This window comes from Drosophila montana, unplaced genomic scaffold, assembly GCF_035044405.1.
Source record: "Drosophila montana isolate Dmon_TW-CO22-7 unplaced genomic scaffold, ASM3504440v1 contig_3013_1, whole genome shotgun sequence".
NCBI lineage: Eukaryota > Metazoa > Arthropoda > Insecta > Diptera > Drosophilidae > Drosophila > Drosophila montana.
In genome coordinates, this window is record NW_026997889.1 from 7056 (window position 1) to 151234 (window position 144179).

The 144179-nt window shown below is 40.5% G+C and overlaps 1 protein-coding gene and 1 long non-coding RNA gene across 2 annotated transcripts; both read right to left on the bottom strand.

Moving 5' to 3' along the window:
- Positions 1-9141: 9141 nt before the first annotated feature.
- On the bottom strand, positions 9142-64127 carry LOC135430469 (uncharacterized). The gene is made up of 3 exons (XR_010436614.1): positions 64066-64127; positions 51558-51663; positions 9142-9351 (listed from the first exon to the last, which is right to left on the bottom strand). It is a non-coding gene; the product is annotated as an uncharacterized LOC135430469 (long non-coding RNA).
- On the bottom strand, positions 17983-22155 carry kek1 (kekkon 1). Its single transcript, XM_064685110.1, has one exon. It carries the CDS (start codon positions 21624-21626, stop codon positions 18888-18890), a length of 2739 nt encoding a protein of 912 aa, XP_064541180.1. The 5' UTR covers positions 21627-22155; the 3' UTR covers positions 17983-18887.
- Positions 64128-144179: the final 80052 nt, after the last annotated feature.

Consider the following 144179-nt stretch of genomic DNA (forward strand, 5'->3'; position numbering starts at 1 on the left):
TTTGTTGATGCCAGTCGATAGTACTGATCCTTACGAGTCCAAAATGGTATAAAGTTCCCAAATCGGACATTATTTGCCCGAGATATTACTAAAATTCATCAAAAAAGGTTGACTTTACAAACGAATCGGTTTTTGGTCAACCACTTTTTTTAACCCATCGATTTTTAAAATGTTCGAATGCCAATTATTAGTAGGGATCCCTACGAATTCAAAAAGGTATAACATTTCAAAATCTGTCAGTATTTACCCGAGATATTCAATAAAAATCATCAGAAAAGTTTTGATTTTCGAACCGACCCCGAATTTGAGAAAAAACGTGATGTAACCCCTTGCCATTTTGTTGATTTCGGTCAAAATTTAGATTTTTATTTTGTTGATGCCAATCGATTGTACTGATCCTTACGAGTCCAAAATGGTACAAAATTCCCAAATCGGACATTATTTGGCCGAGATATTACAAAAAATCATCAAAAAAGGTTGACTTTACAAACGAATCGGTTTTTGGTCAACCACTTTTTTTAACCCATCGATTTTTAAGATGTTCGAATGCCAATTATTAGTAGGGATGCCTACGAATTCAAAAAGGTATAACATTTCAAAATCTGTCAGTATTTACCCGAGATATTCAATCAAAATCATCAAAAAAGTTTTGATTTTCAAACCGACCCCGAATTTGAGAAAAAACGTAATGTCATTTTTGCCATTTTGTTGATTTTGGTCAAAATTTAGATTTTTATTTTGTTGATGCCAGTCGATAGTACTGATCCTTACGAGTCCAAAATGGTATAAAGTTCCCAAATCGGACATTATTTGGTCGAGATATTACAAAAAATCATCAAAAAAGGTTGACTTTACAAACGAATCGGTTTTTGGTCAACCACTTTTTTTAACCCATCGATTTTTAAAATGTTTGAATGCCAATTGATAGTAGGGATCCCTACGAATTCAAAAAGGTATAACATTTCAAAATCTGTCAGTATTTACCCGAGATATTCAATAAAGATCATCAGAAAAGTTTTGATTTTCGAACCGACCCCGAATTTGAGAAAAAACGTGATGTAACCCCTTGCCATTTTGTTGATTTTGGTCAAAATTTAGATTTTTATTTTGTTGATGCCAATCGATTGTACTGATCCTTACGAGTCCAAAATGGTATAAAGTTCCCAAATCAGACATTATTTGGCCGAGATATTACCCAAAATCATCAAAAAAGGTTGACTTTACAAACGAATCGGTTTTTGGTCAACCACTTTTTTTAACCCATCGATTTTTAAGATGTTCGAATGCCAATTATTAGTAGGGATGCCTACGAATTCAAAAAGGTATAACATTTCAAAATCTGTCAGTATTTACCCGAGATATTCAATCAAAATCATCAAAAAAGTTTTGATTTTCAAACCGACCCCGAATTTGAGAAAAAACGTGATGTAACCCCTTGCCATTTTGTTGATTTTGGTCAAAATTTAAATTTTTATTTTGTTAATGCCAATCGATAGTACTGATCCTTACGAGTCTAAAATGGTATAAAGTTCCCAAATCGGACATTATTTGCCCGAGATATTACAAAAAATCATCAAAAAAGGTTGACTTTACAAACGAATCGGTTTTTGGTCAACCACTTTTTTTACCGTATCGATTTTTAAAATGTTTGAATGCCAATTGATAGTAGGGATCCCTACAAATTCAAAAAGGTATAATATTTCAAAATCTGTCAGTATTTACCCGAGATATTCAATAAAAATCATCAGAAAAGTTTTGATTTCGAACCGACCCCGAATTTAAGAAAAAACGTGATGTAACCCCTTGCCATTTTGTTGATTTTGGTCAAAATGTAGATTTTTATTTTGTTGATGCCAGTCGATAGTACTGATCCTTACGAGTCCAAAATGGTATAAAGTTCCCAAATCGGACATTATTTGGCCGAGATATTACTAAAATCCATCAAAAAAGGTTGACTTTACAAACGAATCGGTTTTTGGTCAACCACTTTTTTTAACCCATCGATTTTTAAAATGTTCGAATGCCAATTATTAGTAGGGATCCCTACGAATTCAAAAAGGTATAATATTTCAAAATCTGTCAGTATTTACCCGAGATATTCAATCAAAATCATCAAAAAAGTTTTGATTTTCAAACCGACCCCGAATTTGAGAAAAAACGTGATGTAACCCCTTGCCATATTGTTGATTTTGGTCCAAATTTAGATTTTTATTTTGTTGATGCCAATCGATAGTACTGATCCTTACGAGTCCAAATTGGTATAAAGTTCCCAAATCGGACATTATTTGGCCGAGATATTACAAAAAATCATCAAAAAAGGTTGACTTTCAAACGAATCGGTTTTGGTCAACCATTTTTTTTAACAATCGATTTTTAAAATGTTTGAATGCCAATTGATAGTAGGGATCCCTACGAATTCAAAAAGGTATAATATTTCAAAATCTGTCAGTATTTACCCGAGATATTCAATCAAAATCTGTTTGAATGCCAATTGATAGTAGGGATCCCTACGAATTCAAAAAGGTATACTTTTTCAAAATCTGTCAGTATTTACCCGAGATATTCAATAAAGATCATCAGAAAAGTTTTGATTTTCGAACCGACCCCGAATTTGAGAAAAAACGTGATGTAACCCCTTGCCATTTTGTTGATTTTGGTCAAAATTTAGATTTTTATTTTGTTGATGCCAATCGATAGTACTGATCCTTACGAGTCCAAAATGGTATAAAGTTCCCAAATCAGACATTATTTGGCCGAGATATTACCCAAAATCATCAAAAAAGGTTGACTTTACAAACGAATCGGTTTTTGGTCAACCACTTTTTTTAACCCATCGATTTTTAAGATGTTCGAATGCCAATTATTAGTAGGGATGCCTACGAATTCAAAAAGGTATAACATTTCAAAATCTGTCAGTATTTACCCGAGATATTCAATCAAAATCATCAAAAAAGTTTTGATTTTCAAACCGACCCCGAATTTGAGAAAAAACGTGATGTAACCCCTAGCCATTTTGTTGATTTTGGTCAAAATTTAAATTTTTATTTTGTTAATGCCAATCGATAGTACTGATCCTTACGAGTCTAAAATGGTATAAAGTTCCCAAATCGGACATTATTTGGCCGAGATATTACAAAAAATCATCAAAAAAGGTTGACTTTACAAACGAATCGGTTTTTGGTCAACCACTTTTTTTACCGTATCGATTTTTAAAATGTTTGAATGCCAATTGATAGTAGGGATCCCTACAAATTCAAAAAGGTATAATATTTCAAAATCTGTCAGTATTTACCCGAGATATTCAATAAAAATCATCAGAAAAGTTTTGATTTCGAACCGACCCCGAATTTAAGAAAAAACGTGATGTAACCCCTTGCCATTTTGTTGATTTTGGTCAAAATGTAGATTTTTATTTTGTTGATGCCAGTCGATAGTACTGATCCTTACGAGTCCAAAATGGTATAAAGTTCCCAAATCGGACATTATTTGGCCGAGATATTACTAAAATCCATCAAAAAAGGTTGACTTTACAAACGAATCGGTTTTTGGTCAACCACTTTTTTTAACCCATCGATTTTTAAAATGTTCGAATGCCAATTATTAGTAGGGATCCCTACGAATTCAAAAAGGTATAACATTTCAAAATCTGTCAGTATTTACCCGAGATATTCAATCAAAATCATCAAAAAAGTTTTGATTTTCGAACCGACCCCGAATTTGAGAAAAAACGTGATGTAACCCCTTGCCATTTTGTTGATTTTGGTCAAAATTTAGATTTTTTTTTTGTTGATGCCAATCGATAGTACTGATCCTTACGAGTCCAAAATGGTATAAAGTTCCCAAATCGGACATTATTTGGCCGAGATATTACAAAAAATCATCAAAAAAGGTTGACTTTCAAACGAATCGGTTTTGGTCAACCATTTTTTTTAACAATCGATTTTTAAAATGTTTGAATGCCAATTGATAGTAGGGATCCCTACGAATTCAAAAAGGTATAATATTTCAAAATCTGTCAGTATTTACCCGAGATATTCAATCAAAATCATCAAAAAAGTTTTGATTTTCAAACCGACCCCGAATTTGAGAAAAAACGTGATGTAACCCCTTGCCATATTGTTGATTTTGGTCCAAATTTAGATTTTTATTTTGTTGATGCCAATCGATAGTACTGATCCTTACGAGTCCAAATTGGTATAAAGTTCCCAAATCGGACATTATTTGGCCGAGATATTACAAAAAATCATCAAAAAAGGTTGACTTTCAAACGAATCGGTTTTGGTCAACCATTTTTTTTAACAATCGATTTTTAAAATGTTTGAATGCCAATTGATAGTAGGGATCCCTACGAATTCAAAAAGGTATAATATTTCAAAATCTGTCAGTATTTACCCGAGATATTCAATCAAAATCATCAAAAAAGTTTTGATTTTCAAACCGACCCCGAATTTGAGAAAAAACGTGATGTAACCCCTTGCCATTTTGTTGATTTTGGTCAAAATTTAGATTTTTATTTTTTTGATGCCAGTCGATAGTACTGATCCTTACGAGTCCAAAATGGTACAAAATGCCCAAATCGAACATTATTTGGCCGAGATATTCAAAAAAATCATCAAAAAAGGTTGACTTTACAAACGAATCGGTTTTTGGTCAACCACTTTTTTTAACCCATCGATTTTTAAAATGTTTAAATGCCAATTGATAGTAGGGATCCCTACGAATTCAAAAAGGTATAACATTTCAAAATCTGTCAGTATTTACCCGAGATATTCAATCAAAATCATCAGAAAAGTTTTGATTTTCGAACCGACCACGAATTTGCGAAAAAACGTGATGTAACCCCTTGCCATTTTGTGGATTTTGGTCAAAATTTAGATCTTTATTTTTTTGATGCCAGTTCTGATCGTTACGAGTATAAAATGGTATAAAATTCCAAAATCTGACATTCGGCTGAGATATTTAGAAAAATCATCAAAAATGTTTAGGATCATGACCGAATCGTTTTTTGTGAAAAATTTTGATACAACCTCTCGATTGTTAGTTTGTTTACTTGCCATTCGATAGTGGGGTTCCGTACGAATTAAAAAACAAGTAAGAGCATTTAGTCACTTATATTATTTAATTATTTCTTTGAAGAAGTTAAAAATGTAAATGTTATTAACTAACGCGGCAAAGAATGTAACTTACCTTATTATCTAACGCTTCTTGATTAAAAAAAACTTTTTCACTTATATTATTTAATTGTTTCTTAAAGTAGTTACGATTTATCTCTTTAAAGATACATGCATGTAGAAACTTCTTAGCTTTAATTATAAATAAAACACCATGTTCCATGATATAATATATTAATAACTGGGCTTCAATAATAAATATATTAAGTAATTGATTAAGCTAATACTAGACAACATGCTTTTACGTTTAAAGAGCGTTTACCCGTCGTCTAATTAATTGTAGATAATTTTTTGCCGCGACTTGCATCAGTTAACTGAATTGAGTTACCAAGTATCTTATCGCCGTAAATGCACTCGGCGTTTTTCGGTTTGGTTCCTTTTTTGGGTCATGGCAAGAAAAAAAAATGCCGAAATGGAAAACTTTAATGGCTCTGCTCGGTCGTCTGAGCCGCTGTAAAATGGCGGAATGCAGACGATGGCACTTGACTACGGTTTCCGGCTGTGTCCATGTGTTGGCTCCGGTTACGTGGCGGAGAGCTTCAGAATAAACAAATATTGTATGCATTTACGCATTTTATGCGCGCGTGTGTGTGTGTGTGTAATGATGTACATGTATGTATGCATGTGTATGGCTATGAATGGGCAATAAATAATGCGAAACGCGAGTCGTCCACGAACACACACACACACGCACAGATATATGTATATACGCGCAGCCTTGTGGCAAATCATAAAAAATGCCACCGACCTCGTCATTTGCTGCCTGTTGCCATGCCAGAAGGAGCTGGCGCCGCCGATCTACTACCAGCTGGTCAGCGGCTTTATTTTGGTGTATATAATTAATTGTTGTTGCCTACCTGACATTTCTTGTTGTTGCTTTTGTTGTTGTTGTTGTAACTGTTGTTATTGCTGTGTTGTTGTGGTTCTGCTTGCGACCACTTGGGCGAACTTTTAAAGCAGAAGCAGGCCAATAATGAAATTCGCTTTAATTTTCAAGTTGGCTCGACATGAAAGCAAAAGTTTTTCTGTTCTAAATAGTTGAAGCGGCTTGTTGAGACGCTCCACTTGCATTGATGAAGGCTTATTTTAAGAGTAGGTGTGTCTGCGTGTGGGCGGTATTTTCCTTTCTTGCTGCTTGGGCGGGCTATATAATGCCTTAAAGCCGCCAATTAAAAGTTTTCCAAACTGGCGCTGGCGAAACTGATTCAAACGCTGCCTAGAAACAGAACGAGCGTGCGCCTGATTACGGCTGATACATCTTTAATTTTCACAAAATACAAGCACAACAAGTACTACAACAAAAACAACAACAACAACAACAAGTCGACGCAATCCAATTTGCCATTGACCCTCGCCTTTGATTTTGACATGTACATGAGTATAATGGCCACCCAGTCCCTGCCCCCTGCCCCCGCCCATACGCACACACACCACACACTGGGCACTGTTGTAAGGGGTGGCATTTTTTGGGGGACAGAACGGGGCTGGGCTGAATCGCGTGCTGCGGCTGTTATTGAATTTTTAAGATTTATCGATTTTGTGTGCACATGGCAGAAGCCGAGAGTTACCTGGCAGTACTTTGAACTCGGCAACAGCAAAAGCGACAGCAGCTGCCATACTTACAACATACGAGCCCTGGCGAGTATATGGCCCAATGTTATAGTCAATGTAAAACACACACCATAAAAAACGACAACGACTGCGGGTCCCATAAATTAAAGGCCTTAATAATGATGAATGTTGGGGAGGGAGGGGTGCGGATTGAGAGCGAGTGTGGCCCTGATATGTGGCCAATATGAAGCAGCGGCATATCACACCAGTAAAGTGCTTTGAAGGTTAGAGCTGTAAGACAAGCAGCACGCCTTATGATCTATGCCATGGCAGGTTAATCAATGATGTTCTCGCACACATGCTTTCATGCTGGATTGAGAGCTATGTAAACTATGCGAAAAATTCACTGTGATAAATTATCCCAGGGCTAATAATTTAGCTCCTTTATGACAACTGTTTACAGTCGTACTAGGCGTATACGCAATTAAATTTCATCATCTTGACAGCAACAACGCTTTAAACTAATGTAATATACATATGCATGCATAATCAGGAATTATATATATACTTGTAGTTTATATCAATAATTCCCGTTAAAGTGTGGTGAAAGCAAAGTAACTTAGTTAACAATGTAGAGTACTTTGTTGGTTTGACGATGATTGATATTTTGATAGAGCTCCGTGTGCGTATTCAATCAGCTTATCAAAGTTAACTTAGTTATGTAAGGCCTTAAAAACTTTTATTGTGTGTTTTGTTTAATTTACCTTGACTTAGCATATTACCGTGTGTGCCCTGTCAGATTGGATCGGGAGTACTTTTGTCATCCCTATTACCTTCTTAAAGGTTTAGATTGAATCACAAGCTTTGATTAAAACTATATATTAGTGTATAGTTTGAGCTCTAAGCTATAGTATTTATGTTCTTCAAATGTAAATACTATCAAAAAAATTGTCTACAAACACGCATACCTAACAGATAGAGACCAAAATGTTCTAAAAATTGTAATTGTCCATAAATTTTTTACTTATTATTATTAATTTTGTCTTAAAAATATACATATACAAGTCTAACTTATAATAGTTATTAATGGTGTTTTTTTTTTTTGCAGATATAATTTACGCTTAAACCTAAAATGACTCCGGGACTAAGTCAGTAATTGAAGTCCAATCCTGGAAACATACGCCTTTAAGGACTCGCGGAAGTCTGCAGAGAAAAGAAAAAAAAATTAATAAAAAATAAAGCAAATAAGATAAACGAAATAAAATTGATCAGACAAAACTTAAAATATCCATATCTCGACCAAATAAATCCCGATTTTGGAGAGATTAGAATGTAACTGTATGGTATCCTACATGTATTCAGCTGAAGGATAAGAATAATTTCCATTTTGCACTCAAAATTTTGAGTTACAAAATGAAAAAATTGATTTTAGGATTTTTAACTCCCAACCTTTGCTGGAAAGGACCTAATTTACTAGACACATAGCAATTTAAAGCATCAAGAAATGTTATATTTAAAATATCTAAATATGGCCGTTCTTTACATCTCCAGAAATAACCATATAAAGTTTTTAAAAAATATTAATTTGTTTGTGCCAAATGTCTGACTTTTGGCGAATTTCTATTTTTAAGCCAAATTGGACAAGTCCGCGGCCAAACAGAAAATGAAAACCGGTTCCTAGGTGACCAATAATATCCTCGGCTTTAACATACCATTGATAGAGTCTTAGTGAACCTACAGTTCCAAATCCGTGCGAAATTCGCACGGCAAGAATCAAAAAATGATGAATGTATGCTTTTTCTTTCAGCCGTCCCCCCTTTATGGCTCCTAGATGCCCGATATATCCTTGGTTTTACCATACCATAGATATAGTCCTGGTGAACCTAGAGGACCGAATCCCTGCCAAATGCGCACGGAAACGGTCCAGAAATATGTATGCTCTTCTGCTTTCAGTATTCCTTTTACAAAGCTGCAGCTTAACATCGGACTGTATTTTCCCGAGACATTGCAATTCGACAATTTTCGAAAACTTTAAATGGCCATATCTCGGTCAAATATAGCCCGATCTCGGGCAGATTGGGTGCGTTGAACTCACGGAGGTCCAGAGAATAGATTGTCATCAAAGTTTTTGATTTCGGAAAAAAGTCATTTTTAGCAAAAAACGTGATGTAACCACTGCATTTTTGACCGATTTGGGTCATCTCTTAGAATGTGGATTTTTTGATGGCATTCGATAGTCGGGATCCGTACGAGTAGAAAGAGGTATATCATTCCGAAATCGGACTGTATTTTCCTGAGATATTGCAATTCGAAAATTTTCGAAAACTTTAAATGGAGATATCTCGGTCACTCGTTAAACTCACGGAGCTCCAGAGAATAGATTGACATTAAAATTTGTTGATTACAGAAAAAATAATAGTTTTTAGTAATTTTTCGACTTGGGTCAAGTCGTTACATTTCAATATTTGTAGTTTGTTTATTGTTTTATGTTAACTAAAACTAGACAGATACGAGTAGAACTAATAAATAAAGTTGCCATGTTTTGGGAAGCTGATTTCCTCTCCTGGAGAATATGCCCTATTGAATACATGCAGTCTCTTAAATTCAATGTGATGCCGAACTCTGTAATCTGAAAAGAAAAACATATATAAGCATTAAAAATTCTGTTTATAATAAGCTAGTGGAAAACTTTATAAGTTCATTGTATAATTAAAAAAAAATCCGTTTAAGTTAACCGCTATTTAGCATTAGAACCAAAGGTAGCATACAAATGAATAATATGTATATCAATTAAAAATAAATAAAAAAATTTTGAATTTTACTGGATTAGAATTAAAACAAGTACGAATTTGGATTTAAATTAAGTTGAACTAAAGTTAAGTTATTTGCAATCAAGGGTATCAGCTCAGAAAATTCTAAATCAACCCCACTTTTCTTTCGAAATTATTTGCATTTTGCACCTTCTGCTTGAATCATTCCCCATTTAATGGCATTAAGTGGACTAAAACTTAAAATTTCAGATAAAAAAGCACATAACAACTTATCGAGAGCATTTTGTGTTCTACTTAAGAAAATGCAAGGTTACTTACATTGGCTACCTCCAGGCTTCGATTTAATTAAGAAATATTTGACTATATTTTTGAGGATATGTATGTAGACTGCATTGTGTTGCTACCTCAGAGCTAATGAAAATCTCTTTGGTTGATGTTAACTGTTTTTTGATTGACAAACATATACTCTCATTTTGGCCAGATCTTACCTATCTGCTGCCACAACCAGGCTCATTAATATCAATTAAAGCACAAAATATGTGCATGCAATACAACATGACTATCTGCCCCACTCTCTCCATCTCTCTCTGTCAACCGCTTCAACACACACGTGTCCATTAACACACACAAACCAACAATTTGTGTATATATATGTCAACAAATATACAAACGAACTGGCGCACATTTGTCTACAATTTTTCTGTGAAATATGAAGATAATTGACAATATTGCCAAAGAGAAATTGCGGCAGAGATTGTGTGGCATGCGGCGGAGGTGCGGCGCGGCACGGAGGCGCACGCACCGGTGTTGATGAGGTGTGACAGTTGATGAACGTAAGTGAAAGTTGTACGGGCCGCGGCACATTGCACAAATGAATTATTAACCCCTTAATGCGCCAGCAGTTGGCCCGGGAGAGGAGTCGGGATGGGGAAGTGTGAGCGGTTAAGTGTGGAAATACAAGTGGCGGGCTTTTTGACAAATTGACTAAATAGTTTAGGCTGGCGTTGAAATTAATAACAATCGATACGTCATAAATTTATGCACGTGGCTCAAATCAGACACGCACCAACATGACTACCTGTTGGGTTGATGGGTCAGGGGAGAGGGATTGGGAAAGGGGCTATAGATAGCGAATGCGCGCAGTTGTTATTATTTAATAGCTTTGACAAGGCGGGCGTTGAGTTTAATAAATAAAAAATCGACAACAAAAAGGCAGGTGCTCTGGCAAAGGATATACCCTGTACCAAGGATCTTTGTGTTATCGATAGCTTACACACTTATTGATATTACAAAGGTGTAGAAAGTTATCGGAAAGAGAGCTACATTTGATCAGCGAAACACGAGAATATATATTGCAAGACAAGAAGTAGAGATGTCGGAGACGCAACATACATTGGCAGCCAACCAATATGCCATGTTATACGCATTTTCAATGGGTAACCAGGGGAAACAAATCGCAACGTATCGTATCAAATCGCATCGACTCGAAATGCGACGCCGGGCGGCAGAGGCACGCGTCTAATTATCCATATTGGAAAAACATGCCAACTGCGTAGATATCTATTGCGTATATCTTTATTATGTTACTGGGGTTCGGGTTGCGCTATCCAAATGACTGCAAATTGTTTTTATAATTTTGTGTATCTTTATCTTGGCTTATCTGTCAAGGCTTTCCCCCATTGAACAATGTCTTTTTGTGCTGGTTTCCAATTTGATTTGCATGGAAATGTAATCGTCGTGGGGGCGTGCCGGGCAGGATGGGCTAAAGAGAACAACAACAACAGCAGCAGCGGCAGCAGCGACAGCAGCAGCAGCAACAACGCATTGTCAATGTATTTTGTATTGAATTTTTAATGAGCCAAGCTCACATAGGAGGGGCTGGTATCTTCAAGTGCCTGCCGCCCTCCATCTCGCCATCCGTTTGCTGGGCGCACGGTGCGTATACTTGTTTGTTCGCCGTATTCAAATGCTGCTGTAGCATACTATTCAGCGCCAGCCAAACACCGCTCGCCCACATTAAAGCCAAAGCAGCAGCCCGCATGCCGCTATTACGATCTTATATTAAATTGAATTAATTTATGCGCACGAATTGTATATATCTTTTACTTTTTAGCAATATTGTTCTGCAAAATCAATATTGGAATTAAATGTATTTGAAGGCAAATAAGTTATTGTGCCGAAACCTTGTTTACTTAAAGACTAAAACGGGTATGTTCAAGTATATTTATTGTTCTTTAAAAATAAATATATATATTAATTAAATGTATTTTCTCAGCAGTTATTTAAGAAAATATATTTGCAAGTCGCGACTTCAAATTGTCTGGAAAAGGAGCAATTGAAAGTTTTAAGAAACTGTCAAGCTATATAATATAAAAGCTAGCTACTCACTGCTGCAATTATTGGCAAAATCAATTAATTTAAATAACCTAATTGGATGGATATTTTTAGCTATTATGTTTAATACGAGCACACTTTCAACAGAATATTCAAAATCCTTAAGAGCATTGTGTAAAATTAACTATTCGTTTATTTTTATTTACGGTATGCACAAAATTCCGTGTTATATAGGGAAATATAAAAATCTGATGGCTTTTTAACAATACCGAATCATGTAGAGCAGTTTAAAGGCGGCAATATCATTTTTTTTCGCTATATGACTGTGATTTCAAAGTATGTTTACGATTCAATTGATGCAGGTTTATTTGTGGCATACTTTTAGGGGCTTTTTAAATTTAGCTGCCTTTGAAGTCATTTGTTGTCTGCTGCTGTTGCTATTGTTGTTGCTGTTCATATGAAATGAAAATAAAACAAATGCCTATAAAAAGCAACAGATACAGTTTTACAGATACTGATTTGCATAATGTGCCCACACACACAAACACACACAAACAGACACACACACACACACACACCGAGAGACACAATAACAAATGCAAACAGAATAGGGCAGAGCCACGCAATAGACAATATAATTTACATTAAATTGCTGATCAATATAAATGTATCTATCTGTGGCATTAGTTTAATTTGTATCTCTAAATGTTTGTGTGTGAGTGTGTGTGTGTGTGTAAGGAGAGTGGGGCTGGAGGGGTTCTAAATCGTTTTAGCTCTCGCAAATTGTAACTGCGCCCCAGGACTCCCTTTGCATGTATGTATATAATGCGTTTACACACGCACACACACACACACGAGCACGCACACACACACAATCCGAAATAGAGATGTATAGATACGTAGCTAGATTTTGGCTGACCACGGTCGAAAAATATTTTTGCATAATTTCTCGCACTGATTTGCTGGGTTTTTGGTTTTTACGCTTTGTGCACCATAAATTATGCTGAAAAATTGAAAATTTTGCTGGGCAGCGTCGGGCAGCTTACAAAGTAATTTGGTTTATGGATTTTGTGGGCTCCCCCTAACCCAAATATTCGTCTTCTTGTTGTTGTTTTTGTTGCCATTTGGCATCCCCAGAGCTGGCAACAAAATTATCATTTGGCCGCTGATTTTATGCATATGTGTTTTGTATTTTGCATACGCATTTGCCTGCTGATTAATGTTTGATGTGCTATAATTACAAAGGTACACACACACACACACACACACATAGACACATACAAAGAGACTGTGTTATAGGAGTAGGCAGATGGGCTGCCGCTGCCCTATGCTTGTTGCATGCAACAGGGGGCGGCTTATGTTTATGCAATTTCAATTTGCCGTGCAGTAAAAGCGATTTGTTTTAATTACTTACGCACATGGCATTTAATTATTTTTATTGATTAAATAAAACAATTAAGTTTATGTAAATTAATGCGGACGAGCACTGAGATATTTGGCATTGGCATTGGCGTGCGCTCAACGCGACAAGTGCTCCAGCGGGTGGGCAAGGGGAGAGGGCGGGGCCAGCTGCCTGAGCTGCCTGAGTGCCAGTCAAGTTAATGGAATCGCCGAGCAGCGTGCAGCGCAGGCAGTAAGCAGCTCCTGTGTCTAGTAAAATAATTTAAGGTCGAGCATAGAAAATTAATGAGGCCATTAAATGCTGAAGACGCTAAAGGGCCAACACACGCACACACTACTGTACTAGTAAATGGTTATGTGTGTGTGTGTGTGTGTGTCTATATATGTGACAACTCTTTGTCGAGCCTCTGTTTATGAGTGCGCTCCGTGTGCGTGTATGCGGGCTGTTATGCTTGTGTGCTTGGGTCTCTGTGTGTGTGTGTGTGTGTGTGTGTATGTACTATTATAATGTATGAGAAGACTTGGGAAATAATGCTAATGTGCTTCCATTTGTGGGCATATAAGTTCTCTGAATGCTTTCGCGACAGGCTGACATCAAGCGTCAATACTTTTAAATTATGCATAATATTATTTTAAAGGCACAGAATGATTATTTTCTATGAATATGTGAAAAAAATGCGGACAAACGAAAATTTCAATAAAAAAGAAAGATAAGCTTGAATACGAAAGGCTTATTTTCGAAAGATAGAAACTTTAGGGGGAGATGTGTGAGGAGAATAATGAAGCACATAATATTAACCAAAGTCAAGATTTCAAACTAAACTGAGAGATTTTCTATAGTAAAAGACTGTTCGTCCGCTTCTTCCAATATACATATATAGTACAAATAATATAAGCCAAGTTCTAGAGATTTTTAAGAAATGTTGATATAATGACGATAATTTTATGGTCATTATATGATATAGTTATATCGATGCGGATATACATATATACTTAATGGAATTCGAGAAGAATACATAGACGAAAAGAATGCCTTGATAAAAAAGCATTCAATAAATACATGACAAGCTGTAAAACACACTTCTTCTAAATAGAGCATTTGCCGGTCTGCTTGATTCAATGCGCTCTTAAGAATTGCCGCTCGTTTGGTTCTTATTTAACTTGCGGTCGCTTTGACCGGCTGGCAAAAGGCTTTAACAATATTGCCAGCTCCGTGCACCTGGAATCGGCTGTCTCTTTGTTGCTGCTGTTTACATCCATCAGCGGTTCGGTCTGTCCTTGTTGTCCTGCATGGCCTGCTATTGAATGATGTTGGGCCCAAAAATAAACTGCCGTTTTCAACAATATTTACTGTCTGTTAGCTTAGGCATATGAGAGTTCCGAGTGCGTGTGTGTGTGTGTGTGCTCTCTCTTATCTCCTCGGCCGTCTCCAACTTGTTTTTCGCTTCTTTTTATAAATTCCTCGAGGCTAGGCATTGCCCAAGTCGTTAAACAGGCCGCAATGCATGAACATAAAAGTGCGAGGAGCACCTGGCGGCGTTGTCTTCATTAGATGCGCAGAGATCAGAGGCGAGTTGTTAAAGCAGGTGGTGCAGGTCGTGGGTAAGGGGCAGGGAGGCGTGGCACGTTTTGCATTTTGGTTATTTACACAGGCGGAACAACGGCACGTATACGTAATAAAGTTGAACAAATAAAATTCACTTTCCTTCGGCACAAAAGTTCTAATTTTTTTGTGTTGTTGTTGCTTGGCGTTGTTCTTGTTGCTGTTGTTGCTTTGTTTTGTTTGGCTTTTGTTGGGCTTCAGTTGCAACCTAAATTTCATTTGAGGCACAAAACTTGTTTAGTTGGCAAACTTTGCGCGTCGTCAATAAGGCGAGGGATATGGCTGGAGAAATTGCCGACTGCGGGGTACGATCTGCGGCAACGAGCCAGACAGTTAGACCTATGCACGCCATGATATAATCTCGTACTGGGGCCCGCCGTCGTATTTATTACGCGCTTTCCACACAACTTCCACCTGCCCCACCCACCCACACACACACACACACACAGACACACAAATACACGCATGTCAAACATGTGTAGCTGCAAATTGTGAGCCAAACTGGAGCGTAAAGCGGGGTGAGCAGAACCCGGCTGCCTAGCGCTTCGAGAGGGTATCAAAACGCTGACGTGAACCAGGCAAACCCAATGAAGAAGCAAATTAACACTAATAGTTGTATATACATAAGTATATATAAATATGTATAACATTGTTAGAGTTTGTTGCATAAGTGGAGGGAGCACTGGGATAAACATAATACTAAAGATCCGAGCTTTATTTGTGTTATATTTGTATCAAATATGAGGTTTTGTTTCTTTATAAGGTATGTAAAATTGAAGTGAAAATTAAATAAAAGGTTTGCCAGAAAGGATATAAGATACTTTAATATATAATGTTTGGTTTGGTTGATAAGTAAAATAAAGGTTTGGTGATTAATTATTTTTTCTGATAATACTTTATGTATACACAAATATACTAACATATTTAATATTAACTAAGAAAAAATTTTGAATAAAAACAATGAACCGCTAAAATTAGAGGTGAATAAATAAAAATGAAGGCAATTTTTCGGTAAATATTTTTGGACAAGTGTAAAAATGCATTTCTATTGAAATATATGTGTGCATAAGTTGAAGATTTTGATTTTGGTTAACCATAAATTAATTTCATTAAATTAAATATGAGGTAGATAGCCAAGAATATTAAGGAATAACTTTTGGAGATCAAGCGCAAAAAAACTTTTTACATAATTCCATTTATAAAAAGCGAATTTATTGGTCATAAAATAAAAAAAGCTAAATATATTTGAATAAGCGAAAAATTGTATTTTTAAATTGAAGGCTTTTATTTCAAAGTATTTAATGGATAGGCTAAATAAATAATTTAGCATAGCTAATTAAGTCAAACTGAAAGCGTGTACAAACTTCTGTCTATTAGAGATTTTGCATTTCGCTCTTGATTACTCATATCGATTTATATACTTAGCTAGCGTATGTGTGGGTGTGCGTGTGTGTGTGGCTGAGTCTAAATTTGAGGGTGTGTGGAAGGGTAGGTTAAATGCATAATTGGCGATTAGACGATTGGCCCTAATATGCCAAACGCTGCAACGGTTAACAACAAAAGCGCAGCAGCAGCTTTTGGGCTTTGGGCTTTGGGGCAACATCATGCGAATTCGATTGTCTCTGGCTGTGGCAGAGTCTTTGCTGCTGCTGCTGTTGTTGCTGCCGCGAGTTAATTGGGTCACGCCCCGCGTACCTACCTTTCAGGCTGTAAAAGTAATGACAACGCCATGTGCATGTTCATTTATATAAGTATATATATATATATGTAGATATATATACGTTTATATATATATATTTCCTTTGCTTTGTTCTTCATTCAGTTGCTATCGTGCATTCAATGCTTGCCTTTGTTATGCGAACTCTGCGCCCTGTCTGTCATACATGTTAAGTACAATACATCTATATACTATATTTATATTTATATTTACGTTTATATTTATGTGTATTTTTAGGTTATATTATACAATACAATAAGTATTACTTAACTGCTAAGGTTATTTTCTTGTTTCATTGTATTTCTCGTGCGGGCTACTTTTCCATTCATGTAACATTTTGTTTATGCCCCACACATTTACTAGATGCAAAGAAAAAAGTCTTTGGTTTACCTTAAAAATATTATTTTCTTTTTCTATTCGGGTAATTTTTATCTTTCTTTTTTTGAATGTTTTTAGGCTTAACATTTATGGATATATTTTAAATTGTCCTTCGTGTGTGTGTGTGAGTGTGCTGTGTGTGTCTGTGTGTGTGTGTGTACTTGGAGCACTGTGTCTTGGGCATTTACATATGTTTTATTTACGTATGAATTGATGAATATGTTGAATTTCAATTTATTTTCTTTATACATTTCTGTTTAGTTTTTAACTAACGACTGCAAATACGAGTTACCTAAGTTTAATGCCAAAAGCGCAGTCGGACTCACAGTTTATTTTCCATTTATTTACTTTTTCAATATATTTTGCATGTCTTTGATTTTAGCTAACATTATTTTCTTTTTAATTGGAGGGGGGGGGGGGGGGCTGGGGCAGCGACAACTCAACAATCAATTTCTATTAATATGCAAAATTAAAACTGGGTCAATCTCCTGGTGCGGATTTCGCTTAACCCTATTGCCGCCTGGCATTTAAATTCGATTACTGTCAAAATGTCAATTCAAAGTGAACGTTAAACGAAAATCTCAGTAGAGAATTTATAAATAAAAATTAATCGTTTGTCAGGGCCAATTATCTGCGAAGTATTCGGGCAGCTTAGTGGGCATATTAAAAATAAACTATATGAATAAAATAAAATTAAAAATATCTTCATGCTAGCCAGCTGTCAGGGCTGTCAAATCTGGCTGTCAAATGTGCATGTTAGCTGAGTTAACGCTGCCTTGGCTTTTCCTTTGTCGTATCTATATAGTATATGCGTGCTGATCATTTGTTGTCTTCTTTTTTGTTTGTTATTGTTGTCTCTTGTTTTTATAGCTATAAACTGACCACGCCCACAAATAATGCGAATTTCAACACGTTTTTCGAATTTGTCTATATATACAAAGGTCACACGAAAAGTTTTTCGTTTTTTTTTCATTTAATTTTGCTATTACACATATTAAGTCATAAAGTGGGCCTTGCTCTTGCTTATAATTTTCTGCTGCTATATATCGCTGTAAGGATTTGTTTAGCCGAATAAGAGTTTTTTTTCGTTTTTCATTTATAATACTTAACTGCCTACAACTTACATTTTGCTTTTAAGGGCGCGTGTGTTTGAGTGTGCGTGTGTGGGCGGGAGGGGCGGGGAGGGAGTGTCTGGGTATTCTTCTTGGCTTTTGAAACAACATTGAAACTCTCACACACGCACACACCAAGTCAGAGTTACAGTTACAGTTACAGTTAGAGTTACAGTTAGCGTTACAGTTAGAGTTACAGTTAGAGTTACAGTTACAAATTTAAGTACATTTACATGGGCATAGCTGACTTTTAAGTACTCTGTCTTTGTGTGAGTGTGATTGTGTTCCTTTTTCTTGCCTTTAAATTTATTGCATTTAGCTTTTTAGTTTTTCCTTGCGATACTTATTATTTATTTATTTAATAATGCGGGGATTTGCGAGAATTGAGATGTTGCTATTTACAGTTTCTTAGGGTTCTCTAGTTAGTTGTAGGTGAATCCATATATATATATTTAGTTGGTTTTCCTTTTAGTTTAACTTTATACTAGGAGTATACAATTATATTTTGCTTCGATATTCTTTTTTTGTTCATTTACTTTTGTCCTTATGTTTTTTATGCCTTGCTTTTGCTCTTGCAGTTTTCCTTTTAGTTCGTTTATTATCTTCATTCGCAATATCTTTTATCAGACACTATCACAAACAGTTTGCTTGCACAAATTCACGCCACAAATTATCGCCCGATTCTCGCTAGTCGATGAGCCCATATGTACTCAAATATGCGTCGGTTATAGTGAGTGTTTACTGTGTTAATTGGGTTTTAAGTTTAGTCAGTTCTGCTGGGAATTGTGTGTTCATATGCGTGTGTGTGTGTGTGTGTGTGTGTGGGATGGTGCTTGGGTTGTGGGGCGCTTAGACATCGGTGCCGCAGCCCTCTTGATACCCCTCGTCGGGCGAGTTGCGGCTGCTGCTGATGAGCGCCCGCTTCAGCGCCGTGACGGGCGGCAGCACGGGCACGCCTCCTTTCTGCCAGACCCGTATCGTCTTGGCGTTTACGGGCTGTCCGTTGGGCAGTATTGAGCAGGAACTGGAGCTGGCCGGAGCCGGGGCGGGCGTTGGCGATGAGCTGGCCGAGGCCGTGCTGCTGCTGCCGCCTCCATCGTGTAGGCGTGGCAGTGTGCGACTGCTGAAGTGTGGACTGCCGCTGTGCGTGGAACTGGAGCCATGATGCTGCTGCTGCTGCTGCAGCTGCTGATGATTGAGCTGCTGCTGCAGCTGCTGCAACGGATGCATTTGCAGCTGATGATTGTGCTGATGCTCGGCGCCGGGCACCAGCGGCAGGCCATAGTCAGTGGGATAGCCGGATGAGCCGCCCGATAGATTCGTCGTGGCCGTCGAGGTGGTCGAGGCAGCAGCAGCAGCAGCAGCTGCCGCTGCGCCGCTCTGCTGCAGGTGGGAGCGCGGGAAGGTCTTGCTGAAGTAGTCGCTGGCCGCGTTGCGCTCGTGCAGATCGTACAGCTGGCTGGAGTCGATGATGGGCGTCTTGTCCGTGTAGCGCTTCATGAACAGATCATCCGCGGAGCTGGCTGCCGTGTGCTCCCACAGTCCGGATGGATAGAGCGAATCGCAGCCGTTGGCGCGACTGTACTCGCCACTGCCGCCGGTCAGCTCCTGGCCGAGCATGACGGGCAGCTTGAGATCGCAGAACTCATCGCTGCCAAAGCGTTTGGTATCGTTGATCAGGTCCGGATTGTTGCCGTGGCCCGTGGAGCCGCTGGGCGAGATGAAGCACGGAGCCGTGGAGAGCACGCTGCCCGCATTGTCATAGCCCTGCGTGGAGTAGGGCAGATCGGTGAGACGCGGCGGTTTCTGCACAGGATTCGCATTGCGCTGCTCATGCGGCGAGCCGCTGGCTCGTCTGCCACCCGCAACCACCGCACCAGCATGCAGCACGCCCGCGCCCGTGCCCGTGCCCGTGCCGCTGCTGCTCTTGCGCTCCAGCGTGCCGCCGGCAACGGCCAAGCCGCCATCGATGCAATTGGCCACAGCTCCGTTGGCGATGACGACGCCGCCGATGCTGCCATTGCCCGTGGCCGGCTGGGTCTTGTTGGTAATCGAGTTCTGGTGATTCACCGAGGTGATGACCTCCATGTGGTTGGGCGTCTTGCTGTCCACGTACGGCTGCCGCTTGACGCGCAGCAGCAGGCACATGATGGCCGCCAGCGCGAACACGATGAGCGCCACCAGGGCGGCACTCAGGCCCACAATCTGGCCGCTGCCCAGGGAGGCCATGCCCGCGGCACGCATGCTCACGTGCAGCGTAAAGTTGGCCTCGGCGCTGCCCGCACGATTCTCGGCCACGCAATAGAATTCACTGGAGTCCGTCTCCTGGGCATTGGTCAGCACCAGACGCGAGCGCTTCTCGAAGCCGCCCTCCAGCTGCTCGAACATGTGGACGCGCTGATAGGCGCTGAAGGCGCTATTGTTGGCCAGCTGGCGTCCGTTCCAGTACCAGTGGATGCTGGCCGCGGGCACGGCGCGTGCGCGGCACGTGATGGACGCATTCTCGCCCATGGCCGTTTCCACGTAATGCGATATGGGCAGCATTTCCGGCCGGCAGGCGAAGTCGTCCACATGCAGCTCCGCAAAGCTGCGATCGATGAGGCGTTCGGGTCCACCGGCGCACACGGGCGCCACCGGATAGGGTATGTTGCGCTGCATCAGCCAGAGCTTGGCATCCCTCAGACGGCAGTCGCAGAGCCAGGGATTATCGTGCAGCTCGATGCCGTGCAGCCGGCTGAGCGTCTCGATTGTCTTGGGCAGCAGCTCGCTCAGCTTGTTGCCATTGAGGCGCAACAGGGTGAGGCCCTGCAGGCCGCCGAATGCCTGCGCGGATATCGTCTGGATGTCGCAGTGCGAGAGATCCAGCTTGTGCAGCGAGGGTGTGCTCCCAAAGGCCTGCGCCTCGATCTTGTGTATGTGGTTGGAGGCGAGCGTCAGCTCGCGCAGCGATGAGATGTAGCTCAGCGCCAGGCTGGGCACGGTCACCAGCAGATTGTGCGAGAGATCCAGCTCGACCAGGTTCGTCAATCCCTTGAAGGTCTCGCGCTCGATCTCGCCAATCTTGCAGTTGCGCAGATAGAGCTTTTGCAGATTCAGTAAATTGGCCCGCACGAACTGCTCGTTGGCCAGCGTCTGCAGCTTGTTGCCGGACATGTCCAGCACCTGGGTGCTGGGATCAATGTGCTCCGGTATCTGGATGAGCAGCCGATCAATGCACTCCACCGTCTGCTTGCCCCCCTTCCACTTGCACGCGCACACCGTCTGGCAGCTGCTCTGCTGCTGCTGTGCCGTATGGTCCACTTCGCTGCCTGGATAATATGCCGGTGGGGGCGATGGCGCCAGATAGCCATCATCTGTCATCGGCTGGCTATCGGCTATGGAGTATACCTCATTCTGCTGCGAGGGCTTGTAGCTGCTCGAACTGGAACTGGAGCTGGAGCTGGAACTGGAACCGGTGCTGGAGCTGCCTCCGTTCGCATAGAGCTGCTGTTTGCCGGAATTGTAGCGAGAGGCTAGCAGGGATCGGGGCAGGAGCAGGATCAGGAGGAGCAGCAGCAGCTCCCATTGCTTGGAATGCCTGATATGCATGTTCGCCAAGTGTATGGGTGTGTACTCTGTGAGTGTGTGTGTGTGGGTGTGTGTGTGATATGCTTTAGGCCATGCCAGGCAGGCGTTTCATATGTTTGCTTTGATATGCCCCGTTTACGGGTGGAACCTGTCCTTTTTATTTTTTTTATTTTTTTAATTATGATAATAGTGCAAACTTCCGTGTGGATTCAGCTCGAATGAATTTATTATATATTGGTCAAGCGGAAAATTGATTAATTGCCGAGTTTTTCGCGCTGCTGTTTTCCCTTTCGCTGTTGTCGTTGTCGCAGTTCTCGTTGTTGTTGTTGTTGTTGTTGTAAATATTTTCATGTTTTGGCGTAATTAGCGGCGCCTGGCGCAACGTTATTTATAGAAGCGACGCTCGCTGAGACCAGATGATAATCGTTTTTCCTTGGGCTCCACAACAAAATAAAATACAAGCGAAATTTTTGCCTTTACGCAACTGGCCAGCTACAATTTACTTTTTGTTTTTGCACTTGGGGTATATTTTCTTTTTTTTTCGGTTTTCTTTTCTTTTATTTCTTTTTTTTGTGCTTTTTTTTCTTTCTTTTTTTTGGTTAGCGATTTTTGCCACGCAAAGCTTTAATTTTCATCGCGTTTTCGTTTTCGTTACGTTTCGGCCTCGTGGCCTGCAATCAGAACGGCGATAGAAGAACGACAGGAGCCGTGGAACGTGTGGATGGACGAGCCCTGCGTTCAAATCGCACACACACACTCGCGTCGAGTCACGAGACACGATGCCAACTGACGATTGTGTGCGTGTCTGTTCGTGTGTGTCCGTGTGGTGTGTGTGTGTGTGTGTGCGTGCGAGGTGCGCGTGATGAGTTTTATTCAGCTATTCATTGATTTTCATATGCAACTGTTTCACTTTGCTGCCCACTCATATTGCACATCATCATTATCGTAATGATCATTGGTAACTTCATTATTGCATTGAACTGAAATCTCGATTTGGTTCAGGTTCACACTTGTAACGATTTTCAAGCTGACGAAGCTCACGGCTGACAAACGCGCGACAAACAAGAAACCCAACCGCTCGGCAGCAATCATCGACTTGTACTGAGCGCCGAGCTGATGCGCTGCGATGGCAAAAGCGAAAGCCACAGTCAAAGCCAAAGCCAAAGCGACAGCGGCAGCGACGCACAAACAAAAACAACAATAGCTTGGCTACTCGTTTCGTCGTGGCGTCGTTTTGTGCTTCTCGTTCTCGGGCAGCTCTTCGTGTGTGCGGCTGCTGCTGCTGCTGGCTTGGCTTGGCTTGATTTGCGCTCGTGTCGTCGCTGCTTAGCGCTGAGAAGCGGTTCAGGTGGTTGCTCGCACTCGCTCTCTTTTGTGTTGCTTTTGCTAAAGCGCGCACTTATGTTGCTTTAACCGTTTACAACATATCGCCAGCAACATGTTTGCAAAAGAAGCCAGTTTTTGTTTACGACGAGCAACAAAATGTTGCAAAGCGCATTGCTTGGAAGAATCTTAAGTACTTTTCTTCTAATAATGCCTAATTCATGACTTGGATGGGATTTGTGTATCTTAGGATAGAATTGTATCTTTCAGATAGAATATAATCAACAACAGATTATATATTTTCTGATTCATATTTTAGTTTGGGTTTGAAGTCATTTTCTTTACTGAAGTTTTTCTTTTCAAAAATTTAGGCGGGCTTTGAACCCTGGCCAAATGTTTAATATATTATATATATAGACTCAATAGCAGGAAAATTTATTTAAATAATATTATAAAGCTGAAATTGTTATCCACATTTCTCACACACGTGAGAAAAACTCGGTACCTTTTGTATCTTTAAGACAATAAGAGATTGTTATCCAAATATTTGTGAATCAAAGTGTGAATCTATTCATTTATTCGCTGTCTGATTGAAAGCCAGACACGCATGCCCGTCTTTAGGATATGAATAAAAGCATTTCATGATGGTAAATAGAATAATAGTGAATCGAAGTAAATATATTCATTAGTTGGCTTTAATTATTTAACAAAGGTCTTTATAAAATGCAATCAAGAGTGTTTTTTCACCGGTTCATTATTGTGCACAGATGTTGGCATATATAACGAACTGAATGATCTGGTGAAATAAGAATGTGGCAAGTAATTGCGAGTCTTGCCTCAGCCGAATACCAGCCACGACCCGGCCCGACCCGACCTACTCAGGCATGAAGCACAAAAAAGGCTAAATAAATAAATACAGAAAAAGTTCTTTCGGTGGGCCTCTCTTCGAGTCTAAGACGTAATTCGTCATTTTAAGTGAATGACTCACATCCGTCGCGGCAGAGATTCGAGTGCGGAGTACGGGCCCAGAGACCAAACGAATGTGAAATGAATCGATGCATTGTGTGCAACGTGTGCAGAATTTCACAATATCACGATATATGTACAATGTATGGAGTGCCAGGCCGGGCCTGTTCAAGATCAGCTTTCAACTGTGCAAAGTACTAAAATATAGCTGCCTATATATATAATTATATACATATATGTGGACAATTCTATCTGGAATACAGATCGCCTTGGCCTGAACAAAAAAAAAAAAATAAAGAGTTGTTAGATCTGCTGAGCAGCAAAAAATGAAAAAGACAAAAAGTAAAGATACAGATACAAAGACACACAGACAGGGCTTTTAATGATGATGACAACAAGACTGCGACTGCGACTGCGACTGAGACCCACACACTATGATTGCCCCACGAGACCAAGCGGACCAAGACCTGGACTGAGATTGAGACTGAGGCTGAGGCTGAGGCTGAGACTGCGACTGGGTAGCTCTATGTGAGCGCTAAACTAATTATCTGCAGGCGGCGTATAAGTTACTTCACCTGCGGGCCACTTCGGGGCAGGTAGTTGTACGTGTAGTTGTCGTTAAGGTTGTTGCCATGCCCTACTTAAAGGTATTATAGTTTTGTCATCAAATATGTTATACATAGAAAAATAGACAACTACGATCTTATAAAGTATTTATCCTAGCTTGATCAGTTTCAACAGCCGACTTAATAAAGCCCTTGTCTGTCTATCCGTCTGCCTAAGCAAGCTAGTCTCCCACTGTTAAAGCTAACTAGATAAAAGTTTGCTGTGATCCATCCTAAACATGTAGGGGTCGGCCGGATCTGACCATTATATTATATAGCTGCCATAGGAATTAGTTATTTCATGAAAGCTATATTTACATAAGCTATATCTTATCAACATCACAGCACTATATGATATAGCTCTATAGGAAAAATCGGTCGAAAAGTTATCAGCGAAAACGTATCAAATTGGACTTAGCGTACATGCCTGCAAGGGTATTTATTGTGCGGCTTTTCGTTCTTCCAAGTGGTTGTTGTTGTTGCAACAGCAGCAACAGCAACAGCTGCGTTATGTGCGGGGCATGATATCCCATGATGTTGCTCAGACAGGAAACGCGCTGTGTAGCTGCCAGAGTCTGTACCCCCTTTAGCCCCGTCCCCGTCCCCGTCCTCGACCCCGTCCCGTTTGCTGTTTGTATTGCATATGAATGAAATTGCAGCCAGAGACGCGTCTTCCAGCTGCAACAGAGATTCAGATGCAGCCTGAGAAGTTTTCACACAGCGAACGTGTTTGCTCAAAAAACTTAACCAGCTACGCGTTGTTTTTGTTTGCTCAACTCGCTTTTGGATTGCCCCTGCCACACACACACACACACACATATATATAAAAATATATATATATGTATATGTATATGCATGCCTGCTATAGATACATTTTTGTGTCTAGCTTTAAGCCAACTAGAAGCATTCGCATTTGCCAGCCGCACAACAGCATTGCGTTTGATTAAGGTCAGTTACGATGATTGTCGAAAAGTGAAATCTTCTCTTGCGTGTTGCTCTTCACAGTTACAGCGGGTGTTTTTCTTCTTCTTCTTCATCTTCTTCTAATGCTTCTAATTTTGTTCCATGCGGATCTCGAGGCAGTCGAGCATGAAGCCGCGCTCTGCCTCAGGCACGTATTTAGATGAGTTGCGTTTTTTTTTTACATTTCCTAAATTCCTAAATTTCCTAAATTAACCTATTCGAAATGTGTGTGTTGAAATGTTGAAAAGCCTGTAAATTCTTAAGCTTGGGATAAGAGATATAGCAATAGATAGAGAGGCTGATAAGGTACATATGATTGTATTATTTTGCACAAATTATATGCTCTTGTTCTTTAAGTTAATCTTTGAACATATCAAAGCAACTAGGCTGGCATTGTGTACCAACTTTATTAAAGGAAATAATTTATTTTACGAGATTCAGCCTTGCATTGGAAAGTCGTAAATAAGCCCGGGAAAGACTATAAAGATCGAGGGCCTAAGTTATTTCAGAGCATATTGTGGAAAGGTTTCAACAATCAGAAAAACACATCTGTAACACATTAATATGTATTTCAATTGTTAAAGAAATTGATTGATAAGATAAATTGTTAAATATTCAAATCAAAAATGATATAGAATGTATATTAAACTAGAATTGACTAACTAATTAGCTAGCAGGGAAATTGCTGCTACGAAATGCAATACCCAATTTCTATAATTACTTACTATATTTATAATATATAATATATTTGTATATAATATGCATAGTATCTGTTAAGTTGACTAAAGCTCCAAAGCTTAATAAATTGGTTTTTGTTTTAACGCCTCATCAGCATTTGGGAATCGCTTAAACGTCATGTAAGTTATGACAACTTCTTCTTTTTAGCTGCAAAATAATAAATTCGCTTGGCTTGGCGAAAGTAGAACTCAACTCTTGCTTGCAAATCGTTCCGCAGCGGAAGTTGGGTGAGAAATCGCTGTGTGAGTGCTTTGTGATCGCTTGCTTTGGTTTGTTTTTTTTTTTTTTTGTTTTTTTCTGTATTTTTTTTTCATTTCTTTTTCTATTTTTTGCTGCGCTCAGTCACAGGCCGCTTCGCAGGCGCTGTTGGCCTCCCACTCGCACTCGCAGTGGGATCAGCGGTCGCGGCGGCACTCACATGTGGCATGAATGAGATTCGAATCGGTTGCGGCGGCTGCCACTTGTACAATTTGTTGACTTTCACATTTAGCTGTACTTAAATATTTCTTTGTACGCAACAATTAGCCGCAGTTAATTGGCCAAAGTGCTTTTGCGCCACGCTTTCTGCACTCGAGCACAACTTGCCACTAATCTTCGAGATTTGAACAACTTCCGCGCCGCCGAGGAAGCAACTGTAAACTGTAATTTTACACTGCTACATCTTGTAATTAAAATATAAATAAAAAATTAAAATAAAAGTCGCAAGCAAATCGGAGAGTTTGCCTGCAAATGCTTCAAACAAATATTTGCCAACATAATTTCTAGATAGGCAAAATCACCTGGCGCCACTCGGGAACGGCGCTGGGGAGCAATTGGGCAGCAGGACGGATGCTCCTGGTGCTGCTGGTGGTGCTGCTTTTGACCTTTGTGCTTGTAATGCTGCGCCTAATTGCCCTTAATTTATTTAACTTCAAGCTGTGCGCCAGCAAGCCGACCAGGTCCGGCCCGGCCCGGCCCGGCGACCACGCGCAATGTCAAGGGTTCACTTTGGAGCCGCCGCTGCGTGTCCTTTGGGTCGGTCATTGGGACGTGGCTGGCCGGTCGGTCGTCTCTCTCCATCTCCATCTATACATACATATATATATCTCTCAGTCTCCTGGCTTCTGACTTTAACGACTGTCTGGCCCGTGTTGCACCCTTGCTCTGGCCATTACAACTCGTGTCCCAGAAAGCAATTAATGTAAACAAAACTGACCGCTAATGTCTATTTGGAATGTATTCAATTGAATACAAATTGGAGTATAAATATATTAATAGAAATGGGACCTGACATAATCAGGCTACATATTAGAACTAGATACTAGATAGAACTAGCACACAATAACTACGAGTCCAAGTTGAGATACATATTTGAATCTATATCTATATCTATATCTATATCTATATCTATATCTATATCTATATCTATATCTATATCTATATCTATATCTATATCTATATCTATATCTGTATCTATATCTATATCTATATCTATATCTATATCTATATCTATATCTATATCTATATCTATATCTATATCTATATCTATATCTATATCTATATCTATATCTATATCTATATCTATATCTATATCTATATCTATATCTATATCTATATCTATATCTATATCTATATCTATATCTATATCTATATCTATATCTATATCTATATCTATATCTATATCTATATCTATATCTATATCTATATCTATATCTATATCTATATCTATATCTATATCTATATCTATATCTATATCTATATCTATATCTATATCTATATCTATATCTATATCTATATCTATATCTATATCTATATCTATATCTATATCTATATCTATATCTATATCTATATCTATATCTATATCTATATCTATATCTATATCTATATCTATATCTATATCTATATCTATATCTATATCTATATCTATATCTATATCTATATCTATATCTATATCTATATCTATATCTATATCTATATCTATATCTATATCTATATCTGTATCTGTATCTGTATCTGTATCTGTATCTGTATCTGTATCTGTATCTGTATCTGTATCTGTATCTGTATCTGTATCTGTATCTGTATCTGTATCTGTATCTGTATCTGTATCTGTATTTGTATCTGTATCTGTATCTGTATCTGTATCTGTATCTGTATCTGTATCTGTATCTGTATCTGTATCTGTATCTGTATCTGCATCTGTATCTGTATCTGTATCTGTATCTGAATCTGAATCTGTGTCTGTATCTGTATCTGTTTCTGCTGTTGTCGAACGCTTGGTTGGCGAAGGCGTCACTTCACCACAATTGAAAAGATATTTTAGCGCATCTTTGACTCTGTTTCTTTGGGTTTGAGGTCCAGGGCACTAAACGCTCTAATTATTTTCTAACTGTTGAGATTTAAATGTCTCTGAGGCGTTGCAGCAGCAGCCGCAGTTAAGTTGGAGCAGTAGAAGCAGCAACATCAGTAGAAGCAGAAAGCGCTTTATCTTCATTTGGACATTAAGCCGCTTAGTGCAGTTGTCGTTGCCTTTGTTGTTGTTGTTGTTATTGTTGTTGTTGTTGTTGTTGTTGTTGTCATTGTTGTCATTGTTGTTGTTGTTGTTTCTGTTGTCTGGTCGTGTGCTGTTTGTTGGTCTCCTAGCTGCCGACTTTGGCGTTACGTCGTTCTGTCGCTTTGTTGTTCTCTCTCGCTCTGTTTGCATTAAAACTGATTTGGCCGCTGCCGTTGCCAGCGTTCCAGTTGCCCCAGGCTTTTGCCTCCATTTTGGGGCAATTATTCAAAGCGTCTAAATTAGGTAATTGCCCTTTAAAGAATCATGCTAATTATTTATGTTTATGTGCGCGTGCGAGCTGCGATTGTGCCCGCATCCAATTCCCGTTCCCATCCGCAATGCATTTCGGCTGCGTTGTCATCGTTGTGCCTGGCCGGGTCGGGTCGGAATGGGCCGGGCTGGGCCGGTCCTGAACTCGGTCCGTATTCTGGTAGGGCCCGCGCTTGTTTGCAGCCTTGATTAATGAAGTCGTCCTGCGGCCGTCTCCCGGACCAAAACAGCGACAAAAACAACAACACCAACATGGGTCAACAGGCGTGCGCCGACTACGAAGGCGCCACACCCCCTTCCCACTTGTCCCGCTCCCCCTTGAGTTGACTTTTTTTGTTTAGATTTATGTCAAATTGTCGGCCGCGTTGTTGGAGCACAAGTGCGGGGTATTTGGCGACGTGCGCGTCGCTTTTAAGCTTTTCAATCAAATCGAGTTTAAGTGGTTTCCAGCTTTCGGGCCGTGGGCGCCATTCGCAACTAGGCGAAATTAATTGTTTGTCTAATCAGTCCATTGCATGCGGCGACGCTGAGCAGAGTAAGTGGTGTTGATGGGGGCGGGGACGGGGCGGGGACGAGGCGACCGCAAAATGCGGCGGCGGCTGCACAATTGACCCGAGCATGTAGATAGTTCAAGAGTAAGCTAATGGGTCAATAGGTTAAAGGCAGCGTAGCTAATACCGGTTAAATGCAATGCACAAAATAATAGGCAGCGACTGTGAGATGTGTGTCAATATAGACGAAGATATCGATATATTGAGTTACTGTGAGATAAAAGTAATGTTAGGTATAGATATAGACATTGACATTATAGACATTATAAATATCAGATACATAAAGAAGGAAATATAGATAAATATGTAAATATATTAGATGTAAATAAATAAATATATGTATAAATATATGTATGTAATGTATTATTTCATACATCTAAACAAAAAATCGATTAAGATGTAGATGTGGATATAGATATAAATTCAGATATAGAAAATATGTCGTTATTGAAAAGAGAATATAGGCTTATACATTTAACTAAATATCTTTCTTCCCCTTTTCTATATTCATATTTACATTTATTTACTTATATATCTACCAATACTTTGTAGTTGATGTACATATGCATGTACATATAGAAAATGACAATTATATATGCATGTTATAGTTAATGGCTGATTTTTGAATGTCTACTCAAGAGTAAACTCATGTTAAATAAAGCTAATACTTATACTTCCTTTGTAACACAATCATTTAAGGGCTAAATTAAATTTAAATTCACACTTCATTGAACACCTTAAAATATGATTAGAGCTTATGCAGTTCAACTGCAATATCTTGGGAATACAACAAAGCGTTTATGGAGACGACACACAAGACAAATTGATAAATAAAGTGTTCTCAAGAAAGCAAATACGAGAGAGAGAAGAGCCAATGGATACGGGTTTTGTGTGATTTAATAAATATTTAAAAATACATCAATAAAACTATTTTCAACAAAATTAAAGAAGCATTTTGTAAAACGTGACTTGGTAATTGTTAATTGATCGGTCTATCAATTAAAAACCAACTGCACTTATGGCCAGGCATTTTTTAATGACAAATAAAAATGCATTATAAATAAATGCTGCAACACTTTTCACTTGGACAAGCCTGTTGCAAGTATAAATGTAACATAATTGATTTTATTTCAAGCGGAAGCTGCATTCCAGCGGGTCTGCTTCATTCAGGCCTTTAATTTCCCATGATTTATGCGCAACTGGCTTTCAGGCTTCGCTTCGTTTAAGTAACTTCCAATGTAGCCTGTCCAGCTGCGACGACATGGACATGTACATGTACACCTGTGTCGGGGCACATCCTGTGCGAAATGCAACTGAGAAGGAATATAACAAAAAAAAAAAAAAAAAAAAGACACACACTCGACCAAAAGATACAGATACCAAAATTCAGGTTTAACTAGACTTTGGCTTGCCACAAAGACTTGAGCCGGACAGAGACAGGCGACTGGCAGCGGGCAGCGGGCAGCGGACGGCGAGTGTAGGGAGCTGGGAATAGGGTCTCGTCGCAAGGGAAACACCTGAAATACAGGTGAACCCTGCATTTGCTTCTGGGCATGCTGAAGTAGCGCCCAAAGTATTTAGAGGACTGTCGGTGCGGTGCCGGGGCTATTAAATGTCAATGGATTTCTGCATGAATGAGTTGTGTGTCTCCTCTGGGCACATAGAGGCGTGGCTTGGGCAGAGTACCGCGTGCCCCACCAAATGTTCGCTGCGTGGCAGGTCTTGGCTCTCGTTCGTGCTCGTGCTCGTGTTCGTAGTCTGGTTCTGGTTTTTACCTTTTGCCCATTTGAACATTTGATGTTTACTGGCGCACGTAGTTTCATTTAAATTTCAATTGCCAAAAATAAATCTCTCTCGCTGCCTTGGCAAGTGCTTTGCGTCTCTGCCACCCCCTGGGGAGCTGCCGGCGGGGCGGCCCATCGCAATGCATAAGAATTTAATTTGCAACGCATTCAAACATAATTTTTTCTTTATGTTTTTTTATAGAATTTATTGAAATATGTGCATGTGTGCTGGGCCTGAAACTCCGGCTCAGGCTCTGGCCCAGACCCAGATTCGCCCATTATGAATCGCCGCTTTCAGTTCCTGTTAATTAAAATGTACAGCAGCAGTCGAGGCCCGCGACGTGCCCCTGAAATGCCGGCCATAATTTCTCAAGAGCCTACCCGAAACTTCAACTAGAAGTATCTACGCCCACAGCTACTGGCCACAGCTGGGAGCTCATTATGTAATTCAGGCAGCGATGAGGCTTATCATAGTAGTTGTTCCGGCTGTGGCGTTAAATCTTCAACTAAATATTAAACGTCGCCGCGCTCACTCTCTCCTCCAGCGACAACATAAAAGCGTCGGCTTTCCACTTTAATGCCACTTATTGTTTGGGGTTGCAAGGCTTTGGCTTCAACACTTGTCTGGTAATAAACGCAGCCTCCTAATCCGCGCACAGTTGGAAATATTTTTCATTAGCATTAGGCGGCAATAGGCAGCCAAAAAGAAGTGGAAAAACCAAAGTAACAACAGTTGGCCATAAGCTTGCCACGTTTTCACGTGTCGGACTGCTAAATCTTTTGGGCCAGAGCTCGATAACGTTCTGACCCCGACCCCAGTGATTCCCAGCCCCCAATCTGCTAACTGCTAAACACATAAGTTCGCCACGTGTAGCTGAGTGTGCGTGCGTGTGTGCGTGTGTGTGGTGGCCTTTATGGCTACGTGTTTGGCAAACGGAAGTGGCCACATAGCTACAGATACGGCTACAGATACAGCTACTTAAGTATCTATCTTATGTCTGTTTATGTATCTGTGGCTCACCTATGAGGCGTTGCCCCTGTGATTTACACGCCGCAGTTTAACGCTTTAACGACTCCCATTAGAAACAATTGCGAGAAGTTTTAATTAAACTGCGCCACTCATTAGATGCGTTGTCGTTCCCATTATTATTGTTCTTGCCTTTCTTGCTGCCAACAATAAGTATTCATAAGTGTAACCCAGCTGGGCGTCTCGTCGACGCGACGTCTGTCTTTAAAATTAGAAGTAATCACGTATTTTTACGCTCCAATTGCTCATTTCCGTTTGTTACTTTTTTTTTCGTTTTTATGTAAGAGAATTCTGTACTCGCTACCTATCAAATGCCAGTCAAGCATAACGCATAACCCTCGAAGAGTTTAAATAAGCCGAAGTCTAGCCAAAGCACAGAGAAGCTATTGGTGAAAGGCCGATTCAATTGTGGAAAGATTTATGACCCTTTTGGTTCGGTCTCCTCTGAATACATTTAGTGCTTCTAAGTTCAGTTAGAATTTATTCTTAAAAAAATAAAACAAAGGTAAATGCAGTAAGTCATACCTGAAAGGTTTTTCGGTTTAGTTTCTTAAAACCAGTTAACCAGCTGAGCTTGCCAAGTCATGTTGGATCCCAGCCAGCGACTTGCTAGAGCAAAGACATCCATCTTCATTGTAATTTTAAATAAATAAATGTCTAAAGCCTGATCTTAAGTATATTCACATTACCTGATATTTACTTTTGTCTATCTATCGATCGAATTGTTTCGATTCATTCGTTTTTATACGTGTAAATTCCTTTTAATACAAAAAATTATGTTAATAATAATAATTAAATTAATTATAATAATATTCTAATAAAAATAATTATAATAATACAACTTGTGGCTCTCTGCTTAACATTAATCCCGTCTATATTCCGACGTCCCATCTATTCACTAGAAATCCCAACCATTTCCTTTTTTTTATTTCTCCTTTTAACTAATCTTGGAATTATACAAAATCAGACTCTGCTTACATGACAAAGTCCGAGTTACCTGAGCTTTTCATTCAGCCTGGCCTTGGCCAGATATTTTATTCATTAGAAGCCGCAACTTGTCGCCTCTTGTGCAACTTGAAGCAACATAACAAACATATTATGCCCATTTGTTTTGGAGCGCACAAAAACAGTAGCAACAACTGCTACGGCAACTGCTCTTGGCCGGCAACTGTGACAATCAACTGGGATATAAACTCCGCTGGGCAGCCAACGCCACATCCGCCATACTACATACCCCCAACCCCCACCCCCAACACACACAAACACTCAGTCGAGTGTCTCTGAGCAGGCCCCGCTCTGTGCTTAAGTTGCCGCGATACTTTTGACTTCCTCCGGCACACACACACACACACATACACAGAGAGAGCGAGCGAGTGAGTGAACATAGGCTGCCCAAGTGGGAGCTAGCTGTGGGTATTAACCAGGGTGGGGGCACAACTGGGATATCCACACGCCACACAAAATTGCGGCTTTGCAGTGCAACAATGAGATACTTCAGAAAGAATTAGTTGCACTAAAAATTGCAAAAGTCGCACTGGACCCGGGTCGCATCGGGTTCAGGCTCGGTCGCCTAGGACTACAACTGCTAGACCAGGATAGACTTTCACTGTTTGTTGTTGTTGTTCATTCTCCCGTTGTTGTTGTTGTTGTTGTCTCTGTGCTGTGCACTTTGTGGCACGCCGGGTGGTAGGTGGCAGGATACGGCAGCTGTAGCCGACAAGGGACACTGGATGACTGTTTTTAGCGGTTTTTCCGAACATGTTTATAGTTTGACAAAAGAGTATATTAGCCCGATCATTATGTTTGCAACACAAAGCGCAAGTAAATCGGCCAAATATGCTTTAACACTTGGCTAGTTGACTTTTTCAAGTGGGCAACTTTTTAAGATAAGTAGGGATTCTCGATAGAAATTGTGTAATATCTTAGCCAAGACCAGAGCAAACATGGGTAGTTAAAAAGTCAATATACTAATAACTAACTAATAACTTTAACTAACGAGTAATATTTATAATTTTGTAAAAATTATTTTCTTTCAGAAAATATACTATTATTATTTTTTAAATATATAATTATTTTATAATATATTGAAAAATAAATTGTCTTTCAGATAATTTAATTAATTTATTATTCTTATTTTTTAAATGTATTATTATTTTATTATATATTTAAAAAATATATTTCAACTCAGATAATTTAAAGAATTTATTATTACTATTTCGTAAATATATTATTTTATTATTATGTATTTAAAAATATATTTTCATTTATTAAATGTAGCATTTTTTAATTTTAGGCATCATTAAATGATAGAATATCGTGGAATGGGGATTTTATTTGGTGTCAATTTATTTGTCTTCCTTATTGAAATAATTAAATGTGTTCAAAACTGGCATATAAATTTTATTTAAGATAAAAATGTTATTATTATGGATCATGTTTTTCTCTGTTTTGTTGTTTTTTGCATATTAAATATATTTATTATTAAATATTTGTTTGTTTTGCCAGTTCTAGTTTTATTTCTGTTTACATTTAAGTGAATCCAAGAGGAGCTCGGAACAGTGTAGAGTAACAACAATTTGGAAATTGAAGCATTGCTCAGCAGAAGATAGTTTTTGTTGTTTTTGTTTTCTCTCTTTTTTTCCGGCTGAGCCGGAGCATGAGCTGGCATTAGAATAAAGGCAAGGTTTTTACGCCTGCCGCTTGTTGTTCTTGTGATTGCTCTTGTGGCAGCTTGTTGTCCTTGTTGTTTTTGTTGTTGTCGTTGTTGTTGCCGCTTTACATAGTCGTTTAGCCCGGACAAAAGTTGCAGACGCTCTTGCCGCAGCTCTTGTGACCGTACTTTTTGAAGGCCAACGGCGTTTTTAATTCAGCTTTGGCTGTAGCTTCGTTTGCTGCATTTTCTTTTAACGGGCTTTCCCGTTGTTGTTATCTAACATGTTTAATTCAAGGCGCGTCTGCTGGAATTAAAGAGCCGCTCAGCCAGAGCCCACAGGTCAACCGTAACGAGATCTCTCCGTACCGTTGATAAATTGTCATGCTCCTGGTCCCAGCTACTCCAACTGGGACGTCTCGTCTCGTCGCGACTTTTGCAATGCATGGCAAATTTAGCGTAACATTTTTGTCGCAGTGCATGGAAGCGGGACGCCGTCAATGACTGTGATTACACCTACTATAATTCCCCTATTCCGATAGCTATTGCTATTCCGATGCCGATGCCGATGTCGCACTCAAAGTCGATGCTTTCTTTTTCTTCTTCTTCTTCTATTCAGTTTGCGCTCTGTTTCGCTCCGTCGCTGCAAAATGTTGCCTTTGAGTTACGAGTTGGGCTTACATAAAAGTCGCTCTGATTGCTGTAAATGATACAACATAATTATGAGCCGAGTCCCCTGCAAAACGCAAATGAGCGATGGGTGTATCCAAACAAAGGCCCACAGTGTAGCTATGTGGCGCAGTTTGTGTCAAAGTAAACAATTATTAAGATACGGGCTGGGGATAAATGATATGCAAAGGTTCTGCCAATGGCCATTCAAAACCGGACCCGAAAAGTCACTCAAATTGCCGACAATGACGGAGCAAACTTTAAAATCTATGGTGATGTAACCCAAATCTTTGTACATAAATCTGTGCGCATATATATATACATGCATATGTATGAGTGGGTGGTTGGTGGGGGCATACACACACAGACAATGTTGACACACACAATCAAGCAATCAAAATCTAAAAACTTTATCCTCATTTATTTACGTGTGAGACCAAACAGTAAACGTCATAGAATCCCAGACATATGCAACATAGTTGTATATACACACACTTACACATGTGTGTGTATGTGTGGGTGCGTCTGTGGAGTGGGCGTGGAGCACCCTGAAGGCATAATCAAACACAGCAGCGCACACTAATGCAGTTAACAAACTTGCGGAAATACAAGGCACACACATCCAAAACGTGCACACATAGAAATATGCGTGAAGGAGTCTTAAGTGCTGCTCACATATACACACTTACACACATACACACACACAAATATATACGCACAGACACAATGATGATGATGTATTGTGTGAGATGTGAATGTGATTAAATTTCCATAGCAGCTCGTCTTTCATGCCAATTTTCCATTAGTGTTGCCTCTGCTCAGGCAGCTCGTCTGTTCGTCTGCCCTTGCCAGGATGCAGCCCAAAAACTCACACCCACTTAAAAGCACATCAACTAAAACACACACACAGACACACGCTCATACACTCATCAGAAACACACACAATGTGTAAGTATGCGTGTGTGTGTGTGTCTGTGTGATGTTTGCCGTAAGCTTCGCGCGTCAAAACTGATGATGAATAGTTTGTTTGATGTTACTTTGACCGTCCCTGCGATCAGCAAAAATAGCTCTATATATGTATGTGTGTGTGTGTGTGTGTGTGTGTGTGTGTGTGTGAAGGCTAATCAGCAACCTGAATGAACCTATTAGCGCATTTAAACGACAAGATTCCATCGAATCAGTGCAAAAATGTAAGATCAGAGCATAAATGTTTGAAATCAAGGAAAATAAGAATGTAATGGAACGTGTGAGTGAATAAACTTATTATATCCTTGTATCCTTCGCTTGCCCTATCTAAATTTTAAGCTCGCAGCTTGAGATAAATGACCAAGAACAACAAGGTATAAACACCAAGAGTGAGCAGTTTACCTGTCTACCTATTTCCAGCATCTCTCGTTTCTATCACCAGCAGACTTTGCTGTCGACTCTAGATTTGCACGGCCTTGTCCTCAGTATGAATCTTTATCAGTATAAAAAATCATTTATTAAATTGATTAAATTATTCGAAATATTCAGAAATGTGTCTTAGTTCTTGTTGCAGATCTTTTATTAATTGTATCATAAAAATTGTTTTTGTAATTTTCAAATATTTATTTGAAATTGACTCTCACATTCTCTACCGTATTGAATATTCGATCATTGACTTTGGAGTTTTGAGAAATTCGTGTCACGTTGTATTGAACGAACCTTCCGAAAGCGCTCGAGCCTCTTTGTCTGCCGTTAAGCTGGCTTCTAATTGTGCGCTTCGAAACAATTAAATGCTTAGCTCGGCAAAAGTCTGCGGTGCGCATTAAATCATCAGTCTGCTGTTAACTACAACCATTGCCACTCTGCTGTGGTGTCAACCTCATCTCCTTGGCGCTGCTGCAGTGCTCCATCAGCGCCATGCAAAATAATTTACATAAGCAGCGACCGCAAACTGCAGCTCCCCGAGTTGAACGAGATGGATGGGGCGTTGAGGTGGGATGGTGCGCGCGACACAGGCGCCCGGGGATGCCAAATTAAAGCCAAACCCCAAACCCGAAAAACCCATGCAGGCAAATCCCTCGACCGGGCTAACAACACAGCTAAACAAAAAACCGAAAACAAGTTGCAAGGCAACTAAAAGCCTTTCGACTGGGCGATGCCCAGTAATTACGCATAAATATGTTGGGCACGAAAGCAAACTATTATAGATGACTTTTTAATTATAGTGGCTGATGGACTGACCAGTCAGGTCAACTAAAAGCTTTAACTTTCAAGAGACAGCTTTAATTATTCCACACACAGGCGCGGAAAATGCGTGAAATACACTTTTATGAGATTTTTTCATTTTATATGTTCGACTTGGTGAACAAAATCTTAAGCATTGGGCGATCGCTTGCTTTATATATAAACACTTGTGCTACTGATTTTGCCAAATCCACATAAAGCGGCGAAAAATGCGTGGAATGCTGTCAAAGCTTATTGAATAATAACTGAACTTAGCAAAACTGACCTGTAGCAGCTTGTATGTTTTGTGTGGTAAGTTTGCTGCTTGTTACTCATAACTTGAATAGAGTATAACACCCTTTTCGGCAATGTCAGGCATATAGGGTATTCAAAATCTATAGGTTTGTTCTTCTGCGACTCTAAGGTTCTTTTAAAAGTTTTTTTGTTCGTGTTTTTTTCTTTTCGTTGGTGGTTTGGCTTGTTTTGTTTGGATTTTCGTGCATTCACTTGCGGAATTTTTGTGTTGTTGACTCGGCGACGCATATGAATGTATCCCGGTCTCTCATGGAGTGCTCCTCCAGTTCTGGTATGGCATGGCATGGCCTGGTATGAGTGTGCATATGTGTTGGCGCATACATAAACAATGGCAACAACAAGAAGACCAAAGCATCCCAACCCACAAACGCACACATAACAATGACAAAGAACGCATTTTGTGGAGCCGTTACCGCGCCCGTCCTCAACTCTCCTCTCCTCGACTATGCTCCATTCGGCATTTCTGTGCCCTTGGTTGTTCCCGGAGTGGTGGCCGTTCCTGGCTGGTTTATTATGCAAAAGTTATGCAAAGATAAGCAAAACTATGAGCAACGACAGCAGCTTGCTACCAAAAATAGTATGAAACCCTGTCCCATATCCTGGCTGCATAAAGCATTTCACATCATGGCCAAAAGACAAGCGCTGACGGTCGGAGGACTTTGCTCTGGGTTACCAGCTCCCAGTTACCAGTTCCCAGTTAGCAGTTAGCAGTTCGCAGTCAGCAGTTGGCAGTTAGCAGCAACTGTTTTTTGGGAAAGCGGACAGCTGTTCGGTTCGGTTTCGGGTTCGGTTTGGGCGGTTACCGTCCGTCGTTCAAGTTAATTGTGCGGCCAAATGCAAAAATCAACTTTTTTACAAGTTTTTTCTTTTAGAGCGTCGCGTCGAAGCTGGCAACTCGTCGGCACCTCGTGAACGAAATGGACACTTAAACTCTAATCGAAAAACTTTTGCCCATATACAAGTCACTTTAAAATGCGCTTAATTTGATCAGCGTGCGGCGATTGTCGAACTCAGAACTCTGGACTCGAGCGCACTCTACACAGATTAACATAATTAAGTTCGAGATGGGCACGGCACAGTCGGACATGGGATAAGGACCTGGCACCCAGACCAAGACCCAACCCCGACTCAGACCCAGACCCAGTTATAAAGTTGTTACTGCCATTGACTACAATTTGTGTGCTTTTCAATTGGTTTTTCTGTTTATTCTCCAAATGCTCTTGAAATGGTTATATAGATACCCTCACAAAATGATTATGACCACCAGATAGCAGATGGAGCGATACGAAAAAGGTATACAGCTTCGGGTTGCCAAAGTAAATTAAAAGAACAGATCTACAAATTTTATGTTTCCGCCGAAAAGTTTACTACTTTGCGTGAATCACTGAGCTTATGGATATAACTAACTTATAATTAAGTCCAAATATTTGTTTAAAAAGAATATTCAAATCATTTAAGTAACCAAATTACTAAAGCACCTTTAAAGGCAGGATCACAGGCTTGAATCCATGTGTAGGGCTGAAGGACAATGGATCCAGCGGTATTTGGAAGTAATTTTTATAGTTTATCCGTCTGTCCGTCTACAAGTCTGGCAGTCTTTCTGCCTATATGTCTGTCTCTCTGTCTGTCTGTCTTTATTTCTGCCTGTCTGTCATTTAGTCTGTTTGTTTTGTCTGATTACCTTTTCAAAATCCTGGCAAGATATGTTTTTATGTTTCGTTTTTTTTTTTCATACTTTATAGAGTATTTTGAAGTCGCATTGGCTTGATGAACTTTCAATACAGAAATATATATGAGTTCAGTTTTCTGTAGCTGCTGTTTGTGACAACAGATCGAGTGTGCAGTTTTTGGAGAGAGTGTGAAAGTCAAGTGGGCACTATAGCTCGCCCACACACACACACACACACACGCACACACAGAGAGAGAAGCACACTCACAGACAATTTGACAGCGTTTTGCGGTAGCAGTTGCCACTTGACGCGCCCTGCACCTTGCCACATCTTCATCCACGACCAGACACTCACACATGGCGCCGAAAAACGGGGTCCTCCGGCAGCAGCATTTGGCTGAGAGCTGCTTGGGAAAAGCAACGTGGTTGGCGCAATTGAAAAATTAAGCAGCCACTTTGTCAAAATGTTGTTTCAATAAAACGTCATTGTGCCCCATTGCGATATCGGATAGCCTGAACCCGAAACGCAGGCCCCTAGTCAAAAGCCATTGGCAGCTTTAATTGTCAACATCTGTGGCTGACATGCAAATGCAAAAGGTTCTCGAGGACCGACATCGGCCCGGTTTGATGGAGCATACTCGCTTGGCACTTATTACATTGGCATCTGCGTATGGTTTTGTCATTTATTGATGCAAATTTTCGTCACGCCTTTTGGCTTTTTTCTGCTTGTTGCTGTTGTTGCTGTTGTTGTTTTTTCTCTCTCGGGTTCTTTGTTGGTAATTTTGGTGGATTTCAAGGGGTACGACGGCACTTAATTGACGTCTATGTCGAACACAAGTGCGCCGTATCGCTGATTAGGGTTGCCGTTGCGATTGCCGTTGCCGTTGCCGTTGCCGTTGCCGTTGCCATTGGCTTATTGCCGTATGACGCTGGGTCCTTGGCGGAGGTGGGGTCCCTGTCCCTGTCATTGTCATCGTTGTCAAAAGTTTGCCTGCGAAACCTTTTTCAATGGCTGTCGCTGGTATTTGGAGCATATTTTGCGGCACTGAGCAAAATGTTGTCATCTTTTTCAGCGGATTTTTTGTTGATTGGACACACAATTGAGTTGACATTAATAGCTACGTGGAGGTGTCAGCGTTGGCAGCAAATGCCAAACAATTCCATCGATAACGATAACTAATCAATCGCTTCTCTCAACTCCCCAAAACTGAGAGTAAAATGATCCACAAACGAAAGAAACTTAAAAACTGTTTAAATACCAAACAATGTGAATATTTTAAGAGCCCAATTAGAGTCCTAATTTTTATCGCCCTAATCAAGCAACATTATCATTAGCATCTGCGAGACGCGCCGCTCTTACAAAGCAGAATGGATAAGAATGAAAGAAAACAAGTAAAGTCGAGGTTGTTCGGCTAAAAGATATCCTGTATACTTCACCTAACACTATTTTGCCGGTTGAAAATTTGATTTTTAAATAGCTTCAAGTAAATTGTAAGTAAAGTATGTTCTCGAGATTCACGCGGCCATATGTTTGTCCTTGTCCTGTTCTGGAATTTAAATGCACTTAAACGTTTGGCGATGTCTCCTTCTGCATTCACTCAATCGCCCATTTCAGTCAATTCATGTTTACGGGGCATAAGAACAAGTCTGTTGAAATAATTTCAACTTAAGTGGAAATTAGAATAAAATACTTGAGAGCAACACGCAAGCAAATGTCATTATCCTGTTTCGGTCACAGTCCACATTGCATGCACAGTTTATTGGATTTCCAGTTGCAAACTTAATGTGTTAATATTATCGCATAGTTGATAAGCCCCGGAGCGAGGGCTGTGGTGTCAAAAGGCCAGGTGTGCTGCAGATGTTGCTTGCGGTTGCACTGGAAAGCGAGATAAATATGCAGAGCTAGAGACAGATAGAGAGAATTAGACACAGAGAGAGGGAGAGAGAGACAACCTGTTGTTAGGCAAGCAGTTAAATATGCAAACATAGAGACAGATATAGAGCAATAGCAAGAGACGGGGGAGAGAGAGAACATCCGTTTAAATCGGCTATCGATAATTATCGTTTATTATGAACTAATTAATCAGAAATGTGTGCAACAAATCAAGTTCGATTTTTAAAAATATTAATTGGACGCAGTTATGCAATAAACTTGCATTTGGTTTTTTTTTTTTTTTTGGCTGGAAAACAAATCAAATTTAAATTCAATTTATATGCTAATTATGACAATTTCGCTGCGCATTATGATATATGTATGAATATCATTATGCCAATAATATTGTGTTATATTAGACCATAGAAGAGGTATTTTATTTTATGCGAATGTCAACTTTAATATTCTTTTTATAGGTGGGCATATAAATATAAATATATATCGAGTACGTGTTTGTTTCTTCTCTTCTGTCAGTTAGTCCTATACTAGAATATTGTTGCCAGATTTAGACGCCAAATTGTTCAAGAGGGCAAACCATGATCGAAGCTCGTTAAAATCGGATGAAATTTGACCGTGCTATGGGGTTGGGAAAGTTTGACCTATGTCTATATAGGATAATGGCGGGTATAACCCGGACTTGCCCGTGGTACGGTTAAAATAAATGCTCTCAAAGATCTTTGAAAATGAGTTTCGAGGCCGGTTGGATGGTAAACAAAAGAGTTTCATACAAACTTTTTTCGCGATTTTTCCACGCTTGCGGGTGGAATTTCCCGAAACGCCGTCTTAATGTGCACCACATAAGGTAACTACAGAAAAAAATTCAGCTTTCTAGCTCTTACGGTATGGGCTGTGCGTTGATCACCAATCAGTCGGTCAGTCAATAAGTCAGTCAGTCATTCAGTCAGTCAGGACAAACAGTTTTATATTTACAGATAGCCTGCTTCGTTTAGTGTTTTTCCATATGTAGTTAGGACTGCTTTCTTTTTGCTCATTTTTCAAGGGAATCGAGTATAATTTATTTCACATATCTCAGCTGGCAATCATATTAAATAGTACTAAATATGTGCATAAGCAATTACATCAATGATGTGCTTCATGAGTATCTCTGGTGGCATTCTTTCAGTTATTAGAGATTTAGTTTGGTTTTTACCTTCTGAGAACTCATGTTCTCATGAGCTTTTCTTGTCTGTTGCATCAGTGGGCGTAGCTTGTCGTTTGCTAATGTTGCCAGCTACGCTCCTTGTACATTCCACTAGCATCATCAGCATCATCATCATCAGCAGCAGCAGCAGCAACAGCAGCATCATTATCATCGTTGTCGTCTTCATCTTGACTTCAAGCCCAGATACTGTGGGCGTCTGCAGGAGTGGCACTTTTTCATGCTGTTGCGACTGTGTGATCTACTTGGCAATGGCAAGAGATGCATCTTCTATAGCCGCATCAGCTCCAACTTAGCTAGCTGCCTATCCGAGGTGGGCGTCCTCTGGAATTTCTTGCTCCACTCTGGGCGCACCTCTTGTTCCAATTGCATTCACAGTCGCCGTGTGCCCTGGCAATTCAGTTTGCTGTCGCTTTATTTTTATTTAATTAACTTCATTGCAATACCTTGGCAGGCAGGCAGGCTGGCAGGCAACCTGCTTGAATCTTTGGTACGTCCCGGTTTGTCACTCTTTGGCCTGGGCTGCCTCTCTGTCTCTCTGCCCACATGCAAAGCTCTTGCCAAGCTACATGCAAGCTCTGCCTGTTGTTGCCTGTCGCAGTCGTCGTCGTTTCAGCACCTTGACAATGACTTATTGTCGCAACTTGGTTGAGGGACGCAGCCAGGGCCAGAGACAGCAACAGAGACAGAGCCAAGCCTGGACAGCACTGTACGGACCAGGACAGGCCAGGCCAGGGCAGGCCAAACAAGTCAGCGTCAGCTCATCTTAGTTCATTGGCAATTCTTTTGCAAAGTGGCCTTTCTTGTTGGGCCAGGCAACGTGGGCTGCTGTTGCTGTTGCTGCTGCTGCGCTCATGTGGGCCCCCTTTGGATGTAAATCAATTTATTTCGTTCAACTTGAAGTTAAAACTGAATTTAAACTTGTTGTTGCAGCAGCTGATGCTGTTTGTTGTTGCTGTTTGCCGAAAGTCAAGCGAAGGTCACTTGATACAACTGCCAGAAATTTTTGGCAATTTAGAGCCACAGCCTCAGCTTCCTGTGGGCAATGCCAATGCACATCCTGTCTGGTGTTCATGACGCTGCAAGCATTTAAGTGTATCCCAGGGAGCGGTAATTATAATAACCAACCAACCAACCAGCCAGCCAACCAGCCAGCACACAAAGCCGTTTGGCTGCCCGGCCCAAGCCTAAACTCAATACCAAACTCACTTTTCAGTTTCATGCTCAGTGTCAGGCGCAGTCTCTTTCTCAGTCTGAGTCTGAGTCTCAGTCTCCGTCTCAGTAGCTTCTATTTCGCAGAGCGCTCAATGAAAACCGCAAAGTCATCTCCGGTTTATTTACTGGCTAGCAAAAATAAAAGGCAAAAGCTGAAGCGAAGATGAGACTCGGGGTGTAGATATAAAAAACAAAATCAAAAAAAAAAAAAACAGAAAAATACTGAAGCCGCATGAATTTCCAATTGTAAGCCTGCCTGGGCCCAGAGAGGCCCCGAGAATTGAGCCAAGGTACAATACATAAAACAAAAGCGAAGCCAAAGTCACTCGAACGAGCTGTCCGGAGCGATACATCGAATTTAATTTCCTGTCAAAATCGAAGACGGTGTATCCCAGTTGTTGTTGTTGCTGCTGTTGCCGCTGCTGTTGCTGTTGCTGTGGTGCGGGGCATTCAAGCGTTAAGAATCTGCCCGGTTGCGTTGCCCCAAGTTAATTTTGTGGCTTTAAGCCAGAGCTCGGTTAGTGCTCCATGTCGTCGAGTCCATTTCATGGAATTTCAATTTGAGACGAGGCAACATTATGAATGAAATTTACTCGCAATTAGCGGCCCAGCCTGTGCCTGTGCCTATGACTGCGTGCTGGCACAACTTAAAGGTCCTGTTCCGTAGCCCAGCTCTGTGCTAATGCATCTGCCATTGGCAACAACTGGCGCGCATGGCACGTGATCAAAAGTCTGGCAAAAACAAAAAACAAAAACAGAAAAAAAAAAATACTCGTATCGGCGATTATGTGACTTTTGACGGCAGTTGTGGCACTTGTTCCTCGCTTCAAGTTCAAGTCGAGGCCTAATGCGATGAACTGCTCGGCCTGACAGTCGGCCAGTCCGTTAACCAGGACATGTGGCGCCCTTTATATATATATATATATATAAAGATAGATATATATACATTTGAGGCCAACTGACGCACAACGACCTTATTAAGCTGGCTCTTGACTCACATGCTCATATTTTTCATTTTTATTTATTTTTATTTTCTTTTTCCATTTTTTTCTTTTTTTTTTGCATTCTATTTTAAAGGCATCGAGATGGCTCGCAGCGAGACCATGTCCAAATCCTTTGGCTGGCCATTTTTATAGTCTCAGCCATGGCCATAACTTACTTGAAAAATCGTTGTAGAAAACTGCCGAAGGCTAACAAATGTGAGGGATATTTTCTTACACTTATAGCACTTTGACAAACTGTACACCAAAACGCATAAAAATAAATGGAAAACGATTTCACATTGACGCAACATGTGTAATTAATAGACTTGAGGCGTTGGCCCAATGCCCAATGCCCAATGCCCAAAATCTCACCCACCCCATTGACATATAATACATACAATCAGAATCTATATAGCAAGTGTGCCTAAACCTGGCCACGCGGCGTATGATGAATGCGAGCTCGTAAAGCAGCAACAGCAAAGTCTTGGAAACTAAGGTGTCTATTGTATTATTTAACGGGTTCCGTGCGATACTCGATGCCGTGCCGAGAACTAACCATAAAATAGGCGTCTCTCGCCCCGCAACGCACACACAAGTGCGACACATGTCCTTGTGCGGCATTGACTTGGGCCCAGCCGAAAATAGCCAGGCAAGGCGTCCGTGCCTGCAGCCCCCCTCCCCACTCCACAACAAGTGTGTCACTGTCACACTCGACGATTTTGGAATGGCAACATCGAGCTATAAAAGGATTCGTATACCCTACACCGGACTATTTATGCCCTTACTGTTCTTGTCAAATCAATGTTCGAACTAAGCTGCAGATTAATTCAAATTGTTTGTGACATTTTGGTAAATAGAATGCATATAAATCAAAATATTATTTATATATATAGAACAATCAGGAGCAATGTAAAAAGTTCAGATAAATTCATACTTTTCAAAATGTTTAAAAATATTTAAAATAAAATCATAATAAATTAGTTTGTTTCGCTCAGATTTCAGACTAAAATATTTGCATAACAAACTAGAAGAAGGTGATACAAAGGATACAAGGACAGAAGACTTACAGAATGGATTAAATAAATTGCTTGCAATCTATTTAAGTAAAATTTCAATATTTAGAAAACACATCAATTGGGCATATTAAATCGGAATATTTCGGAATAGATGGAAACGTTAATAATATATGGAAGCAAAATAGTTTAAAATATATTACGCGGGTGGCGAATAGGGATACTTAATATAGACATTATAAATAAAATGCTTGTGATATAATTTGGAACTTCTTAAATATATAAAAAAATAAAAAATAATAAAAATATTCTTTATGAATATAGTTCGTTTCGGAGCAATATGGTACAATTCAAAAAATTCGTATTTTGTGTAAGTTCCAAAATATTCTCTATAATTTTTAAATGCATTTCCAATTGATAGAGTATGAATCGCATGAATTTGGCTCTATCGACTCCGCATGTCCGGCAGCTGACATGACAGATACTTCGCAGCCGCTTTCCTCGTGGCGTACGCAGCATACCCGTTCCCGATTATGGGCATACTACAACAACTAGTCAAACACATGCTGCCATATAGAGCAGATGTGTGTGGGCCTATTTTGAGGCCCCACTAGTCGAGTGTTTGTTATCTGTCGCTTTTGCTGCTGCTGTTGTTGCTGTTGTTGCTGCTGCTGTTGTTGTTGGCTGGCAAGGACATGTTTCGTAGGCTGCAGACTGTTTGGCTGGCAGCTGCGTGCACGCAAATAGAAAAGATACTCAAGGCACTCATTTGAACGAGACGAGGCACACACACGCAACTGTTACGTGATGAGTGAGCGCGTCATGCGGGCCGAGGAGCCACAGCAACCGCAGCGTGCCGCACAGCGTGCCACACAGAGTGCTACACAGCAACTGAAAACGGTTGAAAGCATCTAGCAAGCAGTTGGCCATACAAACAAAACAGCCATCAGTGGGCGTTTAAGCCAAGTCGCCTGATGTCCGCAACGAGATTTAAATAGAATCAAATTAGTGTGCCATTTGCATTTACTGGCTAGCAGCAGCGCCCCGCTCATTTGGGATTGGGTTGCCAGCCCCACTTTTACGGTGTAGGGCGTAGGTTGTAGGGTTCACTCACTGCCAGTTCAATGTACTACGCACCGTGCACTGTGCTGCATGAGGAATTGTTTGCTGTGCAGCTTAAATCGCTTACCGAAAACATAAATCCAAATACATATAGACAACAACGCGGACGGACAGCCAGGTGGAGGACGACGGTCGTCGACGTTTCATTTGCCTTTGTCAACGGTTTTTGCCATTTAGTCAGTGGCACAAACACAAACAGCCAGACCAACAGACAACCAGACAGTCAGGCAGCCAGACGACGGGCCAGGTGAGTTTGAATCTGAGTTACAGTTACAAAGCGCCCAGCACGGTGCACGGTGTACGGAGCACCATGTAGCGGCATTGACAGTTTGAGCTTAAAAATCCAATTAGTCTTTGATTTGCATACAAACATACAAAGCAACAGCAGACAAGATGGAAAGAGACATAAGCCAGCGCAAGAGAGAGACAGATAGAGACAACGATGACAAACAAACAGACAGACAGACAGACAGACAGACAGACAGACCGAAAGTCGCAGAATTTCTTGCTAAATATTTTAAGACCTACATTCGGATTTGGATTCGGATTCGGCCAGGTTACAAAACATCTAAAGCTAGCAGGGGCAAACAGTAGCAGGAGGTACGTGCGGCATCTTCAGCCCGCACCACAATAGACAATTGGATTTTTGCGGTTTCTAATCCAATTTATTTCGTCTTAAATACGAAAACCTGCTCGCCTGCTCGCTCGCTCGCTCGCTCGCTCGATGAGCGTCCTTTGGCTCTGTTCATTGTTGTTGTTTTTGTTGACTGTATGCTACAAAGTATCCTGTTTTCGGGTGCGGTTCAATGTAATTTAATGGCTGGCAACGGTCAGGCCACACACACACACACACTCGAACATATATAAGCATTATACATTTACAGTAAGTCGCAAAGTTAAGCTCTCAAACACACACACACACACACACGCACACGCACCCACACATAGAGGCTGAGTCACCTGCTCACTCAAATCGTCGACGACAGCTCTCAGCAAACTAATTTAAATATTTCAGCAATTAAAGAGTCCAGGCAATTAAAATAAACCAAACACCCAAAGCGCCACCGCAACTCAAACTACAAGCACAACAAAAGGGAACAGGAAATGGATTTTGTGGTCAGACCCTCAAGAAGTCGAAGTCCAGCTACACTATCAACCAAAACAAGAGTATCAAATTACAAAGAAGAAAACATATTTGGTTAATTTGGTTAATAAAATCTTGAAATTATAAATACTATATTTAAAGCACTTAAATAAATCGATAAATTAAATTCGTATTTCGTTAAACAAAAAACGAATTCGATGTTATATTAATCTAAATTATATTTAAGTAAATTTTATACATATATTATAATAACATAAATTGTATTACTTAATATTAAATGGTGCAAAATATATAATAAATAAAGCTTAATTTTTCTCAAAGTATTTTGTGTTAAAAATAGTTCTGAAACATAATTGTGGCATATAAAAATTTCGAAATATATACACAAATTTATTGGAATAGAATAAGCGAGAAGCCGTGATCGTCGATATCATATGCAGAAAAAACGCTAGGTGGACTGTGATTGTTGGGCGACTTATGTTCGCTTAAGAGAAGTGTCCGCTTAACGGAGTGGTCCTCTTTTAGAAATTTTCCATATAAAAAGAAAATGTCTAACCAAGAACCACACAAAACATAGATTGATAGTATTTTAGTTTTGTGTATCAGTAAATAGTATACTACGAAATTTTAAATACTTGTCAGGATATTTAGAGTATATATAGATTGATACGCGCAAATACAAGATAAATATATTGCCATATTAAATAATATAATAATAGAGGATAGTTGAACTAACAGCGCCGCAATTTTCTTCTCAATTCTCATTCAAATAAAATACATAAGTCTAATACTAAGAACAAGTGTTGAGAAAGAACTTTTAGTCTTAAGTATCATATAATATTATATTAGGCCCAAAAATTTGATGAAGGCAACAAGGGAAAAAACATAATAAGGACAGAACAGAGATTAAGAGTGCAGAGGCAAAGTTTTGCATATCGATAGCCATAATAATCGATAACATGGCATGGATAATCAAACAAACAGCAGACAGCTTCTTGTTGAGCTAATTATTATAGGCATTATCGATATTGTGAAGCATTCGTTATACCCCTTCATCGCCAGGGTATAACAATCAACACCGTGTGACTAACAACCTGTATGCCGTTTCCCCTATGCCACACACACAGTCGCACACACACTCTCGCACACACACACACGCAAGCTGTTCTCGCCATTGGCCATCGCTCATTGTGTGTCCTGTGTGTGCTGTTTGTTGTGGACAACGTTCAATCAATGTCAACGTCGTTGTCATCCTGCCGCCTGATCCTGTTGCTGGCTGCTCGCTGTTGTTGTTTTTGCCATTGCTTTGATGGCATGGAACGCTGGCCAACCGTCTTCACATTTGCCTACCATAATTTTGAGTCCAGTTTGGCGGCAGTTATTCCATCAGCGGCTGTGCCTCGGATGCGGCTCTAGCTGGGCTTAGTTCCTCTCTCCTTTATGTCCTCGCTCGCCACCCCGCTGCAAAATTTGGGACAATGCTGAGCAATTGGCATTCACTCAGCGATTACAGCTACATTGGAGGCTAGCTCGACCCTCGATTGTGGCGGGAGCCTCGTGCCTCCGCAACTGTCAATATCACACGCAGCGCTGGACACATGACAGACACATTGACACATGGCGTACAAAGGCAAAGACACACACACACACAGACACACACACTCACTGGGAGACAGAAACACAAAGCAACATATTCTCTTTCTGTCTAATGCCGTCTGCCTGTCTCTTTCTAGCCATGTGTGTGTGTGTGTCTCTCTGTCGATGTATTAAGTGGAAACACCTTGTAAAATGGCTGACAGGTGTTAGAAGACTTTGCAAGATTTATGCGCTGACATTAACATGAATATGTATTAGTGTGACAGCACTGCAGCTATCCGTGTGTCTCTGTGTGTGTGTGTGTGTGTATGTACGTATGCTGGTCGCCCAGGCAGTTAAAGGATAACAGCGCATTAAGTTAAGCATTACAACAACGGCAACAATTCAAAGAGTCTCACACAGAGACATGAACACGTGTGCCAGGACACGCTGTGGTTGCAACAATTAAAGTTTATTTGCTGCGCCCACACACACACACACACACACACTAGCACAGTGACACACGCACTTATTCAGACAGACAGGACGACGTGAACATGGCATTTGTGTATTTATAGTAGGTCCGCCTTGCCACAAAATTAAATAAAAGCAAAAGTCAACAAGGAACATAGATTTGCTTGCCTGCCTGCGCTTTCTGGCAAGGTAAACAACAATACAACAGCAGCAACAATAACAACAACAACAACAACAGCAACACTATGAAACAACATGTAAGCCATCATCGTTACAACGGACAACAGACCTATAGAGACACCCGGCGGCCTCAACTGGACCTCGACTGACGACCTCTTTAACTGCTCGCGATGGACGCGTGAGTTTCTATCTAATCGTATAGCAGAAATACGAGCATGTGTAATATATATAAACAAATTTAACAATGCATTCAAATATATTATAAATCATAAAATGCCAAATAGAGTTTGTAATATAAAACTATCTAAGAGCAGAGCAGAAGTTCGTGGCAATTATATTATCTATATACTATCTAAGCACACAAAAATTTTGAACATTTCATTAGGAAAAAGAAGCTAATACAATATTCTAATAATATAATTTACAGACTAGTTCAAAATAAAGAGGTAACTGGGTATTTCCTCCTTTAGATTCCGAATAAACTGGGTAAATTAAAATGTATAAGTATTTCCGAAAATTTTGTATAGTGTTTGAAAACTTTCAAGATAGGAAGAGAGATAGAGATAGAAAGAGAGGTAGAAATAAGGAGAGAGATATAGATAAATAAATTGAAAGGCAGGGAGAAAGAATGAACGAGAGAGAGAGAGAGAAAGAGAGAGAGAGAGAGAGAGAGAGAGGGAGAGAGCGAGGGAAAGGGATATAGAAGGAAAGAAAGAGAGAGGGAAATAGGAAAAGTTTTCTTAACTGGCCAGATAAAAGTAAACATATTTCATCCATTTATCTAGCTAAATGTATGTATTGCAATTATAAATATAGAAATCATTTAGATTTCCGTTTAGCGTACTTCATTTAATATTTGAAAAGTCATCAAATTTTTTTTAAAGTAATTCACTCAATAATAATAATAATATTTAAATGTTAATCAATACAAATCACTTACTTGAATTTGTTGTAAGATATGCAAAAATATAATTTAGATCCTTTTTCCATGCTATTTAAAATGTGATTCTTTATTTTTTTTAGCAACCAATTATTGCTGGCAGTGTCTAAAAATAAAAATAAACAGAAAGACAGCAAAATTATTAATTTGTTCAGATTAAAAACATAAGCTTAAAGCTTAAAAATTAAAGCAGCTTTTTATACCCACGACCAGGAACACGAATCGAACCTTAAGGCAAGGCATTTGTTTGAACCAACGCACAACCGAAATTATTTGTTTTGCCAGTTGCATTGTTTTCAATATATTAAACTATTTCTTATTTAGGGAAAATAGCAATAAAATGCATCTTGGTTTTTTACATTTTGAACTAGAGTGTAAAAAATGGTTTAAATTCGAGTTCACTTCGGGTTTGATTCAGGTTGAATAAAAAAGAAAAGTTTCTGGCTCAAACTTATCCATTATATAACAATTCAATTCAATAATTCATTCAATTTTCGATTTCTGGCTCGAGTGATGTCGCTGCGGCATAAGTTTAGAATTTGTTTCAAAAGTTACCTAACGATATATTTAGATGTGTCTTGTTTTCAAAATATTTTATTAATATTATTATTCATTATGCAATCATATTATTTCAAAATATATGAGTTCAAGTGTTGCAGCTATAAAATGCGTCCATCTCTAGCTCGTGTGATTGTTGTGGCATTCTGCAGTCAGGTTTGCTGCTGTCAGCCATTTTGGTGGTGTGTGTCGAGATGTTGCTGTTGTTGCTATTGTTGATGTTGTTGTTATTGTTGCTGCTGGTACCTGCTGCTTGCCTCATTATGATTGTCAAAGTGACGGACTGGTCATGCAAAGGTAAACACAAAATGTGTAAATACAAAGGCATATATCAAGGATATATATGTGTGTGATATGGTGTCACCAGCTCCACCCCTCCTCTACATTCTAACAATCGCCCGCTCTTGCTGCCCCGTCTTCAGTGTTGGCATTGTAATTATCATTGCGACACTAAATATTTGTTGTTTGCTTAAGTGCTTTGAATGCCAGGCCCAGGCAGGTCAGGTAGCTAGCTAGCCGGGCAGCCAGCTGGGCAAGCAAATCAATAGGCTGGCTTTGGTTACCTTTGCATTTGGCAATATCAGGGCATACTTTACGGCTTTAAAGACGGAAATTGCTTTTTATGTGCCTTTAAGTAGGCAGAACGATTCATTTTTATGTCATTCTGCTGTCGTCGCCCGCCCTCTCCGCCGTCTTCTCCGCTCGGCAACCGTTTGTCATTCATTATTTGCACTTTTTTGTTTCAGCTTCTTCTTGCTCGTTCGCGATTCTCGTAAAGCTCATGAATTTTTTATTATGTTTTCCGGCTTTACACAGCGCTCTTCCTCTTACACTCCATTGTGTTCTTGTAGATGTTGTTGTTTCATTTTTAAATTATTAAATTTTATTGGCGTATCATTTTTTATGTGCGACCGCTGCTGAAACATTATATTTCGATTAGCACCTGTTTGTTTTTTGTGCCTCGTCGCCCATTTCCCATTTCCCATTTCACATTTCACTTTTCACGGTCGCCACCCAACACCTCGCCCCTTTTAAGGGGGGGCAGAGGTGTGTCGGCTGGTGTTTACGTCTTGTTCTGGCATTGTTTGCGGCTTTTTAGCCAAGTCCTTTGGCTGTCGATCACAGCTGACGATGCCACCTGCTAGACAACAGGTGCGATTCCTGCCCCTTGGCTGCCACCGTTCTGATTGTCGTTACTTTTTATTGCACTACGCTTGAGCTGAAATTTCATCGGCACATAAACAAAAGACACGTTTTGATTTACACTAAATTAAATGCGATGCGTTTTACACACGGCCAAGTTCAGCCGAGCAGAGAAACAGGCACAACCAGCTTGGAGTTCAAGTTATGCTGGATATTAATTTAAATAGAGTGCTTAAATTATGAAAATATAACCCAACCACACCAACTCCCATGGGGCCAAAAGGACCTTTGTTGGTTAATCCCATTCCACTTACCTAAATAGACGCAAAAAAAGGGGCATTTAAATTATGCAGATCTTGATTTATAAAGAGTTTTAAGTCTTGCATTTGTTTAATTATTTATATTTAATTTCAGTTATGAAACCTTTTATGTTTTATAATTAATAGCTTTTAATAGAACTGTGTGATAATAAATCAGGCGGCTATCAAGCTTTATTAAACACATTTACATACGATTTCAGGCAGCACCTACGCTTTATTAGCCGATTTAGATTATCGCAATAATTCAATTACTTCGATAAATCATTTCGGTTTGTGTACATGAAACTCGTAATAATTAATCAGCTAATAAATTTTGTGCTTTTGGTGGAAAAACTTCATAAAGCAAGTTTAGTGTTGCACAACGTTAATATTAAAACTAAAGCAACCCTAGTTGCCAGTGTTAACAATATTTGCAGACTTTTTCAGATCAAGTTATACTGCTGAGTTGTAGAAAACAGCTTCCATCTACATTGTTTTGAGAGTGTTTAAATGGTATCATAATTTAGTAGAGGTCCAGAAAGTGTAATTAAAAAGTATAATTAGTATAAAAGTATAATTATAAGTGTAATTAAAAAGTACAATTAAATACCGCTTAGGGTTTGATAACTTACTAAGCTGGTTATCAGTACACTATATAATAAAAATACCATTATTATTTGTATCTTAAAAGTTCGTATATCTCTAATATCCAACCCCTACAGCCTGCCTGTAGCTGGACAATCCTCTCGAATATATAATATTATATTAATATATATAGCTATAGCCCATGGTAGTAGCCAGACTATACAAATATAACGGTTCCCTTTTCTTTTGATGTGTGTAACTGCTGTGATTCAGATTGAATAATTGATTTTGTAAAAAACAAGCAGAATGTCGACGACAGATAATTATGTTTAATTTGTACTTACGTTAATTAACTTGATTATCATAAATTGCGATGCGATGCCAAGGAAAAGCAGGTACATTAAAATGACTTGCTTCTTAGGAGCGGGGGGGGGGGGGCTGCAGCAGCCGAGCAAGATGTTGCTCCTTGTTATTGCATGGATTGGGCTGTGTGGTCCTTCAGCTTGAATTGCAGTTGTCGTCGGCTGCCCGCGGCACGGCCCCTTGGGGAATAATGGAATATATTCTGTTGTCGTTGTCAGGGCGCCTTCAACAACTGCAACTCAATGCCAACTAATTAATGTGCCGATGTAATGGGCGATATTCAGGCCTGAAACGTGGGTGGGCTGTCACGAATAATTCCTGCTCGGTCGGTCAGTTAATAAACTGTCAATGTGTTCGTGTCCCTGTCTGTCCATGTGTGTCCCTGTGAGTGTGCGTGCGTGTGTGTGGGCGAGCTTGTGGTTGAAGTCGTTGAATGATGCCATTTAAATTGATTTCAGAGACTCATTCAATGGCCACGATGACAGTTCGGGACGTATTTCTTTCTATGGCAACTGCAACTGCAACTGCAACTGCAACTGGAGCTGGAGCCACTGTCAATTGTCCATTTGTCTCCCAACTTTCCATCTGACCAACTGTCCTGTCAGCCAGCCATTGCCTCGTGCGTATTTTTATTGAATACACATTCATCGAAAGCTTCACGTAAAAATTAAAAACCAAAAAAAAATTACAATTAAGAATGCTTCGGTACGAAATGATCGACTAGAAGGTACCCAGCACCCATTGACGAGCTGCCATAACAAATATTGGAATTTTGTTGTATACGTAGATCCCCAAAAATTTCTGCTGCTTCCCTCAGCCACACTTTATGGGTAATGCGATCTGGAGTAACTTCGTTATTTATACTCCGATCTTTAAGAAATTTCCATCCCTGTGGATGTAAATACCTAAGCCCAAGGCTACAACTCCAAATAATTTGGTGGATGTATCCCAAGACTTAAATTCTCTGCTAGACTCTGTACTAGACAAGTGCCAAGTATTTTGACTTCCACTCGCATAAGCTTCGATATATGCTCTGAGCACCCAATATGAACTTGATTGTTATCGATATCGTGAAAAAAGAGAGTAAGTTATCGATAAATTGACATAAAGTTGATCTTTCGTGCTAATAGAAAGAACTACATTCTAAATTGCAAGTAGTTTTTAGTTCTTATAGCGTCTATAAGACAAACAGACAGACATGGCTAGCTCGCCTGCCCTCTTAATCCTGGCCAAGAATATTTTATAATACATCTGCATACAGCCAAAATAGCCGTTTTCAACTGGTACAGGGTATAAAAAAAATGTAAACGGCTGACATTGCAATCGAACCGAAGACAAACAACAGTCAATGCCAATTAAATGGGAATTTTAATTAGCGTAAGTTGCGCTGCATGACGTCACAGCAATCGGTAAATGTCGACGTCATCGATGAGTGGCCCCAAGAGTTAATGTGCAATGGAACTGTCCCCAACCAATATAATGATGGTGCAGGCATAACAGAAAAGCTTCCATTTGGGGCACCTTCAAGTTGAGTTTCCTTTCGAGTTATTCGAGTGTGCAATGTAATCAGAACAATACCCTGTAATCATTTGGAATGGGTAAAACGAACGGGTAACTCTTTTACAAAATCGATTTTAATCGGACATAATAAAAGCTAGAATTGATATACACAGTTGCACATTTCATTCATTTGAATATCTCCGCCCACATTTCACTAAAAATTAAAAAATTAGAGTTTTATGCATTTACTCCGATTTCTTTATTTGGGTGTCAACCGAAAATTGAATTTAAAATTTGATTGTTTATCAGAAATACATTATCGAAATTGGCAAAGGATCATGGATCGAATTTCGTTATGAAATTTATCGGTTATGCTTTAAACGATGACGTTTCCTTTGCTTTCCATTTTCTTAGCAATTTCCGTTTTGTGCATATGGAAACAGAATTGAATTTTAATTCATGGGCACATAAGCAACATTGCAATTGACAGATGACAAGGCAACCAACACACATGACGGGCCTTCAAGGGGAATGGGGGGTTGCGGGGTTGGTGGTTGGGGAGTTGGGTGTCGAATCCTGACGGCAAATTGAAATGCATGAAAGCAAAATAAACTATGTAACTGAAGAATACAAATTGATCAAATACAAAAACCAGCAACATCATCATAAAACTGAAGGCAAACGGGGCCAAGGGGAACTGGCGGGGGAAAGCCCAAAAGCACTCAACTAACGCAACCAAGTCCCAGGCCCTCTCGACCAGGCTAGACCAGGCGACTGTCAGCCGCGATGCGGTGCTGTGCGGCGCGGCGCGGTGCGGGGATGCCGGCTGCCGGCAGCCAGAATCCGAATTGTGAGCTCATCATTGGGAATTCGAATAGAGCCGGGCGAGCAATTTATTTGATGTGTCGATACGTGTCGCCATATTCTGCGTCCCGCTGCCGCCCGTCCGCCCGCCTGGCAAAATCTGCAAATCAAATTACAAAAATCATAGCGCTGGATTTTCACACGGGCTATGCAATTGGGAGTTCGATCGGGCTCCCAGCTAATGCCACGCCCCGTTGGCGTCTAGCCCAATCCAACCGGCCGGCAAATTGTCAGACGTCAAATGATGAAATGAAATCAAACAGAAACAGAAACAGCCCCAGGAGCACTGCAGAGCGGCAACCAGCTGCCGGGCAAAGTGTTGCCCACTTGCATAGCTGAGCCTGGCTCTGTCCGCTTCTCTATAAAGTGTATTTGTGTGTGTGTCGTGCCGACCATGTCCATGTCCATGTCCATGTTTGACGAGCGACTAACTAGTGAAATAGCTCATTCAGTGCGCTCTGCGCCCGCTGCTGCTGCTCCTCGTCCAGGACACTCGCCTGGGGACTCTGCCAATCTGCGAAAATTTGAATTTGAAATTTTTATTTATTTACACACACACACACACACACACACACGAGCACGAGCAGGAATAACGGTAAAAAGTGCTAGGGAAAGTGTGAAAAGTGTTGAGTGGCGGGGAAAAAGGACCAAGCAGCTGTTTAAACAAATGAAGTGCCGGATTTCGGTGGCTGCCCCAAACCGTTGCCAGTTGTCAGCGGCTGCCCCAAACTGAATGCGCACTTTTCACATAACATAGCTCAAATTCACATTTGAAAAACTATCCATAATTCATATTGCCATTTTCGTTGGAGGAATCGACGCCGAAGCGTTTTATAATTGATATTGACGTTTGCCAAGCTCTTCAATAGCCCAGTTTAGTTCATTCATATTGCATTTCTATCTATTCATATCCATATCAAAAGTTATGCCCAACCACACACACATGCCATTTTTTTATTAGTTGAGGGGCGGGGGCAGGGGTGGGGTGGGGGGGGGGATAAAACACTAAACAAAGTTAAAATACAGAGAGCTGAGGTTGCAAACCAAATTGATGCAACTCTCTTATTCAATTTCCCTAATGAAATGCTCTGCTTGGCGAGAAAACGAGTACATCAGCTCGACTTGAGCTGAGCCAAAGTATACACTAAAAAAATATTGGCAATTAACAATATATAAATAAATGAATAAAAAAATATATATTTATATTTAAGCGGATCAGATTTGTGCCTTATTATAGCTGCCATCCGATTGATTGGCTTATGATTTTTTTAAATTCTAACTAATTAATTAAATAATTTAATTCTAGATATCTTGGAGAAAACTCGGCATTTACGCATTGCACTTTGCTTCTTATTAAGAGGCAGGTTTCATTTATATCGAACTACCATATCTTATGCATTCTTAACATATATTATAAAGAAAGAATGGGTTGAGAAATTAAATTTTGCCTCGAAATTGTTCTGTTTTTCAAAATATGTTATCCGTATCACTTGATCATTTATATATGTACATATATATGCATTGTCGTATCAAATCGAATTGCTTCTATAGAAAAAAAAAATAATATGACAAGTAAAATATTTTCACCCCTTTTCTTACCCTTTTTTCCCCCCATATTTCCCACCCTTTTCATTTCTGTACAGAATAGGAAACTGCGCGGCTGAGCAACTATTTTATATGGTGTTTTAAGGACTTATTAAGTAGGTGAGTAGGTTTATTTTTATATATATGTGCATAAGTATAGTAGACGTTAGAAAAGAAGAAGCTTCTGACTATAGAGATAATTTCAAATGGCGGTAATTTTGAATTGTTATTATTTTTATAGAGAAATTTGAGAAGATAATCGCTTTAATAAGTATTTTCTGTTACTTAATGCTAGTTTTAGCGACCTCTCCCTTTATAAATATTTAGTGATTAAAATTAATTATGAAAGTCAAAAATGAAAACAATTTTGTTTTATACGTATTTATTTTCCGATCTTTTCCGGTTGCGCCTCGTTTTAAGGTTCTGTTATCTTAAAAAACTTTGTAGTTTTAGCAATTCGAATTTCTGAAGATTCTAATAAGCTAGTGTACCCTATTTGGGCCTATATAAGACGAAAAATTTTAAATTAAAAATGTGAAAAATTCAAATAAATCAATTTAAGAAGTTTTTCTACTCTACAGTCGCAGATTTTTCGCATCAACTTGCTTAAAAATGTTTGTATGCTCGAGCTGAAGCTTCAAAGCAGTTCGCTGTGCAAGATTTTAACAAAGCCCAAGTCCTTTTGGTGGCACTGTGACAGGGCCTTTGACTGGCAGAGAGAAAGGAGCATCATTAAAGACACATCAAAGGCCGCTGACATCAAGGGCCCGTTCCTGATTTAAGGCCGAGAAATTGTCAAAGTTTAGGCTGCCATTAAGTCAACTGTGGGCACAGGCGGCAGCTGGTTAAAACATTGTCTCAATCTGGCGATAAACTGGAACTGCTTATAAATTCTTTTGTCTGCAGCAGCTGTCAATTGGGGGCAGCGGCATCTTTTGTGGCAACTCTCGGGAGAGCGGCAGGCAGAGATCTGTGGATCGATGCTGTCAGCATTACGGATGCAGGAATGCGATGAGCAGTTGGTCCCTTAACTGGTTTTTTTCTCCTCCAGCAGCAGCAGCAGGCACAGCTGCTTGATGGCTGCAACTGCAACTGCAACAGCAACAGTCATTCTGCTTGCCACAAAATGTTGCACTCATGATGCTACTCGGCAATTGTTATCCTTGCGGGCTTTTATGGCCGTATTACCTGCCCAGCAGCGGGGCACGAGGAGACAATTTCACATCCTGCGCGTCGATGATTTTATGACAGCAATGCGTCTATTAGGATCTGTGGCCGAATTTCTGTATCCAGGGAGCTGCTGCTGCTGCTGTGATTGCATTGTGCCTCGGATATGGATCTCGCAGCTGTTTTGTGTCGTGGTCCACTTGGTCCTTTGGCCGCTTTATTGTTTCGGGCAACAACGACGGACGGCCACATCAAAATGAGCCATAAGTGGAACAAAGCTTGGAAACGTGACCAAATCAAATTTAATGGGTGTGTTGCCATGCCACATTATGGACAGGAGCCAGCCAGAAAGGAGGTGCACTAGCTACAAAACGAATGTGGCGCCATCGTGCGGACAGAAGCGGCAACAAATACGCCTTGTCAATGATAACAAAGTAGCTGGCGATTGTTATTGTTGTTGTTCTTGCTGCTGTAATTGTTCGCCTGTTTGGCAAATGATTTATGCCCCGTGTACTCGAAACGTACGCATATATACATATATATATATATATTCATCTATAAATATTTAAAGAGCAAGTGGCTATTGTAAATGGTTTGTCATGTCAGCTGCTGCACAATTAATCAAGGATTTGTTTTTCAGCGCTAAATAATGAAGCTGGCAGCGAACAAAATGAATTTTAGGCCCAATGTCCCCAAAGGAGCTGCTGGCAACAGATTTATTTATTTATTCGTTTATTTATGTTGCTAGCGCCGGTCGCAACATGCAACATGTTGATAACCGTTTCGCTGTGGCAACATACGCTGCGAGCGAACACGCTTATTCAGCGCGTGAGCGCCACAGCCTGCTCCTGCGTGCGCTCTCACGCGCTCGCTCTCTCAGCAGCAAACAGTATACACAGAAACGAAACGAATTGAAACGACGACTGGCTCAGGCACAGGGTGTTCACGGTATTTACCATTAAACAGCCACAGACGATGGCGTCTGTCAAGTGCGCTTCATCATAATTTGGCCGTTAATACTCACACACACACACACTGGCGTACACACACACACACATACAGTGGGCTGTGAAGCCTTTGGCTGGCTTAGTCCCCAACTTGGTGTGTGTTCAACATCCTTGACGGGCATCCACATTACATTTTTAAGGTGTTTTCCTTTGCACGCATTGTTAAATATTTAATCACAAATTTAATGCGTGGTTTTCCAAATCGACCTGAATCTGATGTCTGTGCCTTGACTTTGAAATTTGTATGTTTTTATAATCGTACGATACGGATATTCTTTTATTTGTAACACGCACGTGTGAGATTTTGAATAATAGCTGACAGATTGGGCGAGTTTTCATGCTTTTCATACATTACACTATCCAACAAGCAGTTGGTTCTAGGTTTAAATACAACTTTTTCTAATTTACGTATTTATAATGGCATAATTTCCGATTGATTTACAAACATTTAATGCAATTAAATGTAAAAGTGATGTATTTATATTTAAAATTTCCATAATAAATATAACTAAATATTAGTTCAAATATTGTGTTTATGTTTATTTTAAGCTGGCCATGTTGGGTATTTTGTATATAAACATAAGAACCGACCGATTATTATTTTATTCAATTTTAATTCATCAATAAAATTGAAAATTGTTGCATATTTTAGGGCGTTCAAAATTCTAGGAGATTATGTCCGCTATTATTTTTATTAGGAACGATGAAAAAAAAAACATTTTTATCAATTTCAACGAAAATTTAATTAGGCTTTAAACTGCGTACTTGCGGCATAAATTTATTCTTGAACTAAAATATTTTGAAGCATTTCATTAACAAGTTTCAGAGTTAATCTAAAGTCATCTGTGAGAAGCATAACGGAGCCCCAGACTTCTGAGGTAATTAAACATGATTTGATATTGAAAAAGTTTATTATTTTTTCTCGACTGTCTTTTATGAATATGTATGCACAGAGGGACATTTTTATGGGCTCTGTCTTTGTGTTTGCCGACTCACAGTATTAAATGCTTATTAAGAGGCAACTTCCAAAACAAAAATGAAAAATGAATAAAGAAAATACAAAAACAATGTTGAAAACAAATTACGCTTTATATATTCCATTATTTGACTCCACTGTAAGCAGCTGGAAAAGAACAACACGAAGAGCAAATACTGCGACAGCAAATGGCAAACACAAAAGTCTTTACTGTAGCTGTAACTGTAACTGTAGCTGTAACTGTAGCTGTAACTGTTACTGTTCTATTTTTTATGTAATTATTTTTAATTTCGGGCCAACTTTGAAGTGGCAGCTCAGCCGCCAGCCATTTCCCTTGTCCGTCCGCTCTGGCCCAAGCCCAAGGTTGGCCCTTGTCTTATCTGCTGCTCAATCGGCCGAATGCGAGTCAAAAGTGCTGCTGCATGACATACTTCGAGGCGTCCCCCACACTAAACGACTTGCGTAGTGCAAATAAACCGAAAAAAAAACAAGAGGCAAGCGCAAACTTTAGCAAGCCGAAGATAAAATACCCTAGATGTGGCTCAAAAATGCTTTTTAACGTAAGTTTTATATAGAAACGATTATTCCTATAGTATAGTATATAGTAGTCCGATCTGACGCTCTTTTGCAGGCTTGTTAGAAAAATAACGCGCAATGGCTGAATTTGGTTAAGATATCGATCGATTCTTCCTAAGGATCTACATATATGATATAGTAGACCGATGTTGATGTCATTTAGCTCATATGAGGGAAGCATAGTTAAACTAGCATATGCTCGATCAAGATATCTTGAGGGATTATTCCTATATGAGATAGTGGAATACGGATCTATGCAAACATTCAACTAGTTAGTTTTCAATATGGGAGAATGGATATGTCGACTCGGCTTTTCAGGCTGCTGCCTTCTTCTAAGCATTACACATAACATAACAAAATTATAATACCCTCTAGATGGGATTAAGAGATGGAAAAATGAGTGCCAGAAGCTTGGCCTGCGGTCTGTTTGCTGCTATTTCTTATTTAATTCTGCAGTTTCTCTCGTGAAGCACGCAACGCCCCCATCTCCTACCTTGTTGCAGCTGCCGACCCGACCCGACCCTACCCGACCTGAGCCTGGGGCCTATGCAGCCACGATAAACGCTTAACATATGCTGCGGGACTGTAGAGACTATAGCTTGGATTTGTACCAGATACCCTTCCGCACCCCCTCCTCCCCCTCTCTCTCTCTCTCTCTCTCTCTCTCTCTCCATCTCTCTCTGTATCTCTCTCGCGTATTTCTCTCTGGTCACGTTTGTAAAAATTTGCAAAAATTTATTTAATATTTTATTCTTCCTGTGGTGCGGCCGTTGCAGTCAAATTGTTGCTGCTGCTGTTGCTGTTGCTTGGCTTTTGTTCACTTTGGCTCAGCAATTTAGTGAAATATTTTGATTGCCAAACATGGCGCTGGCTGCCTGGCTGTGGCTGCTGCCATGGCGTTTGCATATGAATAACCGACAGCACTTAGCACACACACACACACATATGCGCTTTCAAATCTGTGTGTGTGTGTGTGTGCTCTAAACGGAAGTGGCAACATTGGCGCCACAGCAAAAGTTTTTGTCGCTGACAGGAAGTTGCAATTTTGTTTGCAATTTCCTTCAGTGCACATTTGCCAAAAGTGTAAGGAGGGGCGGAGGGGGGGGGAGGGGGTTGGACTGGTTGCAACTGTAGTAACAACAATTGTACGCCCCCGTCCATCCATTCCGTTGGCCACGCCCCCCGCCTTTACGCCTGTCAGCTTGTTTAGTTAACTAAGTTGCGGTTATTACGACAGAGGTACGAGAGTTTAACACGTGCGTATGGAACTGCGACGGCGACTGCCACAGCGACAGCGACAGCGACGGCGACTGCGGCTTGTTGCATCTCTGGCAACAGAGCTGACTGCTGACTGCTGCCACTGCTGGCACTGCCACAGTCGCTGCCACTGCCGCAGTCCCTGCCATATTTTGCATAGTCAAGTTCGTGCCAAATTAATTTGCAACAAAAGTTGCGCTGCGCATTTAACAAATTGAAATTTGCTATGGCAAAAAATACAAAAATATATAAAAAAGAAAACTATCTATAAATATAATGAAAATGTACAAAATATGCAAAAACATGACACGCTTTTTAGCTGCTACTTTTACAATAATTTGCAAATTCATTTGGAATTACGGTCATGCAGCAGTTGAACTCTCAGCGTGTGTGTGTGTGGTCTGTCAACATATTTCAATTAGAGGGTAGTATTTGATAATTACTGCTGCAAATGATACTCGGCAGATACGATATAAGACCACTAAAAATGCACAAATTCTTGTTAGTCAGATAACTATTTAATTAGAGTTAAATAAAATGTTTAATAAAATGTATAGTAGATAGCCCATGCTCAGGTCTGAATATATTCATATATAGTCTTAATTATATTTATGAAAATATGCACTTACCTTAAACTTAACATGCACATGCCAGATTATTTGATGACAGACTTTGATAGAAGCACATCCCTAAAAAAACAAAAGAAAATGATTATGGATTAGAGATGGAGCTGGAGAAAGAAAGTGACGTTAATTGAGAAAGAGATAGATGTATACAGAGAGAAAGAAAGAAAGACAGAGCAAGAGAGAGAGAGAGTGAGAGGGAGAGAGAGAGAGAGAGAGAGAGAGAGAGAGAGAGAGAGAGAGCGGGAGATAGAGATAGAAGGAGAGGTAGAGTGAGATATCTTCAAGATATAGAGAGAACGAGAGAGAGAGAGAGTGCAAGAGTTAGAGAAAGAGATCGAAATAGAGATAAAGATAGAGATAGAGATAAGCTGAGAAAGAGAGAGAGAGAGAGAGAGAGAGATAGAGACAGTCTCACTTTATGGGCAGATAAATATTTTCCTTAGATTGCCTGCACGCGTTTTTAATAAAAAACAACGAATAGGCATATGACAGCCTGAATTCATGAGAACCACATAGAAGAGCGATATTTTTTTTACACACACATGTCAAAAAAAGTACTAATAATACAATGATTATTTCTTTCATCTTTGCTGAATCTTTAAACAGTAGCTTCATCAATTTGATGCAAATCAAAAACTAATTTATTTTATTTAAATATTTGCATTATAGCCCTTGAGAGTTCAATAAAAATAAATAAAATAAAAAATAATAAAACATAGTAAAATAAATAAATAAATATGCATTTTTATTTTACAAAGGTGACCACAACTTGATTAATATTAATTTTAGCTCAATAAATATTCAGTTAAATGTAATAAAATGCCCGGCAGCGCTTTAGAATTGATTGTTGTTCAATTATATTTGCTTTGATGAACAAAAATTGTTATTATTTATTTTCGCTGACCACAATGCAAATAATTTTTTGACGTAGATAAGACACACAGCGGACTGCTGTGCCTGCCACGCCCACTGCGTTGTCCAGCTGGCCACGCCCAAAATTTCAATGTTGACCCGTAAACAAATAAATTAATAAAGGTTGCGAAAAACAAATGCTGTACAAAAAAAAGTTAAGCAAAAAATTTTTTGTTTCTGTACAATGTCGACCTGAAATTATATTATTTTTTTTTAATTTGTATTTATTTCTTTTTTTTTTTATATTTTGTTTTACAAACATTTCAATTGACGGGATTTGTTGCTACGGACAACAGCTTGAGATGCTCCAGAAGTGATTGAATATGGAATATGGAGGTGAAGAGCGTTTTTATGATGATAATGATGTTGTTCATGAGGTCCTGGGATGGCATTGGGTATAGTGAGAGGGGGGGGGGGGGGGGCCATAGGTCAGATGGCAACGAATATTTTTGGACATAATTTGCTCAATCATTTACATAATTTTCACAGCAACTGCCGCTTGCCACACCCCCATTTTGAAGACCTCTCCACAGCTTTTCACCCCCCTCCCGCCGGCTGTTTTGTTTTTTCTTTCGTTTTGTATCTCGTTAACAAAAAAATGGAAAATATTCAACAGAAAAACAAACATAATGCTGCTCCGGCTTACGCGTTCCTCTGTGTGTGCGTGTGTGAGTGTGTGTGTGTGTGTGTGATAAGAGCGTTAAGGAAATTTTGGTCTTGCATACTTTGTGGCCACGCTGCCGACACACACATAAACATAAACATATACATATATGTGTTCGAAACAAAAATAATTGTGTTTACTTTGTCTAATGCGATCAATGGGCCCCGATGACATGAGCGTGTTTGTATCAGCCAGATGACTTGAGTGGATTTGTGTGTGTGTGTGTGTGTGTGCGTGTGCCCAATAATTTGGATACAGCTGCACATCAACAAAGTATGTTTGAGAAATTTAATTTAGCATTATTTCCCAAAGTCAAGTTAAAATTTAATTCCAGCGCACGCCCTGCTTCATATTTAACTTTGCAGTGTAGTGTGAAGACTTCTCACTTAGAAATGTGGCCAAGGATACAAATCCCACACTTACATCCCACATGGGAAACTTTAACTTAAGGACACGCCCTTGGACGGCGTCTTCGGCGTCTACAGCTGTGTCGCGCTCATGGACAAGCTCAAGGACATGTCATCAACCGCGTCATGTATCATAATAAATACGCATTAACTTTTTTTGATACACTATGCTGGGCTACATCTCCCAAACTGAAATTAGCTAAGGTTAAGCAACTGAGCGCTCGAAGACATCGTTGCTGACGTGTCATGCAGAGCGTCCTGCAAGACAACCAGCTGGGCAGGTAAAGAGAGTTGTTTATGATACCTAAAACACCTGACAATGACAACTGCAACGAATGCCTAAACAATTGCTAAATTGTTTATGTGGCAGACTTTAACTCTTTGTTAAATTTGCAATTTAATAAATTTTCACATGTCAAGCGGACAACTTCATTTCTCAAATGAATTGATTTTCAGAACGTTTTTCTCTTGTTTACAGTTATGAATCATAATTTTTAATCTTTCGTCTGATATGCCCTAATTCAAATTCCAGAAAGCATCTCTCTGTACAGCCAACAGCTTATGCGATTGCCACAAAAAAAAAAAAAAAAACTGAATCGAATGCCCGATGCCTTTTACATGTTCTGCTGTTGCTGTCGCTGTCACGGCCCCCAGACTGGCAGGTGTTGTCCAGACTAGGTGACTAGCTCCGGAAAAAGCACAGAAAATGGCTACCTGACTGACTGCCAGCCAGCCAGTCAGCCAGCCTGCCTGCCTCTCCATGACTGGTGGCAAGAGGCAGCATTTTGAACATTTCAATCAGAGTCCAGTCCAACGACTCTCGGTCGTTGCATGCCTCAGTTCGGCATGTGATGCAAATGCCTCAACTGGACTGTACTTGATGCCACCACGCACATGCTGCCCCGTGCCCCGTGCACAATGCGACAGCCAACACAGTGGGCCACAAAGCCCACTCAACGGCATGGAGCTGCTGCTGCAAGCCGACAATTGGTTTAAAGTTTAACTTTTAGCTCGATTTCAATGTACCGAATAGTTTGGAAAATTCGTTTGCTACGTTTAGCCAATTTGAGAGTGCCACACGGCGTGCTCCTGCCAACCCTTGCGTGTGACCTTCGAACCGGCGGCGCCCACAAAAAATAAATGAATACCAAAAAAAAAAAAAAAAATTCCGTTGAGCTTGTAAATTTGCGTCAATATTTAAACAAATTTCAGCATTTTTTTGTGTATCCTTTTTTCTTCTTTTTTTCTGATTGCATGCAAACCACTCGAGTCATTTGACATGCAAACTTAATTACAATTTCATTGGGCTTGCGAAGTAGTTTTCTGCTGGTAGTTCTCGTGAAAATAAAGCTAATTCACTTTGACTGGATAAATATTTAAAATAGAGCCGGCGATGTGACTTACTTATAAGCCATATAAATAAATGGCAAATGGTTGAAGTATTCAACATGACGATGCCCCAACTTGTTTGCAAATTAAACTGTCACTCTCACTCTCTCTCTCTCTCTCTCTCTTGACACAAATAGAAATTGAAATTTATTGCAACAAAATGATTATTTAATAATAATACTCATAGACAGGCTCCCAGAAGGCAGCCAGGCTTGACAAGATGCCACTGCACTTTTCATAAATATGCATATGAGATTGGAAGTACTCGCCCCTGCCCCAGGCTCAGCTCTCCCTCTCACTCGCCCTCTACCAGACTCTGCCCCACCCCGAGCTACGGCCTCGACTTGATTTGTGGCGCTCTGTCTTCTGCTCTGCTGCTGCTGCTGCTGCTGTGTGGCATGTTTGCAACTGTAATTGTGAATGTCATGTTGCCGCCTCGTGTCAACTCACAGTTAGAAAATTGAAATTTATTTGCATTTTTGATTTGCCAGTCGTCATAAATATGCACACGGAGAGTGCACAAACAGAAAACGAGAAACTAAGTTAGTGGCATTCGGATTTGATGAGATTTTTTAATGAAGCTTCATCCTCATCCCCGTTTTCAGTGGAAGCCAAAGAAGTGGCATTAATTGGTCGGCACCCCCCTTCTCCCAACTCCCTAACTCATGTCTCTAGCTAATGTTCCTCTCTCCTCCCCTCGTCACTCATTCTCTTATACTTATGCTCAAATTACACGACGGCGATAAATAATGCAAAAGCGCGCCTGAAAATCGCCAAGTTCATCAAAGCTGGAAGCCATTCGAAGGCCGTGTGTGCTCTGATTGAAATCGAGACCGTCAGGATTTTCTTCCTCTGGTTAAAAGGATTGCCCAGTGTCGTGGCAAAGAGTGCAAGATACTTTGACATGGCTTAAGAGTTCAATGCGTCTGGGCTTACCTATGCAACTCGCATTTAAAGGGAAGCTAAGCACAGTGCGGCCAAATGTTCTGGCAGTCACATAAAGCTGTATTGAAAATCGATGCATCTGTTGCAGATTACAGCAGATACTAAATGAAATTGTATAATTTTTTAAATATATTCACTAACGGGCATTACCAGCTATTCCTCGAGCCATATTTTATTCCTCAAATTTCGTACAGCTCTTTTTCACCCATTTTGCGGCTGTGAATCGAAAAGTGTAAAACGTGTCTCACAATGTGCACAAATATCTTTGAAAATGAGTTTGAGCCAAGAAGAATTTTAAATAGACCCTCGTTAGGATGCACTTACATCAAAAAAAGTAGCTACAATAAAAAAACTTAAAATACTTATGCCAACTGGGCTTCGTATAGTTCAGCAATCAATCAGTCATTTATTCAGTCAATCAGTCAGTCAGCCATTTAATCATTCATTCAATCAGTCCGGACAAACAGCTTTTTATGTGCCACCCCGTTAAGATTGATTGTGGCTCGTGTAAAGAGTTGCATTAAAATGTTCAGGCTTATATATATATATATACATATATGCTATACCTGTGCAGGTGCACAACCTCTGTCAGGTCAATTGGGAAGTTCAGAATCAGTGTTGCACCGTGTTGTTCCCCTCGTGTGCCACTATAAATATATCTATTAATATACATATATATATATGTACGCATTCCTGGCAGCCAGCTTGATTGACTGCACGTGCCCGGTTTCATATCTTAGCCTGGGAAATACAAACCACATTCCCCCTAGCCACACATAGTAGATGAATTTATCTTCAGGACTTTTGTTCTATTTATCTTATCATGCATCTTGAGAATCGAACGTTTGGCTTTCATTTCCACAAAAGCTGCGCGTCACTTAACATCATTTGTTTCGTTTCGTTTCGTTTTGTTTCTTTTTTTCCATTTCGGTTCATTTTTTTGTTTTACCGGCAGCTGCTGTTGAGCATTTCACCCCGCTCGAAAGGGGGAATCTCTTACGCTCTATTTCACCCTCAATCCCGTTTTCATTGTGATTCTCAACTGTGTTTGCCCACACACAAATGTACGTGAAAATCATAAATTACCCCGAAAAGTATGCAACATAATACCAGAAATTTGTGTAAGCGCATCCCCCGTCCTTTCGCACAGTTCCCACAGTTCCACACAGTTCACAGTTTAGTTTTTCTGCACCCCAATAGTGTGCAGGGTGAAGAAATAACAACCCTAAGCGCATTTGCTTTGCACTCAGCAGAACCCAAACAACTGTCAGGATTCGCAGGTGGAGCTGTTGCTTCTCGGGCTTCTTCGCCCGGATCCTGCCTGTGCATAAACTGTTAACTAACGTTTGCTTTAAATGTTATAAATAAATAAAATAACTGCACAAATGCTGCATTTGTTTAGCCTTCGCTTTGCCCTCATACAGTTTTGTTTCCATTTCATCTTGGGTTTTTTCAAAAACATATTCATTACTAATGAAAATTGCCTGGTTCGGTTAGCCTTTGGGCATCCTACATATTGATCTGAATTTATATTTCCAGTTTTTGTTTATTGCATATTTTCTTTGTCCTATTTATTATTATTGATTTTTTTTTTTGTTGTTGTTACCGAAGGTAAATTGGGAATACATATTTGGATATGCCTAAATACGCCTTTGTTGCAGTTTTAGTTGGTAGATTTGTTGCATTTACAAGCAGGTGAGCATCCGGTCTAGCCGGAATACATATTCGATTTGTGGTCATGTTCACCATTCAGAATAAACCCTTCAATTATTGAAAATGCCAAAAAAAAAATACAAATTTTTACATGATTTATATTAGAACTCAAGTCAACAGGGGCCTTTATAGATATTTTATAGCAACAAAAACTGAACTCTATGATAGAAAGTGAACTTTTTGAAATAAATCTCTATGAAAACGAAAAATTACTCTATTGGGTTGTGAAGCTTTGGATATGATTTATGCTTTGTTAAATGTTAAAAGAAATAAATTTATATATTATAATATTTTAATAAATTTCTTAAATATTTATTTCCAGTTCAACTTTAAAAGGGAGAATATGTAAAGGAATTAATCTTGAATAAAAATAAAGCATATCTTTAAGAAAAAAATTAAAGTTTTAGAAACTGAATAATCAATATTGCACGATATTAATATTTTTAAGATATGCTCATGCCCATAATTCCTCAACATCTGAATAAACTATATTGAATAAAATACAATTTCTTTTCAAATGGGCAGTTTACGGTTAAAAATACAAATTTTCATCAGTGCTTGGCTTGTTGACCTGGAAAATGTTGTAAGTTTGCGCTGTATTTAAAATAAATTTCCATTTCAACTTTAGTAACCATTTGCAGCGCAAATCATATAACCTGCAAAGCCTCGCTGAAATTGAATTAAATATTTTTTGCTGGCTTTTATGCGTTTGCCACTTGAACAATTTTTCGATTGAGTTGCATAGAGCATAAGCCCAGATATAAAATATAGTATGTGGCATAATACCTCAATATTCACATACGCGCATACATATATCAATTGGATTCACAGCTTTCTATCCTTGTTTCGGAGCGACGAGCTCACTAATTGCAAGCGGTGCGTTCAAAATCCAATGGCATTCACAAGAGCAGCTTTCTCTGATGGATATACAAATGTGGCAAAGGCGGCGGGCAGGGGGCAGGGGGACGTGCACGGGGATGGTTAGGGGCCTGGGGCAAACGCGGACAGCTGTGTAAGTGGTCGGGGGGTTGGCAAGGGCGAGCGCGAGGGCGGGGGCGGGGGCCGGCACTCATTTAAATTTCATGCTTATTGCCACAAAATAGCTCAGTTGCCTGCAGTCGGCGGCTGCAGTTGCTCCGCATCCAGCGAAATATTTTACATATATCACTGACAAGCGACGACGGTTGAGACCGGGGCCAGGGCCAGCCAACCAAAAAACAAGCTCGGGGAAACACCAAAATAACACCAAGGGACAGCGTGTGCGTGTGTGTGTGTGTGTGTGTGTGTGTGTGTGTGTCAGCGTATGTATGCGTATGAGTGAAATGTGTGTGTGTGTGCGCGCTTGGTTAAGCTTTCAAGTAAAAATAGCAAAAATGCTGTCAACATAATAACGAAATTTTAACGCGCGCAGCGACCGACTCGACTCTCGACGGTCTGGCAACGCCATTTCAACGCATCAAGTGATTTTTATGCCACGTAGTCGTAGTTTGGAGAATGGGGTGTCTCAGACGAATAAATGGCATTCGGAGCAAATTAATCTAAAACCAATTTGTACAGCAAACTTTTTGACACTTATTTTCGATTAAAATCGATATTATTGCTGATATTTGCAGCTATCGATTATTAATAATCGATAAACATTAAACATAATAAATGTGACTATAATTGCTGCTGTATGAGATATATGATATGTTATATATGGAATAGGAAAATCCTGGACTAGACACGTTGCATTTGCAGGAAACACCACAATCTTTGAATATACAGGGTATCCGATAGTCTGGCAGTCAGTTGTGTGCCACGCTTATTCGCTTTTTATTGCTTGTGCTGCGCGGAAAATGCTGGAAAAACGTACGGCAAACTAAAAACTGAAATCCAGGAATAAATAAATTGGTGTGGCTATGACGCTTACATGGGACAAGGCAACACGCAACAGAATAGCGAACGCCGCGCTGCATCCTGGCAAGGACACAGTCATCACAGGGGCGCACCCAGCAGCCAGCCGGCTACGTAGATGATGTCTGGCCACAAGCAGAGCTCAGATTCGCTCTCAGCCACACAGCAACTGCAACAGCTACCAGTTTCCGGGCACTGCTCGTAAATTCGGCATACAAAAAATTAAAAAGAAAAATAAAATAAAGAAATGTTGCACGAATAAATTAAATTCGTTTGTAGTGGTGCCAAAAAAGGCGAGCAGCATGATGAGGATGCGCCCAGGCAGAGCTCGGGCTCCTCGTGGCCAGTCTGGTGTCTGGCGCTGAGTACATTTGTCTGATTGTGAGTGCATCTATATTTAATAATGCTATTTTTAACGAAATATTCATGCTGCCTGCACTAGGATTTCAATTTACGCATGCATAACTCATGGCAAAAAGTTAAAAAAGCAATATTATGGAATGAAGCCTCAATAATGCATAAAAACAGAAAACAGCGACAATTTGAATAAAGTTGACAGATTCAAATTGCGGTTTTCATAAAATTTAGATTAATTTAACGTCCAGTTACCGCCCGAAAATAATTGATATTCAGATTTTGTCTTTCATTAAATTTAATTCAAATGCAATATCAGAAAAAGAACAGCAAGGAATGCTTCAGAGCATAAACATCATAATAACACAGATGCACACATCAAAAATCAATTAGTCAATTTTAATTTGGGGGAAAAATTGTATATATCTGCATGTGTATCGAATTGGCAAATTCCATATTCTATATGATTTATGGCAGAAATCGATATTTATCAATTTTTGGCATAAATAAGGAGTCATCGAAAGCATTCATAAACTTGATCTGTCAATTATCTACAAAAGCTTTTTATTTAATTTAATCATTTTATACCTATAATTTCTAATAAATTTTAGAGATCGATAAATATCGATTTTGGGAAGATGTCGATACTTCTGAAAAGCATAACATTAATCTGATCCTTGAATTAAAAAGAAAACGAAAAAGATGGACAAAGCTTAATCAATCACGAATATATATGAGAAAAAAGGAGCAGATAAGTCTGCTTCTGACTGACAGTAAATATTTTCCCAACTGAAACGCACATTTTTATGTCGATATTGAACGAGAAGAAGACACAAAATTGTCTTCATGTAACATGTATAAAATATTTATAATCCAGCGCATCAAAGGCCTTCAAGCTTATATCGTTTTTCATATTTCGTAGCTTTATTACAAAGCTGGGTACTCATAAATATGTGCTTGCACTTTTCGATAGCTGCGAAATAAGCCCTTTAAAGATACGATTCAATGAAGCTAAACGCATCGCATTGCTGTCGCCCAGGTGACAAAAGTGTCGAGTTCGCGTTGATATGTGATAGACAGGCATACCTAAGCGGAGCTACTGCTCCTGCTGCTACTGCTGCTTCTACTGCTGCAAACAAGCACAATTCTATTGACGTGAGGAAATGCAGCATTGACAGATTTGCAGTCACAAAATGCTTTGCTGGCAAAGGGCATTCCACGAATATCCCTAGTCCCGATGTGCAGCTCGAATCGCCGCTTGAATGTGCAATTGGCTATGCAACGGGTCCTGCAACAAAAACAACAACAAGAACAACGACAATAACAAGGACAATAACAAGGACAATAACAATGGCAATGAAAGAGCAATAATTTGACACTCGAGCAAAAGTGACGATTCTTTTGCGACTTTGAAGGCAATTGTAGGCAGGCTTCAAAGGACAACGCCTTCCGTTGCCCTTACCATTGCCATGGCTATGGCTATGGCTATGGCAATGGACTGGTTCCCCTGACATTGCCAATTGAAATGAAAATAGAAATTAAATAAAACAGCGACAAAGGCCAGGCCCTGGGACATTGCCGTCGACAGTGGCCACCTGGATTAGCCTGTAGAACAAAGCGCAAACACAAGCACAAGCACGAGACGAAAGACGAAAGGCAAAGGCAATGCCAGTCAAATATAATTATAGCCATAACAAAATGGAGACGTTGTTAGCGGTCGCACAATGGACTAAGCTGAGCGCCAAGCACGCAAAACAGCCGCAGAGCAAGTGTCAGGAGCAGCAGCAGCAGCAGCAGAAGGGGCTGGGGCAGGACAAAACCCATGCCAAATCGGCTGCTCGCTGAAAGCGAAATTATTATCATTTTTAAAAGTTGAACAGAGCCCAGAGCTGGCTGCTGCTCAGTGCCTGGCTGGTCGTTAAGGTGCCGCTGCGCTTGTTTAATTAAGCCAGTCAGCTAGCTGCCCGGGCCGGGCCTGGCCTGACCTGGCCTGTCCTTGCTCGTCCATAGGGCAGAACCAGGCTCAAGGGGTGGCAATGGCAAAGGGTGGGCGCTTGTTTGATTGCCACTCAACTGGGGATTTAAAATATGCGACAGGCGTAGAAAAAGCAATCGAAGCGAGGCGAGGCGTGCCCTGGCGCGCTGTGGCGGGGCAGAGCACGAGATGCCAACTGGAAGTGCTGGATAAACTGTCAGTTAGGGCGCTTACAGCAGCTACACGTGTTATTGTTGTTGCTGCTGTTGCTGTTGTTCTTAGAACGAAATCAAAGTTTGCCTCTCACCTTCAGATAGTTGTTCAAATATGTCAACAATGAGCGACGACGCTGGTGTACAGCAAAAAAAATTTGCCAGACTCGACGCAATTTATGGCCCCAGTTGACATTTTGTTGCAATAACCCGCAGCAACTTGTGTAGCAGCAGCAGCAACAGCCACAGCCGAAAGGCAGCGCAGAAAACAGCATTTTTCATATTTTGCCAAGATGCTGCTGGTTTATGCTCGACTGTTTCTAGCTTTTGCCACCATACTTATATAGCCGCAACAAAAAACTAAAACAAAGCACGGCAACCCGAAGTGTAAATACCCTTGCAGACATGTGGTTTAGGAATTGAAATGGGAGCTATAATAATATAATATATAATAATATAATATATGGTAATATAATATTATAAAAGTCTGCCAGATTTGATACTTTTTTGTTAAGAGAATATAAAATGGAAATAGAAATTCCATTTAAAAATTCAAATATTTCTTGAGCGCTATATAATATCGTAGTTTAAGCTCATATGTAAAGAGTACAAAAAGGCAAGTTTGGTCAAGATAATACAAAATGATTTTGGTAGCTACATTATATAGGGATCCGTTTCGGCAGATTCATAAAACAGAGGCGTCTTTCGTCTACTGAAAGTTTCATATGAATAGCTGAGAGAATAATTTGCCAAGATATAGACACACAGACGAACTGAAAGACAGACAGACAGACAGACACGACATCATATCGACTCGCCATTTGATGCTGATCAGGAATACACATGCCGGAGATCTCTTCTTCTAAGCGTTACAAATTTAATGAGATATGTCATGCACCCTGCACAAGCGTATGAAAACGAATAAAAATGGGTAAATTGTTGCACAAAAAATGTTGCAGTGGCAGCCAAACTAACGGTAGTTGTCTTGTTGTTTAGTTTTCCTCAGGAAAAAAACACGTGTTTGTCGTGAGCCATAAAGAGGCAGCCCCAATTTGCTTCTGCTGCGAAGATATTTGCAAGCAACTTTGGCTTGCACTTTCGCTCCTCGTTGCCAAATGCGCCATGTCAGAGCCGGGCCTAGGTCGCGCAGCGCCATTTGGACACAGCCACGCCCATTCCGACCACCCGCCCTCCCCCCACAAGCGGCCCCATTCGCAAGCAACCTTGAGTGAAAAATATTGTATGCGACCAAAGTTAATGTGTGTTTACGTTTACATTTGGCTTTGCTCGCTGTAAACATGTAATTTTCAACAGCTGCACAAAGGGGGGGCTTGGCGTTGTTTGGGTCGAGGGAAGGGGAGGGGGATTGGGGATGGGACTGGGACTGGCGCGGACATGTGGCATGGAGTGTGTCGCTTGTGGTGTTGGTCCTGCTGTTGCTGCTGCTGCTGCTGTCGGGTGTTGCGCCACATTACACACACACACTCAAAGGCACGCACACACGCTGTGTGTGTGGGCGTTAACAAAGCCACTCGGCTGAGTGGGAGGTCTGTGGAGTCTGTGGAGATGAAGACGGATGCGGCAACCCAAACAAACGCAGTTGGACATTTGTTTGCCCGACGCTTAGTGGCGGTTGGGCTGACACGGGAGATCCTCTCCAGCATTGCCCAGGTGAGCGTGTGATTAATTGTAAACATTTAACGGGCAACTGAATTGTGAAACAGTTGAAAAAACTGACAGCAAGCGAAAGAATACGGCAGGAAATTGAAAAGTGATATATTGTGAATTAATAACCAAAGCTGATAGTCTCCTCTAATAAAAAAACAATTTTGAATTTTTTTTAGAAAGGAAAACTCTCACAAAGAACGGCAAAAGAAATGTTGCAATTGCAAATAGAATTAATTGAAGCCAAAGCGAAGCTTTAATAAGTGCCGCAGTGCAGTGTTGGAAAGTACACGAAAAAGTGTTGAGAAACTTTATCTCTATTATTTTTCCATTTTCAATATCTCTGGATTGGGTGGAAAATGAGCGGATAAGTTCAGAAGCCCTTGTTATTTTTCAACCAATTTGCTTCATATTCAAAGATCTATGCAAGAAAAGTCTGTTATGACATGTTACATCATTATTTGGTAATTCATTTCAATTGGGTGGAAAATGGATAGAAAATGCATCGGTAAAATGCAAAGCAGTTTTTAAGTAAAAAATGTGTTGTAAATAATATTATATGTATTATATTTAATTGAATTTAGCTGATTAAACATCATTTTTATTGGCGAGAAGGGTAATATTTATGTAATTTCGTCTTAACTTTCAAGTATCAACTATGTGCATTGTCAATAAATTTGGAACACTTAGCTACTTCTTTCAATTCAAGTATCCATTTCACAGGAACTATTTGGGCGAGGAGACGTGGAGGTGTGCTGGGACAAAATGTAGAGCTAGGTTTTGTCGTCTTGCTGCTTGGCCATGAGGCTTGGCTGGTTTTCTAATGGGCACGCTTATTGCCTGGTAGCAGCAGCATTGAAATGCAAAAATAATGCGCTGCGATAAAATGCAAAAACAATAAGAATCATTGCCAGACAGTGCCGGCAACCTGGCAAGGACGAAATGGAGCAACCAGCAAGGAGCAACAAAAGTAACAGCAGCGACAACTTCATTACGCGTGATTTAAGGACAATTGTAGCCGACACCTAACAGAGCCAACTTTTGGCCAGAGTGTGCGTTGCGAGACCTGGGAGCGGGTTGGGGGGTGTGTTGGGCGGGGTACGGTTGGGGGGTAGGTGTAAGGCCGGAAGTTTGCCGCTGACAAAATGTGCGTCACAAGCAGCTCGACACGCCCCCCCGTTTGTCGCTTTCGGTGCGTTTTATTTATTTAAACGCATTTGTGTAAATTATCATTTTAAATTGCTGCCAGAGACCGAGAGAAAGTGTGTGCGGGAGAGTGGGAAGAGGGGAGGAGGCAGAGAAAGTGGCAGTCAAAGTAATATATAAATAAATGAATGTTGCTTATACGCAACAGAAGCGCCTGTCTGACATCCTGCGAGTCCTGGCTGCCAAAGCACGCCTCAGCCACCATTTTACTTACTTTACAATGACATTTGCAATGTAATTTAATGAGTCACAATCTTGTTCTCAAACTGCCTGACACTTCCTACAGACTCCACTGACGCCCACACAAGCCGAAGATTGATGTTTGGGTTTGCGAACTTTTAAATGGAATTCAAAAAAGGTTACAAATAACTCGCCCATAATGATAATTCGAGCCGCCTCTGGGCAACTTGCTGGCCAGTTTTCAGTTCAGTATTTTCTGCTGACCATGTCTCTATTATGATTTTTATTTTCATTTTCTGCTCGTTTTGCAAGTTAATTTGTGGCAAGGAAGCTGGCAGCTGATTTGTGGGTAGGGGCCACATGTGAAGCTGCGTTGCAAATTTTTGCGCACGAGCGCAGCTGAAGCCCCGCAAAGTGGGGCAGCAGTTAAAGTGCTGCGGGGCGGCGGAGTGGGCCAGCGGCCTGGTCCTGAATGCCAAGTAAGGCGGCTAAAGGAGTCGTCGACGTCGTCCTCGTCGACAGGCGGCAAGTAAATCACTTGAGCAGCAGCAGCAGCGCAGACAAGCAGGACGCGCACGCCGCGCTGCCATTTTGATTTAGCAAGGACTCAAAAGGTAACTAACAAAGGCAAGCACAGTGCCAGGATATGGCCTCAGCGCCCAGGACACGGGCCAAGCAGAAAGTAAAATATATATATGTTTTTTTTTTTTAGTTTTTTTCTCTTTTCGCTTGGACCGCACAATTTTTCTTACTTTTGCTCGGACCGAAAGCGTTTTGTGAAAAATTGGCAGCTACTTTTCGGGTTTGGTGTCGGTGCGGCACGTCAGGGCGTCACGTCAGGGCGTCAAGGTGAGACCCACGGCTAAAGTTGGCGCCCAACGCCATAATGATGATGTCACCACAGAGCCACAGAGCGCGTAATGATGAGCGACTAGCTGACTGGCTGACTGGCTGTTTGGCTGGCTGGCTGGCCGTCTGCCTTTGAGAAATTGTAATGGCATGGATTTATTTAAGTATCTGCGCCCAAGGATTGACGCATCGTCATCGTAAACGCAGCTGCACAGATTTGAGCCGAAGCTGATGCTAAGTATTTGCAATCTTTGTGATAAGCGGGCCAGAAACTTTGGCGCTAGCTTAATGAGCTTTTAATAAAAGTCAAGCTGCAACTTGTGCCTTCACACACGCAGCCACCCCTAACACACACACACACTAACACTGGCGTCCAAGAAAGTGGCCACGCACGCTTTGACAGCCTCGTGTGGCAGGGAGGCGTGGCAACTCAGCAGGCCGACTGCTGTGCATTTGAGCGCAAAACTTATTTCTGTCACGGAAATTAAATTTGCTCGCTCCGAGCAAAGTGAAGGCCTCCTCTGGCAGGCAGACACTCTGCACAGCTCTTTGCCTAAATCATGCCCGACAGCCAGTAAAAGAAGGCGTTGGCCAAAAAAAAAACAACGCCCACAGCCACCGAGAAAAACTTCGTACAACTTCACAATGCCGCCTCGTCCTGCCTGGTCGGCAACGTTGTCCTCACTGCTAAGGCGACAATTATACGCTTTTAATCTCTTTTGAACGTCGCAAACGTGCTCAAAATTCTCAAAATCTTTTCGTTCGCCCCGCCCGCCCTCCTCAAAAAAACAAGTGAGAACTTTGCTGCTGATAGCTGGGCTTTACTGTGGGTTGCTGGAAAGGGGAGTTGGTTGTACGTAAATGAAATAAGCCTACAAATCTATTGAAGAATCTCTTATGTTGGCAGTCGTAAACGCTTGGTGAAACTACCTATTGGTCATAAATAATGGAAGAGGTGGAAAGATTTCAATATCCTCAAGCAGGGCTTTTAAAGGAAATTAGAAATTTTGTTGCCTTTCAAGCATTTGCTTACCTGCACTCATAAAATCTGTATAAAGGGAAGTCGGGTAGATAAAGAGTTTAAAATATGCAAATAAGTGCAACAGGCAACAGGTTTGCAAAAACATTTTCATTAGAATTGGACATTTTCTGTAAAAACTTTAAGTAGTCGAGTCTGTATGAATTTTCCATACTGGGTGGCTAGGAAACTGGATGGACACTCCTCCACAGGGTTCTTCCAGTAAAGCATTTTTGGCATATAACAGAGAAAAACACACTTAATTAGCAGTTAATTCCTGGCTATGCCCAGATCACATATTAATTACATTCTTTTCAACTCATTTTCAAATTCACGTATTTTTTCATAATTTAATAACAAAAGAATGCCCATGCACGCATAAAACTGGACGTAAATGCATCCGATTTGCCAAATGCGCCACATGTGGCAGCTGTTAGATCCGATGCCGGGCAATTAAAATTCCAAATGCAGCTGCTTTGGCAACTGCTGTGCCCAGTGGAATTAGCATGTAGTCTATTGGTCGTATGCATAGAAATGAATCTGAGCCGGAACTAAAGCTTACAACTCAATTCGCGTTAATTTTACAAAATCTGGCTGAAATTTTTGATGCTGGGCACAGCTGTGGTCGGCTGTGAAGCCTGAGCCGTGGTCGGGGCGAGGCTCGGCCCAACAATTGTGTTGACAGCCGCGGGAATGCGATGCAGCCAACAAACAAACCGCGAAACAAGGCCGCAACAAAACAGGCGCACAACAATGCCAGCAACTGGCCAGCATTGCCTGGCCTGACGCGGGGGGTGCGTTGGGCCTAGCGAAAATCAGGCAACAAAAATCCGCCACAACAATCAGGCGGCAAAGCGAGCAGGCGGCAACTGTAATGACAATCGACAACAATTACAATCAAAAAAGCTCAGCGCAGCAACATGCAAAATGAAGGCCAGCCAGGACACCCCATCACCAGGACGAGGAGCCAGGCCAGTCAACCAGTCAACCGGCCCGGGACCATAATTACCTTTCGGGGGGCGGCAGCAGCGACAGCAACTGCCACAACATTGTAATTTTGATGTGTTGGCCACAGAGGTGACCCGGGATGGGTTGTTGCTGGAGGTAGTGGGGCAACTATGGTTGCAACGCTGGGCGAGGTCAATAGCTAAAATATTTGCTACATGACAGGTCAGAAAGTTGATTGCCTCATTTATTTTTCAATTACAACATTTATCTCGTCAGCAGCAACAGCAACAGCAACAATAACAATAACAACAGCAGCAGCAGCAGCAGCAACAGCAACAAGAATAAAGCTACATCAATTTGGTGCACATAAAAAGCAATGCGAGACTAATTAAAAAATTCAATGAATAAATGAGAAATCACAAAACTCATTAGTCGAATGCCAAATGACAAGACAGCAATAAAAAACAGCAACAGCAACAACAACAACAATAGCAACAATAATAGTAATAGTAATAATAATAATAATGAGAAAGGAAACCAAAACGAAATCAAATGACCCGCAATAAGAACAACAATGATAATGATACCACTTCGAACAAAAACAACAACAACTCGAATGCTACTTAATTGGTAGCTGGAGAGCTAAAATATTTAATTAGTCAACTAACGTTTAACTTTTTAACAAATAAGTTGCCTCAATGAGAAGAAGCGAACTTGAGTACAAATTTTGAAGTTAAGAGATATTTAAGTATGAGCTGAAAATTGGCCAAAAGATTAATTGGTATTAAATCAAAGCTAACTAAGTTTATAAAATTTAACATTTATATTTATTTAAAACAAATAAATTAAGTTATTTTGTTACTCAAACAAACAAATGGCGCAGAAATCAATGTAAGTCCGCTATAGAAGCCGCTTAGTAAAATTATTAATTATTAGATTATTTTATTCAATTATATTATATTATAATATGTATATATATAAAAAATAATAATATAATAAATATTTATTTATAAATAGATATTTATTTATTACATTTTATTATTTACATACAATTTGACCGAGTTATGGAAGTAGGAAATTTTGACCTATATCTATATAAGATATTTGAGGGTACCATTTTCACTTGAATTTTACCCAAGAATAGGGTCGCCAGATTTTGATGCCAAATTGATCTAGGGGCCAAGCCATGAACAATAAGCCGAACCTTATGAAAATCAGTTGAGTTTTGACCGAGTTATGGGGGTGGAAAATTTTGACCTATGTCTATATAGGACATTTCAGGGCACAATTTTCAGCTGAATTTTGACCAAGAATAAGGTATAGGCTGTGCGTTGACACCAGTCAGTCCGTCAATAAGTCAGTCAGTCAGTCAGGACAATCAGTTTTATATATACAGATGAACTTTATATCACTTCAGATAATGTTGGTGTTAAAACAATAAAAAACATGAAAATGACAAAGTAGGAGAATTCTGCAGCTTATAAATGCTGGACTTGGACTCTGGACAATTGTTTATAGAACATTTTTTTTTCCTATTTTTCATTTTCAGCTATATGAAATAGTAATCCGTTGTCTTTTTATTAAGAGCATGGTAAAATCGTATGGTGGACTTGGTCAAGATATCTTGAAAGTCAAAAGAGGTGGTTGATACAAGAACTGAATCAATCCTTTGGCAGGTAAGTGTATACGGCTGACTCCGACATATTTACTGTTAACTATGAAAAGATGCATATATGACAATTTGCATATAAAATATAGCATATATAAAAGCACATATAACAAATACATATAGCGTTAAAAGAACGCGATTAATTTGCACAGAAACAGACAGACAGAAAGACAGTTTAAAACTGAACACGAATATATAATTTTGAAGGGACTGGCATGTCTTCTTCCATAATAATTATAAAACCACAAGCAAGAATAAAACAAAATCCTCGCACTAATCCTGAAGCACTGACCTAAAATTCCCTTAAAATGATACCTACACATAGTTTATATGCATGTAACATGTGTCAAAACAGTAAAAACGTGCATAAGAATATAAATTTCAGTCACGAATCGCAGTGACACTGGTTGGAATATAATAAGTTTGCAGACACTTTAATTGATAACAATTATATTTTCATATAATTAACTATGACATTTATTGAGAAGATATTTAATATAAGAAAATAAAAGCATTCTGTGCATTTATTTCATTTGTTGCGGACATTCATCAATTTTTTCTGCATAGCATGTACCATTAATAATGAAAAAAACCGGGAGTTATAAAGTAGCTGACAGTAGAGGGCATAAAAGACTAAAAGGGTATGTTAATTAAATGTCATCAAAATGCTGAGCAGATAAATTGCTCTGTCTTTTCATATGCTGAGTACTTCTTAATCAAATTTTTTTCAATTTTTAATTATTAGTAAAATTTTGTGCAGGGTATCTCAATACCGAACCCTGCCGGACTAAATATTTTTACTTCGGTTTTTTCCGCCGCCCAGTTACGAAACTGTGAAAGAATTTTAAATGTGAATAAATATTTTGCGTGACGGAAAATGAGATAATATAATAATATTAATTGCTGCTCGTTGTTAAATAGCAAAGACAATGGCCGGAAGCAATTATTTGAGTAATTGAATGGCAAGCCGTAGAAATAATTTAATTAATCGAATTTATGCACGGACATTAATACAAGAGCCAGCCAAAGAAGCTGCCGAGCTATACAAATGGGGATCCGTTTGTAAAGGTTCGCATTGAAAATTTAAATATTTAAATTAAAGTCAACAATAAAGATCTATGAATAATAAACAAACTGTCAAATAGAAATATTTGGAAATACTTTAAAAATGGTTTTCTAAATTAACAGGAAAAATTGTCTCACATATATAAAGAGAAATATTTACATATTTATTTGGGGCTCTAACGAGTTAAGTTCATTGCCGTTGACATCGCTGAGCTTGAAAAATAGTCATGTTTTTTCTCTGTGAAAACTCCATAAATTGCTGTGAAAAGCTTTACACATATCAATTTGTATTTCGATATAAAACCTGTGTTAATTTTGACAGATATATGCGCGCAGAAGGGTTGCAAACAATTAAGTATGCGTATTCGACGGCACAAGCTGCTCCCACTGCTGCTTGTTTTTGTGGGATTTGGGGCATGCCAGGGAAGGGAAGGGAAGGGAGGGGTGAGTTGGATATATAACCCAACATATCTATGCCTAAATGCTAATATCAATGTCTGACAGTTGGCTTTCAGTTCGCGCTGCGCTATCGGGTCTGTCGTTGATGTTGCCGCTGCTGCCACAGCAGCTGCCACAGCCACAGCCGCTGCCGCTGCCGCTGCCACTGCTTATCCGGCCCGGCTTAACTGTCATGCAACTACAGACAGGGAGGCAATGTATCTATGAGCTGGCTGTTAAATGCTGAGCGAGAGCGGCAAGCGATAGAAGTAAATGCGAATGCGAATGCGGATGCGAACGTCCGATAGAACTGCGACCGAGAGCTGTCTGTGCCGGGCCATATTAGTGGCAGCTCTCGGGCGGGGTTGCTGCTGGTGCTGGTGCTGGTGCTGCGGGTGCGTCGCTGGCTGGTGACAGCAGCACCACCACCGAAAAAAAGAAGAAGTGAAAAATAAATAAAATAGAATGCTAAAAATTCAATTTGCAAAACGTTATCCGTGGGATTTACATAAAGCAGTCATTTTGAAGTTATACGCAGCCCGAATTGGGACATACTTCTTATGCGTGTGTGTGTGTCTGTGCGTGTGTGTGTGTGTGTGTACGCGAGTGTGTATGCGGCAACTAAGAGAACGCAGTGTTACCCTCGTTGAGGCCAAAGCTAAACCCACTGCCATGTCAATAACTTTGCTTGTATTAGTCCATTTGAGTAAGGCAAGATTCTGCTGCTGCTGCTGCTGCTGCTGCTGCTCGCAGCGCTCGCCCTCTCAGCGTAATTCGAAATTTTTTACTGCGAATAGACGATTGAGTTTGGGTTGCAAATGGAAAGCCATCAAATTTATTGAAATCACTTGCTGCTGCCTCGACGCGTCGTCCTTCATCTTCGCACACTCTCGCCGCTGCACTCCTGCGAGGAGCAAATGCCGCATCCTTTGCTTTTTGTAAACATCAAATCACAGACAGTAAAACCCCAAACGCACACACACACACACACACGCATAAACATAAACGTAAACATAAAGAGGCGCAGAGCCAGGCATCTTAGCAAATGTCCTTTTTGGTCATGCGGGCGGTCGCCTTATTCTTTCAGCTCAACTCATTCCTCAATTTCGGTGCTGTAAATTCTGTTCAATTTTCTAAAAAGTTTTTGCTTATCACAAGAGAAAAAAAACGATACAAGGGGGACAATAAATAACAAATCCGAAAAAATATCTAAGCAAATAGTTTGATAAGTAATAGCGCACACTCAGCAAAAAGTGGACTTAAATGTTGACTATCTCAATTGTTGCTAAACAAAAATATAAATAATTTTGTTTGCAGAAGTATTTTGGCTTTTCTGCAAGGAAAACTAATCTTAAAGTGAACAAATGGTGAGTATATTAAAATATGTAGCAGCTACAATATTCTAAGAGACGCGGACAACTCTAATAGAAGGTCAGAGTAAAGATTTCTTGGCTAATGAAAACGGAAATTCTAACATTTGACTTTTGCACGTTTTCGCGACATAATAAAGATTTCACGACTTTTGACAAGGGTCGCACGTGCGCAATTTGAACTTTAAATAAATAATTTAAATTCAGTTACGCCTGAAAATTTAGCAAGCTGTGTTTAGGGAATGGCTCATATGCCCAGGCAAAAAATATTTGCATATAAACAATTAAGAGTTATTTATTAAATATATAAAATAACACATAGATTTACCATGTCAAATTAAATATAAATGACGAACTCATCAGGCATGAAAACAATTAAATTAAATTTAATTTTCGCTTGTATTTAAATACTTCGAATTTTATTTTTCAGCCAGGGACGTGGATTTTGAGAAATTTGTGAGCAGTGTGAACCCTGTTAACCCAAAATTTTCATACGAATATTTTCCATCTATTTTCCACCGCTCTGTGGAGTAGGAATTACATAAAATTTGGAACTTTTATAAATATAGACTATTCTATACTGATTTTGGCTCGCCTTTGTGGAAAAATATTGTCAAGTTAACAAATAATCAAGTTCGTTTGACTTTTTGTCGCTTGTCCCTTCACATATTCAATTATGAATTATGGCACGCGAATATATAATAAGCTCATCTAGTAAACACGATGGCGCGGCGATTTCTAAGAATTAGATAGAGGCCAAATAAAAGCGCCGTCTGTGACCTAACTCAAATGCAACAACTGTAGCCAATTCCTGGCCAAATTCTAGACCTGGACAACATGCTGTTAATACTGTATCTGATATTTTTCTCACATTTCATACATTTTCAAATATATCAAATGTTTTTGCCATAAATTCCATTCCTGGTGAGTATGAACAACAGATTAGAAAAATACCTGTGTCTCGCCTCCAATTTATATACAAATATATACATGCATTTATATTGCCAGCGCTCCGCACTAGCACAGTAAATCTTTGTTGTTGTCTCTGTCGCCATCTCTGTCTCCTATCTCTTTCCCAATCGTGACGTGTTTGTCGCTCTGTCTCGTTACGTGTGTCCATTTGGCAAATGCCCGTCAGTGTGAGCCATATGTAAAGCGAGGTGAGGAATCAATAAACTTTCTAGTGGTTAGCAGAAATCTTCGAGGTAAATATTTTGCAATGTTTGCAGCTGACTCACACCGCACCGCTTCCCTTTTCCTCCCGCAGCTGCTGCTTAACTCACCTGGTCGACTTCTGGCGTTTGCTTTTATCATGCAATAAAAATTCAATCGCACACACGTTGCCTCAGCCAGCCCATTGCCCACGCCCCAGCTGCGGCTGGGACACAAAAGCAATGATAGTTATGTGAATACAAGAAACTACAAGCAACAAGGAAAAACAGGAGCTGAAGCTGTAGCTATAGCTGGGACTGGGTCTGGGGTTGGGTCTGCTGTCCCTGCACAGTGCTTAAATATTCACATATCGCAAATTCAATTGAACGCAACGCACAGGACACAGGACATTGCAGTTAAGCCAAGGCAATGTGGCCAGCGTCGTCCACATCCTACGCAATGGCAAGTATAAAATGGTGTTGACAACAACAATGGGAATACACACACATACGCGCACACGGACTGACAGATATACACGCCCTGAACCTACGAGGGCAGGAGACGCCACAAAACGTTACTTTTTATATGTTAAAAAGGATTTGCGGTTAAGCCGAATGGACAATTGGAAGGACACTGTCTCGCACTGGTTGCATTCGACGCGCCGCCACGCCCCTTCGTCCCGCTGCTTGTGTGTGTGTGTGTGTGTTTGTGTGTATCGGCTGAGCCACAGGACTTACAGGCTAGGCAGATAACATCTGCACATATCCTTGGATTGCGCTAAGGATTGGACCGGCTAGCCGAGCAACTTGTTTGTGTTACTAATAGGGATCAACGTTGGGCAGCCTCTTGAGACGACAAAACCCAGCCAGCATAGAATGACACGACCGACTGGCAACTGGCAGCTGGCAATCGCCCAGGTGTGTCCTTAAGTTTTGTAAACAACACACATCCTTTGGGGAGAGAGAGCCGGAGACCAGAGCCGTCCACTAATAAGCATCGATATTATGGTGTGTTATATGGGATATATTGCGTATACGCCACGTATAGCAATTATTGGGAAATAATCGCATCAAAGTAAATTAAATTAAAAGTTGCGCAGCATTGCGTAAATCACGCCCATACAGGGGCAAGTCACGAGTGTGTGGGGGCGACGGGGAGATGGCGTGTGGGGGCGTATGATGCGTAAGCGGCACATGTTGAAATTCACTTAAGTATTTCTCGACTGCTGCTGCTTCGTAAAAGGCAGAAATCAAAGGAAAGAAAACTTTTCGTTAACGTTGAGGCAGCTAAAAAATTTGCAGCGAACGTGTTCGTAAAACTGGAAGGAGACGTGGGGCAGGCAGCTGCTTTACGTGCGAGTCACTAATACGACGACCAAAGTGATTTTAACGCAATGCAAATGTAGTGAGCGAGAGGGTCGGGGGAGGGGAGGGAGGTAAGTGTATGGAAGGATGTGAGCAGCAGGCGATGGGTGGATAAATTAATGGCTCTTAACTTCATGTTTACAAGACGAATGTGCGCTGGGCGAGAAGAGGGCGGCTTGAGGCGGGGGGCGGGATGGGGACAGCTTGTGTACATGTGCAAGTGCAGGAACATGTACAGGCGCAGGCACAGGCACAGACGCTGGCACGGAGCTCGCTCCACTCCTGACTGATGAGCGTATGCAAATGCAAAGTTCAGTTTGACGTAGTCTGATGACAAGCAAACGAAAGGCTCTGTGACACACTCTGTCGCCGGCTGCAGTACCGAATCGGAATCTGAATCTGACTCTGATGAGCAACTGTGCGACGCAGAGCCGATTAAAAGTTACCACGACATCGTTCCATCACAACGCATCACATCGCATCAGCACACGCACAGCGCACACAGATCCAGCAGCGACATTTTAACTACCCTTTGCTTATGTGGACATGTGTGTATGTTTAGTGTGTGTGTGTGTGTGTGTGTGTGTGTGTGTGTGTGTGTGTGTGTGTGTGTGTGTGTGTGTGTGTGTGATGGCATTACGACAGGGCTGCAAACGGAACTAGCTCCGAAAGAAAATTTGTTGGGAATTCCAAAAATGCGCGAGCTGCATGGCGACTTTAAGCTTGGTTTGTATACTAGTGTATTTTTACACCAAATATTTATATAATTAATGTAAAATTTGATATATAATATAATCAATAAATAATATATCAAAAAAGTTTAATAATAAATAAGAAAACTACCCGGTCATTGCATACAAAAATATCATGTAAATATCATACAGTTGAAAGGTCACACCTTGAAAGTCACCGTTTTAGAGTCACAGCTTACGACTCTTACAACGTTCAGAGGTCACCGTTTTAAAGTCACTATTTTGCACTATATTGTTTTAGAGTCACTGTCTAAACGTCACCGTTTCAGAGGCACCCTTTGAAAGTTTCCGGTTGAAAGTCTCAGCTTAAGAGGCGCCGTTTGAGAGTCACTATTTGAGTCAGAGTCAAAGAGTCAGTCAAAGAGGCACAGGCTATGAGATACAGCTTAAGAATAAACATTTGCCAATCACAGTTTAAAAAGGCACAGTTTTACAAAAACAGCACACAAATCACCGTTCTTAAGTCACAGTTTCAGAGTCACAATATCGCAGTTCATAGTTTTCACCGTTCAAGAGCTGTTAACCTACAAAAACTGGTTGAACTTCACATTCTTGAAATCATCCAAATTGAAACTCTATGAATAGTTACCAAAAATATTGCTACCACGCCCACTGTTAGGATCGTAATCACCAGTTAGAATTTGAAGCTCAGTAAATACAGAAGATGACTGTGAACTTCTTTTTTTGAAATTTTAAGCCCCATCATTTATGGTACGAAAAGCATTTGCACGTGGGCTCACTTAGCAAACAGTTGCCAGCCCTGTTAGAAGTCCACTTGTCATGGCACACACACACACAAGCACACGCACTCAAAGTACATGTGTGGGTTACAGTAGTTGTTGGGTGACCTCTCTGCTGGCAGCGCTTGGCTTCCACTTGACAACCGCCATTAGAATAGCTGTAATAATTATATCACTAATGTGCACTTACTATTGTTGACTTGCGACCTCTTACCGCGCCGTGCCACGCCCACAAGCCGTAACTTTTTGACGAGATTTATAAGTCAGTAATACCAGCCAGGGGGTGCGGTCCGGCCCCGTCCAACCCCAACCAACGGGGCGACAAGTTATGTTGCTGGCCGGAAGGTAAATGCGTTATTTCAAATTTATCGACGCAGTGGGAATGTTATTATGACAAAATCAATAACAAATATTGACAGTCAAAGCGAGCGGAGTTCAGGAGTTCGCTTTGTGGCTCTTTAAAGCGCCACCTGGGGCCAGGAAACGAAAGCGACATTTAAATATAGCGCCTCGCCAGCTAGTCCTGAGCGTCAACTGCGCATTGAATCAGACGCTAAAATCCAAAGCCCATCGAAATTTATTTATATGTATATAAAGATATATAAATTTATACATATATATATATATAAAACCATTTGAGCGACTTCAATGAAGATGATGGGCGGGCGAGTGGGATGGGGGCTGAGATGAAGGGCGTGGCGCGACCATGACTGATGGCGACAGCGGCAGCATCGCTGCAGTTAGATAGACAAATACAATGGGGATGGTAAATTGGTGGTGGGGGCTGCACATAACAAGCTCAATCAAAGACAAAAAGAAAAAAATATCAAATCAGCGCACACACACACACACACCGACAGATAGCTACACCCCACACACTCACGTACACTTAGAGAGTGCGCCGGAATAGTAGTGTGGTGGGAGTATGAAGGACACGCGATTGGATCTGTATTGATATAAATTGCTGGAGCGACTAACGCGAATTACAGAGAACGCGCGAGTAGCGCAGGCCAAGAATGCGGCAGGGCGGTTGAGAGGACCAAAAGGACTGCCACGGCGGCGGCGACGGCGCCATTCAAGGGACCTAAATGCGAACGAGACGTCAGCAATCATGGTGAACAAACGAAAATAAAGAAATAATAAAATCAAGCAGCATATTGATTGATTATGCAGCATAAATAATGAATTTATATCTGCACATATTTATTTCGAAGCAACTACGGCTTACGATTTGAACAATCGTAACAAAATATGCCAGGAATTTAACAAAGGATTAGCTCTGACTTTGAGACAGGTGTTGCTGCTGCTGCTGCAGGTCTTTAACTGCGGCTCATTAAGTGCCACTCGGCAGCCTCTAAATTGTAATTTATTTGACATTGCGCATACGCCACGTGAACGTAATGCAAGTAAACAATCTGATTTCCAGCTGTCTTACCGCAATGATTAATTGCTGTATTTTCTATGTGTGCGTGTGTGTATGTGAGTGTATGTGTGTGTGTGCGTGTTCGTGTGTTGGGGTAGGCAGGCAGAGTATGTGGCATGGCGTCTCTTTTATTTATTTGCAACGCAATGAATTCGAATGCCTCGCAACAAAGGGCAGCGCCGGCTTCTTTTGTTTGATCTTTCAACAAAGTTACATGGACTTTGACAATCGACATGCTACCAACATGTGCTGCATTATTCTCAGTTACTTAATAGATTTTAAGACGTTATTTAATTAAAACAGATTAATACAACCAGCTGAGTTCTATTAGCAATGCCGAACTGTCCACTGCTAAATATATCTCGAAATTTGTTTCGGCGCAGAAAAGTATGCTACACAATTTTAAAATTATCTCACTTTTACTTTTGTGCGCATACAATATAATTTCCTTATATAGTTAGTTAGTTTCAAATTTAGATCTGGATCTGCGCTGACTATTTAAAGCGTGAAATGATAACAGATTTGTGTTTACACGGATTGTGGCTTGCATTAAGCCTTTAGCTGTGAGATCATAACCAAGGCTGTGCCAAAAAGCTGATCAAAAATGTCAAAGAAGTAAGTTCAGTTTTAGGTACAAATGCTAAAATGCTTGTTTTTAATTGAAAAATTAGAGATTCCAAAGCCTATTCAAAAACATTTAAGACTGTGTTGACAAATTTTATAGCTGATTATTCTGCACACACAGCAGGAGAACAGGAATCGTAAAATAAATTCTTGTATTATTTTTGTACTATTGTATTATTGATTTTTTTATATTTTAATATAAATAACTTTTTTTTTTAATAGATTTTTTATATGAAAAATTAAATATATTTGAACTCTGCCTATGCTGTACGCTTATTTTGTAAATGTTTAAAATATGTTTTGTATATATAAACGCCACTTTCTCCTAGACCTGTATACATATGTATATATATATTTAAAAAATGTAGCCTTGCTTATATTTTTGTTAAAAATTGTCATCATCTCAGCTGTTGCTTAAGTGTATTTAGCATTTGACTTTCGAATATTTAAGAGTTTTTCTTGCGCTGAGTTAAGCTTAAATTTATGTGTACCAGCTCAGCGATTTATATTTAATTAAATAAGCAGCTAGCATGTGTGTGTGTGTGTGTGTGCGTGTGTTTAAATGTGTTGTCATCTAAATAGGATATGCGATAAGTTATGCTAAACTCGAAGAGAGTGCAGACGTTCAAGTGTCTTGGGGCGTAATTTATGCATTATTTTCCACTTAAATACGCCCAGCAGACACGATTGTTGTATTTGTTGTTGTTGTTGTTGTTGCAGCTGCTGTGGCTTGGTTTATTGTTATTGCCAGCCGCAAAACTCAGGCAGAAGCTAGAAAATTGCATTGCCATTGAAAGGATGTGCAGAATATGTTGTTGTTAGTCCGGTTAGCAACTTGATTAAGTGCTGTCTAATCGAAAATGCATGAGTTATTTGCATAAATGATTAGTGCTGGAATCGAGCGATATAACAGAGAGAAAAAAAGAGGGCAGCAATTGGGCAAATTAAATAAAAAGCACGTTTAATCCACACAGACAGCGCGCATTGTAATACATGTGGAGTGGAAAATTGGCCAACGCCTCGCCTCGTCTCGCCTCGCCATGTGATGAGAGAACGCCAACAATAGCACGCCGCATTCCTCGTTTATTATTGGCCTTGGCCAGTGCTCAAAAATATATATTTCGTGGAATGTGGCAAATTGCTGGCCAGCAGCGCAGCAGCAGCGCAGCAGCAGCGGCAGCAAATGTTGAGTTGTTCCGCGTTGCGTTGGCTGATTCGATTCCCAGTGGAGTGCAAGTTGGGTTGAAAATTAAATACCAATTTTTGGCCAGCTGCCGCGTCTGCTGTGTTATTTTTGTTTGTTACACAGCTGTTGCTGTAGTTGCTGCTGTAGTTGCAACATTTCAAATAACATTTCAACTTGCCACACAGTCAGCAAGCGGCAAGCAGACAATGTGGCAGCAGCAACAACAACAGCGAACAGGAGAAGGAGGCTGACGGCGACGACGGCGATGACGGTATTTATTTATTTGTATTTGAGCGCGCAGCTCAATTACGTTTAACGCTTTTGACGTTTTACAACATGGCCTGACCAGCACGAACACACACCTACACCAACACACACACACACACACCAACACTCACACACAATGCAGTGGGACCCAGTGGGATTCCAGGGGCATCGCTGATTGCGGACAGCTGAGCAGCAACCCGAAAAACTGGGCAACTGGGCAACTGGGGAAGCGAGCGAGTTACTCCAACCATTGGCCCCGACCCGGGCCAATGCCAGTTGGCGCCAGCGCTTGGCCAAGCGATGCGCAACGAAATTGTTGGAATTTCAACCTTGTTTCTGGGTGTATTTGGTTGCGCTTAATTGGTTCTGTCAGCGGCAGCAGCGTCGGCGCCAGGGCAGATTAAAAAAGTTCTCCTAAAACAACATTAGCAGCCGAGCAGAGCAGCAGGCGGCGCAGCAGGCGGAGCGTACGAAACGAGCAGCGGAATTTAAAGTATGTGTCTGTACGCGCGTTGGCCAAACAATTTGCTTAGTTATTGATATGAGAGAGGCGGACAGAACAGTTGCAGGCGGGCGGGCGGTCGGTCGGTTGGGAGAACGGGCGAGCGGACAGCATCGAAATCCTTGCCATGCTGTGAGCCACTTCATTTCCGGGCTTCCGTTTGTAATAATGAGAGTTTGCAGTAATCTCGCGAAATGTACAATCAGTGAAGCAATGTGTAGGTAGGTAGCGACGGGGCGGAAGGGGTCAGACCAAATTGCCGGGCACGTGAACAATGTGCCATTTTTTCGATTTTGCTGAATTGGGTTTGCAAGTATTTTCAGTTTCAGTGTTTAGCTTTCCTTTTCAGCCAGTCCCAATGTCCTGGGAGTGCGCTCAAACGTAGCTAAAAGAGTCACGTACACGGCAGCCAGCAGCCAGCAGCCAACTGAGCACAGCTGCCGCCTGACGTGTCCTTCGTCCTGTCGTCCTGCTACCAACGTCCTCTGCGTGCTATATTCTCTACGCTTTACAGTTTTGCACTCAATTGCTTATGAAATTAATAGGATATGTCAGTGTTTAGTATTGACCGGAAGTAATACAATTGATAAGGATTACGTATGTCCCTCTCTCTCTCTCTCTCTCACACACACACACACACACAAACACACACACTCTGTCTGTGTGCGTGCGCTGCTTACTGACCAAACCAGCGACATTGATTGCCCAACTGGGCGTATGAGTGATATGAACATCAGCTCAAGGCGATGGATAATTGCAGAGTGGGCACACGCGCACACAAACACACGCACGCACGCTCACACACACATACGTACGTTAGCTGCGCCACATTAGCATATATAATGCAACTACCAGGGGGCATTCCCCGTGTGCCCCCGCCCCCCATATCTTTCTCACTCTCTCTCTCTCTCTCCTACATCTCTCTCGCTGGCTGCCTTATTCGCATTAGATATGGACTAATTATGCCCTAATTGAGCACAGGAATATTCATTTACTCACGTTGGCTTCATGTTTGGCTTTCTGTTGTCCATTAAAACAGGTAAACGGGAGTTGGAAAGTATTCAAAAGTGTGTAGCTATTGTGACATATTTCATATGACGAGATGTACTATAAAAGCGTTTATCTTTAAATTGAAATAAATAATTATAAAGATGTTCCAGGAAACTAGTTTATCAATGTTCTGAGCATAAGTTAATATTTATATTATTACCTAAGTCGTTTCAAAATGTTTTTTATTTCATTTCGTATTTAATTCTTAAAAAAAAACTCAATATTTCAAAAAGAAAAGAAATAATAATACATGCGGACTGAATAAATATTTATATAAATATATATCCCTTGCAAAGGCATATTGAATTTTGTTTTTTATACCCTGAACCCATTAAAAATGGGTGAAAAGGGTATAATGTATTTATGCAAATGTATGTAACAGGCAGAAGGAAGCATATCTGACCCCATTAAGTATATGTATATATTCTTGATCAGCATTAATAGCCTAGTCGATCTAGCTATGTCCGTTTGTCCGTATGTCCGTCTGTCCGTATGTATGAACGGAATGATCTCAGAAGTTTAGCTGTAGGTCCTTCTAATCCCCGCGCAGATCGAGTTTGTTTCCGATATTCGATAGCTTGCCCCGTTTCCAAGTAATCGATAAAAATCGATATCGAAACCCTGTTTTTTGGGCAATTTCGGTATATTATATGAACTAGAGTCACCAAACTTGACATGTAGCTTCTATAATAGTATACATATATATAAAGTATCTTTCATTTTGTACCTATCGCCTGTTGGAAGAAGAGGGTAAAGGGTATCTCTCAATTTAGATAACATAAATATTACATTTGTAAATAAACTAAAAAATAATTTTAAAAGATCCTTTGAAAATTGAAGACGATTATCAAAACGGTTCGATCTCATCATTTTTGGATCTTTAGGAATTTAATATGTTGCATTTTCTTTTAGATCGTGGCCAGTAAGTCCATCTCTATTGTGGATTTTGGCATCGGCTGGGGCTGCAACCGCTTCGATTCGCAATTAATAATTCAGAATTCTCATTATGTTGAGCCCCACGCTGATTGTGCGACTGGTTACCTGCTGCCTGTTGTTTTTATTTAAATAATTTAATTGCTTTTCGATTTGTTTACAAGTTGAAAATGCAAATTTTGCATAGGCCGCGGGGCAGTCAATTGACTGCGATTTAAGGCCCAGCCACAGTTAATGCTCTTTCCCTGTGCAAATATGTGGACACATTGTTTGTGTGTGTGTGTGCCGATAATAAAATTAAAAACTGAATAAATGGTAAATAAATAATGCGGTTGCATACTTTAAATGCGAGCATTGAAATTGCATTAAAGCATCAATGCGAACAACATCAAACGCTGCCCACAAAATCCTTTGGCCTCAACAGTATTTACATTTGCAATCAAGTCCCTGCGCTGCGACCAGTGCCTGGCGGCTGCTTATATAACCACATTAGCCAAGTGCTGGGCCAAATCCAATAGTCAACAAGCCACAGAATGCCAAGGGCCAGCTTGAGAGTCAAAGCAGCGTGGCCAATTCAATTTGTTTGTCTCACTATCAGCCAGCGCGCCCGCCCAGCTGACCCAGCTTGGGTTAACTAAATCTTTGGCTATTCCCCAGTTGCATTTGCAGCTGCTGGCCCCCCTCCCAAAAAAAAAACTGAAATGCGGAAATTATTATTGGTTTTTCGAGATGCTAACCCAAAGATCCCAGCGGTAAACTCTCAGCTCTGCGCAATGATGAAGCAAGCCAAAAACTTTGCTGGACTTAACTTTTGCCAGAGTCGCAAGCAGCAGCAGCAGCTCTGGCCCGCTCTGGCCCATTGTCTCCGCACAGTAGTCGATCCAGAAAACTTTGCTCATGAACTTAATGCCGGGCGGACTGCTCCGATGTTTGGCTGCTGCTCAGCTGCATTACGCGTGAGGTCGCAGCTAAAGTTGAGGCAAGCCGAAGCTGCTGCTGCTGGCTGCCCCAGGGACAGCCACATGAGCAACAACAATAACAACATCGAGCTGAACATCATGTTGCTGCTGTTGCTGTTGATGCTGTGGATGCTGTGGATGCTGCGGAGCTACTGCTGACTTTGGGCATTATTCTTAAATCCGATTCAATTAAAATGCAACCAACTTGCATATGCAATGCAATTTAATTAACGTCGCTGGGGGATTTTTGTTTGCGGCCCCAGCCGGCGCTTGGAGCTGTTGCTGCCAGCTCGGACTCCGGTCAGACTCAAAAAGCATATAAATATCCAGTGAGGCGTGTGTGCATGGCAGCATATCCTTCATATCCTTCACTTCATTATGCAACAATTATGCACAGCAAAGCATGCGTTTAATCTTTTGCCCCAGCCGCACATACTTACTACACACACACACACACACACACGCACAGACGAGTGCATGCATACATGCATATGCACACAAATATTCATGCATATGCCAGAGGAGCGTCTCTTGCTGCCTCTTTTCAATTTAATATGCCTGTGTGTGTGTGTGTGTGTGCGCGCTCCTCTTATTGCATTTTCTGTGCGATTTAATACCCATTTAAATGTAAATTTGTATACGAAATTATCTACGTGAAGAAATCTTCAGGTTTTTAATAACATTTACCCACAACGCAGGCGTCTGTTAAATACAGAATGTGCTTGTGTATGTGTTCATATATGTGCGTCAATTTGTTTGTGGTATAAGTGAGTGCATTTAAATATATTTATTTATATTCGGGTTTTTTTCCTTTTGTGCAGCTGCAAATGTAAAACTTTTTAAAAGCATTTTTTAATTGAAGTGTACAACTTTTAAGGCAATCTGACCCGGCCTGGACAAAATAATGTTACAAAAATGTAAAAATAAAAAACAATCAACATATATATATAAATATCTTATATATTCATAAACATGTTGATAAGCAAGGAGAAATATTTTAGGCTAGTTGTAAGTGCATTCTAGAGTCTTAAAATAAATTCAAGCTAAAATATTTAAAATTGAAGAGCAAATATTTTTTATAAACTGTCAACAGCCTAACAAATTAATAAAATTGTCTACACATCCCAAGTATGCAAATATTTAACAATTGAAGGCTGAAACTTAAATGCTCTTCTTTGTGTTGAAGGGGAAACAAAATGTAAAATAACACTAGCACGAAACGAGAAAGTAAGGAATACATTCACCATACGGTTTAACAGATATGTGATAATAGTGAAGCTCGTACTGAGTTTGATAAAAATATCTTGGGAAACAAAATATTTTGTCATTCAAAAACCTTCTTTTTGACCGATCGCGCCTATGGCAGCAATATGATATAGTGGCCCGATGTTGATAAGATTTTGCTAATATATGAAGAACATGGTGAAACTAATAATAAATGCCAGCTATATGATATAGTGGTCCGATTCGGCCGGTTCCGACATAAGTACTGCAGGCAACAGAATGAAGGACCTATGGGAAGGTTTAAGACGATACAGACATACGGACAAACGGGCGGACGGATATGGCTATATCAACTCGGCTGTTGATGCTGATTTAATATATATACATTATGGGGTCGGAGATGTCTCCTTCTATGCGTTACACAATTCATGACATAAAATTCATAGCATTACAAGGGTATTAAAACGAAGAATATAAAAGACAAGGATAAGCTTGAATATGATCGCTTTTTGGGGCGAACTAAATCAGATAAATATATTTTTAATTATTTTATAATACTGAATCAAAATGCTTTCACGCCTTGACAAAAGCAGAGATCAAATAAAAGGCCGTCTGAATCGCATGCCCTCCCCAGCTGGCAGCACATTTTTCGCATACTCCAGCTGAAAAGAAAGGTTTAATAATGTGAAAGCAGTTCATGAAATTGATTAACTTGGCATAATTAAAACTGCCGAGCACAAAGCCTCTGCTGCAAGGTGTGAGTTTTGTTTTGTTTGCGTTAAGCGCACTTTTTATAGTACACAAAGTATATATATATATATATGTGTGTGTGCACCCAGAGCATAACTATAAATCTGAAAATCTAATCAAATGTCTGACAATACGGGACTATAAAATGCTTGAAGAACTTTTTTGAACCGAACAATCAAGCTACCCGCCTCGACCCGCGGCACATGGAGAGACGCTGCTGTGAAATGTTTTTATGAAATCGTCAACAGCTTTATTTGTTTTCAATGGCAATATTTTTGCAGACCGCTCTGTTTTTGTGCGGCGCACAGACACACACACACATACACACACGCACACACAGATACTAATATAGATACATAGATACAGATACACTAGATGGCTACTATTTTGGGCAGTGCCTGGCTTTTTATTAGTTGAGGCAGCTTGCGTTGAATTGATTTGTTGTTATCGCATTGTTGCGGGCAGATGAATGAGGGAGAGATGGTGGCGGGGCAGGGAAGGGAAGGGATCTGAGAGCATGGCTGTTGAAGGGCTCTGGCCGTGGCGATGGCGTGTGGCATCAAAATTGAAAATAAAAGCAACATCTGCGCTGTCAACAAATAAATCAGCAGACAATTTCATTATTTGACAGTAAACGCGATAAACTGTACCGAAAATGGAGACAACGTGACCCGCAATCGTTGGGGAATGGGGCGCAAAATAAATAGCCCCCACTAGCCCCTTACTGTGCCTGCGCCTAGTTTCTCTAGTCACGCCCTCGACAAACCAAAAAACAAATACAACAAAATCTGTAGAGTTGTCGCCTGTTGACAGCGCCGAGATTTTGGCTAGCAAGTTTTTCTGAAGTTGGCCCTGGCACACACAATTAGCAGCTTCCTCTCGACTTGCTTTATTAATTGAGCTGCAAAAGTTGCGCCCGAACGCGCCCCATAAACGTAAACGTAAACGTAAGCGTAACCCTAACCCTAACCCTAGGTACAGAGCTCGACCCGCACACATACAGGCACACACACAGGCACACACATGGGCACACCTAGGCAAGGCAGACACACGCCGCAGGTTGGATTCCGAGCAGATGTATGGTAATGTGTGTGTGCGGGTGTGTGTGTGCGGGCATGTACACAAAAGTTGCTCCTGAAAGCGGTTGCGGGTGATGCAGCCAGCTGGGAACGGGTACAAGGCACAACCGCAGCAAATGAAAGTAGCGGCTGGCTGGGATTGTGGCCATAGCAAAAGAGCAAGAGACAAGGAGTGGAGAGAGGGTGGCGGGGGCAAAGGCCAGAGGCACGTGGAGCTGGGAGCAAGTGGCTGGCATAGTTGAAATGCTCGAATAAAATTTCATTAAATACACCAACATACTCACAGACAAGTGCACGCAATTATGGTAAGACAGTTAAGTTTTTGATTGTGGGAATCACGCATGAGTACGCACACCAGCTAACATACACACATATACGCACACACGCACACATACGCACTGCCATAGTTTTGCAACAGCAAATTCTGAAACTCAACTCGTGCCAACTCGCCAAGAGGCAAAAGGACGCAAATTTTCATTCGTTGCGGGTTTTAGTTTTAACAATTGCCTCAATTTATGTCTCAAAGTTTTCAGGCACAACTTCTGCACAGACATTGTCTACACACACGCACACACGAACGGGTAGGTGTGTACGATCTGGGCGGGGCTCCATAGTCAACTACGCGTGTAATAAATTTCAATGCCTTGTCGTTTAATTAATGATAACAAATGGGGTGGAGCTGCCGTTGGGCGCTCTACTCTATATGTCGTTTCAGTAACGGAACATAGGCACACACACACACACACAGACGCACACACACAGACTCGCATGGCGTTAATTCAATTTAACAAATATTGACATATGCTAATTCATATAAATGTTTGTCAAGCCCCTTCGTCTAAGACCAGACCTCAGCTCCGGCATAATTGATTGTAAAAATGGCAAAATGAGCCGAATTAAAGCGCAATTATTTGCAGCTGGCATTAAGCGATGTCAGTTAGCATAGCACTTAAACAGGATTTAGTGGCGCTTGACTCCATACACCATATACCACATATAATATGAACGCGCGCGCGCGTGTGTGTGTGTGTCTGTGTGTGTGTGTATCGCACATAAATCATATTTCTCATTACGACTGCTCGTTCGCAATAGTTGCTTGTCAATGGTATTTTGTTTAATCATAAATTGCATTGAATTATAAATAATCGATCCATTATTAACAGAAATGCCAGCGAAATATACGATTTCAATTAAGTGCCATATATCGGGAGATTTGCCGAATGCTATGCTAAAAAAAATGCAATTTTAGGAGAAAAAATGAAGTAAATTTCTTACTAATCTCTAAGAGAAATAAATATTGCGCATATATTAACAATATATTATCCCCATCTGGTAGGACTTTGGCTTGAACAATCTGTCTATTCACTAGCCTGCGATCTAAGCCCGAATCCTCCTTATGCAGTTGTCAAGTCCAAGACTAGGCGTAAAATAGCTTTAAAGATCCGTCAAAATCTTCGTCGAATTCCTGACGAAAGCTGACATACCAATGTTTTAGTATTTGAAGAACTTGTTATAGCCTTATGATCGATAGCGTAACAATGTTGTCTGCTGCCGGGGCAAACTATTCGACATCTAGGGGATTTGTCGCCCTTAAGGGGCTCGGGTAACTCGTTTCGGCCTGATTTAGGTCCCACTTACAATTACAGTGGTCCGATTGCAGATGATGCAGCTCACTTACAAGGGACATTCTGTGGGCTTCAGCCACTTGCTATGTGTTGATGCTCTTAGTGCATTGTGTGTGTCTGTGACTATGGACCCAAAATCTAACAATAATTTGGCGTCAGCTCGAGCACAATCAATGTCTATACAGTCTGGCAGAGGTGGAGACACACTCTATTCAGCCAGCACGAGGCAGGAGCCACACACACACACACACACACACACACACACACACACACACACACACACACACACACAGACTCGTCCCATTCAGAACATTGTCGTTGTCGTACTCATTGACAGCATCTGAAGTTGATGGCCGGCACATAATGGCAGACTAATGACAATAATCGCCTCGCTTTTTGCCAGGCGACACAGCAACACACACAGCAACACACACACCAACACACACACCCACACACACTCGCACACACCCGGCCGACTAAGCAGTTGGTAAATTTATGGCCAAGGGCAATGGCAGCTTCAATGGAGGCGTTGGGCAACAAGGACGACAACGCCGAGGACGACGACAGAGGCCAGCCGGTTAAGTCTGGCTGAGCACAGCAGGACATTCCGATTTATAAATGAGTCGTGCCTTTATGAAAAATATGTTAAATTATTGAGCCATAAAGCAAATGCCTCAAATGAGTGTTTAGCCAAGAGCGAAACGTAATGCGGCGGGGGGTAAGTGAGAGAAATGAACCTCCAGTTGCCAGAGATTGAAGGTCGAGCCGGGCAAAGCACTTTATTAAATTTAAAATCAACTGCATTACGTTGCAAACGTTCGTTTCGTGTTCATGTTTTGCATGTCGCCATGCCACGGCGCATACGTGCCCCGTGGGCGCACGGGTTGGCTGGGTTGGTTGGTTGCCATTGGTGGGCGTGGCCCCGGGGGTTATAGCGTCGCGGCGGATATGCGGCGTGCGCACCATTATTGCACCATTAAATTTGTAAGTCAAGCATTTTAATATTTGGGCCAAACAATGCAAACGAAGCTACCAACCAACAAAACCAACTGCGTTGTCCTTGTCGTCGCTGCTTTGCTCCACAATGCACGCGATTCCCCCAGCGTGTTGCAGCTCCCACCCCGCCCAACCCCCTTGCCACTCCCCGTGGGACTGACTAAAGGAGCAGCGCTGGCAACGAGCAGGCAGCGACAAAGATATGCAATTTCGCATATGTACTTATATCCTAGCGACATGAAAAGGATCAATTGTGGCAAAACGAATTGCATACGAATGCGCTGCCGTGCATGAGGAGCAGCAGCAGCAGCAGCAGCAACCAGGGCCAAGCGGGGGACAGGCGGGTGTGTGGCAACTGGCGCTGCGACTGGGGGCAGCTCTCGAAGCAAAACGACAAAGTAATCCCGGATTTGCATTTTATCGGAATGTGGCGACGACGACGACGACGACGACGACGACGACGACGATGGCGGCGCTGCTGAAGCCTGCAGCCAGTGCACAGTGGTTCAAGCGAGCAGCAAATAATTTAAAAAATATATGCTAATAACTGCTCGCAATATAAATGATAAAAAACCGATCATTTAAACAACTAAATTTCGCTGAGTAGAAAATAGAACAAAGAAGGTAGCCAAAAAGTGAAGTATTATTTATCTGTATAAATACATAGAGAGAACCTAGTTGAGTGTATTTAGCTCTCATAGTTTTTGGGCTATTCTTAAAAATTCATGCCTCGAAATCAATATTTATCGAAATGGAGAGATATCGGAGGTGATATCGAAAAAAAAATAAAATATTCTTAACCTTTCTCGATCATACGAGAAACTACATACGATGTTGGGGTCTGTGGCTCTAATAGTTATATTTCTCAAAATCGATATTTATCGATACTATGGTAATGGAAGGTGATATCGAAAAAAACTGAAATATTCTTAAACGGTATATACTATGTGAGACGCTTTTATAGTTTTCATGTAATGCTCCATTTCTCGAAATCGATATACTATGAAAACTCGCAATCGGTTTATACCTTGCGGGCGGCTACATACCAAGTTTAGAGTGTATGAGTCTTATAGATTGCGAGTAAACAATTCATATTTATCGATACCATGAAAATGAAAGGAAAGACCGCAAAAAAAAGATTTACTCGGAATCCGTATGATGTAGGGGAAAATGTATCTCAAATTTAAAGTCTCCAACTCTTATAGAGCGGACATATACATTTGACTGGATCAACTATGTGATAGACTTATCGGTCTTTGGGTTTAGAGATGCTTATTTCCGCCTGTTAGATACAGTTATACTATACATACTTTACACATTTTTATTGCATGTAGTTCATGAAAAACTTGTGCAAATGTTTTTACCAAACTAAGCTCTAAAAGATTGATTACTTAAAACAAGTTTTTGTTCTTACATTTTTGCCAAATATCGTTGTAGCTGTCTATCTCTTTAAAAACAATAAAACTAGGCTTCCCAGGGCTTAAGCTGACAAACTGAACTCTGATCGCACACAACAAATGCTGACCCCAGGTTTGCTGTTTAGTTTTTCAATTTCCAGCTATTAGTTTTGTGTATTTTTTAATCCAAGTGGGACTTAATGGCATTGTGTGCACAAATCCCAAGTGTACTTGTATGTCTTCTATTCTATTTGAGGACCAGTGTGCAGTGTGTCTGCAGTAGAAGCAGCAGCAGCAGTAGGAGCAGCAGCAGCAGCAGTACGTTCTTTATATCTTGCGTCTTGCTCTTGCAGCAGTTGCTGTCTCTTTCCGAACGTAAGTCAGTCATTTGCATGCGTCGCATATTTGTCGTTACAACAGCCAACTGTTTGTTATGCAATTGCAGTCGGGGAGTTGCCACAGCTCAGCGTGTGTGTGTGTGTGTGTCGAACGGCTGCTGTGTCGCATTGTTTGTTTTTGTTTTATGCTTGTTTGCAGCGGCAGCTTATTCATATTACATAAACTAACTGCGCGCGTCTTGCGCAACGAATCGAAACTGCAATCAAGAGGCAATGCCCCAGTGTGGCAGCCACAAAGCCAATTGCTGACCAGCAGCGTGGAAAAAGCTGTAGTAGCTGTCGCTGGAGCTGAGGCCAGGCGCTTAGCAGCCGCCAATTGGCAATTGGGTGCTAATGTGCTGCGCCCGTTGACAGATGTCTTATCAACATTTTAGCGATTTGAGCAGCAAATTTCGTTGTGTTGTTGTGCCACAAATCGAAACGGCAGCCAGGCTGCGAGTTATATTTTGACACTGCCGCACAGAGAGTCACACACACACACACACACACACACGCACTTAGGCACTCACACACACAAACGTAAAATGTGCGATTTACCAACTACGTGACGCTTTTGTTGGCTGCGAGTTTCGGGCAACAGTTGCCAATGCCAGGGCTTCATAACCAAAGCCTGAGTTTGGGCAAAACTCAAGCACGCATACACAAAAACACACACACTCACATAAACACACACACACACACACATAGCTGGGCAAATGACAGTCAGTTTTGTTGTTGCTCGCATTCCAACTTGTGCCGCACATTTTTTAACATTTTGGCGAGAAACGCATTAAAATTTGTTGCACGTCGCATAAATGCTGCGAGTGTGTGTGCGTGTGAATGAGTGTGTGTATGTGTGCTGCAAAGGCAAACGAACGCCACAAACGAGCAAAAGGGTGGCACAAGGCACAAGGACAGCTGCCATAGGAGCTACTAGAAGCGGGCAGGCTGGCAGATTGGCACACACACACCTAGCCCCAATGGCAATGGCTGGCCAAAGGAAAAAAAAAAGTTTTTGCTACGCTCTGCACTGCAGGCAAATAAATTTGCGGATACTGAAAACCGAAAACAGCACATAAAATCACAGCTCGTGAGATTTGCCAAGGTATTGGAGATGAAAACAAGCAACGGCCCGAACATCCTGTAGCTGTCAGGCTCAAAATTGCCAAAGACTTTAGAGTTTAGAGTGAAAACTTTTGGCAGAGAAAAAGAGAGAAAATTTTCTCATATAATTCAAAGGAACCCAAGGCCTTTTATTGACAGCCAATAATTGCATACGTGCTCATTTAGAATACAGGCTCATCAGACCTCAAGCTCCCTTCCAGTGCTAATTTCTAGAAGCTGTTCTCATTCTGAAATACGTACGGACACTCGGCAATTGTGTATTTGGCAAGCAATAAAAGCCTTACTGGCCAAATATGAAATCCTATTAAATGAACACAAATCATGCAAATATAGTTCGAAGAGAAAGCAAAAATTGAAGCACTTACGACGTAGTTTGAAATTTGTATTTCGACAAGGTAAAATTTAGTTCATGGCGAGGCTGAAAACCATTTTTGAGCCAACCCGAATTAAGCCAGAAATTTGTTTTGAATAGTCAAACTAAAGGCTCAACCGAGCCTTGGTAAAGCCTATGAACTGAAACGCCAACAATTTCTGTTGGGTTTACAGCTATGTTTTATATATATCTCACATGTTTCTAGTTCAATCTGAATATTCTATTATGCTAGGCTTCACGATATAGAAACCATAGTTTCGGTAAAATTTGTATATACTAGTTTATAAATGTTCTACATTTATTTGTATGCTTCTTTTTTTAAGTGGATATATATTTGTTGTTTGTGGGTTCTGCTGCTTGGAGAACCACAACATAGCTCACTGGGCATTATCGATGCCATTTATTCAGTTCACATTACCCAGCGCTGTGCTCGGGTTACTTATTGATGGAGCCAGCCAGCAGAACTTGCACCATCTTTATATCGTCAGTCATTAGAACAAATGGTAGCTCATCTGGCGCACCGTATTTGCCAATATCTGGAAATAGTAACAGACCCCTCTGCAGCCGCACAGCACACTCGCATGCTAAATGTGCAATCTGAGGCCCACTAATTGCAGCGCATTCATCAGATACGCACCCAGGCAGACAAGGCGATAGACCACGACAGCTGGCCACGCAGGCCTCGCTGGCTCTTCCTTGGAAGGGCATGTGTAGACTCTGTTGTTATTGCTGTGATTTCTATGGCACGGGTGGGCCAAATGAAAGAAAATTGTAAATTGCTTTTAATTAAAAGCACAAACATAAACACCTGCTGTTCTGTTAAGCCCCAGCTCTACTCACGCACACACACACGCGTTCTTAGGAATAAAACAATAGACGGAAATGGAATCGCATCGACTACGAATATAACTCCAGCAACTGGTTCCACCTTCCGTTTGCCAGGCCAGACCCCTTGCCAGCTGCTTGTGTCCCTTGATTCTAATTCTTATTGTTGTTGCCGCTTTCGAGGCACGCATTAATAAGCCCGGCGCGTATCGTATAGCCAGTAGGAGCGTCAGCTGTTGGCCTTTGGCTCTCCTGTTGTTACTCATACGACGCGTGTGCTTTGTTTTCTGTTTCGATTTAACTGTACAATTTGCTCGGCCCAGTCTACGCTCATTAGATGCCTTCGTATTCAATTGCAATGCAAATTGCACGCACTGAGAGAAAACAGTGTCAAGTCTTTAATTTGAGTCCACCATTATTCAAAACATATTTAAGTATCAATTAGCCAAAACTCACTTTGTTACATTTTAACAATAAGCTATTCCTCCTATTCTAATCAAAATGTGTGTGCTAATAATTAGCTCTTGGTTAGCTTGAAGCAGACGAAAATCTACAAATGAGAAATTCGATTTCGATTCCATGCGACGGATTGGATATTATAATTATATTGCCCCAAGCGAATAGTAACTACAGCCACAAACTATATATTAAGCCAAATATAAATATGAATAAAAATAATGATAATGACAATAACAATGACAATGACAGGGACAATGCGATGAGAATAACACTGTTAATGATAATGCTAATGCGAATGCTAATGCTAACGCTAATGCTAATGCTAATGCTAATGCTAATGCTAATGCTAATGCTTATGCTAATGCTAATGCTAAGACTACTGATAATGATAATGCTAATGCTAATACGAATGATAAGATAGTGGTAATGATAATGCTAATGCGAATGATAAGATAGTGATAATGATATTGATAATGATAATGATAATAATCTTATAGATAATATATATATTAAAATTATAATTATAATTCATTATATTCATTATTTATTATAATAAAAATCAAACAACTTAAATCAAAGAAAAGTTTTTAATTATTCAACACCTTTCCTTATTGGTCATTTGAACAAAACACAGCTAAATTTCAATGCACCCCGATTTTCTAGCAGTGCAGCACACTGTGCAATACCGATTCCTATAAAGCTTCGCTGCTCTCGTTGACTTGTTGCCACAATGTTGCTGGCGTCAAGTGCGCCACATGCCGCATTTGCATGCAACAATCGAGGGGGCGGGCATTGGCAAAGCAAACATTGCCTTCGGTGCGATGCGGTGGTGCTGGCCTGCATTTATTGCATCCTACATCTCATGGAGGGCCTCGGTTGCGCACTCTGTCTCCGTGTCGGGCTCAGTTTGTTGCAGTTGATTGTTTTCGTGCGGCTGCCGCACCGCAAACTGTGAAAATGTGAAAATGCATGAAACAAAAATTGAATATCCAGCCGCTGCCACCGCCGTCGCCCGCCACATAATGGCAGCCAGAACCAGCAGGATGTTGCCTGCATCTTCGTTTGTCCATGCCGCAGCTTCAGCGGCTGCACACAGATTCCTTTTGTTGGCCCTGGAGTCGAGCCGAACCGCCTCAGCCATAAATAATGCAGTATTATTTTCAAATAAACTCGACGCTCTGTGGCTGCCTTAGGCAGCTGGCCCCACCCTATCCTCAGCCCCTACACCTCATCCTCGTCCCGCATCCTCGACCTTTTCGCCTGCCGCCAAATGATTTTCACACATGAGGAACGTGCAAAACTGGCCATAAATCTTGGTGGCCATTGCGTTTTTTTGGCGGCCTCGCCTCTGTTTCCCTTTTCCACATGCCCTTTTTTGCTGCCATTTTCATTAAATTTGATTCGCAGCTGAACACACAACAACAACAACAACAACAACGAAGGTGGATCTTGGCATTGTTGTTCCGCCATTTTACATTTGCAAGTGAAATGTTTTGCGGCCTGTCAGCCAAATGCCCATTGAAGGCAGCAGCTGTCGCCGCTAACCAATATGCAATTGTTGTTTTCCTAGTCGTGATGCCAAGCAGATGCCACGCAGCACCAGAAGCGGAAAAGCCAAAAAAAAAAACACAAGTATTAGTGTTGTATTAGGGAGTGCCCCACTCGAAGATACCCTGTACGCAGCGCCACATTTATATATATCTTCTTTGGCTATACACTGATCTCTGTGAAATTCTCGAGCTTAAATATGGCAACCAAGATGTTGTGGGAAATGGAGGAATGTATTCAAAAAGTAAATTATCTTATATTATGAGCTCTAAGATATGCTAAGGAAATCCAATCCTTACATCGATTTGTATTAATTTTGTGTGCAGGAATTCGATGTTTTAAGATTTGTCCCTGCAATGGACGCGTTTGACGGATGAACCGAGGGATAGACGGACGGACAGACAGACAAACATGGCTTAATCGACCCAACTGATCATACAGATCAAGAATATATACAAGCGCTATATATGTATATATATACTTAAATGCATAAGCTTAAAAAGTTCAAAGAAGCCTTCTTCTACCTGACACAGACATTTACACAATTTTAGTATACGCTTTTTTCCCCATAGGTTATAGGGTATAAGAAACTTAGCACGAACGTGCGACCTACACTAAACCCATTGCGTGGGAAATGTATTTGAAAATATGCATAACGCGCCTTTCGTTTGAGAGTAAAAAAAAATAGTAATGTAAAAGGATATAGTTATCCAATTTAAAAAAAAACCCAAACCAAACTTTTTCTTTATCCATAAATTTCATAACTATATTGAGAATATAAGTTGACATGTTTGGTAGCATTTTTATTAACCTCTATAGGGCCAGAACAGTTTTTGTGTAGACTAGTTTCCCAATTTGAAGTTAACTTCATGGAAGATTATATAATATATTGGTTAAATCAAAGACACTTTTCAAAAAACCGTTGTAGAAACTGGGAAAACTAATTAAAATTTCTTCTTGCTTTTGTCAACATACAAAACTTTGGTAGAGTTCTTTATATAAATGGACATCTTTATATCCTTAAAGCTTAGACTATAATATTTTAATGGCAACATTTATAACTCACTCTCTTTTGCTCTCGCTCTCACTATCACTCTCTTTGCTGTCTCTTCACTGTCTCTCTATTGCTCTCACTCCCTCTTTCTCTCTCTATCTATCTGACTCACTCTCTCGATCTTACTCACTCTCTCTCTCTCTCTCAATCTCGCTCTCAGTCTGTCTCATTCTTATTCTATCGCTCTCTCTGTCTCCCTGTTTCTCTCTCTCTCTGTATCTCTGCCTTTCTGTCTTTCTCTCACTCTATCTGTCTCTCTCCTTAAACATGCATTTCTCGCAGAATAATCTTCTTGCTCTAGCTCTTAAATTTCTATGATCTGACCTGATAGTATGTAATTGTTTAATCTCTTATAATCTTATATCTCTTATAATTCCTGAGATGCCAACCCACTCTTTTCCACCCTCTCTCTCTCTCTCTCTCTCTCTCTCTCTCTCTGTCGCTTTCGCCCCCTCTAGAAGTCACAGATTTATAGCAAGTTAATATGCTCATTTCACCCATTTCACATGGCCAAAGAGGGCATAAAAATGCGCTTGTTATAGTTGAATTGCTTGGCTCTGGTCCTGCTACTGCTACTGCTACACCTACTGCTTCTGCTGCCCCCGCTACGTCTTGTTCCTTGCCACTATGTGCTCCTTCTAGCTGGCACACGGCAAATTATTAGTTGAGCATGTGCCAAAAATATTGCTGAAGACGTTGCCAGTCCACCAAGTAAGCCCCCGCGACCCATGTCCCTTGCCCTCGCGCTACCCTACCTACCCTACCCCCCCCACCCGCCGCTCTCAGAAGCCTATGGCATTTCTATGGCAGTTGGCAGTAGGTCGCAAAATTTATGGCCGTTGTCTGTCGCGGACAAAGAACATCTTTGAATGTTGTATAACTTAAGTGCCAGTGCAAATTTTCTGCCACTTCATGGCTCGCATGGAAGCACATGCAGGGAATGCAATCCTATGCCGAGTGCCACATATATATAAACCTCTATATATATCTATATATAGTGTGTGTATATATGTGTGTGTTAGTTTTTGTTGCCACTTGCATAGTTTGTGTTATTTTTTTCCTATATTTTTAGCGTTTTTCTATGGCAGCAGTCTTTATGAAAAGGCATTTGCAATTTGGCGCTGCCAGCGAGTGGAGATACTTTGGCAAATATATATGCTCTCGACTATTTCTACAAAAAAAGAAATGTGCGATAAAATTAAGTCTTAATTGTCTACTGGCAAATTATGCTGCAAGGTGTAATAGAGAGAGAGAGAGAGAGTTGGTTGAGAGTGGGCTGCATAGATAGAATGCATGTGCAGGGCGCTCAATTGGCCGGGCAGTTAAGTGCAGCAACAGCGACCACAATGACAAGTGGCAGCGGCAGAGTCCGCGCAGCAAACATAAACAAAATGCAATAATGCTTAACATGGCAGTATGGCCATGGTGCACGGAAACCAATCCAAGGCCTACGCCTGTGTGTGTGTGGGCATTGGGTGAGCCGATTATGGCCAACACATGTTCGCTGGGCAAATGGCAATGGCAACGGACAACCGACATGGACATAAACATGGACATGGGCAATGCGCCGGATAGTTGGCTTAATTAAGCAGAAACAATTGCATATAAATATATAAAATATCGAATTGCAGCTTGAAATGCAGCTCGAGATTTGGGAGCACATCATTTGTGTGTGTGCGTGCAGGTGTGTGTGTGTGTGTGTGTGTGAGCGTGTGGATTAATTCGTTTAAGCCCATTAAATTGTTATTGTTATATGCTGTTGGTGTATTTAAAACATATGTTGACTATTTGTAGCAACATGAAAATTACACAAATCGTTAAATATTTGCGCTGGGTACGTTTTTTTTCTACGCTCTTTTTATTTTTTATTTTTTTGGTCCCCGTGCAAGTCCCAAGCAATGGACCCATAAATTTTGCGTTGTCCCGCAGCCATTTTACCTGTGACATTATTATTGCTGTTGCTGCTGTTGCTGTTGCTTTTTATTTGTTTGTCGTAATTGCGGCGACACGAAAAAAACAAAAAAAAACACAGAAAAACAAAAACGAAAACGAGACACAGGCCCACAGAGATAACAACAACAGAGCAACAACAATGTGCGGGCCCATTAAAATTTAATGAAAATTAAAATGAAAATAATTTGTGTATTTAATTTAATTTTATGATGCCCCAAAGACTGCAACAACAATGCCAACATTTGCCGCGAACGTTTAAAATACGCTTCAGACGCCTTGATGAATGCGCCTAAAACTATGCAACAGATCATAAATCAAGCGCATAAATTACCATCAACGATGATGGGCCGATGGGGGGAGCGAGGGCCAGCTCGGTAAGCAAAAAAGAGCAAGAAGCGAAAGCAGCCCAAGGGCAGGACCAAAGGCGCCTTTGGCCACTTGGCGACAGACGCTAAGATGGCCTCGTCCAATGACAGCAAATGGAAAAACAATAAACCAAAGTTCTTTGGCCTTGTTGTTGTTTGCGCACACAACAAAAATAAAATAAAAAGATAACAATAACAATAACAATAACATTAACAGTAATGCTAACAATAACATTACTTCAAATTTAATTTAAATTATTTAGCCCGCACATAGCCTGAGACTATGAGCACAGTCCACAGATACATTTCGCCAGCGCCACGAACTGACAACAATTGTGAGATGCGTATCGCAAAAATTACCTGCAATACTTGGCCACAGTCCGCCATTAGCCACAACCACAACAACAACAACAACAACATATGTGTGTGGTCACATAAGGTTAGCAGCAGAGCTGGCTCCAGCAATTGTGTGTGGCTATATCATTGGAGTCTATGGAGGGCGCTTGGCAAATGGGCAGTTCGCGCTTTAGATAAGATCAAATCTCATCAAGGCTAAACGGAATTGCTTTAGGGCATTCAGTTTTGGGTCAACAAAATTGTAGCTAATGACATAGTCAGAGTATGTAAATATCTTGATCTGAAACAAGCTCAAACTAGATAAGTTTTTCAATTGGTATTAACTTTTGGTACCAGTATATAAACATTAGTTATACATATCTAAAAACCTTTAGTTGTGGTACGTAAAAATCTGCTCAAAGCCCATTATTTGCGCCCAACTTTAATCTATGAAAATCTTAAAATCTTAAGCTATGGTACGCATAGAAAATGTATATATATATATTGTGTATATATATATGAAAAAATAGCCTTTTGAATAGTATCATAAATTGTTCACCTTTAAACACACTAAATAAATATAGATGAGTTTCTACGGCCTGAATTGCCTTTATTTGTTCTCTAGCTTTTAAGTTATATTGATGAATCTCCTGGTTGCACAATCCGCCTATTAAAAAGGTTCCATTCGTAGACCTGCCGTTTAAACCGCCCGACGCACGGCCAAGTTCATTACAGTTTTTCTTTATCATATTTTTTCTCCTTATAATGTCAATAATTTATTAAGTTACCAACTGGACCTCAATTATAGTTTTTAACAATCAGCTTTCTGTTCTCACAGAATAGATTGAAAATAAAATAACTATGACCAAAAATAAAACTATTTAGTTTTTTTATTAATAAGATACATAAATATAATAAATAAAATATTGATAAAAAACCTTTTTTTTGCTACATACACTACAAATATCGAAGACACACTAAGCGAGCTATAAAAAATATCGGACTAAGCGAGTTTATAATCAGAATAGCTTGTAAGTCTAAAAACATCCTTACCAGACTTAGCTTATCTGAAACACCTATTATATTCCCAGCATAATAACAAGAAGAAAACCTACACACAATATGTATTAACAAGTAGAGGTCGATGTTTAGTTTTTATAGATACAATTTTCATTAACACCCTTGTATATTTAAACCTAAGGCAAAGATGCAGACCTTGGCTTTGCTATTTGAATCTATCTCGTTGCCTAATGCTTATAATTCGCAACATGTTAAAGCTTGGAGAGAGTGATAAAAAGCCTGCTAAACTGCTGCTGCTAGCAAATTCTCTCGATAAAAGCTTTTTGGCGTATCTATACTGACAAGCTGCTCAGATTTTATTGTTTATACTTTTCGGCTAGTTGTTTATTGAATTGTAAACAAATTAAAATAAACAACAATAAATAGTATTGTCTGCAAGGGTACTTAATCTTCGTTTAATTTAAAAGTTGTTTTCTATTTTATTGCTGGTAAATAAACCATATGTTTAGACAATTCCCCCTCTGCACCCAACTGCAATTAGTGTGCACCATTTTCATGTGCTGTTAATTTCCTGTTTAAATGAGAAAAAAACATTTTCGCAGACAACATGACAAAAGTCATAAGTAGTTGGAGTGGCCCTCCCCAAAAGCCCTCCTATGCGTCTATTGCTTTTCCATTCGTATTTCCATTTCCGTTTTCATGAGCCGCTCTGCATTAGCAATTCAAATTTGATGTCCGCCATTAAACTCATTAACTGCACACAGATGCAGAGGCACGAGGCAGCATTAGTTCAGCGCGGGGTGAGGGCGCGCACTAGACAACACTCGACATGGCCAGACGCAAAAAAAAAAAAACTAAATAAACATTAGGCAAAGCCAAGGGTGAGATGCACTAAATAGCAGGAATGTTAAGGAGTAGGCACCTGGAGAAAGCACCTTTAATGACTGCAACCAACGATCGAGACAAATGAAGAACTGTCTTCATTAGCAGCACGGCACTTGGTGAGCTGCTGGAGGAGAGCTGCAAGAGAAGGGAAGGAGAAGGGAAACTGGCTACAGTTTTTGCGTGGCGGCATCTCGTGTAACTTTCAGTCCGCTTAGAACTGAGGGCAAAAACTAAACGTAAATAGGTAAAAACATAAAAAAGGTAGGTAGCAGGATGTTCAGGAGGACGCCGGCGTAGTTTGCATGGAAAACCCATTTGCACGCCGTTGAGCGTCGTCTGCGCCGAATAGTTAGTTGACTAGCTCCTCCTTGGTGGCACAGGATAATTGACTTTCAAATCAGTTTGCTATAAATTTTTATCGGCACTTTTGATGCTGTCGCTGGCAGCACTCGACCCGCGGCGACAACGGCTGCAATCAATTGCCAAAGTCAATGGGGACCATGCCGGTGATAATTGCCAGCCAGGCTATGCAGAGCAGCAGCAGCAGGACCCAGTGCCTGGACCAGGAGCAGCACGAGCAGCAGCAGCAGCGCCCTGGACAAAACGCCACTAATGAGTTTTATTGAGTAGTTGCCGTAGTTTGACCCCCTCCCAGGAGCAAACCTATGCCCGACCTATGCTCGAACCCGGCCAGACTGTTGCCGTGTCACCTCTGGGCACCTTCTAGCTACAAAACCCAACTCGATGACGCACGGAAGCAGTTAATCAAATCTGTAAGTGCCTGCTGGCCAACGAGTGGTGCTGCAGTCCATATACGTAATTGCATTTGCTGCTTCACACATGGCAGCTCCGAGCGCTGCGCTGCGAATCGAGCGTTTCGCTTATATTTAAAGTCTAGAGAGAGAGAGAGAGAGAGAGAACTTTTTGCCACAAGAATCACGATAAAAATAGCTCAGAAATTGAAAAGGGAAATGCAAATTGGCATAAGCACGTAAATTATGTGCTGCCAATTAGCAGTTTCCAATTTTTCGCACGCAACCAAAAAAGAAGAAAACTCAAAATGAAAATGTGCCCAAATATAAGTGCGCAATGAGGAGGCGTGGATTGGTAGCCAAAGCGGCCGAAATTTACACAAAAAATAAAAGCAACAAAAGCAACGCACAGAAATACATACAATACTATTTGCATTAAGATGTAGACGAATTCAGTATACCCTGTAGGAAAATATTGTTGGCTGAAGAAAAAAAAAGATTTAACTGAAAAGCTTTTTAAAAATATTCAGCCTAGCTCTTATGTTTCTCTATGCAGCGCTGCAAAAACGCTGCTTTAAGGAGATTCACTGAGAAGGGTGGAAAATGCGTGAGGAAGAGTTTTATGGATATTTTCTTGATCAGCTGCTCAGCAAAAATTAAGTTGACCCTTATTTTAAATATAAAAGAAAGTTTAACGAGCTCGAAAGTGGACTTGAAGGTTGTATGGAAGAAAGTAAATGGTTTTAACAATCGGAAACTAAAATTCTCATAAGCATACTCATAAAGCAAGAACAAATATTTAAAAAACTCACCCAAATCCAAAATAAAAACATTAGATAATAAATAAGCAAATATAATTAGTTAAACAAAGCCGGATAATACCTAATAATAGTTTATATACAACACGCTGCATTCTAATGAAAATAAAATAGAGTCTGACATTAAAACAAACCCTAATCAATTTAAATTTCAAATTCATTTATTTCGACGTTTTGACTAGACTTTTCCATTGTCATATATTTTCTTATACACATATGGATTTTTAAAAGGAATTTAACCGAATATTTCGTCTGCACTATTGCCGTTTACAGGGTATTCATAAAAATATGTATATATAAATTATTTCGTCACGACATAAGTGGCCTCATTAGAGGCAGTGTGTGGCGCACTGGTTGACTGCCACCGCAGCCTGCACAGACACCCCCATGCCCCGCTTCCCCCACCTTCCACCATCCAGCGACTCGTCTCAAGTGCCTGACGTAAAAAAGTCAAATGCCGAAATTGCCAGGCAGCCAAAAAAAAAAAAAAAAAAAAACAAGAAATATAAGTAGCAGAAGAAGAAATACTTTGCCCAGTGACAGGGCGGGAGCTGGCGTTGTAGAGGGTTAAGGGGTAGGGGGTGCGAATGAGTGCGAAGAAAACATGGTAATTTTTCATAAAAACCGCCAAATGCGCACACAACCCGAAGCGAAAAAGAAAACCACAGAGAAAAACCGGCAAAGCGGCAAACAAAAAAAAACAAAAAAATTTTATATATATTTTTTTTTGCTGTCCTGCGCGGTTTTCTTCTATATTTATATATATTTTTTTTTTCTGCAGCTCTCTGTAGCTGGAATGTAATTCAAAGACGTTATTGGGGGCGCTGCGGGGGGCGTGGCTTGCCATGTTTATGCGACGTCTTTTGGCATTTAGGCATGCGAAATGCGTTGCCCCAAATCCTTTTTACGTGGCTGCCAAGGACACAACGAGAAGCGCCATATGGGCCGTGAAGTGGCAGTAGATGCGGGCGGCAGCGGGGCGCATTGTTTTGCTGCTGCTGGCGGAGATTGAGGGATGATGGAGGATAGCCAGGAAAAACAAACTTTTAGCGGAAGCGGCAACGGAAATGTCAACAAAACGGCCAACGCAACGGCAGCGTTCTAGGGGGGTCCCATTTAGAGTTGGGGGTGGCCAGTTGGGATTGCGGCCCACTCATAATAATTCCCTGCTGAAATATTATCAAATTGCGGCAATTGATTTAACCGCCGGCGGGCGGGCAGCGTAACGCCAACAAGGCGTGGCAGCTATTGAGATTTAGGAAAAGTTTAGAAGGCATTGAAAATGGCAAAGGCCACTTTTTATTGCCTAAACTGAATGAAAGTGTATGTGTGTATGATGGATAAAAACATGAGAATTGCTTTGAAATGCATTCGTAAAGTCATAGATAATATATGTAAATATGCACTTACCCGGAATAAGATATACAACAGATTGATTATATAAGTGTAATCTAAAAGCAGGCGACAGACTTACTTAATTAGAAAAACTTTCACTGAAAGAACAAGAGAAAGAAAGTGTGGGTTAGATTAAGAGCTGGAGAAAGAAGGGAAACTACTTCATAGACATAAAGATAGCAACAGAGAGGCACGAAGAGGAAGACAGCTAGGGAAACTTAATTAACGAGAGAGTATGAGCAGAGATTAAGGTTATTCGAACGCTAAAACACCTTATGAAAACCCTCTAAGTCTTACATTAATTCGTTGAGAATCGCATAGTAAGGCGATATTAAAACAAAACATTTAAGAAAGCATTGAGAATTACAAAAGCCAATTTTTATTGATGGGCTAGATAGAAGTTTATATGAGAAATGTTAAAAACAATATCAAGAGTACATTCAAAAAATCATGCGTAAGAATTTTTGAAAGGGGCTTAAAGTAAAAGCTGGTGAAAGAAAGAACAGCTTCTTGAGTACGCCAAAACAACTTATGGAAGGTTCGAGGTTTCGCCTTAATTTGCTGAAAATCGCAAAGTAAGGCATATACAGGTATTTGTTAATTACGCTTTTTCCTTAAACCCAGTGGAACGAGTTATACACCACAATTCTAGCGAAATCCTTGGAGACAACTTCAAAGCCCAACAAAATTTGTATTCAAATCAGCTGTAAGTTCGTAGCCGATTTAAAAGCAACGACTTAATAATAATAATTTCCTAACCGGACATTTAAAAATAGTTTTGCATTTCAGCCTTGAGCGTAATCGATACTGCGGCAGCTCCGATTCGCGGAACCGACACTGGCTGATTTGGCATTGGATTTGTGGCCCACGCCATTTGGCGCAACTGATTTATTTCCGTCAAGTAATTGGAAGCGTTGTCAGGGACGCTGGCTCAAATGCCAGCATAATTAGTGGCATGCTCAAAAATAGACCATAAATAATCGTCGCTTACTTTTGCCTGAATATACACAGACCAGGGCCAAGGCAGGCAGGATAGGAAGGCGGGCGAGCGGAAAACGTAGGCATGCACAGCAGTTGGGGGGGCGGCAGCGTGTGCTCAGCAGCACCGCAAATTGTCTAAGGCCCTGCATAAATTACTTAAATGTTTTCCAAGGAAATGAAGATGCTGCTGCGCCACAATGAACGGGTAGCTCGGATGGCTCTTTTGCCCGAGCAACGCGGCGTATGCGCAATTTTATTAAATTACATTCGTGTTTTGGCAAATTAATTACGAAATTATGTTGTCCTCTGACGCCTAACGAACTAAATAGCAGCTACATACATACATATATGCATGACAGCATTTAACTGGGCGTTGCCTGGGCAAGGACTCCTCTGTTTTGCTCCTCTGGCCCAACTTTCCATAGATCGCATTTATCTCTGAATGTCAGTCTCGGGGCCGAAGACAGCCGAGAGCTCGGTGAATGGCTTCTGGCCTTGCGTACGCTGGCCACGCATATTAAAAGTAATTTTGCCTCATTTTTTGGGAATATTTCGTTGTCTGGCAAGGACAGGACATAACCCGCGCAGATTATGCAGCAATTCACTGTCGGTCTGCTCCTCATCGTTGGCCATTTTTCTAGCGCATATTCAACTGGAAATCTCAGTCGCAATAAATTTGACTTTATGTTCATGGCTCGCTAACCAAATTATGTTTACAAATCATATTCTGGGCCTGAAGCTCACCCTATATCTAATTAAGCCGCAGCCACTGAAAGGGCAAAGCTCTCGCATTACTCATACGACGCATTAGCCCAGGTCCCCAATCATTGTCAAATAAATAACGTTAATTTGTTAAACCAGCTAAAGCAAAAGAGCAAAAAAAAAAAATGACTATGAAAATAAGAGAAAATCCCGCAACCAAATGTGAGCAACGTTTTCAAGTTAAAAATCACATTTGCATATTTCGTGCATAACAATAAGAAACCCAATGGATTGTGTCGTAAGCGATTTTGGGTGAAATCAGAATGGAGTTTGCCTGGCTAACACACACAGACACACACACACACATGTGAGTATTCCACCTGCTGCTGCTGCTGCTGCTGGTGCTACGACATTTTGGCAAATTGCTCAACTTGCAGTCAGCAATCGAATCCAGAGCCCCCCGCCCCTGTTTAAAACGCATGTGTACGCTTCATTTATGCATTCATCAATCAGCTAACCAAGTGTAAATTTTTGCATTTCCTGCGCGCTGAAATAAAACAGAGAATTTGAATTTGCACCAAAGACCCAAAGTTAAATCAAACTCGCAGCCTCCAGCAGCAGCAGCAGCAGCCCCTAGTTCCCCTCCCCACCCTAATGTAGCAATTTAGCCAGGAAAAAGCCAGCTCCAACCCCAACTCAATCACCGCATAGCTGCTTTGTCTTTTGGGCTTGCTCGCTGGCTGGCAGCAGCCGAAGCAGCAGCAGGAGAAGCTGCAGCAGAGGCACCAAACGAGAACGCCCTTCATTTATTTTATTTTGAAATATATAAATCGCACCTAAAAAGTATGCTACACTAAACTTTGATTCATGGCGCAAAGTTTTCGTGCGCTTGAAAATTCGTTTTCCTTGGCCTTACGCACACCACCAACACATCAACACACACACACACACCCACACACACACTTCCCTGCAGCTGTTGCCCACAACGTTTCGGTTCAACGCTTTTTACGTGCTCAGCTGCCACGCCCCCCAGCCGCCCGCGACCCTCTACACCTTGCGCGTTTAAATTTGGCTGCTCTGGCAAAGCAAGGCAAAAATAAAAGAAAAAAAAACACAAAAAAAAAACAGCAACAAAAACAAGAAAGAAAATTTTCGCAATTTTCCCTGGCGCCCATTTAGCACTTGGCCATGATACGCAGTTTCTCTTTTATTTGCTGTGAAAATAATAGAATCATAAACTGAAACTGGGGCGTGGCATGGGCAAACGGAGTGGAGCAGCAGCAGCAGCAGCAGCACGTGGTACCGCTTTGAAGTGTTTGATGAAATTTTCGACACTTAATGATAGCACACGCAACACACAAGCACACCCAAGCACACACACACGCACACACACACCCAGTCAGCCCGTCAGCAACAGCAACGAGCTGCCCCGCCCAAACCGTCACCCGTACTGGCAACACATCATAAAGGACAACGGCCATGCACCGCAAAATTGTTAACAATCGGAATGAAGCCAAAGCTGGCGTTGACTACGCTGCCAGAACCAAACCGGGAACTGGCATGCGGCGCAGGCCGTGCCAATGGGCCGCCAATGTGACTGGTAATGACATCGCTCCGGGCAGCTTCTGAATGCCCGGTTATGGACTCTCGACGCAGTCGACGGCAACTGCATAAATAGCAGCCGTGACACTCGAGCCTGGTAATGGCGAGCCACTGGCACGGCCTGTGCCACTGATGCAGCCAATAAAACCAACGGGGCAACCAAAATAACTGCATGCTACGCGATGCGATGCGATGCGATGCAATGCGACGGCACAGGCTCGAAAATTTCAAATAACAAGCAACTGGCTGTAAAGGAGTCTGTTGTGCCTAGAAACAAAATGCATGGGCTTGTCTGTGTGTGTATGTGTTTGTGTAAGTGGGCTAAAAGGACCTGTTTAGTAAACATATAAAAAAAAATATATAAAAAGGGTTAAAAAGAAGAGTGTTCCAGTCGGCATTGACCGATTAGGAGAAACCCTGAACTCACGCCGAGCTGCTATTAAAATTTATTTATGCTTTACTGTATACACACATTTATACAGATAAACACACTCACATATACCTCTTCTTGACTTACCCACACACTTTGGAAAATGCATTCTTGATTAACTTCGGTATTTATGGTCCGATTTTTAGCAAACTTGCAGAGCATAAATATGGCAGTCAAGCGCGTTTAAATAGCAGATATCCTAGACTATCGAACTATAGACAAAGATAGCTCTGCTAACCAAACTTCAGCCCAATTTTAATATTCGGCAACGCAGGCATTTTTTTTCGATTTTTTTTGAGCCCTAGCATTTTCTTAAGAGATTTGAAGCAACCCCAAAGAAAACGAATTAATTAAATTAAATGTAATGAAAAGTATATGGAATTCTATAAGTATTCGTCATGCTGCAAGGCAATTGCTACAGATTCCATCCCCAGAAGAACTACTGTTAAAAATGATTAAAAAAAAACAAGATTTCGGTATCGACTTTTATCGATTTCATTATTGAAGACAAACTTGATTTGCGATTTAACTCTGGCCTATATGATATTTAAGATCAATGCCAGGAAGAGCCTTAAGTGACATCAAATTAAATTATTATTATATTATTATAATTAAAGCTTTTCAATCGACATTATCTGCACGCTCCAGAAATTCATTTTACTGCGACGCAATTATTATTTATAATTATAATAAATCGACCAAATTGGATGTTCCTTTATGTAGGGCTTGCAGCAGGCGATAATCACCTTTAAGCACACACACATGCACACACATGCAAACCCACACACTCTGGTCTCGGGCAGGATTATAATGTGGAGCTTGCAATCATTATGAGCCCATTGTATATGCACGGCCATCGGCCGCATCACATAATTATTACGCTCAAATTAGCATGTTTCCCCGAGTCCTGGGCTCCTTTCGCTGCAGCTGCCAGCTGGCAGTCATTGTCACTGTGGGTCAACAGCAGCAGCAGCAGCTGGTGTCTGCTGTTTTTGTTTATGCTGGAATTATGTTGTTAGCCATGTTGATGTTTAAAATCCCAATAAACGCTTAGCAGGCAAAGGCGAAAATTGCATTTGTCTAGGTGGTTTGAAAGGTTCTGGCGCCAAACGACTGCCAATTGCCAAATAAATAACAAAGTTTACAGCCTTAAACTAAACTAAAACCAGAGCCAGTTGCCCAGCTCGAAGCGAGCTCTGTGTAAGTGTGTGTGTGTGTGTGTTTGTTGGGCGCACAATCAACGGCAACATTAACGATATCGCCTCCGAAACGGCCGACCCCAAGCGACAAGGACCCAACTTTAACCAAGCCGCATGTCAAACACGCAAACCTTTCCCATTGAAGTAACCCCCAAACGCCAGACGTTAGAGCAGGTGGCTTCAGGTGATGGCATTTGGCTACGTTCCCAGTTTAGCTTGTTGCGTGTCCACTTTCACTTCCAGATGCTCTCACTCTCTCTCTCTGTGTGTGTGAGTGTGTGTGCCGAGAAATTGCGGTTTGTTTGCTGGGTAATTACATTTTGGCATTTTCTTTAAGCACCCGCCCGGCCGCCAACTACACCTCTCTCTCTCTCTCTTTTGCTTTTCCAGCCTGTGTGTGTGTGTGTGTGTGCATGTCAGCGTGATAATTATGCGACTATAATCGCACTTTTACATGCCAGCACCAGCATTGTGTAGAGCTCAGCTCCGACTCCGGCTCGGACTTGGAGGAGTGTGTCCAACGTCTGGGCACAGAGCGAAACACTTGAACCCTAAAACGAAATATGTCGAGCGAGCGTCAGAAGTCAGCAGCCCCAACTAATTAACAGGCCGCAGGTAAAAATTGGCTACACAACTAGCCCCCACCCCCTCTCTCTACGCCAACCGCCCACCACTTCCGCTCTCTTATCCAACCCCGCTCGTTCATACAATATTTAAGCCAGGTTGGCCGGGCTTAAACAAAAGCGAAAGGCATGTTTAATCATAAGAGCAAAAACAACAACTAAAATTGTTGCTGCTGCTGCTGCTACGGCTGCTGCCTTTGGCAATGGCAACTTTGCTACTAAAACTCACAGCGACGTTGCACAAAAAAGGGTTAAGTAAATATTGAAGTGAATAAAAACCATGAAAAAGGAGCCAGTTGGCAAAAAAAATAAAAAATAAAAGCACACATACACATACAGATACACACGCACACACAGTTAACTACTCTTTTGGCCGTGTCGCGTGAAATGGGCGACTGGCCGTTGAAACATGGAGCTGGGTGTGGTGCCTGGGCCTGGTCACAGAAGCAGAGCCGTTGCCAGGCTTTAGTGAGCGCCCAGGAGCTGCTGCTGCTGCTGCTGCTGCAGCAGCTACCAATTAATGTCCTTGTTAGGCACTGGCCTGTAAAATTGGCTTAAAAAATATGTAACCTTATGCGAGAAAGCTCAGCTCTCTCTTTCTCTCTCTCTCCCACACACACTCCCTCTGTCTCACTTGCTCTCTTTTTACTCTGGGGTTCATGCGCAAATTTCTTTATGTGTTTAACAAAATAGTTCGCAGCTTAAAATATACTTAAATATTTATAAATGTATTAAGTAAGCTTTACGGATTTGACATGATATTTAATTGCAGCTTGGAAATGTTCAGGAGCCACATTTATGTAGTTCTCTATTTCGTGGCATTTAATTGTTAGATATTTAATTATAAGTCTAGAGCAAATAATTCTGCTTGGGAATACGAATAAAAACTCAAAGGCCAGGCCGAGCAATGCAGGTTAATTTCTACTAGTTAGTCTGATACATTGTAAGAGTTAACAAGTAGCTAGCTGTTTGCAAGCCAAGCCATTGTCTACAAACTTAATTAATAAATTTTTCACCTATTTTCCATTCGTTTAGGTGGATTTAAAAAAAATTTCAATAAACGTGTGGATAGAATTTTAATTGTAGCCTAGAATGAAGAAACACTTTTAAAAAATTTACTCATTTTAAAAAGTTAGTAATAGAAAGTAAAGATCCTTTCAAAATATCATTTGGGAAGAATCATTTGAGTGCGATAAAAATTACAAAAAATATGAAAAAACTGTGAAAATTTGCTTCATGAAAATTAAAGATTCAAATTTTCTTAGGATTAAACTGCGTATAAGATTATTTAATTTTTGCAATTATATAACATATAAATGCCCATGATGTGTGGTTTAATTTGAGTCTAACGTAATATAATTTATGTTGGAGTTGATCCAATTCAATTTAATTCAATTTGAGTCTTAATTTTATTTCAGACTTTTATTTATTTTTTTATTTATGACATTAATTATATACTTTATAAATATAATAATTACTTTAACTCAAAAATAAATTAAAAAAAAAAAACTTTTGATTCAAATTTCATAATTACTTCGAAAATTTTGAATCAAAGTTTGAAGTACAGAATTCTTCTCTAAGCAATATATAGAAAAGTAAAATTAATAACTATTTAATATCAATTTTAAGTTAAAGACCTAGAACAATTACAGTACTTAATATAAATGTATATTTTCGTAAAAATACATCCCGCATGAACGATGAAAATGGCTGCTTTGTGACCAGGCACAACTTCTGTGTGTAGGTGTAGGTGTAGCTGTATATATATGTGTATGGGCATGTGTGTGTGTGAGTGGCAACCACTACAATGCAGTGCAATGGCTACAGTTTCATTGTGGCCCAGTTGGTGTTGGCATTGCTTTTGGCTTTAAGTGAAATAAAGTTCATAGCCGTATATTTTTTTGCTGTTTTATTCCTTTTTTTCTGCTCGCTGCCTGCCATTATTTAATTTGTGCAGCTGGGGCGACTCCGCTCGCATTGGTGACGCGACTTTGACATGGCAACACGAAGGCTTCCAGTTTGACCGGCTCATGCAAGCGCCGTGACGGAAGGCTGTGGCCGATACTGATTCTGATTCTGATTCAGCATATGGCCAGAACTGGCAGCTTAAAGCGCTTGTGCGGCACGCATAAACTGACCAAATGTCGAATCAAAAATGCAACAGCGAATGCAGGCCAAAAAAGAAAGCCAGTGGTGTGGTTTGGGTGGGAGACGGCTGGTATAGCAAAAGACACATGCCAACACACACACACACAAGCACACACAAAATGCCAAAGACCAGGAACATGAAACAATAACAGGAGAAAGCTGGAATCTAACGTGGGATGTCTGTGCCTGTGTATCGGGTTGGACAGAGAGCAATAACCGCAGGGCCAGAGAGCAAGCCAACTGCCAGTGAAAGTGGGCAAAAGTTGCCACACACAGGGCGGGGCGGGGCGGCTCAACAGGGAGTGGATGAGAATTGAGGGAGGGGAGAGCATCTAATCTGTAAGCATAAATTCCAATCATTTTGCAAATGGAATGTGCAAATGCAAACCAATAAAACCGCAAAACACAACACAGCAAATGGCAGCGCCGAGCAACAGCTCTTGGCGGCAGCAGATGAGACAGCACCAGAAGCAGCAGCAGCAGCTGCCCCTGCCCCTGCTCCTGCCCCAGCACCAGATCCAAAAGCCAGATCCTGCACCAATGCCAATAGCCAGCCACGAGCTACGTGCGGTTTACAGCAACATCCAGCTCGGCCAGGGTCAAGTGAATCTTTGACCAGCGTTGTCATGGGTTTGGCTTTCGTTTGAATCTGGTCTCTGGTTCCAGTTGCTATGCTTTTTGGAAATTTGTCTGCCATGGGGATTGCTAATGAAGTGAGTAAGTGCTTAAAGGGGGGCGGTGGCGATGTGCTTGAATAAAAGAAGTACCCCAGCCAGACATATGCCAAGTCAATATGGCTGTTCGACATATTGACAAAAAATATGCTGAATCAGTTTAAGTGGACAACTTAAAGTGGTTTGCAAATGGAATGCAATAATTTATGGTTAACTTATTACAGCTCACAGACGATAGTCAAATAAATAAGAGTAGTTTTTTAATTAAAGCTAAATTCATTAATTTTTTTATGCTTCAATTTGTCAAGCGCACTAAATAATAACCTAGCAGAAGCCATTCAAATTTAGTCACGGAGTTGAAAATGCACAATAAAACTTTTTTAATTTTATAGAATGTACATATACTATTGATCTGTGTCGTTAAAGCAATTTCTATCTTCCGTCTGTTTTGATATGTTTTAAATATATAGTATAGCCAATCGGGTATACCCCGGCCTTGCCCGTGGCACGTTTAAAATAAATTCTCTCAAAGCTTTTTGAAAATTAGTTTAAAGCCACAGTTGCGGGAGATATTTCCCAAATCGCTGAAACACGTATTCATTAAGTTCTTACGTAGAGCATTGAAAATAAGTTTGATGCAAATCGGACAAAACTAAAACTCTCTCCCGCAAATAGCTGTTCTTTTGTTGGCCTGGGTTGGAGCCTTGGTGCATTGTAAATCGTTTGATTAGCCAAGGTTTGTTCGCATGCAAGGTCTGCAGTTTGATTATATTTAAATTAGTAATTTTTTTTAAATTAAGAGGAGCGTTTTGAAAATTTTAATTTACAACAAAGTTGATTATTTTTTACTTTATTTTAAATACAAATATTTTTAATTATGAAAATTAATTGTTTTATTAAAAAGGCTACAAGGAAAGTGTTGTATGCATATAATTATAGTTTGTTCGTTAAATTGTGTTCAACTTGTCAACTTATATTTAAACGTTCTTCCACAAATCGACGCACTCAGAGAAACACCGACACACCCACGCACACATATCCACACACACACGCGCACACCCCATAAACAAGCCATTATCAACAGGCGTACAAAAACCAAAAATGCAGCTGCTTGAAAGGATTATCGTTTATTGCATTATTTTTATGCGATGAACGCGCGTCGATTAGAAACTAAAAATAATGTATTTCGTATTTCGTATTTCGCATTTCGCATTTCGTATTTCGCATTTTGTTGCCGTTTGCTGAAGTGGCGCAAACGAACAAACCGAATTGCAATAAAAATGGCAACTGAAACGAACAAGCAGGAAAATGACAGGGCCAGAGAGGGTCCGGAAGAGGACGCAGCACGGGAGCCGAAACGAGCTGCAATAGCAAATGGCAATCGCATTTGCCACACTGCATTGCCAAGCAACTGCAACAGCAGCAGCAGCAACAGCAGCAGCAGCAGCAGCAATCGGCAGCAACTATCAGCAGTTAACAACAATATTGGCACCTTAGTTGGCTGCCTGACTGCTGGCTGCCAGGCTAACTGTAAAATTGTGGCCATAAAACGTGCGCATTACAAGTGCAAAAGGCGCCACAAAGTATGCAGGCAACTAAAGACAACAATAACAACAACAAAGCTGCAACTGCAAACAAGGCTACAAAATTAAAATGAACCGAACCGGTTCGCATTTGGAACTCCACTTTTTCTTAAATAAGTATAATGCAAACCTTAAAGCAAATAAGATCAAGAATGAATAGGTAGTTGACTTCATGACAAATTGTTCATCTAAATTGTTCCATCTAAAGACACAGAGATCTCTTTAAAACCAGCTTTACGCACCGAACCAAATGGCAGGAAGCTGGTTCGAACCCTGAACCTCCGCACTGACAACATATGTTGTTCCTTTCTGCTGCCGCGCTGACTGCAACTGTCTGGCAATTGGTCAAACTGAAATCTTGCCCGCCACATGGCGTATACGTGTTAATTTAGCCCCGCGTTTAGACAGGCCCATGACAGTCGTTCGGTCGTCTCTGGCGGGTAGAGTGATCCAGTTACCACTCCCCGCCACACCCCACGCCCCTAACTAACAAGCACCGAAAAACGCAACCGGACAAACGGGCCAACGGGCCCGGGTTAAATTGCCCGTTGGCTTCTTTAGCGCGCACTCTATAAATTTTACGGCTGTCAGGCGCGGCGGTATTTCTGGTTAGCCTGCGCCGCCGATCCATTAAGTGCATTTTCTGAGCCGTTTTCAATTTGGCCATATAGTCTCTCTCTCTCTCTGTGTGTATTCGGGCAAATGCAAAACACTATATTTTGTAGCGTATAAGTAATGATGTGACGATTTGGCAGCCAACGTCGAGCCAGCGACAAGCCAAAGGCTGGCTACTAAACAGTCCGAAACACTCATAGAATATGCCGCCCAGCCTCTCTTTTCAGCCCCCCCAAACCAAAAGCTGTGGCAACCTGTGCGCCATCAAAGTTGTTGCCTCTAAATAGTATATATATCTATAGAGAGAGGAGGGGTGGAGGAGGGGGCATTTTGGTTAGTTTGTGTGGGCGTTTACTGTGTTGCAAGACAGACAGAGTTCATTGCACCAGCAGCGAGTGTCGGATTGTGTTGCATAGTTCAAGGCTCCTTTTGTTTGCTTTAAGCACAGTTCGTTCTCGAGCACATCAGCTACTTTATCTAGTTGGAGCAGTTCTTATCAGTTCATAAATAGAAGTACATTTTTATAAATATTTGTAACCGTGCCCAAAATTCAATTTTCTTGCTTGTAGACGTTTTAATTTAAAAGTATTAAGAAAATAGATATTAAATAGATATTAAAAAATAAAAATAAATAAAATTTCGATTCCAGTGTTGATTTGTCAAATTTTTAACAAAGCTACTCAACTTATATTAAGTTAAATTTAATTAATATTATCATATTTTCCTCATATATTGATATTGGTAAATTTGTCAGAATTTAAATTAATTAATTAATAATTAAACCATTTACGAAAATCCACCCCTACGATCGAAATATGAGTGGAAATAAATTTTTCTTTTTTGTGCTTTAAAGCCCTATCAAACATAGAAGTTATATATAATATATACATATATTATACGTGCCTTTAATTCTATAAATACACAAAGAAAATTAACTAAAATCCCAATTCAACAAAACTAAATTCACGCACACATGTGAAAAACAAGTGAAATATTAAGTTTGTACTTAAAAGTTAGGTAAGCTTTGCATTAAATTATAATTATTAATTAATTATATTAAATAGATATCTATATATCTATCCCAGGCATAAGACCCACCCGAAAGTGTATAGAAGTTGCGGCAATTTGTTGCTGCTGCTTCTTGCCCTTTTTTTTTGCATGTTGCTTGCATGTTTGTTGCTGCTGTTAAACAAAATTTGCTTGGCATGCACTTTGTTCATACATTTCGTAGCGTTGGGTTAGGTGCGGTGGATGCAGGGAATTGTTAGGGTTTCTACAGTTGGGCAGATACTTAGTTTAGTCATGTTGGCCAGCCTGATAAATTGTTTCCGCAAAGCGTAGCACGTAATTGCTGGCGGATCGATGAAAAGTGGCTTAAAGGTCTTCTAGCCAAGTTGAGATGCCGTCGAGTTGTGCTAGCTCTCGAGTTTCTGTTGTTGCTTTTTTTACTACTGTTATTGTTGTTGTTGTTGTTGTTGTTGCTGCTGCTGCTGTTTGTGACAAGGCCAACTAATTTGTACACTTCATCTTGGGCGGGCGCAAAAACCAAACGACAGTTGCCAAAATAAGACAATTCTCCAAATGCGAAGGCAACTCATTGCTGTTGCTGTTGTTGTTGTTGGCTCTGCTTCTTTTGCTGCTGCTGCTGCTGCTGCTGCTGTTGCTGTTGCTGTCTTTTGCCCTTGGCTGTGTGAAATGTAATGCAATTTCATGTCAAAAACTAACAGAGCGACAGCCAGAGCACAAAACTTTAAAGTGATATTTTTGTGTCGGTTTGTGCTGCGTACCTGTCGAGCTGCCGCTGCTCCTGTTGCAGTTGTTGTTGTCCTAGTTTTTGCTGTCACTGCAGTAGCAGTAGCAGTAGAAGCAGCAGCAGTAGCAGTAGCAGCAGACACAAATGCCAGTCATGCGCCGCAGGAAAACAAACTTCTTTTGCTGCTGCTGCCGCCTCCTTTGCCAGCTCTAACTTTCTACTTGCCCAACCGCAGCAACACGACGCTTACTTCCGCTTTTAAGTGTTAAGCAACACACAAATACACACACACACACACACACACACAATGGCACACTCGCTGTTGTTGTCGCTGTCCTTTGACATGCATGTCTCGCTCTTTAGTCCTGCAAGTCCCTTCCACCCGCTTAGCCCGAGACCTCTCTTAGCTACAGCCTTGTCTCTTAGCTGTCTGCCGCCTGCTTCAGTTTTGTCAATGCCTGGCCCACTGTAGTTATGACAAGACAGCATAGCACCTGCCACGCCTCCAGGCGTACCGCCTACCGGCAATGTCCTGGCACTTGCTTACGCTGCGTTTTTCTTGTGCTAAAGGAAGCATTAAAGGTGGATTCACTTGTTTGTTGCTTGTTTGTTTGCAATTTGTTGTCATAATTTGTTATTGTTCTTGTTGCTCCTGTCTCGTATTTGGGTGTCGGATCGGACTTGCAGTGCAAATCGTTATGGCAACAATGTGCCGCGATGTTGTCTGGAGGATAAGTATAGAAGACGTCAGTTTAATTCGCATTTGTTTTGAGGGAATTTTTCACTTTAGTTGGCCAGTTGCTGGTTTCAAGTGTTTAAGTTAAAGTGTTTGGGTGAGTTAACTCTGTAAATGACATAAAACTAATTGAAAGTAAGCTCGACAAGAAGATACCCTGTAACAAGGGCCCGGGTCTGAATGGCAGTAGAGAGTGGGTGAGAGTAGCAGCTGGAGTACGGAAGAGCTACCAAATAGAGGAAAGGGAGAGAGACAGTGAAAGAAGCGATATAGATCACAAGACTTAGTGTAAGACTATGAGATTGGCAAAGCAATTTAATTAAGCATAAAATCCTCTGTCTTCTCATGAGAATCGCATAGTAGGACGTTAGGTAAAAATAATTTCTTCGTAATGACCCGTGCAGCTAGGGAGAGCTATAAAATAATGAAATGCATTTTGTATAAAAAAAAACATGCATTGCGTATATTACCAGGCATGGCAGGGTCCACAATTCACCGATTTTGCTAATCCACTCCGTTAGGTGGATTTGATGATTCAAGAAATCGATTTTGTTTAATCCACTCCATTAAGTGGATTTGGGATACATTGAAACCTTGAACTGAAACTGATTGGACTCAAAATTTTGCAAGCATGATTCCCCGGATTTGTAATCCACTCCGTTAGGTGGAACTGGGGTTTCAAATAAAAGCAGAAAAATTTTAAATGCCGACGGTCGAGAAATAGTTTGGTAAAGTGATAAGAGGTAAAAAACAGGGCCTAGGCCAAAGAGAGAGACTCGTTTACACCTTTCCTGCGCACTATTAAATTCGTTTTCAATTATTTCTGACCCAAATATTCATAAATGCAATGAAGAGTAACTTTGCTCTGTTTCATTAGTCAAAGCTTCAGCAACAGCAACTGGTTTTCTGCGTATACGTGATATTTTCGTTTGCAAATAGTGTCAGAACATTTGGCCCATTTTGGCCTATGCTATAGATGGTTGTATTGGTTGTATTATGGCCTGTACTGATGGCCGTATCAATTTTGGTTGGCTTGCTCTTGGCTCGCATTATCGTTAAAATTGTATTGGATTGGGCCAACATGCTTTGCTGACTGTGGATGCCATTGTGGCCCAGAGTTCAGCTACAATTCCATGTATCCATTCCTCTGCATTTTCATTCAGTTGTGTTGTCATGTGTGTGCTAGTGTGTCCGTGTGTGTGTGTGTGTATGTTTATAGATTTTCCGTTATAGCCACACGAACTTCTTCTTAAAATGCAATTTTCAAGATTTTTTTTTTTATATTTTTTTCTTTTTTTGCTGCTTTTGTTGGGTTTGTGTTGGCTCGTTTTGGCCAGCGCCATTTCAGCCTGCGTTGTTGTAGCTGCTTTTGACGCTGATTTTAAGCTGCCAGTAGCTCGTACTCTCTCTCCCTCTCTCTCCCACTCTCTCTCGCCCTCTCTCTATTCCCTTGACCACGCCTTGCTGCCTGCCGCCCCTGCTTGCATGTGTCAAAAGGTATTTTTATGTTCAGTTTCGTGTTTTTCAACATTTTCTCAGCGTTTTATTTTCCTTTCTTTGGTTGCTCGCATGGTTTTCCGCAGAGTTGGGCTCAGCCAGGGGGTGGGGCGGGGGGGGGGTCGTGTTACGAAGAGTTGGTTTGGAGTCTTGAACCAAACCGCTTTGAGTCGAGTTGAGTTGAGTCCCGTCTTGTGTGCAGGTAATGTGGCACTTGGCTAAAATGGTGTGTGAAATTTTATGCGAAATGGCTTAAGATGGCGTTGTTGTTGTTGTCGTTGTAGTTGTTGTTCCTATTGCTGTTGCTGTTGTTGTTATAGTTCTCGTTGTTCGGTTTGTTGTTGTCGTTGTTGTTGTTATTGTTGTCGTGCTTGTTGTGCTGATATTTCTGGAACGGAACACAATCATTCTGCTATGTTGCACATAAAAAGTTACGTTGAGTGGCACTATGCGACTGTATATGTGAGTGTGTTAGTGTGTGTTTGCGTGTGTGTGTGTCCAGATTCGAGCAGCTGCAATGGATCGGATGGATAGTTAGTGGCAAGGAAAGGGCAATAGCAAAATGTTGAGCAGCTTCTGGCTTCTGGGCAAGCTGCTGATGATGACATTTTCGTTTTGGCCGCATGAATTGGCATTGGGCAACAAAAAAAAAAAAACAGAAAAAAAAGGAGCGAAATGCGCAAAAAAGGATTAGTTAGTTTTGCTCGGCTTGGGCCCAAGTCACTCAATGTTGTTAGTTCGTTTTTTGTGTGCATGTGTGAGTGTGTGTGCGTTTGGGTTTTTTTTGGCTTGTCCAAAGGACATTGGATGAAATTCGATTTCGATTTCGTTTTGCCACATGCATTTCTATTATGCGTGTTGTTATAGGGCGCTTTAAGGTACAACGATATATTGTGTTCATTTAAAGCAGGGCTTAAAAAAACAACTTACTGTGCTGGAATCAGGCGTGCCCGACTAGAAGATACCCTGAACGTGGAGACAAGCCGCCGTTACAGGCTTTCTAGCTGGCCTCTAAAAACAAATATATATGTGTTTCTTCTGTCCTTTTTGGCTTTTTTGATTAAACTCGGTCTTTACAGTCCGATCGCTTTGAAATTTTCGGGTCTTAAATATGATACCGAATGCGATTAAAGCGTTACGTTTAAAAATAATCTTTTTTTAATTAAGAAAAACTGGGGGAGGTATTAAAAAAGTGATATATTAAAGATCTCTGCATACAATAAGAGACCCTGCATATAAAATTTCATGTATTTAGCTCGGATCAACTTAGCTCGTCACCCTGATCATATATATATTATATGGATTGGAAGATGCTTTCTTCCGCCTGTTACAAGCCTTTTCTGCAAAACTATTAAACCCTTTGAATCTATTTTCAATGGGTACAGGACTTAAAAACGAGCTTATGCAAGTTCTTGTTGAATCACAGAAAAAAAAGCCTTTTGGGAAAAATAAAATACAAGAGTTATCTGCTAAGAAAAACAAGATACAAGAATTATCTTTGCAGTACGGAAGATTAACTGCACTTGCAGACATTTAGCAAATTTAGTTTTCTTAGAGTTTTCCTTTAAAGTTCTTCAATTTTTCCTTCAAAGTTAGCAACAACTGAACTTCCGTTGGATTAGCTTCATGGGAGCTATGTAATAAAGTAGGCAGTTGTCATATATTTTTGTCTGGGTTTGGTATCTCGGGTATCTTGAAAAATAAAAACAGTTGTCCATATAAGATGGACCTTTCATATGGCATAGACTAGAGAATAACAATAATAAGGCAAAGTGAAACTAGCAGACTCTGATATACCATATGTGATATCTTCACCAAAAACAAGTATCTAAGCCAAGCTTCGAGTTAAAAAAAGATATAGACATAAGAACTATAACGCATCAACTAATCATGTGTGCCCTTTGGATACTTTAATGAATCATAGATTGGTTATATTCATTTAATTCCATATGATTCAAATGTGTTAGTAGCTTGAAGTACATACTAAATAAAAAAATAAATAAAAAACTCAAAAGAACGTTCGATTGGAAATCTTGTTTATTCACTTCACAACTAGCTGAAGGCAAATGGAAATTGGAATACCGTGTACTATCTGACAGCAGTCGTTGCACTTAACACTATGCTACATGATATGAGGAACCTCTTATAGCTTTCTCAGTGCTGAATGCCAACACGTAGAATGGACATATGTGTAAATATTCAATTAGCAGAATAACAACAAAACCTACGCAAACAACTGCCATCAGCAGCAACAACAACAACAACAAAAGAATAACTTTACGCTGTGCTGGGCATTCGCTTTGTCGCTTATTTTCCCAAAAATGCGAGTATAAAACCAGTCAGAATGCTGCAGTTGAGTTTACCCGACTAGCAGCTACCCTGTAAGCAACGTCAAGGTGCCGTTAAATAGATTCCAACACTCGTGCCGCCAGCTGCCAGCTGCCAGCTTCTTCAGTGCCTAATCCCCGACTTTTTCTCTCCCCAGTCCTTGACTATGGGAAATGCAGTCTTGGATAACTTGGATGCTTTCCGATCTTTATAAATTATTTAGGGCTTGAATATAGTATCCAAATATGTGTATATACCTAAGCGCGAGGCTCTATGTTTGAGTTAAATGGGATTTTTATTTATATCTCTACAAAAGCCTACAGATCAAAACAAATGTATATAGGTCTTAAAAGCTTTGCGATAGGCTCATAAAACCTCATCAAAACTTCGATATTTATCGATTTCATCTATACGAAGTGAGCTATCAATGATCTTTGATATTTGATCTTGTAGTCTCTGAGACATTGGGACAGACAGTCACAAGGTCAAGGGTAGCTCAAGTCTGGGTTGATAAACCTTCGATTTGTCTGTTACATAGATTTGCACACAACTATTACGCCCTTTTTTACCCCTTTTTAATGGCTACAGGGTATTTAAACAAAAAAAAACGTAGTAGATAAAAATGATTTTTATTTAATTTTCACACCTGTTTCCAGTGCAAATAAGTTTCGTATTTTAATTCTCATTTGAATTTTACATGCATTTCAATTTGTTTTGACATTTTTCCAACAACGTGTTGAGTATTCGTTTTTTCATTTTGTCCATTTTTCTCTTGTTTTTTGGCATTGCTGTACATTTTTTTCGATATTTATTCCACGGGGCTTTTTACATGTCAAAGGAATTTCGCACCGAGGCACGCGTTCATCCACGCTGCAAGTGTTCCATTACATTCAGCGGTTACCTGTCGGCAACTCACCTGAATGTTTGGCTAGCTGACTGTGTGTCTAACTGTCGCAACATGTGTGTATATAAATACATATATAAAGTCTGCTGTTTCAATTGTGCAGAGGGGGGGTTGCGTGGACAATTACGGCAACAATGCCAAGCGGCATGCATCAACATCATCATCAGCTCTTAAAATGTATATGTATGCATATACATTATGATGAGGATACATCATTATCAGCATTCAGCTGTGTCTGTCATCGTCGTCATCATATTTTGCAAATTGCTCGTAAAAATGGCTTTTAATTGCACGTGTAAAAAGGGTTCGTTTCATCCCCTTCCCCTGCAATTTTCCCCGCCAACTGCCGTGTCTCTCCCGACTGACTGTTGAAATTTAAACGCTGCCAAGATTAATTCAATTAACCTGCGCCAGAGCCAAAGGTAAGAGGCAAAAATCTGTCTGAAAATGGGTTTTATGGGTGAGAACCATTTTAGAGGCGGGCTTCTGTATCCCGGCCTCGCTCTGAAGGACTTCAGCTTCTGTATTCGGGGTTTTGGGCCTGTGCGGCTGCTGCTGCTGCTTTTGACACTTTTAATTGGTAGGCGTGGCAAATCATTAATTATATTTCGAGCCCAAAATGCATGTCACTCAACAAAGAGGACTAAAATAAAGAGAATCGGAATGAGTTGAAGAGCAGAAGGCGGAGGAAAATCGTGAGTAAAAGCTGTCAAAGCAGCATTTACAATCGGCTTTAAATTAAGCTATTGTCTAAAAAAAAAAAAGAAACAGCTAAGCTGATAATCACTTAAAAGAACGTTAATTGAGGCACAAATAAAAATGCAAGATTATGACACCATACCTCACATATTTACTATTAGAAATGTCTGTCAAAAGGCAGCTTGCCTTTCATTTATGCATTTAAATAGTTTCTTTTCTGCAGCTGTGTTGGCTCTCACTTCTTTACATTCTCGAAATCAAAGAAAAGACCAGCAGCATAAAATGTTCTATTTAAAGCAAGATAAATAGTTTGTGGCGCTAGTTTTCATCAGGAAACTTTTCCAAGAAAATGATTAACAAATGTTCATTTCTGTTTGCCTTAAATAGCCAGTTATCAGCTTGTATTTACAATGCAAGTTCTTGGAAAACTACAACTTTTTAGCATTTGCAGATCCTTTTCATAAAATGCGAAATTAAAAAGTCAGATTTGTGCATTGTGCTACTACTGAGAGAGAAGAGTTATGAAAGGGAATTTCCAGTATTTTATTAACCATGATTCAGATCTTAAGACGAATTAGTTGAACAAAGAATTATTGTACCTTTATCTGAGCCAAAGCATGTTTAAATAAAAATTGCGAAAGATATAACATAAAATATGCTTAATCTGTATATACTATACTAGAAGCTACATGTCAAATTTGGTGAGTGTAGCTTTTAAAGCTTTAGAGATTTGCTTAGTAAACAGGATTTTGATACCGATATTTATCGATTTATCTTCTCGGGAGTGTCCGAATAGGGAATACTTTGATACAGTCAGAAAATGAAAGATACTTAATATGTATATACGAATCTAGAAGCTACATGTCTCTAGCTCTTAAAAAGTCTAGATCAGAAAACAGGATTTCGATATCGATTTTTATCGATTGCTTGGAAACGGGGAATGTTCTCGATTATCGGAACAAATGATCAAACTGATACTGCGAGAAGAACATACGTTCAAAATTTCAGTCTCTAACTCGCTTATACATAGGGACGGACGGATAGACGGACAGACAGGCGGATATGGCTAGATCGACTTGGCTTTTGATGCTGATCAGGAATATATATACTTTATGGGAACGGAGAGTCTTACTTCTGCCTGTTACATACATTAGCACAAACCAATATGCCCTTTTTATCCATTTTCAATGTGCTAAGGATATACAAAGCATTTTGCCTAACCCCATTCATAACAAAGTTATTATTCAAATTCATTGCTCTGTCCCCTCAGCCCCTTTTATTACCAATTTTTACGCCCCGGAAATAGTCGTCTACTCTTTAAGCTGAAACATTATGCGAGCAAAATCTTAAAGTTAAGTTGTGTTCATCTTTGGCTTATGCAGTTGAGATTCCCATTAATGAACTTTGGTGACACGTCGCCGGGCAGGTGAACAAGGAAAATTACGAAAGCAGCTAAGAACTGAAAAATGGAAGCCAAGAGCTCTGCAAATGATAAACGGCCCGCCTGATAGAGCTAAGCGAGCTGAAGTGCATGACAATGTCTGGAAGTGTGGAGAACGGGGGGGGTGGTCTTGTTGGAGGGTAACATAGGTTTCTCTTTTAGCCCGCTTTCGGCTTTTGGCATTTTGTGGGCTACGCGAAATTTAGCAGCACAATAAAACACATCAAATAAATTTACGCTGAAAATGTGTTGCTTATCAGCGAGGCGTGGCGGGTAAACCATAGGCAAAGTTTTTTTTGTGTTAGCTTGTTTTTTTTTTGTTTTGGGCGCCGAGAGATTTAATAGCAAGTTGATAAGCCGCAGAGCAGAGCAGAGCAGGCCAGGCTGAGGATAACGCAATACAGACGCCGAGTAGCTTCCGGTACGCGCTTTAAACTCGCTTACGGGTAATAAACTCGGCGAGGCGTGGCGCTATTTTAAATCTAAATAGACTCGGCGAGCCAACTTGAATTTATTTGGCGCTGAAACCAAATAAAAACCAAACAAAAAAAAAATAAATAAATAAAAAATAAATATCTAGGAAACGAAAAACAATGCTGGAAAAAAATACCGCAGCATGCATAATTGCGAATGCTTTGCGGGCTGCCGGTGCAGCCACATTATGCAACATTCCTTTCAGCACACACAAAGTTGCGCCACGCAACCCACCCCTCCCCCCTTCCCCCGACCCCTCAACAACTCACCCATGCTGCTGCCCCTGGCCAACAGCCATGCCTAGCCAACCCGACCGCACGCTCATTATGATAATAATAATGCGGGGGCAGCAGCATTGCACGAAATTTTTTGGTAAGCACTCGACATGGCCCCACCCCCCCCCCCCCCTTCCGCCCACGCACAACGGTCAAAGCCCACAACAACAATTAAAATGTTATTAAGCGGCCAAAATTATGCAATGTGCGAAAGCAGCTGAGCTGGCAAAACTCTTCTCGGCCAGGATGAGTCCGGTTGCCCAGAGACCAGAAATAGATGCAATAAAAGCCAGCCCGTAATGACAATGGCTAAAACTAACAGTTGGGGCGGCCAAAAGAAATTGCACGCCACATGCGAGCGTTTATATATACATGGTTGTGCCAGGGCTGCAGGCAAAGTGAGCGAAACGCATGAACTCGTGAACTTTATAAAAATCTTCAAATGATAAAGATTTGAATATTAAAAATATATAATTTTTATTTAAATAGGTTTTAGTTTTCCATTTTAAACAAATTTTAAAAATTAAAACAATCTATACTTTTTTTTAATTTAATTGTTTTTTAATTTGCAAAATGAATAAATTTGAAAAAGAAAAATATCAATTTTTCATTCGAATTGAACTGTTTTTAGCTTTAAAAAATAAACTAAAATCTATTATTTTATATTTGAATTTAATTATTTTCATCAACACCTTTTTTTTATATTTTCCGCTTGACTACATACTTGGATTTTCCTTCGAAAGGTGTTTCTTTAACCTAAACCCTTTTGAAAATAAATTATGATCGATTTAGGTCTCGGCAAACTTTTGATCAAAGGTTTGGTTCATCTCAAATAATTATATTGAATTTTGTTTTCAAGCCGTTTTGCAGCCCTGGCCCATGTGCATGTGCATGTGTAAGGGAAAAGGCAGCTGCATGGCAACCGGAGCCCGTGGGCGGGGGGAGAGCTGCTTAATATATGAGTAAACATATGCATAAGCACACAAAAGTGCTTTCTGGATTATTAAAAAAAAACCTTGGCTATGTTACAACTAAACAACAATAAGGAATACAAAGGGCATAATTAAAAAAATATATATATATTTGAAAGACTTAAAAATATAAATAAACAAAAAAACAACTACAATTCCCAGACCTACTAATTAGACATAAAAAGCTCGCAAAACAATATAACAAAGCCTTTTCTGCATAAGCTATATAAAAAATAAATATACAGCATTATGCCAAACAACAAATAAGCATATCAAACAATTCTTGTATCACACTCATATAATAATTTGTACTTAATCATCAACTGATTTTAAGTTTTTCCTAACTGCGACTTAGGAATAAAATCTTCACTTAAGCCAATAAAACTATTAAAAGTAGACAAAGACGAAGTCAGCTAACTTGGATAACTGTATCATATACTTATAGGGGTTTTACACGCATTATTCTCGGTCAAAATTCAAGTGAAACCCTCAAATATCCTACAGAAACATAGGTCAAAATTTAATACTCGCATAACTCGGTCAAAACTCAACCGATTTTCAAAAGATTCGGCTTATTGTTCATGGTTTGGCCACTAGATCAATTTGGTATCAAAATCTGGCAACATTATTCTGTGCCCAAATTCAAGTAAAAATGGTACCTTCAAATGTCCTATATAGACATAGGTCAAAATTTCCCGATTTCCACGAGGTTTGGCTCTTTGTGTATTTATTATCTACGTACCACGGGCAAGGCAGGGGTATACCCGCTAGTATTATGTAAGACGTAATACAATTAGCCTCCTATCTTTAGAACTAAGAATAGTCCAGATGAGTCTATTATACAGACTATCATATCAATACAATTAGTACCCTATCTTCGAAATTAACCATAGTCTAGACTCATCTAGAAAATGGTCATCTTGACTACTAATATCTAGACTATTCCAAATAACATATCTCAATTATCTCAATGCTCCCATTGATGTAAGAGGAGGAGTGAATTGCTTACCGGAGACTTCACATCGCGAGTAAAAGCGTAAGGTTCCTTAGTGTCAAGTCTGTCGAGTTCTTGGTATAACCTTAACCTCTAATATACAAATGAAAATAAGCACTTGAATCACAATATTTGTGATAAAGTGTTGAGCACTTGGCTAATAACGCTTTAAAAACGCTGCCCGTTCAAAGCACACGCACACAAATGCAAATAATAAGCCGTCTAAATTAAAATGCTTAAAACTCAAAAGAATTTATCCACTTACCTTTTAATACTCTTGCAGAGGGTGTTCTTATTTTGTCATGAAATATGTGACGCAGCAAAGGAAATATCGCCGGTCACATAGAATTTGCATATTTGCGAAATCGTATAATTTGATAGCTGCAAGAAAAAATACTTTTTTTAGATAACTAGATCAAATCATTCATTAACGAGCTTCACTAGGTTTACATATAAGTTAATCTAAAAACTCTAAAATAACAATCGTTCGAAAATAAAGCTTCTTTTATGAAAAATATTAAAAAAAATCCCAAAAAATGTCTGCAAGGGTATTTATTCATCGACTTGCTGACATGCCGTTGCTTCTTTTTTGGTTTGTCTACCTGCTGTCTGCCTATCCATCTATCTATTCATCTTGTTCCAAGTTGTTGGGCTTCCGTTTTAGCTGCTGTTGCTGCTGTTTCTGGGTCTTGTTTTGGTTCTGGTTGCGTCGGCCTTTGTGCCAGGTACTTGGCTGGCAGCCTTGGCCAACACTTTTCACGTTGCGCGAAATTTATCATGATTCCATTACATAATTAAATCCGTTTTAATAGAAACTTTGCACGTCTTTGTTGTTGTTGCTGCTGCTGCTGCTTTTGAGATGTATTCGGTAAAGTTTCGCCCAGCGAAATTGAAAAACAAAACAGCAAAGGCAGCAGCAAAGTTGTCGACTGCCTGCGTTGACGTCGGCGTCGCTGTTGCTGCGCAAATGAAATTAAGAAAGTAACCAAAGAAGAGAGCTAGCTCGCCAAAGTTGCTTACCCGCCCACCCCCTCCACCTCCTCCACCCGCTACATCCACGTTCACCCACACCTATACGAGTGCTTGCTGAAATGCTTTGCTTTATCTGCTGCTGCCATCTCTCTTCGCTGTATCCATGTGTACTCTATTTCCCCTCATCACACCGCTCTTTGTCGACTGATGCCGCTGGTTTTTGTCTTGATAAATTACCCCGTCCTTGGCAGAGACGTTGGCGACTGAGGCGACACAGTAAAGTGATATTTTTATTTGGAACTCACCCCCACCCCTTGCTTCCTCACCCCCTATCCTTCTCGCTGCAGACATTTTTAAATCTTGCCAAATTGTTAACGATGCGAAAGTTGCCACTGAAACGGCAGGGGCGGTAAGCGGTACGCGACAGAGGGGGTTGTAGGCGGGGACATAGCTCGGTCGACGGCAAAGTTTAGTAAATGAAAATAATTTTCAGTTGGAAAATTATTTAAAGTAGTTCATTAAGTGGCAGCATTTTTAGACAAGCTCAACTATTTGCAAACTATTTCGTTTTCAGTTTTTTGTTTTATTATTATTTCCTTTTTTTTGCGACTAACAGTGCATTCTTCGCTAAATATATGAGTGCAGACTATAAGCGCCTGGCCGCAAAGAGCGACAAGAAGATGCTCTTTGGGAGCAAATAGTGTGAAGGCTATTTTGTATACTAAGAGTAATGAGGGGTTTATTCTCTTACAGCGATTAGCGCATGTTTGCGAACGAGCATAAATATTAATAATAATGGATATTGGTTTGCTTATAAATTATTTGTTAACATGAATTACCACGTAAGTGGCGATAAAGAGAAAAATGTTCTCCTTTTTAACGCTTCAGAAAAAAAAAATTGAAATACAACTAATTGTAGTTTCGGCAACTACGATCGCTTCTCTGCCTTTCGCTCTCCCATTTTTCAAACTCCAATACACCAGGCAAGAAGATCGCCGATAGATAGATAGATAGATAGATATCCAATAGGGATGAAGTAGACTCAGCTAATTTAATGAATTGGATTAAGGCGAATAAGCCAAAGGGCAACAATAGCTGTTCACAATGCTGATGTGTGTGATATTTTTCATTGCCTACTTTCAGGCTGCCTCTTTAAAATTATATACAATTAATTTACTTTTCAACTTAAAGTAATCCAACATTTGTATTGATAATATAAAAATAAGTTGGATTTCTCACAGAGAGGCAAGAAATGCTATATAATACTGCTTCAGCTCGGCTAACTCCAGAGTGATAAGAAAAGTTTCCACCTAAGCAAATGAAACCTTTTTTCTATCAGAGCTCTTTTTCAACTGCCTTAACTTTCAATTAAAAACACATTATCTACCCAACATGTGTGTAAGTGTGTGTGTGTGTGACACTCCATATAAGCCCGCCCGCATGCCAAGCGCACGTTGTTTCCGCCCGGGGCCGCGCTCCTTTGGCTGCTGGCCGTCGGCCACTGGCTGACAACTCACTTAAACTGCAATAAATAACGCAAAAAGGTAAAAGATAGATGCGCAGGCGACACACCTGACAACACCTACGCTGGATACACTGCATCGCTGATAAGGCCCAAGCCCAAGCCCAAGCCCAAGTGTCGAGCGGATTGCCAATCTCGCAACCCTTCGCAAATCCCCGGCAAACGCAACGCGCATTAAAATAAAATTAATTCAATATTTTTTTTTGCTCCTGTTTTATTTTTTTTCACTCTGTTTTGCGGCTGCACAAGGAAAATGGCAAAACGATTGACTATTAAAATGGATAAGGCATAATATTTTTCGCATTTGTTGGCCCTGCCGTTGCCCAGCCCTGGCACTCATCCTGCATCCTTTATTCCGTATTCCGTATTCGGTATTCCGTATTCCTCACTCGTCACGTAAATGTAAGAAAAATAGTTTACGGTCCGGACTTATCTGCTGAAGCCAATAATGTTGCCTTTAAAATGACAAAGCTGCCGCCACAACAATGACAGCAATAAGGATACATAAAAAGACACCCCCTCTCCTCACCCGCCCCAAACAACTTAAGGATTAAATAAAAAAGTGAGTAAAGTTTTTATGCACTTGTGGAGGGTATTATTAGTTTGTTATGAAATGAGTAACGCGCAGAAGATTATACATATATATAATTGGTCAATCGATAACTTGCCCCGATAAAAATCGATATCGAAATACTGAGCTAGAGCTTTTAATAGCTAAAGCCCACAAAGTTGAAATGTGGCTTCCAGATTGAGGAGAGGTGTGTATAGATTAATTATCCTTCATTTTCTGACTGAAGCAGATTCAAAGTTTACCCTATTCGGACACTTCCAAAAAGATAAATCGATAAAAATCGATATCAAAATCCTATTCTTTGAGCAAATCACTTAGGTTTTAAGAGCTGGAGTCAACAAAATCGACATGTAGCTTCTAGTATACTATATTCATATCAAGTATCTTCCATTTTATCGTCCCCCGCCCCTCCCCCTAACATGTGCTGCACTTGGTGTTGGTAGCAGAAGATTCAGGGTATTCTCTAGTCGAGCACTCCCGCCTAGAGCACTCTTAATTGTTTCACGATAAGTTTAAGAGTTTCTCCCATTCAGCATAAATCTAACCAAAAAGCCCAACACTTTATTTAAAGCTCCATTAACCAAGCTCCTCCCATTTAAAAATGTAAGCCAGAGTATTAAATCTTCGGTGTGTCTTTTTTTCCTCCATTTTTTAGTTAAGGGCCGCGCAGCTTGGCAGACGAACGGATGGAAATTGTTACTCAACTGTTGCCCGAGCGGACCACTAAATTTTTTAATATCTTTTATATGGTTATGGCGCCTTGCGGCTGTTCTTCTTCTTCTTTTTCTTCTTCTTCTTGTTGTTGTTGTTGTTAATGTGGCGCCCGGCAATTAAACATGGAGCAAAAGTTCGCCTCAAGTGCCTGGCTGAACTCCCATCATGAATAATTTGCTGAGTCGCGTCAAGAGTCTTTCGTTTACCAGCTATTCCATAGGCCTGACCAAACTTTTCGACTGCGGTTTTTCGCTTCGGTTAGGCTTTAGGTTTTGCGGCTTTTTGTTGGACTCACACACACGCACACACACAAACACACACATACACATGTGATTATGGGGCGTTTAGTGGGCAATTATCGCCTGCAGCGCCCATAATTATCATGCAGAGTCCTTAGTTGCATTCGCATTTCATATTCAAAGCTGTCTCTGGCCCACGCCTCCGCCTCTGCCTCTCCCTCTGCAGATGCCCCCCACCCTCCTCTCCCCCTGGGAGTGAGCTACCACGTTATCTGCGTCTACACATGAGCGGCATATTCACAAAGGAGAACGGCAAGAGCTGAGCTGAGAGATGCGAGTCCTGAAAACATACATAAATATAATACAGATGGCCAGGCAGATGAGTTGGGATGAGCCCACGACACAATGGACGACAGTTGAGTCGGGGGTGGGGCGGGGAGGGGACGGCACAGACTATGACGAGCGACTGCCACTAAAAATAATAATAAACGTAAATTTTCTCTAATTTACACATACAGAGCACATGAAGAGCGCTCTGGCATAGTAAATGCCTGGCCGAGCATTGCTCAAAAGAGAGCGAGAGAGAGAGAGAGAGAGAGAGAGAGAGAGAGATGGAGAGCGAGTGATGAGAAGAGCGAATGTTTAATGCCCTACAAATTATATTAAGAGTTAAATGCGCTTTTTACAACTTATTATTTGTGTTTTTACTTGCTTTTGCTTTAGTTTTGGTATTGACTATTTTTTCTCTTTATACAATACACTTAAGAGTAATTTGCTTAACTACTTTACTCTTAACCCAAATTTGTCTTCATATAACCCAACTTTAATGATGAGGCAAGTTCTACATCAGCGCTTTTTACCTTTGCCTTTAACTTTGCGTAACTAATTACGTGCCCCTTGGAATAATTGCCTTTATACACATTATCCACCTTGACCAAGCCTTTGCCAGGCCAATTCGAAAGTCACAATACCCTTTCCCTGCCAGCTCATTGCCAAGTCCCATGCTGCAAATAAACAACAAAGTCACTGAAATTTAATTTCCAGCCAACAACAACAACAACAACAAGAGCAACAATAATAGCAGCAACAGCAACTGGCGACAACAAGAGCTACAAAAATGGCATTTGGCAACATGTTCATGTTGCTGCTCTCGGATACATGACAGCAACAGTCGCTCCCCTTTGCTCGCCCGCCCGCCCGCCAGTTGTCAGCCGCCGCAGAGCTCGCTGCAGTAGCCGAAAAGTTGCCTTATCACTTGGGCGCATTTACATAAAAAAACCACAAATA

Bases quoted from the DNA above. Each gene is read 5' to 3' on its own strand.
- kek1 (XM_064685110.1), bottom strand. From the start codon at position 21,626: ATGCATATCAGGCATTCCAAGCAATGGGAGCTGCTGCTGCTCCTCCTG.